The following is a 144,179-nucleotide window of genomic DNA, read 5'->3' on the forward strand; positions in this document are numbered from 1 at the left end:
ATGATGCAGTGGCATTCAAGGGTCACTGGAGTACAGAGGTAGCTCTGCTTTACAGTGTAGGAGATCCAGGATGGCTATTCAGGTGATTCCTGAGTGGGAGATCTGTTGAAGCCAGCATATTCAGCTCCAGGCTAGAACAAGAGCTGCTTCCAACTTCTTGGTCAGCATGAGAGGCTATAGCAAGTCACAGCAGGAAACTCCATGTGTGTGAAGGTTTTGCAGCTTAGGGATGGCTTCTTAAATAACAGCTCCAAAGTTAGGCCAGAGCACAGTGACTGAGGAAGCAGAAACCCTCAGGGCTTTCCCAGCCCTGCCAAGGACACAAGCATGAGAGCTACTGGATAATATAGTGGCTTTTGAAAACACTGAAAAGAGTCAAACTGCATATAAACTGTCTCAATTCTCTGCCCAAGCCATCATAATAATGGGATTGCCAGGGCTTATTCATGTCAGATAATAATACTGTTTAACATGGCCACTTCTTAGGACCCAAATATAATTCTCCATCTTGAAACAGTATGGGACAAAACTGGGCATTCCAAGACCTTGAGTATGGTATTTAAAGCCATGAGTAGCTGCAGTAGCATCTCACAAGAAGGCTGAAACTCATCCTGTCTGTGTCTGGGCTAAGCTGAACTCTGTTCTCCTTTCATTTATATTATTCTACAATCTTTTCTCATTTCTTGTCTTCCTCTCTACCACTTTCTTCAGTAAGCAACTGTGTTGAAATACTCCAGCCTCTCTGTTTCAGCCTCCTCCAGCTCTTACATCTTTCATATATGCTGGTTTTAACTTACTGAGTGAACGAACATAAGGACAGAAAACATTAAAGACTTGCATTGACTCCCTCTTCAGAATGCAAGTGTGTTAGGTATGAGTCTGAGCTTTGAGTTCAGGCCTGATCCTTTCCTGATTCCCAAACTCTCCCAGCTCTGCCTGGAGGTGGCAGGTGGCATGGTATAGATGGGGGACTAGGGACTGGGTCACTGGATGGTGGGTCTAAATTTGGATTTTTCTCTACATTTCAATGATATCCAGTTTGGCCTCAGCCCAACCATAATCATTATCCCAAGTCCAGACTTGGTTTCTTTACGTGTCTGGGTTGGCTATTTTTTTAGAGATGATAAACTAGCACATCGTATGTGTTATCTATCTTTTGTGATAAATGTCAAGCTGTCAGAATGAAAATATCACAAAAATCACACATGAAGTATTTGCATTTAAAAAAATCAACTCATAGGAATTTAAACAACCTTTCTGATAGTTCCATCATTTGCATCTGGTTAGCCAGGTATTGCCAATGTTTCCATTTCTGGAGTTGAAAAAACACAGCACATCAAAACTGAGTCATCAAACCAAAACAAAATGTATTTAACATGGTGCAACAGTCAATGCCATAAGAAATCACTATATAAGTATGCAGTTACATATAATCTACACATACTAGTATGACTTTACAAATCTCATATTGCATGTTGATACACACAGAACAGACTTGGGAGGAAGCACTTGTTGCTAGTCTCTCTGGGGTCTCAGTTCCTTACCTAATTGTAAGGTAGGGTGACACAACACTTTGTATTTGAAAGTGACTGTATTGCAATTGTATTGCATTCTCCTGTGAATCAGAGTGGACAATAATCTCCACCAGCTAAATGAGACAAAATGGTATGGACCTTGCTCAGCATATGACTACCCCTCATGGCATGGAGGTTTGGAAGGTGTCAGGTCCCTGGTGAGTCAGCAGTGTGGCCACAAGCTTCTTGGATCAGTCGCTGGCTCTCGGAAGGTCTCCAGCCAGGTCAGGAGGGCATCTCACAGCCAAGAGTGCAGTGTGTGCAGTGTGTTCTCTGTCAGGACCAGACACCTTCTGGATTTGGAATGGCTGGGACTAATTCCAGAGGCTGCTACACCGGATCCAGGGGAAGCCTTGTGGGAAGCGCCTGGAGCTCCAAGCAGGAGTGGCCAGTGGGGCTGGCTCCCAGCTGTACTCCCTGCCTGAGGCTGGCATGTCACTGCATCTCCACTGCAAAGGTGGCAGTGGGTTATGGGCCAAAAGCCCTCCCCAGGGCATACAGAAAGGTGAAAGATAATGTAGAGCAGTCCTACAACTGCTGTAATAGACATTGTGGGTGGAAGAGCTTCCTAACAGCTCCAGACTCTGTGTGGGAGGGTTAATACCATATTTACCTTTCCCTCTCCAGTCTCTCTCCCTTTGTCAAGCCAGTGCTGTGCTGAGCTAGAGGTAGGAATGAAACAACCACAGACCTACAGTCCTAAAAATAGTGGCACTAACAGGGCACTGATCTATATTATGGGTCTCAACAATTGCTAACAAGGGTGGAGCTGGACAAGGTTAACTACAGCTGGAAACACAGCAGTGCCTCTGTTGCAGACCAGGCAGGGCAAGGTGAGCGAAGGGCGTTTTCCTTGATTGGTGTATGTTGTTGCTCCTGAAACAAAGCCCTCAGCACTTCTCAGGGGTCTAATAATTTGTGGCTATGTGAGCAGCCAGTGACATTTGTGCCATGACAACCTTCCTTTTGCCCAGTTACACCATTAAATATATCCTCACTGACAAAGCCCCAGAAAAACTGGAAAGCAGAAAGGAGAGAATTGAAAAAAAAAAGATGAGGGTAAAGTGAAAGGAAGAGAACATGAAGACAGGAGAGAAAGAATGACAGAAGTGGAGAAAAAAGTTTTGGGAAAACATAATAATAAAAAAGCACCTTGTTTGGGGTTTGCAGGAGGTGACTCAGCACCTGCAGATCTGAATTCTCCTTCTGACTTGACTCTGGCTGGCTGCATGCCTTGTGCCTTGCTCTATTTGAGTTTCTTACCTTGCGATGCATCCAAGAGGGCAAATGTATTGGCAAAGCACAGGCTTTAAAAATCCTCCAGCAGCCACAGCAGTCAAATGTGACTGAAACATAAAAAAAGACTGAGGGAGGGATGGGAGGAGATGCAGGGAACTGAGGAGCAGAGAAAGGGTGAGGAGTGAAAGAACGAGAGGAATCGGAACAGAAGACTAGGGAGAGCAGCCAGAGGGGAAGAAGCTCCTGGAAATGAGGTTAGCTGTTGGTCAGAGTGATTACATCCTCTTGCAATGGCAGGGGGAAGAGCTGAAGCTCAATCTGCTGACCTGGTGTGGAAACTGATGGTTGCAGGCTCTCCATTGGTGGCACCTCTGCAATCCCTGTTCTGGGACAAAGGAGCCAAGTAACCATGGAGATCTCTCACAGAGAGGTTTCTAGACAGGAGGAACGCCTGACATAGAAATGTTGCCTGTCCTGCCCCTCCGGCCTGTGCACAATCAGGACGGGGAAGAATCGGGCATCGTGGTAGGTTGGAGGGCTCTCATTGACAGCCAGCTGGCTGGAGTAGGAGCAGCACTGCTCATCCTGGCAGGCCCGGTCTGCAATGCTGCTGCTGCGGCTCCTCCAAAGGCCCGTCCTGTGGGAGCCATGGATGCGGCAGAGGGAGAAGCGGCTAGTGTTTAGCGAGAGGCGGGAATTGCCACTGCAGCTGTGGAAAGCATGGCGTGAGAAGATGGAGGAGGTGCTGGAGGTATGGTTGCAGCGTTCGCAGCCGTGGGCCACCTCGCCGTACCGACACACTGTGTAGCTGTTGTAGGCTGGGGAGTTGGCCAGGTCCATGAGCATGGCCTCTGAGTAGCTAGGGATCAGCTGCCGGTTGGTGCAGATGTGCCACTCCAGCTCGGTGCTGTCCTGTGTGGTGTCTCGGGGCATGCGGTACCGGTACAAGGGCTCCTCTGCTGTGGTGGGTGCTGTATACTCCAGGCCTAGAAGCTTCTCCACATGGTAGTGGACATAAGCAGTCCGATACTCTATGAGCACCCTGAGCGGCCATGAGATCATCAGGATAGCTGCCACCCAGAAAGCATAGTGGGACACATACCACGGGAGGTGATCTGGATCTCCATAGGCCATCATAAGCTCTTTAAAATCCACATTTTTGAGCTGCATGCCTTCCCTCACCTCCATGTAGTCATCCAGCCCCTCAATTTCTGTGAAGAAGTGAGCTCTCTGAGTCAGGTAAGAGTTTTCAGACTCAATGTTGGCAAAGCTGAAGCACTTGGTGAACCTCAGCTTGGTGGCTGTATAACTCTCCAGGCCTAGGAGCTCCTTGGAGATGTCCTTGTACCCACAGTGAGAGTAGTCAAATTCAGCTTCAGCCACATGTGTGTTGACCCTCTCATGGTAGACCTGTGTGGTGGTGTAGGCATCCCCGTTGCGGTAGCGGGTCACCTGCCGGGTTCGCCGTACAAAGTGGTAGCTGATGGCCTTCCACCAGATGCACGGAGTTGCTTGCTGCATGCGGTTGATGCATTCATAGACACTGTCCACGTCTGCTTTGTACTGCAGCTCTCTCTTGACATGGCAGTGCCAGCACTCCACCAGGTACACCACATACAGCATAGAGAGGAAGGCCAATGGGATATAGACATAGCCATCTGAGCACGGGCTGTCATGGTAGATCATGGACTTGCCCTTGAAGGAGCTATCGAAGCTGAGCTTGGTGACTCGGGCCAGCTGACACCAGGCTACTGCACCTAGGCAGCCATACATGAGGATGGAGAGGAGGAGGCATTTCCAGTGGGACTCTCGGCACATGCAAGCACTCAGTGACTGTTTCATAGGGCGTTGCTTCAATCACACCGCCGTGCAAAAGGAGAGAAAGATAAAAGAGAGCGAGGAATCTGTCAGTCAAGCTGCTTTGCACAACACCCACAGTGTCTCTTGTCTGTAAGACCCAGTCTGGCTTTGCTCTACACTGCCTGAGGACTGAGACACCACCCTACTTAATATAAATGTGAACATAAACAGAAACACCCTGCTAGGGACAGAGGGTTCTGGACAAAGCTCCTTCCTTGCTCATGGGTCTGGGAAGGAAGGTTGTTTGTGTGGCAGTGACTCACTGTGCCTGCACCCCACTCAGGGGGCAAGATAGGTCCTGATCTCCTTCTCCCTTGCCTGGGGACAGCATCATTTATGCACCTTGCCATCTTCTGAGGTCAAGAGGGTTTCACAGCAAGTGAACAGCCAAAAGTGTGGGTTTGGACTTGCCCCGCTGCTTTGTGAGTGCCCAGTGCCTGAGTTCCCATATGCTGCTGTTGAGGAGGCTCAAGAGCACTGTCTGTTGCACGGCTGCAGCCCCACACATAGTGACAGCACGGGCAAACCAGCACTTCATGGAGCTAGAGCTGCTGCCTGACTCAGAGCTGACTCACACCCAGCCCTGAAACCTACCAAATGATCGACACCATTTTCTTGGAGGTGAGCCATCAGGAAAATGACTAGATTGAAACACATTTAGTTGAAAAAATTGTCAAGATTACAGCACAATGCAGCATAGCTTCGGGCTCATTAGAAGACCAGCTCTGACCTAAATATCTACAAGATTAAGGGTTGGAGCTAAGAGTGTATGCATGAATATTTAAAACAGCACATCCCTCTCTTTTGAGTTCCTAAAGTCGAATTGGGAGTAGAGCCAGAGTTTGCACTCTTGTACTCCCACTTTGTCCCCTGAGACAGTGTGATTGCAGTTCTTATCCCAGCCATGGTGCAGTGAATCAGTTGCATTGTCATGCAATATTCAGCTATAGTGAAAAATGCCAGATCGAGCCAGGCAGCTAACGGAAATGGAGCTATCTCCCAGCAAAGAGCAGCAGCAGCATGAGTTACTTCACTGGCTGGCAGCTGCCTGTCTGTAGAAAGTGCATGAAGAGAGACCCCCTGATGCCCTAGCAGGTAATGAGGAGGGCTGTCTGAGTCCATTTTGTTACTGCCATCCTCTGCCTCTCCCCTAAATGAGGAAATGACAGTGAGAAAACAGATACACACTGATACTTATGCATCATCATGCCCTCTGCCGAGCCTGATTTCATGCAAAAATAGAAACACACAGTTACTCCTTCTCCCAAGGGGCCACCTCCAATGCATCAAACTGCTCCATAGATGCCAACAGATGCTAGGTTCAGGAAATGTCCTCTCTTTTTTCTCCACAGAAAAATTTCTCCCCTAGTAAAGCTTATCTTGGACCTACAGCAGTTAGGATTCAGTAAGTGATCTTGAACCAGCAAGGAATTTAAGGAGCAGCATCTTATGATTCATGAAATAATAGCACAGCACCACTAGAAAGAAGAGTTTGCTGTCCTCTGAATGAGATGGAAGCTTTGGCATCTAACCTTGCAGGGCTGTAGAATCAGATTTAATGCTGCTGCTTTTTTTTTCTGAGAGAGAAAAGCAATTCTAAGTAACTATATAGGGTTTTACAACACTGCAAAACTGGATTTCATGGGGTTTGGTTTTGATTTCATAGCTTTTAATCCGATGCTGTGTAAGTGCCGAGTAATTTTATTGATTTTAGGGAGCTACATCAGTATTCATCTGCAGGGACTTAGGGCAGAATCTGGCCCCTGATTCTTCCTGATGCATCCAGAAGAAATCTGTCAAGAATTTCAATTTTAATTCCAAAACTTCTTTTATGTGTGCACATGTCTGAATAAATAATAATTATTCTGGGCTGCATTCTGGCTGCTGTATTCTCTTTACAGCAGCTGAAATGGGTGTAAAAAAATGAAGTGGTTTATAAAGTACAAGCTTCTTAACTTCTGTAGGTAGAGCAGTGGAAAGACCTTAGTACGGGTGAGAATAAGGTTGTTTTTCCATTAGCCTTTTGCAAGCAAACCTTGAAGAAATCCACAACGTTGCTTCAGGCAGTCCCTACATCAGCTGAAAAATAACTATAGAAGTTTTGGGAGCGAAACCCTGAGTCTACATGTGGTTATAAGAGTTTCAACTCTTAAAACTCCTGTCAAATGCCCACTGCTCAGTCTCAGCGTAGTTACTGCTCCAATGTAGGCCTCTGCCCCAGCTGTACAATGGACTCCATGTCAGAGCCCCAGGCTCTCCTGACTTGTGGGAAATCCAATGGAAATTACTAGTTTTTTATTTTTGACATGGAATTAAGAGTTTTAAAGTGGAATAGTGATTGAAGAACATGGACTGTAATTAAGAATTGCGATGCTCTGCCCTTTTGTTTCCCTTCTGAGATGAAGAAAATGCTAAACATCTCTCTACTCCAGGCACTGAGATTATGCAGAAGAAAACAGCTGGGTAATATTCTAATACATTACTTCATGTTCACATTCAGGCTTTCCCAGGTACCTCTCATGTAAAATCACTTGTGGTTAATACTGTGAAGAATGCCAGTGGACCTAGCAAAAAATGCCCAGCAGTCAGTTTTAATGTGAGTGCTTAAGTAGTCCATGCAGCTCCACAAACCCCATGTTTTTCTGTGACTTGGAAGTGCTGTCAGCCTGTCCCTGGGCACAGCCATGTGAGAAGGCTGTCCCACATCAGTTAAAGCACCATTTGCCAAAGGCACTGAAATCCCACTGTCCCTTTATCTCACTTTTCTTGACTAACAAATTCTCTGTGGTCCAACCTACAACCCACAGGTTGGCTTCTGCCCAAGAGGTGATTCAACCAGCCCTGCTGGTTAGGGCAATCAGTGGCTATATCAGAGTGGGCAAATGCCTCCTAATGTGCTTATCTCTGTGAAATGCCATCTCACCTCTGGGGGATGAGATAGCTCTGGTTTCACCAGTCCTGGTGCAGCATTCAGCTGGGTTGGCAGTAGCTCAGAGGCTTGCAGGTCCAAGATGACATTTCTGCATGCATCTTCTGGAGGCACTTCAAAAATGGTCTTCGACCCACTGCACTGAAAGGGCTGTATCAGCCCAACCCAGGTTTTCCCCACTATTTTCACAGCAGCCTGTAAAAAAGGCAGCTTCTCTCCTCTTTGCATTAGTGAAGACATGCGAACATAGAGCCCACTGCCACATCTAATTCACACACCTATCAGTCCAGTCCAGCAGGGTCTTCATGTTCAAAACTCTTTGGTAAACACATCATTTTTTTTCTCCTGGCTTTTCTGACCCACCATATAATTCCTGTTGTTCTGAATAAAATGTCACTCTCTGCAGGTCCTGGGTTATAAAAGGATCTCTCTTCCAGGGTCTACCCCCACAGCTGTCATGCAGACTTCAAGTTCTGAACACATTCATCTGTCCTGTATGCTCTGATTTCTGATTCCCTTTGCTGAAATAATTATCTAACACAATTACACTATTAGAAACACTACTAGAGTGCTGGTAAGAAAAACATGAAATAGAACATAATTGCAATAAAGGCATCGCATCAGACATTCAAAAATCTAATAAGGAATATATCTTTTCGTCTCTCTCTGCATAACAAATTCACTAATATGGTAAACTAGTGGCTCTCAGACTTTATTAACACACCATCTCCTTGCAAGAATGACATTTGTGGTACTACATGGAATTCTCTCCTTTCCGTGCATAGTGCTGCACATCAAAAGAGGGCAAGCTTGTATTTCTGGATGAGTACAATAACTGCTTAAGGAAACTAGTAATTTCCATGATAACTTGGGCCAGCCAGGGAGCGGGAGTTGCGTCCTTTGAGGAATGCTGTGGGATCTGTGTTGTTTTGATGTGGAATAAAAGCATAACTCCTGAAAAATCTTAATAGAGAAACATAATTGAAGTAAGCAAAGACAGAGAGCCTGACAGAAAGCCAGAGCCAAACAGAGACTAGAATATATGGAGGCTTACTCACCAGGCACTTTGTTCATAAGCTAGGAATTGCAATTTGGGTCCCTAACCCAGATCAATAGAAGTATCCTTCATCTCCTGACTGCAGGCGGCTTTCCTTTGGGCTTTGCTTCCACCATTGACCTGAGGAACATCTGGGCAGATTAAATGAGTGTGGAAGTTTTGACTTTAGTTTTAGCTAGGCCTCAGTCTGACATAGATTAGAAGGGACAAGCAGCACCTGACTTAAGCCACCGGAGATATTTTGTATAATTTCGACATCAAATCAAGTATAAAAGAAGGTGTAGGTTCACACTGAAAAACAATAACCAAAAAATATTTTCCAAATTCTCTAGTAGATCTCAGCATGAATGAGGAAAATGCCATGAGTAAGAGGTGGCATGTATGGGGAGGGCTGTGGGTACCTGTGCTGTGAGTCTTGTGGAGAGGGACAAGGTTTATGTTAGCCCTGCCCTAAGCTGTCCCTGGCCCCAGGCAGTCAGTCAGTCCCACAGTGCTGTTCTGCATTTGCTTTGGGATTTTTGGCCCACCATTTCCAGAAAGCTCAGGCAAAGCAAAGGACTAGTGTACCACAAAAAATGAAGTCATCTCCATATCCTCCCATTGTCTGTTTGCTGTCTGGTGGTGTGGAGTGTTATGAGACACTAAATGATAGATGCTATTTAATTTGTTGCTGCAGTTGCTGGAAAATAGTCTGGAAAGCCCTAATTGCCAATGGAGAACCAGAATTTCAACTGACACCTGTAGCAGACAGGAGTTTCCAGGCTGGCAACATTTCAATTCTTTCTCCTTTCAGAAACTTTGTTTGCAAATGATAAAACATCCAGGCAGTGGCTGAAAGGGCAATTGCCTTCAAAGACGCCCTGGGATGGCAGATTCCCAAGATCAAAAGCAGGTATGCAAGGGCTGACTGGAGCCTCCCTTGCACGGGCACACCCACCCACTGCTCCTCCTGGCTCAACAGCATCCAGACCAGGTTCTGGCTGCAGCAACCGCAATTAAAATAATTCAAACGTGCTCTGTGTTTTAGGAGCATGCAGATTTGGGCTGTTAATCTTGATTACTGTAAAGGGGTGGAAGGAGAGAGGAGGTGGACTGCACAGCATAGCATGTCCCTTGCTTAGCATCTGGAGCCAAGTGTGCTCTGGTGGCAAGAGCAAAGGGCTGGTGCCCAGGGTTTTGGCTCTCTGACCCATCACTTGACTCCTCACAAGTGACCAGATTTAAGACACTGGTAGGAAAGTTGTAGCTGATAACCATCCTATGTGAGCCTGCAAGTGACTGCATTGGGGGTGGCTAAGAATGAAAAAAACTACTTTCCCTCAAACCCTGATTTTTCCTTAAAAGGTGTGTTTGAAATGTGACACTGACGCTAGAGAACCAGAGTAACATGTTTGTGGAAAAGCAAATTGTGCTTGTGACTCTAGATCCCCTCTCTTTTGACTAGTACATAAGAATGAATTAATTCCCCAAGGTCCAAGTTGAAGTTGCCTGGCTATCCCAATTCTTCCAAAGGAGCTGCTTTCTTAGCAGGAGGAGGAAGTGCCACACTGCTACAATCAGTGAAGCCCAGACTGATCCAACCAGCCCAGGTTTTTGAGTGCCTAACTTGAAACTCTGGTGCCTCTGTTTTACCAGTGCTGGCCCACTGCTTTTGCTGACGTCTGGATACAGACATGCCTGATAGCAGGACTCACCCACTAGCCCTGTGGCAGGGATCCTTATGATAGAATAAACAGCCAGACAGTTCTTTAGCACTTAGAAGTAGTCACAGAAATTTCTCCTACTAACTTTGAGAGGTTATGCTGTGTCAGGAAGGTTCAGCTTATATTACAACCCAAATTGCATTTACACTTTAAGACTGGGAGATACTGCAACTTCTCTCCATAGATTTTGTATCTCACAGGCAATAGAATTTCACACTACCATTCTATGTACAGCCCAAATACTAGTGCCTAGTAAAAGCTCATCTTCTTTAAAGACACTCTGCTTTAACCAGTAGCCTGAAAGAAATGAAGACGGTCCAATCCCCTTTGTAATTTGTTCTGGTGATGAAATGTTATTGCCATTGTAATTTTGTCTCACTTCAGCCCCCCTTCATGGAATGAGGAGGCCCATTGTCCAAGTAATGAAAGACACCTTTCATATGACTGCCTTCTCTCTCTGAAGATACTTCTCCACTCTGACATCTCTCAGCCTTCTTTTTGACAATTTATATGAGCCAAGGTCTTCCAGTCCTTCACTTCACTGCTCTAGCTCTTTTTGGTGCTCTTCTCTCTCTTCAGCACTTTGAGGTCCTTCTTAAGTCTGTACCCTGCAAGTAAATACTGGACTTCAGCACTTATTTCACTGGCATCACACCAAAACATAAAACCACCTTCCATTTCCACTCAATCCCCCTTTTTACTATCTCCAAGACTTTCACTAGTAGATTTCTGCCTAGCAACATCCCAGGAGTTCATGTTCAACGACTCACTCACTTGGCTCCCAGGTATTTTTTGAGTCACTGTTTCTGAGCACAGCTAAAGGGTTGGCTGCATTCTCCACTCTGAAATGTGTATCTTCAGATTTGGCTTTGGATTCAATAACTAAATTATCAAATGAAGCAGAACCCTAAGGAGAACTGTGCTTGTCTTTTCATTACAGACCTGCCTGCTAATGTTTATGCCAACTGTAAATGTTACCAGCAGTAATTTTATGCTTAATTCCAGTGGATAGTGTCAGATCTGGTAATTATTCCTCCACAACTCTGCCAGTCTAATGGCTAAATACCTCATTAACTTATACAAGACAACTGTTTTCACAAAGCTAAGTGTCAATCATAAAAACCAGGCTGTAAGTGTAATGTGGACACTGAGGTGCTCCTCACACTTCCTGTGCTCACTGCCAGGCATAATTGCACATGCAGTTCTGCATACAATACTAAGAAAAGTCATCTCAAAGCTTCAGTAGGGCACATTATCACCTAGCTTGCTGTTCCTGTCTGCTCTTCATCAGTAGCTGTATTTTACTCCAAAAGTACCTGTGTATCAGTGTGGGCTTGAAACACCTCTTTTTCTAGCTGCCTCAGTACTGCTTTCAGTATGCAAATGGTTATGGCGACAATGGCAAACTTCTTGTTTTGTGCCCTCCTGATTTTGGCAAAATAAATTTGCTCTGAAAGTTGCCAAACTGACACTAATAGAAGTGGGGAAAATTGTCTGGGATGTCCAAAGGATGTGCACCAAAATATTTTGGAGTCCTATTCTTTAAAAATTTGGTCTATAATTTTGCCTTTTCCTTGCTATTTCTCCATAGCTTTCTATTGACAAAATGACTTTTCCCTCTTCTGTCAGCCTTCTTCAGACTCCTTCAAAACTTCAGCATGAGCTGTATAAGCAGAAAACAAGCTGCCACTGCATGAATTTATTCTGTTTGTTTTGTGGACAGTTTGGGCCCCAAGTCTGACTATTTGTGTCTGGTTTAAAGACATATCTGTGTTCCCCAATTTCAAAAGCATTAATTGGGGAAATCATGCCAAAAGCATTTTCTGTCCTTTTAAACCCTATGTGTGTTTGTCCTTGGTGGCTGACCTCAATACCTGCAATTTTGCTGAAGCAAAATGCTATTATGTCTAAAATAAAAGAATGAGAGAAAACAGGGAGTAGCAAAGACATGGCCTGAATGGAAATAGAGAAGTGAGGGTGAAACATGGAAGGTGAGAAGAATTGGGAGGAGGGAAAAAGATAGCCAAGACACGCTCCAAATGCCAGTGCTGAGGCAGGGCACTGGCAGGTCAGGACAGAGACCAGCCAGCCTGGGCACGGGCAGGAGGGAATTAGGCTCAGAGAAAGGATCTGGGTGAGGATCAATGGAGGAAGCACTGATTTTGACAGCACCAAAGCACTGTATAAGCCAGCAGTGCCCCCAGGCCATCTATGACCTGGAAGGCAGCTACTCCTGAATGGCTGCTTTCTCTCTGCTGGGAACTTCTCCAAAAACCAGATCTATGCCTCTATCTCCTCTCCACAGCCTGGGGGGTGGGTTAAGGCTGTGCTAAATTGGACCAGGGATTTGCAGGGAGGTGACAGGATGCTGCAGGGCTGATGCTGCAACTGTGCCTCAAGCAAGACTGCGGCATCACAGCATGCTCCTGCTCTCTGCCAAGACTTGGCTTTGGGGCTATGGGGTGTCTTTAACTGTCTTCAACAGGAAGACAACCCTGCAACTTAGGATTACTCATGTAAGCAGTCAACCTTATATTTTTATTTTTTACTTCTTTTACTTAGCAAGAATAATCTTCCTGTCCACAGGGAAAAAAGAGTGGGAGAAACACTAACAGAAGACTGGATGAACAGATAAAATTAGGGAAGAATGAAGAAAAAATGGTGGATAAATTAAAACCAGTCATAAATGAATTTGTCTCTGTGCATTTATGCTTGTGACTAAGGGGAAGGAATAATCAATAACCACAAGTCATACACTTTGGCACCTGGTGACCTGCCTGTATGAAAGCAGAATCTTCTTTCTAATGATGAGAGACTCCTCCATCTTGGTCAGGTCAGAGCAGTGGCTAATGTTCCACCTCCTGCTGGACATGGCAGGACATAACACAGAGAGGATCACTGAGTACTTGCTAGAGAAGCCCTAGGCTGTGCTGTGAATCATAACTGAGATGAGCCCTGACACCATGACCAGCCTCTGGTGCTGAGAAAGGCTTCACCATTTCTGCAGTGAACAGGGATGATGCAAGGAGAATGAGATTTCTAACCACTGTTCCAAAGCAGCCACAACAGATGTGGGTGCAGCCATCATCTTCCAGTTCCTGAGGCAATCCCAGTGTTTGGGGCAGCCAGAGAGAAGACAACTGCACAAGTGTCAGTCTACAACCTCTTACTGCTTTCCAGGGCCAAATGAACTCCTAGGTTAGAGACTAATTAGTACACTGAGGAAGGAGCCTGAAGGGCTATGCTAAACCAGACATTGGTGTAATGGTGAGTAGAAGTGCTCCTCCACCATGTGACACAATCTGGGCACTGCATGGGGTATCAGTAATAAGGCCTGGTGAGGGAAAAGGGAGATATTACAACAGTCATCTCATCAATCCCCTCCTGGGAAACCCGAAACAAAATTTCTCCTGCCATCCATCTTGAACGGCAAGAAGCCCATTACCCCTAACTCATGCTGAGCCAGTAGCAAGTGCTCTCAGCATGGCTGCACAGCAAAGGGGGAAAGGGAAATAAAAGGGATAAAAGGCAACAGAATAAAGCCATTTTGCATCAAAGATAATTTTCCTCCAGTCCCTGAACACATAGCACATTGGTTGCTGCTCGTATATTTCAGATGCACCATTTGCTCCTGGGCCACAAAACTCCTGTGAGAATGAAAACTTCCTGCAGGCGGAGGCCATGATGTCAATGCAGAGCAGAAATGCTGTTACTAGGCTTGAAAATAATAGCCTGCATGCACTCCACGTGTTTGTAGCATCACTGACTCAGACACTGGCTTTGGCAACTGCCCTCCTGTGGTGAGCAGGGATCGCCTGGTTCCTCATTTTAATCCCTGTAGAGATTTAATCTCCTCCTTCCATCAGCAGAGCTGTCAGGGGGAACAACTCAGGGTAGGAAGATACACAAAATGGTAGCTTTAAATCCTCTCCCCAGCAGATTCTATTGCACGACAAGTCAAAACTATGAAAAGACACAAATATTGCTGATCCACCGGAACTTCAGATGCTAGGACACCCCTCAAAGACCAAACAAAGACAGAGTGTTATTTCACAACATTCACCTTCAGGAATTCTAGCCAGCATCTGAAGACGAGGAAAGCAGAGGTCGGCACAGAAGGAGCCTGCAGTCTTCTAAAATGTCAGATTCAGCATCAGCTCTTGCAGGATACTTCTGAGTTTTTCAAGCAGAAATAAAGGAAATCTCAGAAAGAAAAGACATGTGGATTCCAGACAATATAGATAGTGCTCATTGCAGCAGGATGGGAAAGCCACTCACTAAAATACAAGGGTGCATATGTGAGTGTCATGAAGAGTTTGGCCCTGGACACATCCATGGGTGACACTTCGTACGCTGCACCCAGGAAAGCTGCGCAATTTCATTTTCAGTACCAAGGAATCCTAGCAACAAAATGGTCACCACTTACAAAATAGAAATTAGAGCTATTCTAGGGGCAGCTTCTTACAAGATCACAAAAATGCTGCACTAACAAAATTACTGCTTTTTCACCAAATTGCTGATGTTGCTGCCACTGGCTTTTGACTCAGTAACACAAAGAGCAGAGGATTTTTCTCAGTAGCGCCAGTGCTGGGTATGAGTTCATCAGGAAAGAAACAATGGGATTCAAGCTGCCTCAGAGCAAGAGAGTAGCTCCATAACAGTTCTTTTTCTACACTTTAAGTACTCATCATACTTAGTTCACATTGCCTACTTCCCTGCTTTGAATATTGATGGTTTCTAACAGACACGGGATAAATTTTACAGGTATTAAAACATGGCTTACCTCAACACTTATCAGTTAACTGATAAAAGCATCACACAACCTCAGGAAAGCTCCTGGGATAAAGTCCTCAGCCACTGTCAGATTAGTGAGACCAAGTGATTGACATGAGTCATAGCTGTGCCACTCGGTATTTTCCACTTGCTCCCCACCACAGCCAGGCCTGCTGCATGGAGGTTTCCAGGCAGGTGCCCCTGCCCCTGCTCCCACACTGCAGGGAGATCCTGAAAGGGCAGATGGCAGCATGCATCCATCCATTTGTCCTGTGGCTGCAGAGTGCAGTGGTCCTCACCTCGGCAGGAGCAAGCTCCAGTGTACTCTAGCCTGTGAACACCAGACCCAGCTGCATGCACTCTTGGCCAAGCTGCAGGTAACACAAAGGTGCCACAGGCCCCCGGGTATTAGCTAGGTGCAACTTCCGGACTGGTGCACTGGTGTTACCAGTGGCTTTGCTGAGATGAAGGGAAAACTGACACCAGCCAAGGGGGAGGGATGGTGGGACCAGTTACCACTGCTTCAGTCCAAGAGGGATGGAGGCAGTGGGGAGGAGTGGGGTAGAGTAGCTATCTGCCAGCCTCTATGGGCTTGGCAAAGTCTCAACTGGGTTCAACAGGAATCTTGTAAAACCTGCTTCTCCCTCACCTTCACACAGAAGATGCAGCTCTCCAGAGGTGGGCGAGGAGTGAGCAGGGAGAGGAGGTTGGCAGTGCTCAAGCGTGTGTTCTCCTGTGCTGTGCACATGATCAGCCTGCAGCAGGGGATGTTTGTGCCATAGTTCAGTGGTGTACTAAAGCTTGTCTGTTCCCAATTCCAGGACCCTAGGGTGACCAATGCTCTCATCCTTGAGGAGCACATCCTGTGCCTGAGTGTTCTCACCATTGCCACAGGTCTTGGGTGTCCTTATTGACCTTCTCTCAGCCTCAACATGGGTAGAGAGGGACTGACCTGAAGCCAACCTGGACAACAGCCTAGACTAGTTTCTCTGGGGGGCGAGCAGGAGACCATGAAAGACAGCCTTGTGAGGAAGAAGCTGAAGCAGTGTTAGTTCCACACCAGCTATTTGCAGCCTAATAACTGCATGCTTCTGTTTAGAGACTTAATAAATGAGAAAAATAGTTCATTATTATTAATACCTGTTTAATCTTTGCTTACTTTAAAGGAACCATGAGATTTAAATGGAGGATACAGAAGCAGCTCTCAAGTCCTCAGAAGAAACATGATCTAGGACTGATTCAAGATCCAGTGAAGTCTGGGGAAGTCTTTAAAAGGGAACTGGGAATGAAACTTTGCCCAGAACCATGACATTTTGTTTTTATTCTTATTTTCACTTATTTACAATGCCATCCTTTTATCTAGTAAAACCAGAACAACATGGCTCTGTGATTTGACCTATCAACCCTCAGCCTTCCCTTTGTGACCTCCCAGTTGGAGGCTGTCAGCCACACTTCAGAAGAGGGACTGCTAGCCCATGGTGCTGGGCTGCTGCAGTTCAAGCTGTGACCATGCCAGGTGCCTCGTGCTGCTGAGCTGGGCATCCCTTGCAATAACATCCAGCCACTGCTCAGGCTTCAGCTGCTCCATCAGATCTGGCAAGTGTGTTTCCCCCTCTGCACTCTGCTGAACACAGCTGCGACCTCAGCACTGTCAGGTTTTTATAAGGGTGTTGGGGTTAAGATGAGGTAGTAACCTAGCAGGTAATATTTTCTTGTGAGAAACAAGTTTTCATCATAAATGCAACTTCTCTCTCCCCCTTGCTTCTCTCTGTGACACGTTCTGCAATAACATGACAGCACAGCAGGTGAAAACTTCACTGGAATTTCATTTAAACACCTAATGGTTAAAAGGGATCCTGGGAGCCAGGACACCTGGCTTTTATTTCTTGACTTGACTTTGACCCATGTCATGGTGCTAGCATGCCTTTTTCTACCTCGTGAAGACACTGAAAAAACAGCATTTATAAAGTGATTTCACATGGGCATTGCAGCAGCACTTGCAACGAAGGCACCTCATTTACATGTGAGCTGTTGCATCTTGCCACATTGAGTATCAGCTGGTGGGAAGTAGAGGATTTAGCTCCTGCCCTGGCCTGCTAACAAGCTGCCCCCCTGCAGAAGACCATGGAACATCTCAGGCCTGAAGACAGACTGTCATCCCCATCCTTTCAGCACATGCCCTCACTATCCTCCTCCTCCATCAGGTACTGGCACCTCTGGGTGGCCACTTCAGCCCCAGGCAGCCATGAGGGAGTTCTCTTTTTGTTGGTCCTCAGAGGGACCCTCATATAGCAGGACACTACTGGCAGATGCTACCAGCCCAACCTCCATGATGCTCTGGACTCCCTCTGCCCATTGCAGGGTCAGGGAGATGGCATGGCTTGTGCCTGTGGGCGTTCAGGCTCTTCTAGCTCTTGTCCTCGAGCACACACTATGCTGGTTTGCAAAAGATACTCAAATTAAGATGCCGATGCCGTGTGCTGAAACACTTTTGTTACCATACTCATCCATTGATCAACTGGATTCCCAGTCCAGCTTCTAAGGGCAATCAATAACATGGGAATGAAGAAGACCTCCAGCCATAAGTGCTTCACCACATCATGACCTGCAAAAGTCTCTGACTGATCCTACTCTCTTCCCTGGTAAGGTCAGGTTATTCAGACTCCACATTTGCAAGTCACCTCAAATACCTACCCTTAGCTTCCTTGCCAGGAGTGTGACCCTTTGTGATCTGCTCTTTGCCCTTTGGTGTCAGCTTCTGCCTTGCTGGTCCCTGCTCTCCCCAGCTGGCTGTTTCCACTCATCTGCTGGAGGCCCAGAATTATCAGTCTTTCTTTAACAAGGCCTCAGCTGGCTGAATGCTGAACTGGGATATGCAACACCTCAGCTGTATAGAAACCATGCTACATCTGAGTTGGGATTCTCTGTACATCATTCACCTCATGTAAAGCCCTGGAAGCCAAAAGTTCATGCATTTCATGGGGGTGTGAGCCCCTTTCATCCTCTCCTGGTGGCATGTGTGGCACCTTGAGAGAGCCTGCCAGTTACAGCAGACACCGTTTCACAACCTTAACTCCACACTGGGAGGGCTGCCAGCCTCCTGGTGCTGCTGAGCTACTCGTGCCATGTGCAGCCAGGCTCCTCCATCCTTCCCACTCACCATCTGTCCTGCCCATTTGAGGCATATTTCTTCCTTGTTTTTATGGCTGCAGAGATGGGCTGTGGGCAGAGCAGCCAGTGCTCAGGGAGGAGCTGACATGGGTGGCTGTAGGAGGTAGCCTTGACCCCTGACCTGCCTTGTGTGCTGCTGTTGGCAGAGACTTGTCTGGCTCCACTGCAGCTGTAACACATATATCCCCACTATAACACATTGTCAGCTCTTCTGTACAGTGCTGCTTAAATGCAGTTACCCCATTAGACTTTTGTGGAGTTAATAAAGCTGTTACAGCAACTGTGACCTCAAAAAGTTTCATTATGTCCTATTTTTAACTTTACAGGCCTTAAGTGCAGAGGAGCACAATGAATGACTCGAGTCTGAAAGTGAACTATATTTTCCATTATTAGAACTTAAAAACTAATTAACTACTTAACTGTGCTTTTCCAAAAAGTAGAATTATTCTAAGTGAAAACTCAGATGCAGCCTTAAATACAGTATCATGACAGTGTCACTGTAGGGCCTTACAGTACTGATGATAGCTCAGCAGTCACTCCTTTTAGTGTCAACTCACAACCATATGCTAAGACATAGCTAGAAACAAGCCCTTCTCACTATGGATGGACCACTTGAGGATATTTCAATCCTTTTATTCTCTGTTTCCACCATGTCCCTGGTCACTGGCAATGATTTGAGCTATTTTCTTCCAAGGCACAGAAACACGTGAGAGGAAACAAAGTGCTCCATTCCCAGGGAGAAGATACCTCCTACCTCACTTCTTGCAATGACTTGCACGGATTGACATGTATCCTTGGTATCCACACGTCTTCTTGAGGGATATCATCATCTGGGGTCTCAGAAGTGAGAAAGGGAGAACAAGGAGAGTATTTGGGGGTTCACAAAAGTGTGCAAACCCATTGCTTTTCTGCTGCTATGAGGTGACTGTCTCTCCACCTGATAGAACAGCGTTAGGAACCAGGTCTGAAGGGGCCCTACCACCGAGTCACCTAGTCTGTCCCTTTCCCATGAGGCAACATCATATATACTTAAGAGCTATCTACCTAAATTGTCCTTATAACCCTCCAGTGGCAGAACTCCATGACCTCCGCAGTTGCTCCAGCCCAGTGCTTCATTGAGAAAATTCCCTTGCTGGCTGGATTGGGAAAGTCAGCTAGAAGGAGAAACGCACTTCAGTCTCAGCCTCAGTGGTGAGGAGCACTGTTTCTTGGAGAGGACAGAAGACTGCCTGTAGAAACCCATACAGGTGGAGCCAAGGCTGCCCTTCAGAGCTCAGATACATTCATTTGACATTTCCTATCCTTTTTAAAACCCTTGACAGTTTCTCATGTGAAATGGAGAAGACAGACAACTCCAGGGCACAAAGAACAGACACATAATCAGAACATAAAGTGGGACAACGAAAAGAACAAAAGCAGAAAAAAAGAGGCGATGCTTCAGCATGGATATTCTTATGACAGAATCTGCAATGCAAATACTGCCTGGAACTGCAGGATCATGAAAAAAGGCTTTCCAGTTTCTTAGATGCCACTCCTAATGGACTTTTTCCTTTGTCTCTCTACAAGGGAAGTCACCTGGAACAAGGAATGAGGAGGACTCCTTGGTTTATGTCCGCGGAATAAACCAAGGGCAAGAGGGGAAGAAAGGAGCTTGTCCTGTTTGACCCTCACACAAGATGGGGAATATCATGCACTGCTTAAAAAAATATCCGTTTGGTTAATCATACTCACTGGGGATGGTGACAACCTTCCACCAGGCTAGCCAGCAGCCATCACTGAGGGGGTTAGCTGAGCAGGCCTTTTGCACAAGGTTTGGAACAGCTAAGGGGAAGGAAAAGCGAAGCTTCCCTGGGAATCATGCCTCACATTTCCTGCCCTCTTCTGGAAGTGCCTGTTAGGTGAGTGGCCTGTGCAGCTCTTGAAGGAGGAGGTTTACATGGGAAACAGCCCCTCACTGGAGATTGACAGCCAATGGTCCTTCTGCAATTTTTGCTTAAAAGGTGGTAGGAATTGTTAACCTCCACCACAGCTCCTGTGCTCTCCTTTCTCTCCATCCTGTGCACCTGGGCTTGTTATTCTTGATCATAAAAGTCTTAGGAATGACAAGTTTAAAGGAAGAGGAGGATGCCACAGAGGCAGGATGGTGCAAACAGGCTCCTGTAGATCTGCAAGGGAGTAAAGTTCATAAGACTGTGGAGATTTGCTGGTGAGGAAGGGGCTCCTATAGCAGGCCTGATAAATCTGAAAGGGTTGTCAGTCTTGCTGCCTCTACCACCTCTCATCTACCTGGGTACAACTCAGCCCATAGATGGGACAATTTAAAGCTTTAACTAAAGTTATTAAGGGCTTTATGCCTGGTGTTTTCAATGTCATAAAATAAGCCTTGATAAATAAAATAAATGTTGGGGGAAAGGGATAAAAAAGCTAGAAAACTAAATGGAGTCAATGCTTCAAGTAGAGGGTGTCTCTTCCTTTGGCACACTTAAGAAAGGTCCTAGCTATCTTTTGACTTGACAGTCTCTGAAACTGTAGGCTTAAAAACAAGCACTATGTATGTTTTCTAAACTTTTAACACCCTTTTAGTGCTGCTGTGACCACAAACAGCACTTTTCAAACAAGTTCCTGTTGCATTTCCCGGTGGCAGTAAGAGGCAAATGAGGCAGTTTTAAGTGGCCTCTCTCTTCTGTAAGGTCTCCATCAGAGAGATGACCATGGGCTTCAGGAACATCGACCCATGAGGTTTTCCCTTTTATTTAAATGGCTTAACTGATTACATTACATCATGCCCAATTAAAGTTCTTAAACATGAAAGAGAAGATAAAACCAGGCATGGACAAGTGCTGTTTGACTCTGCCAGTACAGACAATGCCCATACATATTTCAAAATGTTAAGTGGCTGCTGCTTTCAGCTTTCTTCAGTGATTACTTGGCTTTGGAAGCAAATAAATGATGTTTGCACTCATCAGTTTTGCTTTCCTGAGAAAAACCAAAACAAAACCTTGACTTCCAACTAAGTTTTAAAGATTTAAATATTTAAGGCCATTTCCCAATTGAGTTGTAAATTGGCAGAAATGCAGAGAAGTCACTATCAACTTTTCAGTGTAAGTGTAGGTTGCCACAGTAACAGCAAGAAAAATAGCCAGACCATTGCTTAACCAGGGCAGTACATAGCAGCAGGTTCTGCTATTTCAGAAAAGAAAGGCAACTATGTCTAGAGATCAAATCTACAGTAATAACTGTTGAAACATTTGGAAAAACACATCCTTTACATTCGCTCCCCTGAAAGGTCTTGATTCCTTTCCAAGAGAGTTGACGGGATGGTAAAATTCTACACTAATACCAAAAGCATGCCTGTTCCAGGTCATCCAGCTCAAGCAATCAATATCTCAATTGAAAAAAACCCAAACCAGAATACTGGCAGCTAATCTGAGGGCTTGTTCTGACATTCAGCAAAGTCAGCAGTCCTTGGCAGAAGAGGACAAGGGCCAGGGCAGGTAAATGAACTGCTGTGCTCCTTCCCACTTCAAAGATGCACCTTCACTTGTCTTTCTTTCAAAAATAAAAACCTAGACATCAGACACAGTCTCTGTTAATAACTCAGGGTTGTATCTCATATTATTATCCAACAAAGACAATTTTCAGTTATTGTTACCATTTAGGTCCATGCATTTGATCTAAGTGAAATCCATGAATGACAAGGCTGAACAGAGAAGCCCATGAAATGCCCATTTAATACCAACACTGAGCATTTACATGCAACTGTAGGTCCAGGTGCAAAAAGACTATTCACATAGTGATGGAGAAAGCAGGAGGAAAAGATCAGTATTGGAGGACTAAACTGTTAAGATACCACTGTTACAGGTGTTTTGAGAAATGGACTCAAATGTGCAAATGTTTATGCTGGAACAGAAGAAAAACTGAGAACAGGATGAGCAAAGCGAGATATAATGTGCTTAGCAGAGAGATCAAGTGCTTTCGTGTCTAGAAACGGCTTAGATGTTTTTATGGTGGACTTAATATGTTGGAAAGCCTTCAGTAGCTCCTGGTCCTAGACCAAAAAAATCAAAATCTCTTCCACCATTAACCATTGATTGATCTTCTGCAGAGCCGTAATTACATTGGGGAGCTCTACCGCTGGAACAGCAGCTGTATCCTGGATCCAGCCACAGCTCTTCGTGATGAACTGTGACGCAGGTGTTTAAAAAGACACTGAACAGGAGAAAACCCTAATTTTCACCTGTGGAGTATAGTTTTTCAACATAAGCTGCAAAGGCATTTTTAATTAGAAGTGGTTTCAAAACTGCTGTTTGGTTTTAGCCTAAGTATACTGCACCATCACAGAGGCTTTTTTGAGGCTACTGGATTTTGACTACAGGATTATGAGACTGTTGATGAACCATGGGACCTGTTAACAAAAGCAGTCTAACTGCACACAGCAATGTTCCAGGGCTGCTTTCACTTCTGCTTTCAGTCTTCTCTGCCTGCTTTAAGGATGCTCTCTGCACTCCTGGGAATGTGTATCTTTGTTTTAAACTCCATATTATAAAGAAAGTTCACTCACTTTCATGATCTGCACATGGATTACACATTGTAAATGACAGACCTGTCAAAACTGTTGGAAGCACAGGCTATTTAGGTATAGAAGAAAATCCCAGGCATTTCTGTCCCGAGTGTGCAGGATTGCACACACATTGTCACCTTCTGTCACATAGCCCTTCAGTTCTGTCTGGCCAATACCTTGTGGCTCAGAATTCTGTGTCAACACCCAGACTCATTCATCATTCCCTCTCTATGATGTGCAAGGCCAAAACAAGCGCTTCACAGATGATCTGAAAAAACCGTAATAACCTGTATTTTCTTCACTGTTTTTTACTGCAGATTAGGCAACAAGAGTGCCTAGGCCCCAAGGGAAAAGGAGAGGCATAACCTCCTGCTTTGCCCCAAAACACCTGAGAGACACAGATCCCCAGGCTACAAGCCCCCGTTAATGCTCAGTATGCCCCTCTGGCCACCTTCACCAGTGCCTCGCAAAGCTGCAGTCTTCTTGACCGTTTCACAGGTCCCAAGAAGGGGGTAGGCTCCCCTAGGCCAAACGCCACGGGGCTCATGTAGCCAAACTTGCACTGGGCTGGCCCGGTTTCCCCGCGATGCATCGTTTCGGTGCAGAGCCGCTGGCCCAGCCGCCGCCCGGAGCCCAGCAGCAGCGCACGGCTGGCAGCCGGGGCCCGTCGGTAAAACCCCGCACCCTGCGACCGCGGGGCTGCGGTCGCCCCGCCGGCGCGGGGCGCTCGGTGCAGCCGCGGGGGTCCCGCCGGCGGCCCCGGCACTGCAGGGCACGGCAGCGCGGCGCACCGCGGCTGCAGGTAGCCGGCTGGGCTGTGGCTGCGGTCCTCGGCTCTCCCCGCGTCGCAAACACCCCCAGTCGGGGCACCCTCCTCCCGCCGCGGCTCCCCGGTTTCTCCGCACGTCCCCACCGTCCCGCACCCCAGCCCCGCGGTGGGGCTGCCTTTGCCCCTCCCGGTGCCCCTCGGCCCGGCCCGGGGCGGACGCCCCCGCCGCCGCTCACCTCCTCCCGCACGGCGGCGGCGGCGGCGGCCCCCGGCGCGGAGGTGCTGCCCGGCCCGCTCTCAGCAGCCGCCTCGGCTTCCCCGTCCGAGGACATCCTTGGCCATCACCAGCAGTGGCGGCAGCAGGGACTGTGGGACCCCGGGACGGCGAAGCCCCCCGTGGGCCGCGTCCCGCGCCGTGGCTGGGGCGAGCCGCCCCCCGCGTCCAGGGCCGCCCTGCCGGGTGCTCCCGACTCCCTCCACCATCCCAGGCAGGCGGGCAGGAAGGGACGGAGGGAGGCGGCGGAGAGGAGGAGAGAAAGACGAGGCGGGGTGGGGGTGTCCCTGTCGCTCCCGGCTCCCCAGGTGGGCAGGCGAGCGCCCGGCGGCTCCCGACGCGCATCTGCGGCCGGCTGGGAGCTGCGAGGTGCGTCTCACCCTTCCCGGGGGACGACCTCCTAGCCCCTACCCTTCCCGGGGTATCCCCTCCTGTCCCCTTCTCGGGGAGAGCTTCGCTGCCTGCTCCCCGAGTGCGCCCCGCCCTCCGGGATGCGCCCTCGCCACCGGTCACCCCCGTCTCCGCGCATCTTCAGCGCCTCGGCTGCCCCCAGCGCAGCTTCGGGCACTTCTCACACTTTTGCCCTAACCCGCATTTTGCCCGGGCTGCCGGCGGTACGCGGCCCGGCAGCAGCAGTAGGAGCAGGAGAAGGCGGCGGAGGAGGAAGGGTGCCCCGGGGAAGTGCTCCAGCACAGAGGAGCCAGACAAACTTGCCCGGCGATGCCCCTCTCCGCTCCCTGGTCGCTGGACGCGCGCACCGGGGGCAGAGGGCAACGCTGGTGGGACGGAGCCCCGGGGCTGACCCAGCTTCGCGGCCCTGCTGCCCACTTTCACCTCCTTTTTCCCGGAGGAGTAGGTTGCACAGGAAATGGAGGCACCCAGCTTCTCCTGCACCATCCTACCCTCCTTGCAGCCTCAGCCTCTCCCGTGGTTTCATCTGCCTCCTGCGCAGGTCTCGCTCCACAACTGCAGCCTCCTGCAAACTCCCTGCACTCTCAGTATTTCTCCCGCCTGCATCGTGTGCTCAGTGCATCCAGTCATCATCAGCTCTCCTGCTGATCCAGACTGGTGTACTGCACCATCTTACCTTGGCATGTTTGCTTCATATTTTCATTACAGTCTTGCGAGGCTTATCTCATTTGATCCATTTCTCTCTGTGCCCTGGAGCAGCATATATTTTAAGTCCTTCATTAAAATTTTGTAAATAGGCAATTGAACATTCTTCAAGCATCAACCTTCACTTTAATATTCGTACTCAACTGCTGCCACAACATACTTGCTGCTTTTTCAGGCATGCTGCTCTGGAAAACTCCAGTCTGGTTTCAAGGCACTCAGGCTGCGTAAGAGATTGATTAGGACTGTAGAGCAGAGAATGATGCCTGTGTGTGAATGCATAGGAAAAAGTACCCCAAACTGGGATTTTCCAGAAGCTGGGATCTGCTAAAGCTGAATTTTAGGACATTCATTGCATTGGAGAAGTCTTGGCTGATGCAAGATGGAGAAATCTACCCATTTTTGAAGGTGTAGGTTGTCCATGAGAGACAACTGATAAACTCCCTTTGCCTCACATGTCTCTGGCTTACACTGCAGTGCAGCTACTACCGCTGTAGCTACAGATCCCTGTGCCTTGTCCTCCCCTGATGACATCTCCTCTTGGCAGGAATGACATTAGTTTGGCTGCACCCAGTATATATGTGCAAAGTAGTCTGGCTTTTACTTCTCTCAGCCCTGGAGAGGAGCTGTCAGAGGCACAGTGGAAGGAAATACAGTGAAGGTTTATAAACCACATGAAAATGCCCATTTACAATACCACATTTCCTTTTTATAAGTGGTACAATGGGCAATGATCTCTGGAGGATAAGACAATCAGGAGGTGGACAGGGAGTGGGTCACATCTGGGAAACAGAAAGGAGCCAAAAAGAATACATAAGGAGTGCCTGTGACTTACCCACCATGATCTATAGGGGAAGAGAGATATTAAAACTGTTCTGCTTGATCAGCTCATGTATGTTTATCGAAGTGGTTTCAGTGACCTTATACATGCTATGAAATGGTTAGAGGAGAAATGGGCCAATCCAGAAAATTGCGCACTGAGAAACCGGGGCTAACCTTTGGGGTTTTGCCAAATTTCTACTTGTAGACACTGTTAAAAATCCACATTTAAAGGTAACATGAAGGAAGGTAGAAAAAATGTACTTTGGTGTATCACAAGACAGCTGTGAAGAAGCATCCCTGTTCAATAAGAAAAAGGATTGATAATTTTCTGAATTTGGGAGCCCCATTGGCAGCAAGAAGAGGCTGCGCAGCAGAAAGGTGTCAGCTTGGCAAGCCCCGCAGACCAAAAATAAGAGCATCAAATTGAAAAGTTGAGCATCAAATTGAAAAGCTGAGTCAGACAAGGACAGAAAACAAAGACCTGGCAGAGCTCAGCCTGTCAGATTTGTCTGCTCTTCCAGTCCAAATGGTCACCTTTATCTAATAAATACATCTAATACCCACTGGGCTTTGGGGCTGCCTAAAAAGCTTCATGAATTTATTTTCATTTGCATAGACACTCTGTTTTTGATGTTGAATAAACTGCAATTTATTGCATCTAAATCAATCCTGACTGTTGCTTGGCTAACAGCTGCAAGCAGTCCCAAGGACTGACTAATTGGCCCTTCCAGCTTTAAGAGATGAAGTTGCCTCTGAGGATATATAGCCCCCAACTGAATTCAGGCTTTCGATCTGAAAGACACATGCATATACATCTTCCCACCTGCAATACTGTCAGAATTCTGCTGGTACCTGAAGTCAAAACATGGGGAAAAAGCCTAGACATGAAAGAGATCTGAGAAGGGAAAATGAAGGTTGCTATCCCTGAGATTTAAGCTTTGGAAATGTCGTCTCTCACCAGGTGCCTTTATTTCCACTGCTGTAGCTCCAGATTCAAGGTATCAATCTCTCTTATCAAGGTCGTCTTCACACCTTGAAGGAACAGAGTAAAAAGGGAAGCTTGAACTCCAGAGAGTATTGAAAAATCCAAGAAGCTCATATTTTAATTTCAGAAATGCAGAGGATCAGTGTCACTGGGATGAGATAACTAAAGGAGCTATTTTCGTTCTTTGGGAGCTTTCTACTCTATTCTAACACAGATTAATTATGAATATTTATGTATATAGCACCAAAACCATGATAAGCAGTTTGCAGGCTGGCTTGCAAAACATGTATACCACATTGCAAAAATTTGCTCTCTCTTCTGGGCTTTGTGCCTGGTCATTCAGTCTTTCTAAACAGATAGCAAGGAACAGAGACAACATGCATTTGTAGCATTGCCACCTCTATTCAGAGCAAGAAGAAACTGGTGCAGTCAGGAACTGCAGTTTGTGCACTATAAGATCAACACCCTGTCATTCAGAGTGTGCCACTGTGAAAATGTTGATAATCCTCTCTCTGAGCTTGGCTGGGCCTTTGCACTGACTTAGCAGGCAGAATTTTGTTCAGCTGTTTAGTGAGAGATGGCACGTGAGCAAAATTTGCAAAGATCTGATACCATTTTTAAGATATACCTGGAAGCCTGGTGTTTGTCTTTAAGATGAAACAGCTATCGAGATCCTGAGCATTTCTGGCCACCAAAACTTGCAGAGAGAAAAATTAAGCTTTGAAAGAGTAAAATTAAAGTTTTTGTTCAGGGGAGACTCCTACCAGGAAAATTGCAGTGTGAGGACTTCAAATTACTTCTTTGCTGCTACAAAAAATAGCATAAATTAATATATGCTGTTAAGGAACTGCCACATACTGCTCCAAAGCTGACAGTAATAGAAAGACTATTTCCAGTACAGATAGTTTGTTAGTTGACTTGTGCAAATAGGCATATTGGAAAAGAGGAGCTATTGCTAAATATAAACTAAGTCATGCTGTTCTACAACTTGTGTGTGCTGCCAAAGAACTCTGCAGACTATCTGTAAGGAGCAAGTACAATGATTTTAACAGGCTTGCAATCAGGCTTTTAATATTAAAAAAACGTATTCCTAGTTAATAATAAGTTCTGCCTTTTTTATGTTATAAAATCAAATGTCTACTGGAGTAGTGGCATTTCCTTCATTGTATCTATTTATGACTCTGTGTAATCCAAAACATATCTATTATCTTTTGCAAAGCCTGTAAAGAGAGTACACTGCATTGCTTCAATATTAATACTTAGTACAATATTTGTGAATCAAATTGTAGATATAGCAAAAGAGAATCTGTCTGGACCATTCACAAAATGAGCTTTGATATCCTTTTAGTAAGTAAAAAGCAGAAGGGAGACATCAATAATTTATTAGCACTTGGATTACATCCTCCAGTGCTTGTAGTTTACTGCCTTCTTGGATGAAAAGAGGACAAAGGTAACATTGCCTCTTAGGCTTAAAGTCTTTGCATACTCCAATCTGTTGGTGCTGACAAAGAATGCCTTATTTTGAGGGGCATTTTGGCTCTCAGCGTGATGAGTGCAGCTCTGGGGACCACAGTGGGATGAACCACCAGCCTGTTGTCGTCTGATGCCTTTCCAATTACCAGCATGAAATGAGCCATGTGGTATTGGTACCACTGTGGCACAGAGAAACTCCTGTTGTAAACAGCAGGCTTGGTGCCCTGAGAGGCCTGGACTTTATCAGCAGATGTACAAAACCTCTGGGAACCCAACCTGGCTGGGTGATATGCATGCAGACGTGAGGTCCAAGACAAGGGCCATCTCTGGAGAAGTGAAGTGCTCCTTATTCATTGTCATCTTCTGCCATTGTTATCTCCTGGCACTGCTCATTGTATTTCTCAGTCCATCTCTACCCTCCAGTTTTTTTGCTTCCATACTGTCTCCTTTCTGCTCCTTTAGATGTCCCTGCCCTGTCTCCAACTCTTTCCTGGGCCAGTGATGGCTATTCCCAATCTTTAGGCTATGTAATACTGCCACATTGCACAGATATACCAGAATTTGCACTGACATTCGCTCTTTCCTTTCAGAATGAAATGTTCTCTCTTCTCATCTGTTCCTCTGTCCTGTGTCTTTCAAATTTGGCACTTGTCTCCTGTTTTTTTCTTTCCTTTTTCTTGCTCCTTTTGATGTGCTATTTCCAATACCTGAACAATCACCATTCCCCATAACTTAGTTCCTAGCTTTCTCAACCTTTACATTCTGAGAAACCTTTCCTAGTTCTTTCCCTGTAACAGTCATCAAGAACTTCATCTTCCCTTACAGCATTTTCTTGAGTCACTCCCAAGAAGCACTAAGGAACAAGCAAAGGCTATTACTCTGCTATACTGGAGCAGAATCCAACCTTTCTTTTTTCTGCTTCACCAACCCCCACATACTCTCAGTTCCAGGTAGGGTATGAAGGGCCATGGGCAACATGAGGGGCCCAGACCTGCCTCTGCCCTTCTTTGTGCACTGGGGTGTTGTTTTCTGCAGGGGCTTATGCTTCCTATTCCAGGTATACTGAACAGATTGATACAAAACTAAACAGGTGTTCTGAGAGAAAGGCAGCAGCAAAAGGTCATGTCTATGATAGTCCACCATCATCCTCTGAGTCTGATGCTTGCTGCTCATGTCCTTCCAAGCCTGAGCTGATGTCCCCTGCTTTTAGTGGGACTTGGTAGCTCAGCCTAATGCTGGCCAGGTTTTGTCCACAAATGTTTTGGAGAAAATGAGGACAAAATTCTCTTTACAAATACTGTAAAGGCATCTCAGTTTTAGTGGGGTGCTATGGACAATCATGAGGGATTTGAGCCTCCACATTCTCTACACACAGCATTCCCTGGCAGGCTTTTTTTGCTGCTCCTTCAGCTATCGGCAAGTGACTCAGAGGAGAGTTGGAGGCGTGGCTTGCTCGTTAGCAGGAGAGTGAGAAGCCTTTAAAGGGAGGGAAGGGAGCTGCTTGGCTCATTCCCTGGCAGGCTTTGTTTGCTGCTCCTTCAGCTATTAGCAGGTGACTCAGAGGGGAGTTGGAGGCGTGGCTTGCTCGTTAGCAGGAGAGTGAGAAGGCTTTAAAAACATCTCTAGGGAGCGCAAGCGACCTGGAGCGCGGCGAACAGGGGCGTGGCACGTCAGTGAGGGTGTGGCACGGGCAGTTCGCACAGGCAGGGCGAGCAGGCATGGCATAAGCCTAGGTATTTCTGCGGCCCTTTTTTTTTTCTGTTTGTTTGTTTCTCTTTTCTACCTTTCCCCACACCTCAAGGCAGTCATGCCTCCCAAAAAAATGAAAGCTGTTGCTCCTGTTACCAGTAGAGGGGTGTCAATACAGACTGAACCCTCTAAAAAGGATGCAGCCACTCAGGCCTCTGGCTGCATAGACTGTTTGAGCCTGGACCTACTACCAGAGGACAGTATGAGAAGCGCCTGCATACGATGTAAGCAGGTGAATGATTTGCTGGGTCTGGTGGCAGAGCTAAAGGAAGAGGTCAATATGCTCAGAAACATAAGGGAGAGTAGAAGGGAAATTGGCTGGTGGAGTCACACCCTTTCCACTCCTAAGGAAACCCAGCAGGAGGTGGTGAAGCCCAGCCCCTCCTGCCATCAGGCAGACAGAACAGACCATAGGGATGGGGACGAATGGAAACAGGTGCCTGGTCATAGAGGCAAAAACACCCCCTCTCAACCCCTTTCACCTGCCAGGGTGCCCTTAAAAAACAGGTAAATGGCCCTGGACTCGGACAGTCTGTTGGAGGACAGTCAGGAGGAGGATCTGTCTACAAGGTCTTCTGGTTACCCCCAGCCTACCGGATGGGTTACAACTACAGGTAAGAGGAAAAAGAGAAGGGTTGTTGTAATCGGTGACTCCCTTCTGAGGGGAACTGAGGGCCCTATATGTCGGCCAGACCCGTCCCACAGGGAAGTTTGCTGCCTTCCTGGGGCCAGGGTGAGGGATATTACCAAAAGACTTCCTAAGCTTATCCAACCCTCAGACTATTACCCACTGTTGGTTGTCCAGGTTGGAAGTGATGACATTAATAAAAGGAGTACCAGAGTAATTAAAAAAGATTTCAAGGCACTGACCCGATCTCTTCATGGGACAGGAGCACAGGTAGTAATTGCCTCAGTTCCTGTGCTAGCTGGGATGAATGAGGAGAGGTTTAGGAAAGCCCAGCTTACCAATAGGTGGCTTAGGGGATGGTGCTATCGTCAAAATTTTGGGTTTTTTGATCATGGGGCAAACTCCGTGTTGCCCAGTCTCGTCAAAGCAGATGGGCTTCATTTATCTAGGAAGGGGAAAAGAACGGTAGCCCATAAGTTGGCAGGGTTGGTTAGGAGGGCTTTAAACTAGGTTTGAAGGGGGAAGGGACAGCAACTGGGCTCTTCAGAGATAGGCCTAAGGGCACAGAGCCCGAGTTGAGAATGAAATCAATGGCCCAGCTGAAGTGCATGTACACCAATGCATGCAGTATGGGAAACAAACAAGAGGAGCTGGAAGCCATAGTGCAGCAGGAAAACTATGACATAGTTGCTGTCACAGAAACGTGGTGGGATGACTCACATGACTGGAGTGCTGCTATGGGGGGCTACAAGCTCTACAGAAAGGACAGGCAGGGAAGGAGAGGTGGAGGGGTGGCTTTATATGTTAGAGAGTCTCTTGACTCTAGTGAAGTTGAGGTCAGCAGTGACAAGGTTGAGTGCCTGTGGGCCAGAATCAGGGGCAAGGCCAACAAGGCTGACACCCTTGTGGGAGTCTGCTACAGACCGCCCAACCAGGATGATGAACGAGATGAATTATTCTACAAGCAGCTGGCGGATGTCTCAAAATCTCCAGCCCTTGTTCTTGTGGGCGACTTTAACCTGCCAGATATCTGCTGGGAGCTTCATACTGCAGAGAAGAGGCAGTCAAGGAGGTTCCTGGAGTGTATAGAGGACAATTTCCTTCATCAACTGGTAAATGAGCCTACCAGGGGTAAGGCCCCGCTAGACCTACTGTTTACAAACAGAGAGGGGCTGGTAGATGATGTAGTGGTTGGAGGCTGCCTGGGGCATAGTGACCATGAAATAATAGAATTTTCAGTCCTCAGGGATGTAAGGAGAGCCACCATTAAAACCTCTACTCTGGACTTCTGGAGAGCAGATTTTGGCCTATTCAAAAAACTGATTCAGAGCATACCCTGGGAAACAACCCTTAAAGGCAAGGGGGTCCAGGAGGGATGGACATGTTTTAAGAAGGAAATTTTGAGTGCACAGCAACAGGCTATACCAGTGTGCCGAAAGGCCAGCCGGAGGGGAAGACGGCCAGCTTGGTTAAATAGGGAGATTCTGAAAGAAATCAGGGATAAAAAGAAAGTTTACAGACTATGGAAAAAAGGGCTGGCTGCTTACGAAGAATTTACAGATAGAGCTAGGTCATGCAGGAAAAAAATTAGGGAAAGAAAAGTGGAATTTGAAGTAAATTTGGCTATTTCAGTTAGGGATAACAAAAAGTCCTTTTATAAATACATTAATAACAAAAGGAGGGGCAAGGAAAACCTCCATTCTCTGTTGGACTTGGAGGGAAATATAGTTAAGGAAGATGAGAAGGCTGAGGTACTTAACACCTACTTTGCCTCAGTTTTCACCAGTAAGACAGGTGGCCCTCAAGACAACTGGCCTCTGGAGCTGGTAGACAGGGAGAGGGAGCTGAATAGCCCTCCTGTATTCCAGGAGGATATAGTTAGTGACTTACTGAGCCAGCTGGATCCTAACAAGTCTATGGGACCAGATGGGATCCATCCCAGGGTGATGAAGGAGCTGGCAGAAGAGCTTGCCAAACCGCTCTCCATCATCTTCCAACAGTCCTGGCTCTCTGGGGAGGTCCCAGATGATTGGAGGTTGGCCAATGTCACCCCAATCCACAAAAAGGGCTGCAAGCAGGACCCTGGCAACTACAGGCCTGTCAGCCTGACCTCCGTGCCTGGCAGGGTTATGGAGCAGTTCATCCTGAGCGCAATCACACAGCACCTTCAGGGTGGACAAGGGATTAGACGCAGGCAGCATGGGTTTAGGAGGGGCAGGTCCTGTCTGACCAACCTGATCTCTTTTTATGATCAGGTGACCCAGCTGGTGGATGAGGGGAAGGCTGTGGATGTGGTCTATCTGGACTTCAGCAAGGCCTTTGACACTGTCTCCCATAATATACTCCTGGAAAAGCTGGTAGCCCATGGCCTGGACAAGTGTACCCTCTCCTGGATTAAGAGCTGGCTGGAGGGTCGGGCCCAGAGAGTGCTGGTGAACGGAGCTGCATCCAGCTGGCAGCCAGTCACTGGTGGTGTTCCCCAGGGGTCTGTATTGGGTCCAGTCCTGTTTAACATCTTTATTGATGATTTAGATGAGGGGATTGAGTCCATCATCAGCAAATTTGCTGATGACACCAAGCTGGGAGGGAGTGTCGATCTGCTGGAAGGCAGGAGGGCTCTGCAGAGGGATCTGGATAGACTTGAGAGATGGGCTGATTCCAATGGGATGAAGTTCAATAAGGCCAAGTGCCGGGTCCTGCATTTTGGCCACAACAACCCCCTGCAGCGCTACAGGCTGGGCACAGAGTGGCTGGAGAGCAGCCAGGCAGAAAGGGACCTTGGAGTACTAATTGACAGGAAGCTCAACATGAGCCAACAGTGTGCCCAGGTGGCCAAGAAGGCCAATGGGATCCTGTCCTGTATCAAAAAGAGCATGCCCAGCAGGACCAGGGAAGTGATCCTTCCCCTGTACTCTGCATTGGTGAGGCCACACCTTGAGTACTGTGTTCAGTTCTGGGCCCCTGAGTTCAGAAAGGATATTGAGGTGCTGGAGCGAGTCCAGAGAAGAGCAACAAGGCTGGTGAAGGGACTGGAGCACAAGCCCTATGGGGAGAGGCTGAGGGAGCTGGGGTTGTTTAGCCTGGAGAAGAGGAGGCTCAGAGGTGACCTCATCACTGTCTATAACTACCTGAAGGGAAGTCATAGCCAAGTGGGGGCTGGTCTCTTCTCCCAGGCACTCAGCAACAGGACAAGGGGGCACGGGCTTAAGCTCTGCCAGGGGAAATTTAAGTTGGATATCAGAAAAAAATTCTTTACAGAGAGAGTAATCAGGCATTGGAATGGGCTGCCCAGAGAGGTGGTGGATTCACCATCCCTAGAGATATTTAAACGCAGATTGGACGTGGCACTGAGTGCCATGATCTAGTAAATGGACTGGAGTTGGACCAAGGGTTGGACTCGATGATCTTGGAGGTCTTTTCCAACCCAATCGATTCTATGATTCTATGAGGGGCTTTATAAAATAAAAGGGAGAGCAATGCAAGAATCTGTTCACAGTATTTTGTTATCTTACATAGGAAAAACAGACACAGTGGCTGAGGAGCAATCCTAGGCTAAGCAAATCATCAACAGCTCCGAGCACCAAGATATCACATGTATGGCTAGAAGATGAGCAAATACCTTTCATCTTTATGAGGAAATACCTATCACAGGGCTTGGCCAACTTCTTTCTCAAGTTGAACTCAGAAGCCCAAATCTATCCGCTGACCTCTGTGGCTCATGACTTCTGATGCAGAACAGCCATCTGGGCAGTAACATTCTAGAGCCAAGTCGATAATTTGGAGGCTTACCAACATTTTCCCATGGGAAGTAAGCTGGGCAGTTGCTGCTGCTGTGTGTCTAGAAGGCAGCCTGCCAGGACTCAGGGCTGCTGTCCAGTGCTAAAGATTTAAAAAGCATGGCCCTCAGTGATAAACCGAAAGGAAGAGGTGTACACGTGCACCTGAGCAAACAATGCTCCCACATGGTAACAGTGAACAAGAAGAAGAGTGATCTCTGCTGTTTCTCCTGTAACTGTGCTGATAAAAAAAGGGCTTTTGAATGTTGGTGTTACCAATAATAGTGGTTGCCACTAACAGGAGGGAGAGTGCTCTGCCAGTGAGTTTCTCTGTGGTCACTGTCATCTTTGCTCCTGATGCAGGAAACTGTCATGAGAGATCACAGTGGCTATAAATACCTCTGAAAATAAATTTTTAAAAACCCCACAGCACTGAAGAGAGCTTGCTGTCAGGCAAATCATAAGCTTAAGAGAGCACTCTAGAAAGATGCTTACATGTCTGTCTGGTAGAAAAGAGTGTGCATGTAAAGGTTTCTCATGACTGCACTTCTATCAGCAAATACCAACAGTGAGGGAAGAGTCCTGTGCTGGTACCATGCATACACCAAACCTCACAAGCACTTAGCCTCTGGAAATACAGGATACACATTCCTATACTGTGAAAGACTGGCAAAGTAATTTCTTCTGTTTCTGTGGTGGCAACAGAGTTCAAAAGCGACCCAGGACTATGTACCAATGCTACACCTAGGCATTAGATATCTCATCTGATAACAATACAGTCCTGGTAGTTTCCTTGGAATACCTCTCTTCCAAGTGTCTCTTTCAGTTTGCTGGGCTCTCCTTTTAGACAGTTGTTTCTCATCTGGCTGCTTGTCTTTCTCTACCAGAAATCTGAGTGAAGCAGCATGTTGTTATTTGAGAAGCAGAAATGCACACCACTAGGATGCTCCTCTGAGAACCCACAGCTTTTCATGTCACTCCCAAGGGTATGGAAAACCAGGTGTGGCCTCATAAAGACTCATGGAAAAGTACTGATGAAGATGAGGCACAGCTACCCATCACGGCACTTTACATTTACAAATATGAAGGTGAAAACCCAGTTCTGGGTGACTACAGTTAGTTCTGCCAGATCACTTAAAATCATCAGGACATCATGATCATCCCTGTTCAAAACTCTTGGCAGATCTAGTTGCATTAGCACAACTATTTAAATACTTCAGGCTTGGGTCCACTGGCAGTAGGAGACAGCTGTTGTGCATGCATCTACACTGAATATTCACAGAATCATAGAATGCTTTGGGCTGGAAGGGACCTTAAAGATAACCTAGTTCAACATCCCTGCCAGGGGCAGAGACACCTTCCATTAGACCAGGTTGCTCAAAACCTCATCCAACCTGTCCTTGAACACTTCCAGGGATGGGGCATCCACAGCTTCTCTGGGCAACCTGTTCCATGCACCAATGTCATAGCGAATTTCTTCCTAGTGTCTAATTTAAACATATCTCCTGTCAGTTTAAAGCCATTTCCCTTTGTCCTGTTACTACCTGCCCAAGTAAAAGTCTTCTCTAGCTCTCTTGTAGGCCTGTTCAGGTATTGGAAAGCTGCTAGGTCTTCCCAGAGCCTTCCATTTGCTGGACTGAACAACACCAACTCTCTCAGCCTGTCTTCCTAAGAGAGGTGCTCCACCCCTCTGATCACCTTTGTGGCCCTTTTGTGAACTAATTTCAATTGTTCTGGGTCCATATTGAGTTCCCAAAAGCAAGAGCATTGCAGACATCGTGCTTTCCATTCCCAGAGTTGAGAGGTGAAGCCTGGGAGAGGTGAGCTTGCCATGGCCCTCTCTTCACTATATATTCTGACTAGTACAGATGAGTTTTGGATAAAGCACATGCACATCCACTCTCATCCTGTTCAAGTGCAAAAGTGTAAGGTTTTCCCCATAATACAACAGTAAATAATCTGGAAAGAAGAAAGGAACAAATCCTGAATACCAACAAAACAGCCAGTTCTTCAGGAGATTTGCCATGGAGCATAATCATCTGAGCATATCCAGTGCTTTAAACTGTCTCAAATTGCATGAAATTTCAGACTTAGCACTTTGATAGGCTTCCTTTGGAATCTGTAACAGTGGATTTGAATGCATCAACTATGTCACTCAGATTTTGTCTGATAGATCCCACAGAAGCAGCCATGGGAGACAATGTCCTCAGCCCAGGGAAGCTAGATTTCAGAAATGTTTCTTTCCTAAGTGATAGCAGGGGCAAAGGGCATTGTCAGGCAGGGTCAGCTCAGAGATCATTTTCATTTAAGCCTTCTGTGAAGCAGTGACTGTCAATGACAACACATTCACCATCTGTGCAAACAAGGATTTTCACCTGCAATACCCTTCAGAGGCAGTGCCTGAGTGACCTGACTTGAGAAATACATTTGCTTGAATGCCTGCTCTAATTTCCACAGCAGTCTGTTCTCTGGAGTCCCAGCTGTATAGTGACTCACTTTTAACTGGGTTTTATTTCAATGTTGTAATGAGGGGAGGAAAACTTAGTGTGATAGGGATACAATATATAGACTGAGCAAGAAATACCTTTATTTGCTGAAGATGTGTGTTATTTCAGGATATTTTCATCTAGTTTGGTAAAATGTCATTTCTAAAGAAACAACTGATGAAACAAACAACAAAGAGGAAATCCCATGCCAACTGTCAAAAGTCAAGATAACGCTCACCAGACGCACTACTAGACATGAGTAAATACTCTGCTGTTTTGGGCTTTTAAAATACGTAATCCTTCCCCCACATTTACGTGGTTAAATCAACTCACATCAAGCATGGATGTGTGCTTTTTATTGCTGAACAAGCAGAGGTTTGATTTAAAATATCTCTTCTTCATCTCATCCCAGGGATGCCCAATAGCCTTTACTCAGTGAGGTCTTGCTGCCTCAGAGTGCCAGGATTCCACCCCAATAGTACATCAGAACTGCAGAAAGCCAGTCAAGGCCCCGACGATGGATCTTTGAGGATATTTGGACACACATACTGTCTCTGCTCAACTGTCATGTTCTCCCACCAGCAAGAAAGCTGCCCATTGCCTGATTCCAATCCAGTTTTGCTCTCATGTATGCACATATCTTTAAGATCACGTGTAGTTTCTTTACTATCAGAGAGGGGCACAATGTGGTATGCATGACACTGCTGTGTGTAAGTGTTCTCTGCTGGCTCAGGTCTCTTACAGATGGATTCCGGCAGACAGTGTTATTGTGCAGTGCATCTACTGCTTTGAGGCATGATGTATTGCCATTCCTTCTGAGATCAATGTGTAGTTCTCTGCAGAGTTAAACCTTTAGCACAGGTGACAACGTTGAACATCATGTCCTACCAGACAGCTCTTTTTTACAAAGATTACAAAATTAATAATTAGAGTGGATAGCCCACAGATCACAGAATATGAACTGTAACAACTGTGTCATAACATATACTATACTGCACAATTGGCCAAAACCCCTACCAAAACCGACCTAAGAGGATGTGGAGATGACCACATAGTAATCACATGGTAACAAAACCAAACCAATGAAGAGCAAGAAGACCCCAGACTGTAATGTTGCTATTGGTCCAGACTGTCATGTGAGGGATGAGGAGTTTAGACTGTAATTGCCATGGGGTCCCTCTTGAGGCACCAAGCTTGAGCTACCAGATATAGTGACCGATCGGTGCTGACAAATCTGTCTGATTTTCAGTGCGAAAAATTTCCTTAACAAAACAGAACACAAGTAAAACTTGTATCTTGGACCAATCCCTTATTACTATTTGTTTTCCCTTCCCCAGCAAACCTGCGTGCTGCTGAACACTCTGCTCTCCAGCTGCTCCGTTCTCAACTTCAGTTTCTGTCTTCTGTCAACCAACCACCAGGATTATCTTCTTCTGTGCTCACTTGCTTTTCAGACGACTCATCCAAGTATTTATCATCTCTGCAACATAGATAATACACATTTACAAATTTACCCTTTCTAATTCCACCAAGGCCACCGCTATATTTTCTTTGTTGTTCTGATCCCTTCCCTGTTATAATCCACCAAGAAAGCATTTGGTTGTAGGCTTTCAACCTTCTCTCTGCTGTGGAAGACCAAAATCATGTTCCAGAAAGTCACATGAAATTATCTCCTTGTGGTGAGCTAGGGAAGAAGGGGATGAAGAGGATGGTCAGGCCTTGTGAGAAGACTGCTGATCTTTTAAAATCCCATAAAGTAGCTCTCACTGAATGAGGAATGTTTGAGTTTACCTCCAAAGACTCTTAGCCATGCTCTGGTGGGAATTTCTTTGCTAGAATTGCTTAGCAGATCTATGCAAGCGTGTTGGTACTTATAATTTGTAGGATAAATGTGAAGACACACAAGCATGATTTATTGATAGAGCATGAGCTATATATAGTGCCTTTAACTGTATTATTAAAACTGAAGGTAAATGATTAATGGAATGAAGAAAGGATACATAAAACTCTGGCAGTTTTAATGGGAAGCATTCCTGTCCTGTGGTGATTAAAATTGAATATATTCTGAGTATATTTTATGTCTTTCTGGCAAAAAAGGTTATTTCCTCATTTCACCCACATGCTCAGAGACACTGCGTGTGGCCGCAGATGCTGTGCAGCCTGCATGAGAGCAATCGGGGGGACAAATGCTTATGGCTGTCAGGCTTGAACACCACCCCACACTTAGGACAGGATTACTGTCCCTGGGTGCTGACCAGTTCTGTCTGGTTGAGCCTCAGAATACTTTCAGGTGAGGTATAAGTCAAGTAACACGTGTTAGTTTTGCAAAGTTCCATGCTGAGCATTCCTATGAGAAGTATTACAGAAAGGTATAAGGATGGCTTCAGCAACCACTGCCAAGGCCTCCCTGCCTTACTGTCCAGGTAGGAGAACTCAATGTATTCATGAGGTCCATGGAGAATCATTCCTAAATTCAGCACCAGCAAAACCTTGAAGTGTGAGAGACAGGCCTTCTACTCATACCAGTGCATGTGCATGGTAAAATCCGTGGTGCTCTTTTGTCCTGCCTGAAGGTGAACAGTGCAAAAATTAAAACCTTGGTTTCATATTTTGCTTCAAGCAGAGGCAGAATCCATTGATCTCAATAAATTTTGGAGCAGCCCTGCATGACCTTCCCTTTCCCAGAAGCACAAAAATCCAACAAGATGCCAAAGGACACATTAAACTTCCCACTTTGGTCAGCCAGACCTGTGGTAGTAACGTGTTCCACAGACAAAGGATTAGAAATCAGTGCTCGTGAGGTTAACCGAAAGAAACTTGAACAATTATTTCAAAGTGTTTCTTGCACTGCAAACCAGTGTAAATTGGGAATGACAATAGCGAGTGGCAGATGGTGGTGGTAGGGTAACAGTTGTTTTCAATGAAATGGAGAATTTGACCCCACATTTCTCTGCAGTCACTGCCATTCCTGAACTACATTTGACTTTAATGATTCTAGTTCCTTTAAAGAGAATAAAGCAGAGCTCCACCAGCTGATGAACTGCAGGTTGGGAGGGCAGCATCTTACAAGCACTCCAAACACCACCAGGGCTCCTTTCTGAGAATCTCTCAATGTAATTAAGAGCAGATCAGTGTATTCCTCCTGCTAGGGGCATCTATAAGCACTAGATGTAACAGCAAGAACTGTTCAAACACCTCTGCCCGAATCAGGTAGTAGGAATACATCTGATCATAGGGTTGGAATCATGATCACTCTTGGCTGTGTAATAATGGGCCATCTTCAAGTAATTTTGGTGATTCCTACTTCAAGAAGAGAATGACCTAAAATAGTGCAGTCATCAGCTTTACCATTTCAGGAAGAAGGCTGCTCATCAGAAGACATGAAACTGATGGAGATGTTTTCTGCCCAGCATTTAAAAAAATCAAAATTTTAATATCAATTTTTTATGACATAATCACAGCCCTATCTCCTTGACACTGTAGTTAAGGTTGGCTGTCAGCTGACATGAAGACCTCCATTTCTACAGATTTTTGTGCTTTCAATGACCATAATGGATAAAACTTGTTTCTGGCTGTAATTTTGCTGTAGTATTGCAGCTTTCTGAAGGGATAAGAAACTCCACTGAAAAAGTCTGTCATTTCTTACAGCATCAGGGCACTTGTGGTGAGTCCTTCCCAGACAGTGGGCCCACCTCATGCACTCCAAGCCCCCATGAGAATCTGGGCCTGTTTTCATGCTCAGAGAATTCATCTTGCCAGCATCTCATCTCTATTCATCTCACCAATGCCAATCAGTGTCTGCAGGGAGGGTGTAAGAGGACAGAGCCAGGCCTTGCTCAACGGTGCAGAGCAGTAGGACAAGGGGCAACAGGCAGGAACAGAAGAACAGAAGAACAGAAGTTCCACCTGAAGATGAGGAAGAACTTCTTTATTGTGCAGGTGATTGTGCACTGGAACAGGTTGCCCAAGAGAGGCTGTGGAGTCTCCCTTGGTGGAGATATTCCAGAACCACGTGGACAGAATCCCGGGCCACGTGCTCTGGGATGATCCTGCTTGGGCAGGGAGGTTGGACCAGATGACCCACTGCGGTCCCTTCCAACCTGACCCATTCCGTGATTCTGTAAAAAGGCTGGCAGGCAAGTGAGTACTACAGTCAGTGACCAACATGAAAATCAAAGCTCCTGCAAGGTCCAGCAGCTTTCCAGTCCTTTCCAGTGTAACACGAGTAACAAACGGGCAGACAGAAAATGAATTAGACGCACGTCCATAGAGGTTTCTGTGTCTGCTCCCCTGAAACAGGGCCTGTCCCGGGCACGGCAACAGCCCCGACTACCGACCAGGCACAGATCCTGCGTTCACACGGCGGTGTTTCGGTGTGTGCAGATCCTGGCTCTGGGATGCAGGCGGCCCGTATCCAGCGCCAGGGCACACGGCCGGGAGAGTGGCCCTCGGCAGGGACGAGCCCCGGGCGAACCCGCAGGGGCAGTTCAGCGGCGGGACTCGCCCGCAGGAGCCCCGGGCCGCCCGCAGCAGAGGGCAGCCCTAAGCAGTGTCGGCGAAATAGGGCCGAGGTTACGTCACAAAAAATGAAAAGAAAACTCAACTCGTTCAATTCCCCGTGGGGATGGAGCTGTCCGGGCGAGGACGGGCGGAAGTGACGGCGGCCGGGCGGAAGTAACTTCGGCGGGGCAGGGCGGAAGTGGTGGCGGAGGGGCGCAGTGGCGGCGCAGGTGAGGAGTTGCCCGCGGTGTGGGAGCAGCAGCAGAGATTGGCAGTATCTGCCTCAGAAGCTTAAATGCTGCTTCTGGAAAGCATTGGAAGTGGATTGCGGACCTCTGTGTCCTGTAAAGTAGTTGCCGTTCTCTCTCACACTCTGGTGCTACACTGCCTGGTGATTGGGGTCCTGCACTATCCTGACTGACCTCGCTTCTCAGGCTGATGCTTGAGCTGAAGTTGGTTCATTCAGAAGTGCATCTTGGCCCTTGGAGCAGTCTATGCCTTCATTGCCCTCTGTGCTTTTGTGTTTGCTTTCAGCCTGACTTAGGCCTGTGGTCCCAACTGCACCTGTGAAACTTCCTGCAGCACTGATGGGCTTTTCAAACAGTATCTATGGGAAGTGCAGAGCATGACAGAAAGCCATTTATGAGGCCTTTTAGCAGAGACAGGGTGAACAACAGCAGGTGATAGTGCATCCACAGAACAATCACTGAGTTGTGGAGCATAAAGGCGCTCGTGGTCCTTTGACAGCACTTCTGATCCCTTCCGTGTTTTCCTAGGACAAAATCCTTGTTGGGTTGCATATGCTGTCTGGCTGGTGGTCCCTCTTGGCAAACGGATGGTGGATGGTGAGTTTTTAAGCAGCGAGTTGCAAGATGGGAGGCAACCAGAGTGCAGGATGCTGGGGTTAGTGCTGATTATCGGGAGTTTGTGATTTCTGCTGCATGTGTTCTCTGAGCTCGGGTGGGTAAGAACTACTCCTTCTGATGGCTAGGGCAGTGTTGCTGATGTGCTTAGGAGGCTTCCAGGGGGCATGGGAAAAGGTTCCATTAGAAGGTGAACTATTTTCACTCCATTCAGTGTGTCTGTAAGTCCCATGTGTATTTAAGCCCTGACTTTGAGGAAAGGCTTCTTGGAATAATATCCAACCTCATTAGACACTGGCTACTTAGTTGGCGTCTTGTGCCTGACAGTTTTGCCGAGAAAGGAAGGCAGTTCTCAAGGCCTCCAGTGTTTTTGATGAACTTTTTTAATAGGCAGAGAGTTGGAGAAGTTTCTGCACAGCCATGTGTGGAGGAGGCTGACTGCAGAAAGATTAGCAGCACACTTTGCTTCTGACTGGGAGTTTGTGTCTGTTAATCCTGGCATCCTCCTCTTTTGGGCTTTGAAGCCTGTGATCACAGGGCATGGAACACTTGGCATCGGCTGCGTGTGGTGCTGCTTATGCATATCAAAGAGGGACCAAGCAACTGAAGTATGGCTGTGGGAGCCCGGCTGTGACAGAAAGCTCCATAAATAACCAGCAAGTAGGTGTGTGCTTATGTTAGGAGTACACAGAAAAAAAAGGAGCTGTCTGCAGCAGTTGCAATTTTTGCTATGCAGTTGTGAGGGAGGTGGGCTGAAAGGGAGTGTTTCTGCCTTCTCAGCATCAGTCAGAGCCGTGGTGCCATCCCAGGTGTTTTTGTGTCAAGTCCTTCTCTGACAGTAGCAGGGCACCGTAGCAGGGTGCTCGCTTCCCTTCCTGCCCTGAAGGAGCTTTTGCAGGTGACCATGCTCCCTAGATGTCCTTGAGAGTGTTGGTAGAGAATTTGGGCATTTTCCCTGGGTGCTGGGGAAGGCTTTCATTGTTGAGAGGGTTCCGGGAAGTTCCCCCTGTTGCTGGTTGTGCCATATGTAGGTTTGGTGTCCATGGAAGCTGTTGTTGTGGGACTCTTGAGCTGACAGCTTTCATTAAGGTCTGTGTTTTGAGATACCTGAAATGAAGCAAGGAACTGGTGACGCTGGCATTGGATGGAGAGGTTTGTTTTCTCAGTCATGAGGTGCTGCATTGAATGGTGAGTCCTTGGAAACCTTGCAACCTCTGAAAATCCCGAGGTTTCATTGAGTCTGACATGGTTGGTGGTTTTACCCTAATGCTTGATTGAATCCACGATCCAAATGTAAAACTTCCTGGCCCCCTTTGTTCTTGTAGAATCAGCAGCATCACAACAAACCAACCTTGGTCAAGAAGGAGATCCCTGAAAGTAGTAGAGTAATGCAGGTGTAGTTCATAAATCCTGCAGGAAGTAACTCTTGTGTGTGTTAGCACCTTTGCCACAAGGTACATCCCACATACTTTACAATCAGGTATGATATGAATAGTACCAGACAGAATGGTATAAGACCAGGCTTAGGGCAGTGGGTGTATGTGCACAATGATTGAACTTTGCTTTGGTCTGAGATTAAGACAGAGTTTCAGTTCCAAGCTCTGCATTTTCGCATGTGTGCAGCCTGTCCATACGGCAGATAACCGAACTTTTAAAAATCCATACCCACTTTCCTTTCTGTCTTCACAATGAATCATCACTGAGTCCTGATGGGCTTTTACAAGTGGAAGAGATCAAATATGTCCAAACTGCTACAACATACCAAGTGTGGGAGGGTGTCAGGTCTGCAGCATTAGTGCTGATCAGTGGTTCAATTAGAGTGTAATGTATTTGCAAACACTCTACGTGCTGCCTGTGAGAGATGGATTGTTGATCCCAGTCTATGGGAATAAGAGATGGAGAGTAATAGTCAGAAATATTTCCATGCCCAGTAAATGGGAGGTGGAATAGTTGCCTTCCTGGGAAGTTCTCATGTACACAGAGGTAAAAGTCTATAAATTTCCCTCTTGTCTTTAAACTTCAAACCGTCCTGAGCAGTGAATGAAGATGGTTGGAAGTAGCATGACTTCTACCAATAAGAGGACAGTGGAAGAGTGAGAGAGAACTAAAGCAGGAGAACCATGTCAGGAAGCAAAACGTTTTTCACCTGGGAGATTTGAATGAGGAGAGCAAACAGAGTCAGTGATTGTGTTGTCCCTGTCCATGTGGACGGGCTCCTGCATCCTGCCAGGGATGGTAGTGCTAGGATCTGGAGAAGGTGGTGTTCCGGTGGGGTTACTCTGTTGGCAGGAGTTGAAGTGTATCTATATAGGCAGAATACATTGTTGGCCATCCCGATGCCACAACAGTGAGACCAACCTAAACAGAAATAATTACTCACTGGAAAATTTAGAATTCCAGATTCCATCAGAAGAGTGTCATACTAAACCATCCGAGGTAAACTTCCTCATTACATGTTGGAGAGGAGGAATGGTGTGTTTCCCTGAAATCTTGACTACTGTTCAGCAAGTTAAAATCCCTGGAAAGAAGGAGCTACAACATGGCCTCAGTCTACTGGTATTTTGAAGAATGCACATCCCAAATTTCTTCATCATAGCACGTGTCCTTTACAATTTAACATTCCAAAGGAACACCTGGGACTGGACCCCCATCTGTGAAGAAGCCTTAAAATTGTTAATCTTTGAGGCTGGGATATATCAGGTATCACGCTTTAGGATCATTATATCTGACTGATCCACTTCATCAAATCATAGAATAAGAAAACTTTAAGGGGTTGGAAAGCATCTTAAAGTCATCTAATCCCAACCCTGCCAGTGTTTGCAGGGACACCTCCCACTAGATCAGGTTGCTCAAGGGCTTGTCCAGCCTGAGTGAACACTGCCAGGGTTGGGGCAGCGTGATGTGCATTCACATCATTACTGCCATCCACCTCAGACAGAGGAGGGAGCACCTGAAATGCTCCAAATAGAAGAACCACCTTGCAATCAACTGGACAAGGAGCCTCCCTCATCTTATATAAAATCGACCCTGCAATTTGAGCCCCATCTGAAAAACATATTTTTCACTGATGGGTCCTCCAGAGGAAAGGGAAATACTGAGTGGTGGCCCTGTATGATTGAGGGGCCTGAATCATAATGAAGGGAGAAGGAAGTGCTCAGATGGGAGAATTGGTAGCCGTGTGCAGTGTGATTAAGAGAGGCTGAAACTAAAAAAATGTAGTGTTTATTTATACACTCTTGTGCTGTTTTTAAGGGGTGTACTGGATGGCTCCTGTACTGGATGGCTCCTGTTTTGTGAACGAACCCATGGGAAGTCAATTGGGTACCCAGTGTGCCAGCAAGAGAAATGGGAAGACATCCTAAATGCAGCTAAGCAGAAGTCTTTCTTAGTGGGATGGATTGCTGCTCACCAGAAGAGGGATCACCTCTTGAATAATCAGGTAGATTAACTGACCCATGTGGCAGTGAAGGGAGAAGAATTAAAATGTAAGCAGCTGTTAGAGGGATTACATGTAAAGGGAGGCCATTCAGGAGTTAAAGATCTGTATAAGGGAGCTGGAAACAGAGAGTGGCCTGTCACTTGGGAACTGTGAAACTCAGTCATCTCAGCCTGTGCCAGTGTTGTACACAACTAGAGAAACACCCTCCCTTGCAGGAGACTGTCCTTCACTTATGACATGGAAAAGGCCTCTGGGAGACCTGGCAGGTGGACTAAGGCCTTTCCTGAAGTCAGAGGGAAAGCAGTGTGTTCCCATGGGCGTGGAAGTAATGTCAGGACTCACTCAAGCTGAGGCAGTAGTAGGAGCAACTGGGGAGAGCACTGTAAAGGGACTGAAGCTGTGGTTTAGTTATTTGCCATGGCCCAAATCCCTCCAATCTGACAATGGTAGTCACTTTACTGCTTGGGTGCTACAGGAGTGGGGCAGAGGGAATCAAGTGGATCTTTCACACCCCATACTACCCCCAGGCAAATGGTACTGTTGAGTGCACCAATGGGCTCTTGTAGAGGGCCCCGAAACCTCAAGAATCTGGATGACCACAGTGGGTGCAATATAGAGTCAGTATCTGCTGGGAATTTAAGGGGTGCCCATGACTCACAGATTTGGGAAGGACTCTCCCCACCTGGGTGGGTCCTTCGAGCCTGTGCACCCTTTGACTCCTCAGGTTCATCTGCCATGGCCGAGCGAGCTTGGATGGTGACAGTGAAGTCCTCAGGACTAGAACCTACAGCCCCCAGTATTCCCAGGAGGTCTCCCATCCAAGTACTAACCAGGGCTGACCCTGCTCAGCTTCCGAGATCTGATGGGATCGGGCCATGGCAGACGAACCTTAGGAGTTAAAGGGTGGGGCCAGTTCTGCGCACGCTGTGCCTCACCTAAAAAATCCACTGCACAGGCTCAAAGGACACACGTGGGTAGAGCCCTTCCCAAATCTTTCTTCCAAGCCTAGCCATGATGATGGTCATGATGATGATGATGATGACTCACAGTCTTTTGTCTTCAATCCTCACCCTCCTCCCTGTGATAAAAGAAGCCAAAGACCCTGCAAATCCTCTCCATTAGCCAGGACAACTGGTTTTGGTAGAATTATCAAGAGTAGGATTGGTACCTCTGACCTTTAGAAGGCCACTTAACCTGTATGTCTAGGTGGTTACTAATGGTTCCCTCCTTTTAATCATGTTTTGTTCTTATGCCCGTATATATTTTACAGATTACCTGAAATCCACTGCTGGGCCTACGCTTTCAACTGTTGAGTGGATGGACCATTTTGTGTATTTTTAGCTTGATTTTACTAAGCCTATTTTGCCTTTTTACCAGAACAAAATGGTGTGGGAAAAGTTTTTACTCTTATTTTATGGATGTACAATTTTGTCTCAATTGATTGAGAGTGAGGATACTCAATCAAATTTAGCTTGGGAATTGATACAAGGATTTATGCATATTTGGAATCATACAAATCAAGGAATATGTATTAACCTCCCCAACTCTGCATCAGATGGGCTTAGATTTATGATGATTTGGTTAAATTTTTCAGAAATACTAACGAGAGAACTGGATAATCTTAAAAAAACAGGCGGAAACGTTACCTGGGGAATGGTTGAGTCCCCCTTCCTAGACCAGAAGGAAGGACAACAATGGGCTGCAAATGGGACATGGGTAGAATACAAGAAAGCCTTTTACCAGCTTCCACACAACTCTACCTGGAACCATTTATGGAATCAAACATGTTATCGATCATTAGACACTAACCCTGCTCAGACATTGCACAATGTCACTTCTATCCCTTGCACAGTGGTACCATGGTGGGATTCTCCTGTTGAGGGTGAGTTTTTTGAACATGAGTACAATTTACGTTGGGATGCAGGATGGTGTATACAAATCCCCAATGACCCAGGCACTGCACACCAAGTTAACCAAACAAATTATGAGTGGGCCTGGTCCCTGAAACAAATCTTTGACCCCATATCTCCCCTACAATGGGCCTCCAGGGCCCCGACAGAGGAAACAGTGGAATGGGAAGTGGAAAAACCGGACTGTAAGGACCAGGAGACCACATTACCTAATGGAGAGAGCATCTGCTGGAAAATGAGGAACAGGAGAAGCATTAGCCAAAGTAAATCGGAGACCTCCTTTCTGAATTGTTTCCGTATATTAGATTGTACCACTGGAGCCGGTGAACCTATAGAAACCTGGTACATCTCGGAGCTGAGAACTTTTATCCGGGACATGTGTACCTGTTGGGGTTATCCCAACTATGGCTATCTAAATCGAGACACCCGATGCAATGGGTCTTATGAAAATTCAGAGACGGCTCTATCCTGTGGTATTCCCGTTACACATGGTCCAGACCCAAGAACAGTTTTGAATTCAAGTAATGAAGCACAGGAAGTTCCCAGAGGTGACCTTTATCAGTGTTCACAAGCCAAATATCCAGCTCCAAGGGGAACAGTATGGGCATGTTCAGATGGGAAAATGTATTCCCACTTGAACATGTATGATATGGCTGGACTCCAGTGTACTATTGGGTTTCCTACCATGTGTCCATCTAAAACGTTCAATTATACCCTTTATCGTAACAAAAAGGTGCGGAGAGAAATGCACAATCCAGCAGATGTAAAAGGGTGGATTGGGGGCATTCAAGTCCCTGACTATTATACCTGGGGACAAAACATTGCTTTAGACTTAGAATCTATTTTTGTGCCCAGTGCAGTCAACCAATGGCATCAATATGACTTGGAGAACATAACTAGGCAAATCCATGTGTTGAGCAGTTGGACTGAACGTGCCTTTGGGGAACTGAATTTGCAGGTCCAACAGGTCCCGAAAATGGCTTTGCAGAACCGATTAGCCTTAGATATGATGTTGTTGAAAGAGCACGGAGTATGTGGGATGCTAAACCTAACGGATAGAGAATGCTGTGTCACTGTTCATAATGCTGCCACCACCATGGAAGAAGCGCGTCAAAAGATGAAGGAGATTGCTGACCAAATGGGAGAACTGTTTCAAGCAATGCAACCAAAGGAATAGTTTGATGAACTGAGCCCAGATCATGGATCACATAGATACTAAAGTGCCTTGGACTTAAAGGATGGGGAAAGTAACATGTACACGTGTGGATTTTTGATTTTGATGAAAGGTCAGGAAGTCATGAAACTGCTTGTGGCAAGTTATAAGAAGAGGATGCATGAGATTGTTGGGACTTGCAAGAAGACTGACAACATCATAAAATAAAAAAATCCCATAAAGTAGCTCTCATTGAAATGAGGAATGTTTGAGTTCACCTCCAAAGACTTAGCTGTGCTCTGGTGGGAATTTCTTTGCTAGAATTGCTTAGCAGATCTATGCAAGTGTGTTGGTACTTATAATTTGTAGGATAAATATGAAGACACACAAGCATGATTTATTGATAGAGCATGAGCTATATATAGTGCCTTTAACTGTATTATTAAAACTGAAGGTACATTATTAATGGAATGAAGAAAAGATACATAAAACTCTGGCAGTTTTAATGGGAAGCATTCCTGTCCCGTGGTGATTAAAACTGAACATATTCTGAGTATATTTTATGTCTTTCTGGCAAAAAAGGTTATTTCCTCATTTCACCCACATGCTCAGAGACACTGCGTGTGGCCGCAGATGCTGTGCAGCCTGCATGAGAGCAATCGGGGGGACAAATGCTTATGGCCGTCAGGCTTGAACACCACCCCACACTTAGGACAGGATTACTGTCCCTGGGTGCTGACCAGTTCTGTTGAGCCTCAGAGTACTTTCAGGTGAGGTATAACTCAAGTAGGGTGGTCCCGTGGTGTAAAGGAGAGCACTCTGGACTCTGAATCCCAAGGACCTGAGTTCGAGTCTCAGTGGGGACCGTCTCCTGGCAGTTCAATGCCTCCTTGCCATCCCATCCCGTCAGATCTTGGATGCTCAGCAGGGTCAGCCCCGGTTAGTACCGGGTGCTGTGACAGTCCCGAGGACTTCACTGTCACTGTCCAAGCTCGCTCGGCTGTGGCAGATGAACCTTAGGACTTAAACGGTGGGGCCAGTTCTGCGCATGCTGTGCCTCACCTAAAAAATCCACTGCGCAGGCTGAAAGGGCACACCCACGTGGGGAGAGCCCTGCCCAAATCTGCGTTCGCAAAGCCTGGCCATACAACTGAAGTTAACGTGTTAAATTTTGCAAAGTTCCGTGCTGAGCATTCCCATGGGAAGTATTACAGAAACATACAGGCTGGCTTCAGAAGAAAGCAAGAGATAGAGGTAATGTTTTTTATTATCAGAATCAGAGGATTACTCAAGCAGAGCAAAATTCAACTTGCAATTGGTTATGTCTCCATAGACATCTCCCTTGGGTTTGAGAGGAAAAGATGGGCAGGTCGCTCTGAAGAACGGTAACTCAAACAGGGCCTTTCATGACTCAGACCACTGGCTCAGTTAAAGACACATAGGGTCAAATATTGTGGAACAGCTTTAGGGTATCTTTTTTCACTCAATGAATAGTCATTTGTTTACACCATTTGCATACTAAGAACATTAGTAAGGTCAAAGCGACCTTACAACTAATTGTTAAATTGCCTGGATTGAGAACAGCTCAGCCTCAAAGGGCTGTCAGTCTGAACAGTCCCATGGTTAACCCAAAGACATTCCAATGCAACCACTGCCAAGGCCTCTCTGCCTTTCTGTCCAAGCATAAGAACTGAAATATGTTCATGGGGTCCAAGGTAAATTAGTCCTATATTTAACCCCAGTACAGCCTCAGGGTGATTGAGAGGGGTCTTCTACTTGCACCACTGCATCTGCCAAACCGTTTTGTAAAATCCATGGTGTTCTCTTACTTGGTCTGAAGATGAACAGAAATATAAAGATTTTTGTGCTTTCAATGACCATAATGGATAAAACTTGTTTCTGGCTGTAATTTTGCTGTAGTATTGCAGCTTTCTGAAGGGATAAGAAACTCCACTGAAAAAGTCTGTCATTTCTTACAGCATCAGGGCACTTGTGGTGAGTCCTTCCCAGACAGTGGGCCCACCTCATGCACTCCAAGCCCCCATGAGAATCTGGGCCTGTTTTCATGCTCAGAATTCATCTTGCCAGCATCTCATCTCTATTCATCTCACCAATGCCAATCAGTGTCTGCAGGGAGGGTGTAAGAGGACAGAGCCAGGCCTTGCTCAACGGTGCAGAGCAGTAGGACAAGGGGCAACAGGCAGGAACAGAAGAACAGAACAGAAGTTCCACCTGAAGATGAGGAAGAACTTCTTTATTGTGCAGGTGATTGTGCACTGGAACAGGTTGCCCAAGAGAGGCTGTGGAGTCTCCCTTGGTGGAGATATTCCAGAACCATGTGGACAGAATCCCGGGCCACGTGCTCTGGGATGATCCTGCTTGGGCAGGGAGGTTGGACCAGATGACCCACTGCGGTCCCTTCCAACCTGACCCATTCCGTGATTCTGTAAAAAGGCTGGCAGGCAAGTGAGTACTACAGTCAGTGACCAACATGAAAATCAAAGCTCCTGCAAGGTCCAGCAGCTTTCCAGTCCTTTCCAGTGTAACACGAGTAACAAACGGGCAGACAGAAAATGAATTAGACGCACGTCCATAGAGGTTTCTGTGTCTGCTCCCCTGAAACAGGGCCTGTCCCGGGCACGGCAACAGCCCCGACTACCGACCAGGCACAGATCCTGCGTTCACACGGCGGTGTTTCGGTGTGTGCAGACCCTGGCTCTGGGATGCAGGCGGCCCGTATCCAGCGCCAGGGCACACGGCCGGGAGAGTGGCCCTCGGCAGGGACGAGCCCCGGGCGAACCCGCAGGGGCAGTTCAGCGGCGGGACTCGCCCGCAGGAGCCCCGGGCCGCCCGCAGCAGAGGGCAGCCCTAAGCAGTGTCGGCGAAATAGGGCCGAGGTTACCTCACAATAAATGAAAAGAAAACTCAACTCGTTCAATTTCCTCCGGGGACGGAGCTGTCCGGGGGAGGGCGGGCGGAAGTGACGGCGGCCGGGCGGAAGTAACTTCGGCGGGGCAGGGCGGAAGTGATGGCGGAGGGGCGCAGTGGCGCAGTGGCGGCGCAGGTGAGGAGTTGCCCGCGGTGTGGGAGCAGCGGGACCTCCCAGTCCCGCCCGGTCGATGGTGGGCTGAGTCTCACTCGGGGAAGCCCGCACGGCCCCAGCGCTTTGCCTTTACTCTCGTGTAAAGAGGAGCACGGCTTCAAACGCCGCGCGGCCCCGGGGGTAGCGGCCGAGCCCTCTGCGCATGGAGGTGCTTTGGCGTCTGCCCTGCTGGTCCCTCCCTGCCCCCATCAGAGAGGCCTCGCCAGGCCGAATCTCCGTTTGCGTGTTTAAGATTTCGCATCATTCTCGTTTTGGGAAAACCCATGCGGGCAGTGAACGCGGTGGGCGCATCGAGGTGCATTAGCTCTTTGGTCTGTTAATAGCAGCTTGTTGCTTTTTATGTTTTGCTGTGCTGGTACCTGTTTATTGCAGAGACTTTTGGGGCAAGCTGTGCACAGCAGCGTTTCTGGAGGCAGGGTGCTGTATGCACGTACACGGTGTGTGCCCGACCGATAGAGTCACAGTCACCGAGCCTTAAGTGGCCAATGAGAGATGAGGAGCGTCTTTGAAGAGAATTTTTGCAGTTCTTGTCTCTGTTGACTTGGGCATTTCTTCTGGGAGAAGTGTCTTTACAGGTATCTGCCTTCTCTATAGCAGCTAAAACTTGCTGCTTGTGTTGTGAAGTCTATGTGTTTTAGACTGTTGGTCATTATAATATTGTGTGCAGAAAGGGTTTTCATGACAGAACAATGCATGCACATCACCATTTTGCAAAGGAGCCAGTAATTCTCAGTGAGGCTTTTGTTGATGTCTAATCGAGAGTGGTGAGATTGTACCTTTCCACTGACTGGTGAGCTGCCCGGGAGAGACTGAAAGATAATTCACTCCTAACTTCTTACCTCAGCCAACACGGTCTGAAGAAAGAGGTTAATTTGAGACACTGATTGTGACAGCAGGACCTTGTATTCTTTCTTCAGCCAAATCTGGTAACTTTACCAAAAGAATGCAAAGTTATAGATTGGAGGATGGGTGAAAAATCCTTCCTTAGGGGCCAGAAATTACAGTAGCAGTCAGAGATGATTCTTTGCGTCTACATATACTTGCTAACTTTTCTCTTTCGACCGTCTAGTTCACAGATGTTGTTGTCAAGTAAGTTAGTCCTTGGGCTGTTGGACTCTACTGCTGTGGAAATAAAATGCATTGTAAATGCAGATGAGCTAGAAAAAATTAAAAAGCCTAGCTGTATAGAATTATATCAAGAAAGTACAGTTTTTGTAGCCCAGTGGAAGCTGTGAAAAGCTTCCACAGGATTGGACGGATACTTTGCTCAAACAAATGTTATGCCTGAATCTTAAATTGTTTTATGTCTACTGAGAGTAGTAGCAGAGGTTGCCCTAGAAGCTTAAATGCTGCTTCTGGAAAGCATTGGAAGTGGATTGCGGACCTCTGTTTCCTGTAAAGTAGTTGCCGTTCTCTCTCACACTCTGGTGCTACACTGCCTGGTGATTGGGGTCCTGCACTATCCTGACTGACCTCGCTTCTCAGGCTGATGCTTGAGCTGAAGTTGATTCATTCAGAAGTGCATCTTGGCCCTTGGAGCAGTCTATGCCTTCATTGCCCTCTGTGCTTTTGTGTTTGTTTTCAGCCTGACTTAGGCCTGTGGTCCCAACTGCACCTGTGAAACTTCCTGCAGCACTGATGGGCTTTTCAAACAGTATCTGTGGGAAGTGCAGAGCATGACAGAAAGCCATTTATGAGGCCTTTTAGCAGAGACAGGGTGAACAACAGCAGGTGATAGTGCATCCACAGAACAATCACTGAGTTGTGGAGCATAAAGGCGCTCGTGGTCCTTTGACAGCACTTCTGATCCCTTCCGTGTTTTCCTAGGACAAAATCCTTGTTGGGTTGCATATGCTGTCTGGCTGGTGGTCCCTCTTGGCAAACGGATGGTGGATGGTGAGTTTTTAAGCAGCGAGTTGCAAGATGGGAGGCAACCAGAGTGCAGGATGCTGGGGTTAGTGTTGATTATCGGGAGTTTGTGATTTCTGCTGCATGTGTTCTCTGAGCTCGGGTGGGTAAGAACTACTCCTTCTGATGGCTAGGGCAGTGTTGCTGATGTGCTTAGGAGGCTTCCAGGGGGCATGGGAAAAGGTTCCATTAGAAGGTGAACTATTTTCACTCCATTCAGTGTGTCTGTAAGTCCCATGTGTATTTAAGCCCTGACTTTGAGGAAAGGCTTCTTGGAATAATATCCAACCTCATTAGACACTGGCTACTTAGTTGGCGTCTTGTGCCTGACAGTTTTGCCGAGAAAGGAAGGCAGTTCTCAAGGCCTCCAGTGTTTTTGATGAACTTTTTTAATAGGCAGAGAGTTGGAGAAGTTTCTGCACAGCCATGTGTGGAGGAGGCTGACTGCAGAAAGATTAGCAGCACACTTTGCTTCTGACTGGGAGTTTGTGTCTGTTAATCCTGGCATCCTCCTCTTTTGGGCTTTGAAGCCTGTGATCACAGGGCATGGAACACTTGGCATCGGCTGCGTGTGGTGCTGCTTATGCATATCAAAGAGGGACCAAGCAACTGAAGTATGGCTGTGGGAGCCCGGCTGTGACAGAAAGCTCCATAAATAACCAGCAAGTAGGTGTGTGCTTATGTTAGGAGTACACAGAAAAAAAAGGAGCTGTCTGCAGCAGTTGCAATTTTTGCTATGCAGTTGTGAGGGAGGTGGGCTGAAAGGGAGTGTTTCTGCCTTCTCAGCATCAGTCAGAGCCGTGGTGCCATCCCAGGTGTTTTTGTGTCAAGTCCTTCTCTGACAGTAGCAGGGCACCGTAGCAGGGTGCTCGCTTCCCTTCCTGCCCTGAAGGAGCTTTTGCAGGTGACCATGCTCCCTAGATGTCCTTGAGAGTGTTGGTAGAGAATTTGGGCATTTTCCCTGGGTGCTGGGGAAGGCTTTCATTGTTGAGAGGGTTCCGGGAAGTTCCCCCTGTTGCTGGTTGTGCCATATGTAGGTTTGGTGTCCATGGAAGCTGTTGTTGTGGGACTCTTGAGCTGACAGCTTTCATTAAGGTCTGTGTTTTGAGATACCTGAAATGAAGCAAGGAACTGGTGACGCTGGCATTGGATGGAGAGGTTTGTTTTCTCAGTCATGAGGTGCTGCATTGAATGGTGAGTCCTTGGAAACCTTGCAACCTCTGAAAATCCCGAGGTTTCATTGAGTCTGACATGGTTGGTGGTTTTACCCTAATGCTTGATTGAATCCACGATCCAAATGTAAAACTTCCTGGCCCCCTTTGTTCTTGTAGAATCAGCAGCATCACAACAAACCAACCTTGGTCAAGAAGGAGATCCCTGAAAGTAGTAGAGTAATGCAGGTGTAGTTCATAAATCCTGCAGGAAGTAACTCTTGTGTGTGTTAGCACCTTTGCCACAAGGTACATCCCACATACTTTACAATCAGGTATGATATGAATAGTACCAGACAGAATGGTATAAGACCAGGCTTAGGGCAGTGGGTGTATGTGCACAATGATTGAACTTTGCTTTGGTCTGAGATTAAGACAGAGTTTCAGTTCCAAGCTCTGCATTTTCGCATGTGTGCAGCCTGTCCATACGGCAGATAACCGAACTTTTAAAAATCCATACCCACTTTCCTTTCTGTCTTCACAATGAATCATCACTGAGTCCTGATGGGCTTTTACAAGTGGAAGAGATCAAATATGTCCAAACTGCTACAACATACCAAGTGTGGGAGGGTGTCAGGTCTGCAGCATTAGTGCTGATCAGTGGTTCAATTAGAGTGTAATGTATTTGCAAACACTCTACGTGCTGCCTGTGAGAGATGGATTGTTGATCCCAGTCTATGGGAATAAGAGATGGAGAGTAATAGTCAGAAATATTTCCATGCCCAGTAAATGGGAGGTGGAATAGTTGCCTTCCTGGGAAGTTCTCATGTACACAGAGGTAAAAGTCTATAAATTTCCCTCTTGTCTTTAAACTTCAAACCGTCCTGAGCAGTGAATGAAGATGGTTGGAAGTAGCATGACTTCTACCAATAAGAGGACAGTGGAAGAGTGAGAGAGAATTAAAGCAGGAGAACCATGTCAGGAAGCAAAACGTTTTTCACCTGGGAGATTTGAATGAGGAGAGCAAACAGAGTCAGTGATTGTGTTGTCCCTGTCCATGTGGATGGGCTCCTGCATCCTGCCAGGGATGGTAATGCTAGGATCTGGAGAAGGTCGTATGCTGGAGGGGAGATGTTTCTGTGATTTTGTGCATCTGATTTCTTTGTTGATGTTAATAATTTAGTAAGTCAAATCTATTGTCTTGCACCACGTCCTACTCTGGCTTTGCAAATCCCAGGCCATGCTCTTGTGGTTCTGTCAGTGATGAACTCTTTGGCAGGCTTTCTGCTGGATGGACACCATTCTTCTCCCAGCAGACTGGTAGGCCAGGTCTTGGCTTGTCTAGTAGTGTGTTGCTCAGCAATGAAGTACGAGGCAAATAGTTTATCTTGGACTCTTGTTCATCTAGTTATGTCCTGAGGTGATCCTGAGGTAAGGTGGCTGTAATATGTACAGGAACATAAGAGGGGGACAAAAATTAATAGTTTTCCTATGCTATCCTCATGCTATCCCCAGGAATTCCAGTTCTGTAACCGGTCTTGAAGAAGTTCTATGTGAATAGCACGGAGAGCTGGGCTGCAATAGCAAGAAGGCAGGATGTTATCAAGACCAAAACCTGGGGAGTCTGAGGCAGACCTGCTGCACTTTCAAAACCAGTTCTTGGCAGCCAGAGCATCACCTGCGGTGAAGATTGTGAAGAAAGCAGATAAGAGGAAGGGGGAGGAAGGGAGCATGGATGCTGAAAGACCCCAACTACAGGACAGCAGGGATGTAGTCATGTTGGATGGTAAATTCTCTTCTGAACTTCTTTAAGATTATCTGTCCCTTTCATGTTCTTTACTGCTTGCCTTTCACCTCTCCGTCAACTCAGTGCTGCTTTTGACCTACATTTGTGTCCTCCTTGCAGTATTGTTTGTTCTTAGCCTTGTTAGAAAATGCACTGGTCCAATGTTACTAGCATCCAGTAGAACCACCTTTGTTGCCTTTGTCCACATTTATCAGCTGACTCTGGTGCCTTACCAGTAAGAGGTGTTTTCTGTGATATGTACTGGTTGGGCACCCACTGCTTATTTTGCCACCTATCCAGACCATGTTCTCAGTGTCTGAGATTTTTGGTTCTGCTATCAGCTCCAGCTTTCAGCCAGCAGGTCTGGCTTGCTATTGTTTTCTCCATCAGTAGTAACTGTAACACTTTTGTCATGTGCTTGATAATGTCAGAAGCTCAAGGTGCTTTTTTAAAAGCAACCATTTACATTTTTTTAAAAGCAGGAATTTAAATCTTTCAGTTATTAGTTTCAGATAGAGGGATTATGGTCTGTTCATTGCAAGTGAAAAGAAGACTTTGACTTGTTCATGATCATACAAATCCCCCACTGTTAGGGCTGGCAGTGGAAATACACTTTTCTGGGCCTGAGCACAACCTGCAAGGGCAGTATTCATTTCTGTACAGCTTTGCTTCTTCCCTTAGTGCTTGCAGTCAGTCCTTAGTACCCTTTCCTGCTTACAGAACTCTTTGACAAGACCTTGTGGCAATACATAAATAATAAAAGTCTCAAGCATGTTTCTCTCCGCTACCCAGTGCAATTCAAAGACAGAGGACTTGTAATTGTTTTATTGCTTCCTCATCTTCATTTCCCACCAGAGTAGTAATAGGAGCTATTAGGGGGCCTTGGTCTGGTACCTGATGCACAATGGTTATGTAAGTAACTTGACTGCTTTTTTTTTTATTTGTTACTTTTTCTCCCTAGATTTTCCTGATATTCTCCCACCTCTAACTCCAGCTCCTCCAAAAAAGTCCAAGACCAGAAGTGCTTATGTCCACTTTGAGGATGAAGATCCAGAGGAACGACTGGAAAGTCATGATCAACACATTACAGCAGTCTTCAGCAAAATTATTGTATGTTGTTTTTTTTTTTGTGATGATCTAGTGAGTTGATTTTTGAATGCTGTGAACTGAGCAGGGATGAAGGTCTCTGTTGCTTCTTCTTATTTCTACAGTGTAGTGAAGCAGCACTGTAGACCAGTGTTCTGGAGCACTTTGAAAGAAAAAGCTCTTTGGGTATATTTTTGGTGTCAGTTAAATATGGATTCAAATCTTCTTTCCAGCCCAAGCTGCCTACAGGTCACACTGCTTGCATTCAGGCATGTGCTGTAGTGTAGATTTGAGTAAGTTTCTGGACTGGGGATATTTTCATTGCTCTGCACTGGCCCAGGTTTTCCTTTATCTGATTCTGTGTGGAGTTTATCAGCCCAGCCTTTTGGAAAACAGCTTGCTTTGGCTCTAAAGCACAAGATATTCTGAGCCTGATGGTGATGTGAAGTGCCGAGCTGAGAGATTTTGAGTCTGCTTTCAGCTAAATGATACAAACATGTCTGGCTGTTGCAATGGTTTCTACACGGTTTGAATTTTTTTCTTCAGGAGCGAGACACCAGTGCAGTAGCAGTGACTGTGCCAGTGCCCACAGGAGACCCATTTCCAAGGTCATTTCACCGCTCTGAGATAAAAAGTGAGGTAAGATTGGGAGCAGATGTTTTATGGTACCTTCATTAACATTTAAAATTTTTCCACAGTAAAGCCTAATGCTTGAGGGAACTCGGTAAGTCTCAAAACAACTGACTTGGTTTGCTGGAGATCATGACTTAGTTCAACATATCTCTGCTATTGCCACCTTAGTGTAGGAGAAAGTTCTTCTTCCAAGTTGCCATTTAGTAGGCACTCGAAACCCTACAGTTAAATAACATTGGAATTATTTTGGGTTAGGAAAAACGTGACCCCCTTCAGCTAACTTAAGTAAGGTGGATTAAATCTGCACTGCTCTAATAGAATTGATCCTGTTCTGCTTGTTTTTCTCGGAGAAACAATCTCTTGTTGATTTGTCCACCAGGTTTGATTAAGTCTGTTCTTATTGAAGTTGCACCTAATTTCTCCTGGCATGACTTTTGAGTATGGTTGTACAGATCATCTTTTGCAGCTTTTTGGATTTTGACGTGATTTTTTTTCTGAGGCTGTAAAACTGAAAGCCGTGGCTGCTATTATCAGTCGTTGCTGTAGTAGCAAGAGCTGCTAGCTTAGTGGGAGTCAGATGCTGGAAACTGGTATGTGATTGATAGCTGTGGTTGGTTTGAGGAGGTAGCTTATTTTGAAGGACAGCTTTCTTGAAAGGCAGGAGTAATACTTTTTAAACTACCTGTTCTGTTGACCTGATGCAGGAGTGCACAAAGCAGCTACCAAATGTTAAGACTGCTTTCTAAAGTTTCTTCTCTGGACTGAGGATGTGTAAGAGATTTTTTTCCTTAGTTTGCTTTGGATTTCTGTGCATCCTGTGCAAGGCTGTTCAGAGCTGTGCCCTTCTATAACCTGGACAAGCAGCACAGTAATTTAGTCAAGATTATTTTAGCACCCTTTGCCCACTTCTTACTGTGTAAATCTCTTCACCCTGCTGCTCTCTAATAACCTTATAAGAAGTCTGTTCCAATGTTCCGTCTGAAATCCAAAGTATTCAGCTATGCAGAGCTTCCGAACAGCAGGAAAGCTGGAACTGTTGTGTTTGGTGATATTTTAGGTGTACTTGCAATGCTCAAATTCACTTATAATTAATCATTTTCCTTTTCTAGGTACCAAAAACATCCATATTTTTGTCTCTCTGGCCTAGCATTAAACTGTTCTAAAAAAAGAATAGCACGATCACAGAAAAGGCCAGGTGGCTGCCAGCAGCTTCTCTGAGTCATATCCCAAAGTCTGATCTGAGGGTGTATTTAGGATCAGATCTTTACATTTGTTAGTTGCTGGGGGAGCCTGGAGAGGAAAGTGGTGACACATGTCTTCCCTATTTACAGGTGAAGGTGGGATCTGGAAGAAAAAGCATCTTTGCACAGAAGATGGCTGCGAAGAGAGCTGCTGAAAAGGCAGTAACAGCTCCCTCTGCTGCCGAGTACGTCCAAGTAAGATCACCCGCCTCGGATGCCTTGGATCCTGAGGAATCAGTGGGAGAGGCAACTATCCCCAGCATCAGAGGTGGTAAGTGGAGAAGGTTATGCTTATCCAGCCTATCGTATTTACAGAGCCTGAGTAACCTTAAACATCAGCACACCTTATTTTTAAGTTATGGTAGAGTTGCTCTCCTCGGTTTAGGAATCTCAAGGTCACTTGTAATGTCTGTTTTGTGTCAAGGATTTTAAATGGTCTGAGACACAAATTAACATTCTAAAAATTGAGTTAACTTCCTCACTGATTTCCCTTTTGTTTCATATAGGGCCAGAGAGATTTATTTTTTGAGGTTCTTGTCCTCCTTTTTCTTTTTGCTTGTTATATTGAAAGTTTTTTCTTGTTTCATCGTTGATTTACACAACTTTAGAAAGAAGGTGGTTCTTGTGCTTGTTGAAGGCATTTGAGACCACAGTGATGTGGGTTCTCACTCCTACCATGATGCCTGAAAGCTCAGTCTTCTCTCACCAGATCTGCTGCTGAGACTGTGGTTTTGCTCCATAAGGAATGTTGTGAGGCAGTGCTGATGAGTCAGTATCGCCTCCAACAGTTACTTGTCTGACAGCGACATGACCAGGAAAGATGAAGCCAATACACCTGGTATCAGCATCTCCAGGTTTTCATTTTAATTTGTGTGTGTGTGTGTCTTGGGCACTCCAATTTGTTTAGACCACCATGTGTCTGGCTTTTACCCTGACTCCCTCTTCACATTGAAATAGAGGCCAGATGTCATTTGAAGATTAACATAATTTGGTTAAGGTTTCTGTCAGCCTTGACCCCCTTCAGAGAATTGGTAAGCAAACTCACAGGTATGCTTTGCTGTGTGCACAAATCCACCGTCCAGGTCACTATACTGTGCTTACTGTATAGCCTGTTACAATTGGGCACATGCAATTGTGTCTGAGAAATCTCAAGGGGAAATAGAGCAGCCTATAGCTGTGACCCTCTTGAAGCAGAACACTTCTAAAATGTAGCAGCACAACAGAGGGATTAGAAAATGGTTTGGACTCCTCAGCAGGATCATAGAAGGAAGAGAAAAGAAGGAGCTCAATTTCTTGTCATAACAACATGTTTGTGGTCTGATAACCCTCAGTTTAGTCGCTGATGCGGGGAAGCTTACTGAAGCTTTTACAACATCAATCTACCTTATTTCTTTCTGATCAATATGCAAAATAACTTGTGTGGAAGTGACAGCAAACCTTACTGATGTTTTGATGAGTGTCATTGCTGCTGTTTGAACAGGGATTTGATGCTTTCAGGGTAGGCTGGTTTAGGGTCATAGAGGTGTTCCCAGTCAATATATGGAGCATATGAGTAAAACACAAGGAATAAAGCCACTAAGTTGGGTCTTTTTATAGTTGATTACAGGATAGCTGGAGGGTCTCACTGACCAAGGGAGTATGTAACCCTGCTGCTATTGTTAAATGAAGTGAGCATTTTAAATGGATTTAGATCAGGTGATAAAGGGAATTTGATTTTGTGCAGGATAGGAAAAATGTCTTGCTGCTGGAACTTCTAATATGTTTAACCCTTAAAGGTGAGTACAGGACAGTTTTAGAAGCAAACATACCTGTGTTAAGAATGTATCCTGTATCACTCCAGAAGCTGGTTTACCTGATAATTTTCTGTCTCACTCAGCTAGGTTGTGGTTCAGCTGACATACACATGTGGGTTTAGGTATTCTTGGGCAGAGAAAGAATCTAATATTCACTAACATGGATGAATGCTCTAACTCCTGATTTGTGAGTGATACTCCAGTTTACTTTTTTCTTGATGTTACTTTTGCTTTAAAGAAACAAAATTAATTGCTTTCCCCCCCCACTCCTCCTAAAGCTTCTAAAGAAACAAGATGGAAATGATGTTTTGTTATGACATGGGATGAAAGCCCAAGTATTTTAGTTTTGTTTGAAGCTAGACTAAACTTCTTTACTCTTATTTTAACTTTGTTACCAAGGTGAAAAAAAAGAAGAAATTTTGCAAGCCTGGTAATGACAGAATTGAGATTTTTTCATGATGCTGTAGACACTTAAATTGGTAAGTGCTTTCTCTGCCTGATCTTGTAGATAAAGCTGGTGACTTTTTGACCTCTCACCGTCCTTGTCTCATAACGGGAGAGGGTCTTGGAAGCCAAAAGAGTGAGCAGGAAGCTGAAGCTATTCACAAAGAGAACTTGGAGAAGCTGCAGTCCATGTCTGAGGAAGAGATCCTGCAGGAGCAGGCAAGGCTTCTGGCTCAGCTGGGTATGTGCTTCTCAGGGTCAGGTCGGGAGGTTTACTGCATGTGTGGGTGTCCTGAAGTCTTTGCAAGTTCACAGGTCAGAGATGGGAGCCTAGAATTCCTGCTCATTCCATGTATGGATCATCTAGCTTCCATGCTGTATTGGTAGCTTATGAGTATGAAGAAATTAAAAGGCATTTATTTCTCAGTGAGAAATGGTTTGGCTTAAGTTTTTCTCATCCCCTCTCTGCTGTGGGATAAGATGCTCCTTGAATACTGTTGTTTACACACCAAATATGTGGTTACATATACATGTATTAAGATCCTAGAATGTAATTCTCTGAAGCAGATAAGAAAGCAAAGCTGTAGCAGAGCTGAGGTGAGAGCGAGCCCTTGGTCTTCCCCTCCAAAATACTAAAAGTTGGGCCAGAACTGTCATTATCCTGATAGGGAGAACATATGGGCATGTGGGAGATATCAATTCAAATCTATACTTAGTATACTGAGTGGAAAAACTTATGACTACTCTTGACTTCTTGAAAAAGTGTTTTAATTTTCAGGCTGTTGGGTGTGGGAGTTCTGTCAGGGGTCTGGTCTCTGGTTTGGAGCCCTGTTTACAGTGGTGCTCTGGGAATGCCCATCACTGGCAGCTGATGACCAGGCAGAGGAGAACACTGACTGGTCTGTTTGGTAAAACTTCGTGTTATCTAGGGGGCTGCAAAACTTGTTGTCATTGGTTTCAATGAATTTATATGCTCAAGAGGAGCAGATGTACAGATGTAGGTGGCAGACAAGGATTTTTTTAAATACCCATAATTTCAGATCCTCTAGCATCAAATTTAGATGTGCATGGCATTATAGATGCATAAGTCGTGGGCTCAGCTTAAAGATCATATTAACGATCATGACTTCATTGCAAGCGGCAATGGAATATTGGTATAACTAGAAAGGTGGCAAAGGAACTGTGCAAAATAATTGCAGACAGAATGTTTAGGTACATCCTTCATTCAGAGACCTGAACTCTCCAGAATTACTATTTTGTTTAGTTTCACTGCTTGTAACAATGACATGTGTATGAACTGTTAATGCACTTTCTTCTTGTGATGGATTTGTGATCTTTGCTCCTTGTCCCTGCCACTCCATCCTTTTGGATATTAGTAAAGTGGATACTTAAGGAGTTTAAAAATTATAGAATGTATTTTAAGTATTTTTGAACAATATTTTTCTGAAGCAATGTGTTTTTTTATATGCCCTGTGGGTTAAAATTGTAGATCTTTCAGTCTTTGAGGCCTTAAGGAAACTGAGAGTAATTTTGGAATTCCCAAAATATCTGTGGGTAGGGAATTGAGCATGATGAAGCAGCTCCTCAGCTGAATTGCTGACTTACAGATAAACTTTGGAACTGGACAGGCATGTAGCTGTGGATTAAGGAGACCTTTTCTCCATATTTAGGAGTGTGAATGATTTGTGGGTGTTAAATGCTGCCCAGTCCCTGAGTTAACCTCTTAGTTATGAAGTAGATGATACTCCATGGTGTAAGGTATGAGAATGGGTAGACAATTCCATACTGAGCAGTATCTTATTGTTGGTGTTGTTCTGGTTTTGTTCATGGAGACTCTGCACAGAAGCAGGCTTAGTTTTTGACATAGTGTGCACAGATTGACATGATCTATGACTTGTTTGCCACTGTGCAAAATGATGAAATAATGAATACAGTCTTTGCTGTGTGCAATGAAGTGTGAGAAAGCGACAGGTCTGCCTTCTTACATTCAGTAAAAATATGAATACTGTAATGGGACCGGGCTGAATGCCTGTCCTTCGCCAAGGAGGCTTTAAAACTGCATCATGAGGAGAAGGTACAGCAGTCAAAAGTGTGGGATAGATGTTTCAGAGACATGGGAGTAATTTTTGAGATGACTTATCTCAGGTAAAGAGCATTTCTGAATGGCTTGTCCTTTGTCCTCTAAAGAATAAATAACCAATGTAAGTGTTATGTTCTTTTACTTTATGTATCTCTGATGCTGCTTATTGGAGTATTTCTGTACCTTGTACAGACTTGGGCCAGAACTGGCACAGAGGCACAATCTCTGACTGTTCACCTCTGGCATAAACTTCCCAACACCATCTTCTAGGTGAAGAGTATTTAGAGACAGCGCATGCCATCCAAAATGGTGTGGGATCCATCTGTAACAGATCTGAAAGTAAAATTATGGTCTTAGAGCCATAGGAATATAATCTGTCCTTCAAAACACATCTACCTCCAAAGTGTTTCTCTTCTGCTCAAAAGCACAAAGAAAATGGCCGCGTTTGTTTTCTGAATGTTGTCAGATGATAATTGACTCTCAGGATGAGGAGTCAATTCAGAAGAAACAAATTCTTCTTGTAGCTTAATATCTACACTATGAACTGCAGCTCTAGTGCAATTGAATAAAGAGCAAAAATTCTTTTTGTGCTATCTGTCTTGTGTATTCTCATAGTGTTCAGATTGATGCCACTGAGTGGTCCACGGGCAGGGTAGGCGAACTGTCAGACATGGATCCCTCTTGTGAATGTAAACTACAGACCAGAATTGTCTCCATAATTAATAGTCTTGTTTGGTTGTGCCTTTTCAGTGTCAGGGAAGGGGGAAATAAAGATTTATCTCTTTATTTGTAAGCTGGGAAAATAATTAGAATTTTTGTGGTTGCTTTACCTTGAAAGAGATTTGTCAGTTCTTTCTCTGGTGTCTCCTCACCCATGAGTTGCACCCAGCTTATGTGCCTAAGAGGTCATAAAGCAGTGAAGTGCCTCAGTTTGAAAGGAAATGACAGTTGGTACAGAGGAAGAGGGCATGTAGAAAAAGTTGAAACATAAATAGCAGGAACCGTAAGCGTATGAAGTATTTTGAGACTTTTTGTCACATCTCTGTTTGTTTCTTTGTCAATACTTGCAGATCCCAGTTTGGTTGCTTTCTTAAAATCACAACGTAGTAACAATGAAGACCAGAAAAAGGAATTAAAAATGGAACAGAACAAACCAGAGGAGTTTGTGGAATCTCTGCCCGTGGCTCAGTGTGGTGTAAGCTCATCTCTTTCCATGCAGGGGTTGCATCTGGAAGAATCTGTAAGGAAGGAGGGAAATACGAAGGTAGAAATCACAGGTAAGAAACAAAGTTCATGTTGTTAATTTTCTGAATGTAAATGTAAGGTTTTTATGGCATTTGTACATCAGTCCAGATTGGATTGATATGTCACTTTGTTAGTGATCCAACCCAGAATTTTATCATATTTTATTTTGGGTGGAAATAAAAATATCTCTAATTTCTGGATGGGCTCCACAAATTAGAAAGGTGATACACTATGTAATGGAGGTGAGCTCTTCAGTGAGAGATCTTGCTTTGTTTTTGCAATATGTTCTGAGGCCTCTAGGGGTAAAGTGTAGTTTCAGCTTGGCATTGTTAAGTCTGTTCCGTTGTGTGAACAGGAAAACAAGAGTCTAAGTAGTGAGATTCAGCTCCTGCTTGAAGAATTTCTTTTAACTGGAACTGACTGGGAACAGGAGGGTGTTGGATAGGTGATTTGCTTACAGGATAGCACAGAGATGACAGTCTCACTTCAGAGAAATTGCTCATATAGAGCATGTATGTCTTAGCATGACACTGCTCCTCATGGCCTTGCTCTGTGACTTGTATCTTAGAGCCCACAGAGTGATTTCCACACGATACAGTTCTTTTCTTTGTGCTGTGAATGCAGTGGGAAGTATTAAGGTGTAGAATGTTCTGCTTTTTGAGAAGAATGTGACAGAGCTTTTGCCTCTTACGGCAGAACTCTTTAGTGCTCAGTGTACGCCTCTATGAGGAGAAAGCTGCTTTAGCACTGGCAACTAGAGCAACCCATACGTTTTCATGGCAAAGAAAGGAAATGTTTTTTCCCTTAAGCTTCTGATTTTACTGTTGCTTTCCTCTCTGCATTTTTTTTTCTGTAGCAGTTTCTTTTTCTCTGTGGTAATTTTTAGGCTCCCATTCTCATTTCCCCCACTCTTTTGTTCATAGTATCCTTCTCCCACAATTTCATGTCAATTTTTGGCTGTCTTTGTCTCTTGATCCTCTCTTCTGATCCATTCTACGCATACTGATTAAAGAAGTTTCTGAATCACCTTTGGATTTCATCTCGATGTTTGCAAGAGATAACAACCATTTACCATTTTCTTGCTGAGAGGGATGAATCTGCGAGTGTAGGGGTGTGTGTGTGTGTACACGTGTGCAGGAGAAATAGAGCTTATTAACCTCTTGTTGATGAAAACACTTCACTGAACAGTGCTTTTGCTGTTTCTCCCCAAGTTTTACTTTTCTACAAATCCATCATAATCAAAAGGCCTATTTTTATTTCTTTTTTAGTTCCAAAACAACTGAGTGCACGACTAGCACCAGGTTAAGTAACATTTTCTTACTCGTCTGGGAGCAATAAAAGTGTGTTGTTCATCCTATAATAATGGAGTTCCATAGTAATGCTCCTGGGAATAGCTCAGTTTTTAGAGCATTGTGTGCTAACATCTTTTGCTTCCTATAGAAGACTGCACAGGAAAAAAGAGGACTTTTCCCAGGATATTTCAAATAACAAAGAAAGTGTGAGCTGGAACACAGTTATAAAACTAAGGGAAGCTTTTCCAGCACCTGAGTTTATGCCCACAGCCCATCTTGGCCAACAGTAGATGTAAAAGTTAATATGTTGTTAGCACTTGATATTGGGATTTTAGGATCTGTTCATGCTCAGAAATAAACTCATCAGGAATAACCAAGCAGAAACGGTCACACTGAATTTCTCTAGGGGGAGGATGATGACACAACGCAAGGGGATTGCTCAAAAGTCAAACCTGCCTCTTTAATGAGGGAAAAGGTTAATGCTTATTAGAAACAAGATGGTGAAGCCTTTATCCAGCAACTTGTAATCTCGTGAAATGGAAAAGTAAATTCTGGTGCTGAGACAAGAGGGAAAGCTGTGAAGAGGTTGGGTGGTAGCATTTAATGTAACCCAAGTCTGAAAAAGTTCAGTGCAAATCTTGCATTCATGCTGTTAGCTTGTGTTTCTGCAAAGGGATTTCTCAGTAACAATCTGCTGATGCCTTGAAATATATATCCATCTTCCTTTGTTGACAAGATCATAATACTAAGGGCTGGTAGTAACATGTGTAATGCTGTTCATAGAGTGATTAACTCAACCCAATCAATTTAGTCATTAATGGAGAAAACATTTTGTTAAATTATGAATGTCAATATATTTCATTTTTCTGCTGATTTTATTTCCTCTAGTTTTGCATCTACCACCCACAGACATTCCGCTTTCATACACTTGAGATGCTTTTTCCTTCCCTTCAATTAAAATGCGTGCTGAGCCTTTGGCTGAAATTCTGTGGAACAGCTTTCTGGCCGAGCAAGATAACTCTCTGCTTGGTTCCTTGCCTGATTCAATACTACATTGATCATAAGGGTAAAGCTTCATCCCAGAAAGGATGAGTTCTCTTCCTGAAAGATTATCTGTTAATTGGAGCAAAGTAAAAGGCCAGTTATCAGCAGGAAAGATCTGATGAAAGAAGAGCATCTCAGTGGGACTCACTGTTCCTTGCAAGGGAAGACCACAGCACTAAGATTAATAGCTGGAATGCAAATGAGTTCTGGGCAGTTCCAGCAGGAGTGATGCTGCTGCTTTTCATGCCCTTGGACTGCCTGTTCCTGTTCTTGTGTGTGATTCCTTTTGAGACTTCTCAAAGACTTCTTAGCTCATCTCTTCTCATTCTGGTTTGGCATAGTAACCTGCTCACAAACCTTTCCTAGTGTTTAAACTTCCAGTTATATCTCTCTGGTCCCTTGACTTCTGACATTTTTGCACATGCTGATCTGTCTCTTTTCTAGGGCAACTCTTGTGATGTCAGACATAAATTACTTGTTTCTCAAATTATTCTAATCAAAGGTCTTTATAAAGTGAAATTACTAATTCTTCCTTTTGTACTTGTACCTTTGAAATTGTTTAGCTGTGCAGTTTCCCCACCATGCTGTCTCCTTGGCAGGCTATGCAAATTTTCAGCTGTTTTGATCTTGCCAAGGTGATCTTCTCAAGCCTCACAAAAGCATTGTGAATGCACAAAAGCATGAATAGTAGTGATTTTGCTCTTTTCAGTGTATCTAGGCTGAAATCATACTGGCTTCCAATGATTTGCTTGGACTCTCTGCATTAATACTTTTGAATTATTTCACGTCTCCCCTAATGCTCCCCTCCTTGAATGATATTAGTTTGCTTTTTAGTAATATTAGGAATGCTCCCCTCCTTGGATGATATTAGTAATGCTCCCCTGCTTGGATGATACTAGTTTGCAAAAGTAGGGCTGATATTATTTTTTTCTGCATTGGTACTGATAATTTGCCTTATTTGTGTCCTGATTTTTGTTCAACTTCTCCTAAATTAGCCTTGTCTGTGCATTTCATTACAGTGCTGTTTACTTCCTCTTCTAACTCTCATGAAAGATGAAAATAGCTTTAAAACCTTTGCATCAGACAACAGTCAGTTTGTAAATTGTTTTCATTTTACATAATCCTATGTTTGAAGCAGTCTTTAAGCCAAGTAGCTCGGCAAAGGGGGAATAGTATTTTCTTCATCCCTGTCTTGGAAAGTAAGACTGCCCTTTCTTTCCTCCCCTGCCCAAAGATGATGATCTGCCTGTGAAGCCCAGGAAGGAATGGATTCACATGGACAATGTGGAGTTTGAGAAGCTGGAATGGATGAAAGATTTGCCCTCACCCCGGCAGAAGAAAACTAGAAAGGTTTGGAAGCAGAAACTGGTTATTTGTGTGTTTGTGTCTGGATCGTGCTTCTCAGCAGTAACAGTTTTGAAGTCTTCAAAGACTAGTCTTCTGGCTAAGTCAATTTTTAAAAGAATTTGAGGCCTGACCTGGGGAGTTTTTGAACTGTCATCTTCCAACAGTTGTAGAAAATGGTTTTAAGTAAAGAATGTATTGGAGAGCAATAGAAATAATAGTTTTCTCCCTCCACACATTTGTTGCAGGGAATGCAAGCTCGATTCAGTTTAAAAGGAGAATTGATTCCTGCAGATGCTGATTTGCCAACACATCTGGGCTTGCATCACCATGGAGAAGAGGCAGAGGTAGGTGTACATGCATTTTCATTTTCTGGGTTTGATTTGGCAGATTCCTTTTGTGTCAAGGTTTTTTAGTGACAAAAAAAATCTTAGAAAAATGCAGATGAGTGGTTTTTCTTTAGAAACAAACTCCCCACACAAATTGGGTCTGCATGTATTAACTGCTTTACCTTCAGAAAACTCTGTTAGTGTTATTAAGGTTCTATGGTGCTGGAAAAAGGTACATGTACTTCCTTTTCTTAAGAAGTTCCGTATTTTCCTATCACATCAATGATGAGAATCTCTTCTGCTGTTGTCACAAAGTGGAAAACAATATTGTGTTGCAGTTTTGTTTTCTGTTATTCAGTCTTTTACAGTTAATCTTATTTTAAGAGGCCTGTTTATACCTAAAGCTGAAGGGTTTGTTTTGCTTTCTTTGTTTCATTTCCCCCTGCTATTTAGAGGGCTGGTTATACTCTCCAAGAGCTCTTTCATTTGTCTCGCAGCCAAGTTACGCAACAGAGGACACTGGCTCTACAGGTCTTAGGTCGTATTGTTGAAAGGGTAAGTCACTTTCTACGAAATTTCTCCCCATAGTTCCAGTTTCTGATTTATCAAGGCCCAGATTCTCTCGTACTAGTTGTTTGCCTTCTGTTGATCAGTGAAGGTGAGCAAAGTCACCAACAGTGTGTTCTTTTTCACTTAGGATCCTTACTGCTAGAAAGCCTAAGTTGTTCGGACATAAGAAATGGAAATTGGTGTTTTCTGGAGGGTTCCAGAGTGTTCTTCCAAAAAGTTGGTGACAGTGTTATTCGGCAGCAGTGCTGTGGCTTCAGTTCTTTAGTGGATTTAGACAGAATTTGGGGTTTTTTTGGTGTTAGTTCTGTGACAAACCTATTCTTGGCGTTGACCCCTTTCACTGTTGTCTGAGCCAGCTTCATGATGTGCATTTCCGTAGGAGGTGAGAAAGAACCAAGCCTACTCACAGAGCAATGTGCCAATAGCAGAAGGCAAAATGAATACTTTTGTGCACATTTCCATCTCTTGAGGGAAGTGCTAACCTTCCACCTAATGGCAGTGGAGGCAGAGAAGAGTAACAGTGTAGTTTTGAGCAGGACAATCAGACAGAACAAAGTCAAGTCAAAAGATGGGTCCAGACTTCAAAAAGAAAGGTTTCCTGCATTAAGGAACTGTACTTGTGTGCCTCTGTACAATGAAAGGAGATAAACTGTATGCAGGGGGTTTTCCTTTGTTTTAGCAGCTTTACAGTAGAAATAGAAAGAGGGAAAGACGTGGAATGTTGAAATGTACCCAGCTGAGATGAGGCACCCTTAACCTTGGCTCTGTGTGACATACTTTTCAGGCAAGGCTTGGAGAGTTTGCTTCCTCCTTGAAGGGCAGTGTTCTGCATCTGCTGCTTGACGCTGGGTTTCTCTTCTTGCTGCGCTTCTCTCTGGATGATGCAGTGGATAATGTCATGGCAGCATCTGTTGGTGCTCTCCGGGCTCTGCTGGTGTCACTTGATGATGAGGTGAGACAATCATTAAGTGCTTGGGTTTGATTTCAAACTGAGCTGTTTACAGGAATCAGAAGACATGGTAAGGAGCTTAAACAAAGGCTTACTGGATGGGTTAGCTTAATGGTGAATAGAATATCATAGCTCTGCTTTGGGACAGACAAACGAGTGTGTTATCCTAGTTTGAGAGATTCAGGTTTTCCCTTGTGTTTGAATTAGCTCTGCCCTATGACTAAATTCAGTGAGGGCTGCTGCGTTTCTCCTTCTGTTGATGTCTTTGCAATCTAGATCAAGCCACTACTAATGTATGTGTAGAATTTAGTTTTGTTGATATGGCCTCTTACGTTGTTTTCTTATAGTTTTCCTGCTTCTTAACAGATTAAATATTCTCCTTGCTTTCCCTTATACCTCATAATAATGCCATTTTCTTTTTCTCTCATTGTCCATATTCTGCTGTTCTCATGTGCTTTTGTAACACTGATACATATCTAATTTTACCTTCCCATGTGTTTATTTTCTTTCTGATGCTTTTTCACCTGCTAGAAGTTGAGACTTCTTTTAGATGCTCAGAGCTACTAGAGAGCCCTGAACAGTCTGATTCATGGTTGGACAGAAGCCGTCTGTTATATGCAAAGCATGCTATGGGCTCTGTTACAACTTACTTCCTTCAGAGCTGCTTCTGTGTCTGACTGCAAAGGGGCTGGTGATAGGGAAGAGTGGGTAGAAGACCACTGCCATTTCTACCAGGCCTGTAGAGCTGTCCCTAGTGAGAGGCAAGAGAAATTAAGGACTAAGTGGCTTTCTCCACGTTTTACTCCTTTTCTAAGCTATGAGCCTAATGGTGTTCTGCTAGATGAGTCCTGCCCACCCATGGTAGGTAATTAGTGCTACAAATCAGCTTCTTATGTGCTCTTCTTTCTTCTGACACTGCTCTGGTTTATAACTGTCTGCAGTGCTCTGATTTTGAGATCAAAGCTTGTGGCATGATGTCTTATGTGAGCAGGGATTACTGACTGTTGGTGCCAGAAGCAGCACTCTGAGTGCTGTGTCAGTATATTTTCTAGCTTGGAGAGTCCTTTCTAGAGTCTTGTGTTGCTGAATTTTGAAGTCTCTGAGAAAGGGGTAGGGCTGGAAGTCTGGCCTTCTGCTCCAGGATTTGTAACATAAGTAGGATTTATCCATGCTATAAACACAGAAGATCAACACACATAAAAATCACACTGTCTGAAGGTTTTGTTCATCCATCAATGGCTGTAAGAAGGAAGCAATTTGTTTTGTTTCCTTTGAAGATCCCAGCTGCTTTTTCTTAGGCTTTTGTTTGTCTTCATGGAAGGAAGAATACAGTCCCAAACTCTGTGTTACAGATGTACTCATAGCTTCATCCCCTGAAATCATGCCTCTTCTGACCATGTCACCCACCATCTTCAGTTAATATTACTTTTCTTTCTTTTATTTTTTAAAGTCTGATGATAACTTGAGCTTCCTTGTTATTTGGCGGTTGAAGTCTACCTCTTTTCTGACAATGTGGTAGTTATTTCTGTTTGTGGATTCAGGAAATGGAAATTTAAGGCAGTTATTAAATAGTGCAAGCACTTGATTTGGTGCTCTGTTATATTCTAAAACATTTTGGGTGAAGCAGGTCTGTTATGGGAGCAATCCCCTCTCTGAAGAGTTGAAAGCTCACTTAATTGTTTCCCTGGAACTTGAGAGTGTCTGACACTGTCATTAACTGTGAATGAAAAAAGGAGGTTTTCTATTTGCTCATGCTGAGGGGTGTTCAAATAAAATTCAAACAAACATGAACAAATACACCAGGCAGTCTTTATTTTATCATAACAATGTGTGCATATTCTTCCTGTGTTATTTATGACCTAAGTTCCATGCAGGTCCAGAAATGGTAATAGAGCCAATAAATGCCAAAGCTCAGGTGAACTATATCCTTGGTGGTTTGTGTATTTAGTTATTTATTTAGTATCTTAAATGTGTCCCAGTTAAGCTAAATTTCTGTTACCTGTGTAGTGAATTTGTTTCACATCACAGTAATTACTTTTCATTGTTTCCCAAGTGTGTGTATGTGAGGTTAAAACCACTTCCCTGAAAAAGCATTACTTTCTACTTGTATATGTTTAGAATACCCTTTATTATGTTCCTGTTTTCCTGATCTTAGATAGGAATCAATAAAGCATTCCATAATGAAAAGCATTTTTGAAATTTTTTTGTCTTCCATGATTTCTTTGGGAAAAGTTTTTTTATATGCTTTTATTCTTCTTATAGAAATATCTTGATTGGACTTTCTCATGGTACCAAGGGATGGCTGCATTCCCTTTTGTCCCTAACAATGAGAAGGAAGAAGAGGAGGAAGAGGAAGAATTAAATGGAACAGAGAAATCTCAAGATAAAAAATTGAAGGATGAAAACAAGCCAGATCCAGATGTGGCCCAATATGATGTTGTAAAGGTAAGCACAGAGTTAGATCCAAGATCTTTTTAGGAAAATAGCACACACAGCACTGTGCTGAGCCTATTGAAACACCTACCTTCCTGTGCATGCTGGACAAGAGCATTCTGAACAAGAATTAGAACTCTTTCCTGGCTGTTGGTTGTTAAGTTACTGTCATATATTACCAGGAGGATGATTTTGTTAGTCTCTAAAAATGTTGAGACTTGACTTGTGTGATTTCATGGGAAACTGACAACAAGCCACTGATGACCTTGTAAAAGTTGCTGAAAAGCTGCATACAGACATGACTTTCAAGCTTGCTTACTTGACCTAAAAGTGAAGAGGTTCAGCCAATAGTAAAATGTCTGTATACACTTTTGTAAAGTTAAACAAGAATATTACAGCTAGATAGTTCAGAACTAGTCGATTTGTACAATGATACTTTTTTTTAATTTGACGTAAAGTCTCTACTTATTGTTTCCCCAAATTTCGTTCTTCATACTTGCATTTCTTACATTAAGAGTTTTGCAACATTTGGAAGGAATTCCTCCCTCATTTTAAGCCTAATCCCATATTTTTGATACAAGATCTAAAAACCTTTCTATCTCAAACTCAGTGGACCTGATGCAACTCTCTTGTCTGCTGCAGTCATTAAAATCTGTGATCACATCACTTAGTCCTTTTGCTTGCGCTTGTATTCGAATGGCAGTTGGTTTAAAAGCATCACTGGGTGAAAGAATTACTGTATTTGGGCATCTGCTCTTGTTTACAGGCTTTGATTTCATTGGTGTTCTACTGGGTGTGTGACACCATTTAAAAAACTTGACAAAAGAATCGTAGATAGTCATGAGATCAGTTTGTCATTCTGGAAACAGTTGCATGGTTCGGCAGAATGGATTTTAGCTTGTTCCAACTGATCTGAACTTGGAAGGTATTTGGGATAAAATTCCCAACTGTTCCCATTGTTGTGAAATTCTGTTTCACACCTGCATGTTGGCTGTTACAACCCAATTACTCCACACAGTTGGAAAAGGAGTATTTAAACTAGCTGCTGAACTTGGTCTGACCTAGAATTGCAACTTGCTTGGCTGCAACTTTTGAGAAGTATCCATACTACAAGCTCAGGTGTTACAGATTTGCCTTTTCCCAGAACCAGGAATGCATAACACTGTGATGTAAACTGAAGATTTGTTTCCTGGCACTGCCACTGATCATGGTCCTCTACTCAGTGAACCATAAATGAAAAATCACATCATCTCTATGCATCCCTTTTCCTACTGCAAAATAGGAATTCATGTCTGTTCTCTGTTTCTGTCAGTTTTCTCTGACATGACAGGTACTATCAGACAAGGTGCTGCACTAGCTGGAGGTGGTGTTTAGCCAAAATAATTCAAGGAGCATGAGAACCCTTTTTAGCAACAATAGATTTTAATAGTGCTTTATAGGGAAGGTTATTTTCCTATTTCCTGTCACTTGCTAGCTTTATACTCTGGAGAACACAAATATCCAATCCCCACCAGTGGTCTGATTCAGAACAGAAGTTCAGTTGTTCCTGCTTTCTTGAGGTAACTCTTACTCATTTGCCAGTATACTTGCAAATTCACAGAACCTTCTTTTTTTGGTTCCCCACTACTAATTTTAAAACCATCTCTGCAGAAGATGTAATAGAATCTGCTTTGGTCTTTCAGCAACTGAAGTGCAGAAAGCAATTGTTCAGACCATAATGGATTTTTTTAACACCCTTCAGGGACTTTTGAAGACCCGGATCCAGCACCGTCTGAGGTACATCCTGGAGGTGGTGCGACCTGTTCCAACAGTAGTCCTGGATATACTGCACATCCTCACTCACATAGCAAGGCACTCCTCTGAAGCATGTAGCCAGGTAAATCTCCCATTGTACAGGAGCTTGAGAATGATAGAGAAAGGTTTGAAAAAGTGAAGAAAGAAACAGGCAAAGTTATGGCAAGGAGATCAGACAAACTTGTCTGTTTTGCATGTCTTCTGCATGCCTACATAGCTGCTTACCTTTAGTTATTTGTACTGCCTGCTATTTCTCTACAGCTGCTTGACTGCCCTCGGTTGATTGAGACCATTGTCAGGGAGTTTCTCCCTACTCAATGGGATCCCCAAGTGGCTGAACCAGGATTTTTAGTTACCAGTCTCCATGGAGTTGCTTGTGCCAGTGCTATGAAGTTCATCAGAGTGTTGGCATCTGGAGGCCGAAATGCAGCAGCCAGGCTGGTGAGTGGTTCTCAGAAGAGCTTTCATGATTATAAAGGCCTTTGCTCTCTATACCTTACTTTCGAAGTAAAGAGAGAAGTTTAACTAGAGGTGACCTCTGAGCTGAAGCTGAAATAATCAATGTGAAGAAAGTGCATCAGTGTATTTTGAAGGAATTGTCAGCAGTGTCACAATAAAGATGATTTTGCTGTGTAGCAGTAGAAGATCTGTCTCAGGCTTTTCTCTGCTTTTTTTATGGTCTGTAGTGCAGTTATGCAAAATCACAGAGCAGAGCACAGCACAGTGGTGCTGACCAGTAGCAGGTGTTTAGAGCACCCATTGGGGTGTGATACACTGTACTCTTCTGAGTTCTAGTCATAAGTAGCATAAAGCTGTATAAACCAGAGACTTAATCACTGTCCTCATGTTTTGAAACCCTTGTTGAACTTTTCTGCCATTAATTTGTCTTAGTAACTTTGAGGTCATTTACCAGTATTTTCAGCTCTGGATGAGTTCTGGACAGGTTTTCCACTTTGGAGATAATTGGATTCACTCGTACAGGTTGTCATGGTGGTGCTATAGATGTGTAAAATCTACTGAGAGCAGCACCCACTACAGTGCAAAGAGCATTTCTTAGGGTTCTTGGTTCAGGATTGTTCACAGTGCCTAACAAATTGCTATCCAGGAAATTCCTAATATCAGTAAAAGAACACCAATCTGTGCTATAAAATACAGAGAATAATGTGCTGCTGATGAATAGTGCCATATCTGAAGGCTGTAAGTGGTGCTAGAAACATACTAGAGTAAAATTTAGATAATATTCTGCTTCAGGGTTTGTGTACTCCAGGTGTTTCAAAGCATGCAAAAATTGCTTACCAAGTTCCTGATGCTCAGGCTTTGGTTCTGTTGCACTCTCATACAGCTTTTTACACACACTTAAACATGGGAGTGGAGGATAATATAAAAACTAAATCTAAACCATCAATGTAGGAATTTGTTTTAGGTAACAGCAAAGTTCTTCCATCTTCCTTCTGGAAGTAAAATTGACTTTGTCCTCTGTCTTGTAGGAAGGATGTCAGAACTGATAGTCTGATTCATCAGGTCCTTTGATTTCTTGTTAGTGTGCATTGATTTCCCTACAAGATGTCTCTAAAGCATTTGAGTTTTAAATTGTCTATAATATGTTCTTGTGCTGTGAAAAAGACATTGTTGCCTCATTTGTTTAGACCGAGCCCACATAAGCTTTTGTATGTGTGGAAGGAGGAAAGAGCTCTTTTTTATGGTTAAGTAAAAATACATAGTTGTAGGGGAGGATAAAAATTATTTTTAGAGAACTGCCAATGAGTCATGTCAAGCTTAATTCAATACTAAAATAAGCTCAGAACATTTCCAAGGCATCAAAATTCCATAACCTTTTGAAAGCAGTAGGCAGGAGGTACCCTCTTTATAAAATAAACACAGAATCATAGAAGAATTTATGTTGTAGAACCTCTGAAAGGCATTTAGTGTGACCTCCCAAAAAGAATGTTAGCATCAATTCAGTACTTTTGTATACAGTATTTTTCATAAGATGTATCTTTATGTGTAATCTTGACTAATAGAGTTCTATTTAAGACTGTTTAAAGAGGAATAATTACATATATTTTAAAAAATCTGTTAAGTGCTGCAGAAAGCATCCAAAACACGAGTGTGTGACAAACCTCCATCAGAAATCATTTAGGTGTAGTTGACTTGCATTAGGAATGGATTAGGTAGCCCTAGGCATCCCTTTCAGGAATACTGCTCTCTTAATAGCTATTGACTATTAATCCTTTGTAGTATGCTCCTTAAGATTACACAAAATTAAGACAGATTTGAAGAGAGGAGTTTAGAATGGGCTGAACTGAAATCTGCAGCTCAAATTTTGTATGTCAGAGTAATGAGGTAATGATGCATGCAACTGATGTCCCTTATCCCTTTGTCTGTTTTGGTTTTCATTTTTTTTTGCTTATATGTTTTACAGCTTAACACATTTGAAATGAGAAGTCGGTTAAGTCGATTTATAGCTGAAGACCCGCTGGATCTGCTTCTGCCAAGGGAAGAAGCCATCAAGTTAAGCACAGAAGCCTTCCGGCTGTGGGCAGTGGCTGCTGGCTATGGTCAGGCCTGTGATCTCTACAGGTACAGCCCAAAGCTGGAGAAATGGGGATGGAGGGCACAACAGAGAAGATGGGCATCCTGTTCCAGAGGGGCAAATAGAGGGTTCTCTAGGCTCAGTCTGTATTTCCTTCAGAGTGTCTTATCTCACTTTCTCTGGCCTCCTGCAGTAAAACTCACAGTTTCTAAAGGTATTGTCTTCTTCTGGTTGTTCATCTCCTGGGTTTAAGCACTGGTATTTCATTGTTTCTCCTCTATGGGAGCATGAATATTCTGTGTTTATGTGACATCAAGACACATAGTTTGCAGCGCACCTAGGATTGAATCTGATTGATCTCAGGCAGTCTTTGGGCAAGCAGTCACCAGCATGCATGCTGAGTGAGGCAGACTGATGCAGACAAACTGCATGATGCATTGACTTCAGTTCAGTACAAGGTCTTGTGCTTGACCACAAAGGTCTGCACTGGGATAGGTCTGACCAAGCTCAAGTATAGAATCTCCTATCTGTAATTGTACTGAATTGGGCAACAGAGTGTGTTTTGGAGCATTGGAATTACCCTGAAGAGGAGTAAGAGGGAGGCCAGTATTGAGTTGCAGAAGGGAGATTCTCATTCGCTACGGCATTTTGTGTTCTCCTGCACCATCAGGTATATTAGTTAAAAAGAGTAAAACCTGTATATTGTATTTTAGCACTGTAAATTATGTTGTGGAAAGAAACAGCAGAAGATTCCTGAAAGTTGTAAGGTTTTAACTGTGGATACTGCATCTGAGAATTTGAGAACTATTCCTGTGCAAGAATAAAACCAAAGTAGTTTTTCCGAGAGATAATGAGAGTGTTTGGAAACAGAGTATTAGGTAGGTCCCATTCAGATATATTTGGAATGGCAATACTATTCTTTTGTCATCTCCTTTACATGTCTGTTCATTTGTCTTATTGTGATGATGGTGATGGCTCTCATAATCTCATTTTAGCAATCTTTATAAATATATGATGGGAGGGTATAAAAGATAGAGCCATGTTCTTCCAGTGGTATGAAGTGAAAGTACAAGAAGCAAGGAGCACAAAGGGAAATACAGAAAATTTCACTGAAGTGTAAGAAAATTTTTTTTACTGTGAAGATGATCAAGCACTGGAGCATGTTGCAGAGCAAGACAGTGGACTCTCCATCCCTGAAGATACTCAAAATCCAACTGGACATACATCCCTGGGCAGTCTTGCTTTAGCTGTTGGGTAGTTGAAGTATAGATGATCTCCAGCCTCATCTATTCTCTGATTCATACTATAGTGATCTCTACCCTGTGCTGGTGAGGATACTGCAGTCCCTGCCCAAGTTGCTCAGCACTTGTCGTGGGAGGAGCCCTATGCTTGAGTTGTCTGTCCAGCGAGCTGCGACAGTAGTTACTCTGTTGACACAAGTGACACAAACAGCAGGCTACACATCTGAGCTGCAGGCCAAGCTGAGCAGGTAGGCTCTCTCTGCCTCTTCTGTACATCTGAGACCAAGATGGGTCAGGATTAAGAGATGGTTGGTTTTGATAGATATCAAAGCAGCAGGATTTGCTGAAGACACAGGTACTTTTCCTGGTGAAAAGGCAGAAACTCTTCAAAGCTGTGTACTAAGATAGCATGCCTGGTAAAGCTAGAGCATAACTCAGAGGCAGGAATAGCGCAGGAGAAGAAACTTCAGCTTATATTATGAGTAGATCCTGCATTTTTCTTTTCTGCCTAAATTGAATTGATCTGGTCTGTGGGAATATGCAAAGGCTTTTTTCCCCAGTCGCCATTGTTTGGTATTGCCTTTTAGATTACATGCAATTGAAAGTCTCTCTATTAAAAGTGATGACTTAGAGCAACAGTTGTTTCTGAAATGTATTTGCTATCCTGTGTCATTCTTCTACTGTGTTTCAGTGGTAACTCAGAAGATAGTGAACAGATTCCACCTCCTCCAGTAGTATGGAATCAAGTGTCAGGCTTACAACCCTTCCTTGAGACGAGTCTGAAAGAAATCCTCCAGGAGATGCCCCATACAGAAACTTGGCAAACTCTCCAGCCTCTGGCCACAGCTTGTATGATCTACTTGGCAGTTTATTACAGTGCATGCAGCCAACAGGTAAGGCCCGAAAATACAGGTTATCTTCCCATGTCATCAGTATCAGCTTATATATTACCTCAGATGCCTGAACTTTGAGGCAGTGCTGAAAAAGACAGGCATCTAGGTAGAACTAGATTTTGTTTAACACAGCTCATATCAAGGCTGTGTGATATTCAGAGTCACACAGGTCTACTGATGCTATATATTAGGAGTGCCAAATATCCTTTCTTCCTTTGAGATCAGAGTCTCAGTCAAAGTATGTGGTAGTGCAGTAATTATTCTGATTCACTGCAGAGATCCAAAGCATGAAGCAAATACAAGCTAATTTAGCTTGGCAATCCTTTCTCTTAGTAGCATAAATCAAGCCATGCATTTTTGCATTTGCTTTAGTCTGAGAGCTTACATGTGGATATCTACACTGCAGTCATCGGGTTGGAAGATTGAACATTAAGGGTCATGCCATATGAACTTTGGATAGGAAACAATAAAGATAAATGTATTTGTTGCCCCACTGACATTCAAGGTCAAATTCTGTACAATTACAATTTGTATTATGTGTCCATGTTTTAAAATGAGTTTTGTGAAGGGGATGCATCAGTGTGATGCCATTGAAAACTTATGTCTTATGCTTTAGTTACCTTAAAGATTCATGTTCTAAAGATAAATGCAATTTTCCTCTTTACTGCCCAACTGATGTGCCTCAGTTCTAAACTGGGAGAGCTGCCTTCAAGGTGCAGAGGTAATTTAATGGCTGTAGTTACTCACACTTGGGCAACTCTTCTGGAACTTGACAGAAGCAGCTGAGTTTATTACTTGTGGCTGGGTTGGAAAGTGCCACTATCTCTCAAAGATGTCTTCAGTGCCCCAAGGGTTGATAGTATCCTTCACTTGCTATCATTAGGCATTAGAGAACCAGGATAACCAAGAGGTTAATACTCCTTTTTAACCTTTACAGATATCCCAGGAGAGTGGCTGACAGCACAATATCTGAAGTCCTTGAACTATAATGTGCTGGATTTTTTAATTCTCACTAAAAAGAAGTTCAATCACCTACCTGTGGTTAGCTGATTAAAAAAAAATAAAATTGCATGTAGCGCCTTTGAATAGATTAGTGCAAAAAAATCAACTTGTATACTGACTAGTTCAGTGTATACTGAGACCTTTTTGGAGTATTTTTGGTAAAATACTAAGAACTAAAGTCGATATCTTCAGAGGTTTTACTGATCTCTGGAGGGGAATTTCATCTGGGGGAAAACTGGATTTTATGGAATGGAAGTGAGTATTTCTGTATCATAGAGCAGCATTCTAATGAAGGGAAAGAGCATTAAAATTTGCCAGCGTGTTCCTTTGACATGGAATATTGCTTACTTGGGTCAGAAGAATTTGGATGGTTCTGTAAAAGCCACAGTTCCTCCTCAGTGCAGTGTTCATCCACAGTCATGCATTGTTGGTAGGTCAATCACGCTTTTTCCACCTGATTTTCTTTTTTTCTTAATGTTTTTTGAGACCCTCTTAGTTCCACACAAGGTAGTTCTGATCACCTTTGTGTAATCTTCAATTTAAATAGAAAATTGTAGATGGTATGGGTGGGGGGAGGTTAGCCAAGTTTTCCTTTAGGAAATCATGGTCCCAAGGAACCCATACCTTGCTTCCAGCCAATTAAGAATCTCTGTAATGCGTTTTAATACTTGAGTGTGAGAACACCTTGAGGTGCCAGCTCTCACCTTCCACACTGAGCAGTGAGGCCAGCTCTAACCTAGAGCAGTAACACTATGTAGGTGATGTGGTCTGATCAAAAGATAATAAGCACAGAAAAAGCAATTAAATGAATTTGTCCTTTTGTCCTTGCTGGAAGGGGATCATCATTTACCATCTTTTCCTATGTTTCTCCACGTCTTCTGCAGCCATCAGTCAATCCAGTTGACTGCTTAGAGGAACTGGAACATTTGACATCTCGGGTGCTGCAGCCCCTTCTTAGCCAGCCAGCCATACACAGCATGTGGGACCTGCTCAGGTAAAGCCATTTCACTGCTAAGATGCTATTGCCAGAAGCTAAGGGAGCCTCATTTCTACACTGTACTGTGTAGCAGTTCTCCCCCCTCCCATTTCTTTTCCCTGTACATGTGTGCTCCAGATGTGTGAATTACAGTGCATCAGGGCTCTGTCTACTTGCACACTACTTTGTCCTCTTTCCCCTCACAGTGAAAGCATGATGGCCACAGAAATTCTTCCGTTCCTTCTTTTCTACTGGTGCTGGTTCATCTCTGCTTTACCATGTAGCTGTGTTTTTCATGTCAGTTTTAGATTGGTCTTAGTCACTCATGGCTTTGATTCTTTGGTTTCTCTGCTTCTTTTTAAAAAATCTCCAAAAGTAACCTTAATCGAGTCCCTCTTACATGAGGAGGTGAGTGTGTGTGCATGTACCATTCATGTGCTCTGTGTGATGCTATATGTATAAAATAATTTTACTAGATTCATGTCTTTAGCCTCCTGCAGAGCTTCACTAAGGCTTTGAAAGCCCCTGTGGAAAAGTGAAAAGCCACATACTAGTATAACATAAGCTGGCACTCTGGGTACAGTTAAGCACAGAAGATATTCTATCTTTCTGCTGTAGAGGGAGCCTCCTTACTAGGCTGTGATCAATTCTCTGAATGGGGGAGTGGGAACCTAAAAGGCCTAACTTGTAGTCAGGGAGATATCCATCTGCTTCTGAGAACATCTGATATAAAGGGCACTTGAAATTTTTGGGTTTAAGTGGTATTTGAATACCACACAACAGTTTGGCCTTTTTCTTTCATAACTGGAATTGAGGTCTGAAGCTCTTGGCACCAAAATTCCACCATGAGCACTCATTAGACCCTTTTCTGCCTGTCCTTGAGGTCTGAAAACAATAGGTTAGGTCAGACTATAAAAGCCCATCAGCAAGAATTCTTCTAGGCTGTTCTTAACATTGATTGGTAAAAATGAAGAGTCAGCTAATCTCTGCCTGAATATTTTTACAATTTTGTCTACATTTTCTGGTCAGAGTAGGGCCAGGAGTTCAGGGTACTCTGTGAGCCCCAGATGTGTTCATGCATTTCCTACATGTAATGCCAGTGGTAGAAAGAACTATGAATTTAGTTAGACAAGTAGTTGACCCTGAGATTAGCTCAGTTGGTTAAAACTTGGTTTTAATAATGCCAAGGTCATGGGTTCAATCCCCTGTGTGGGCCAGTGACTTAAGAGTTGGACTTGATGATCCTGTGGGTCCCTTCCAACTCAGAATAGTCTGTGATTCTGTGATTCTTGGTCACAGAGTAACAATATGGATCTTTGCGAGGGCTTTTCCTATTGCCCCATTACCATTGAGCAACATGCGTATGGTCACTCTTCCTTGCTGTGGTCTTGCCTGTACAGACATGGTGTATCTGGGATGGACCCTGCAAGCACTGCTGGTATGAAAAGTTCTAGTTTTGCCTGTAGAAAACATACACCAAGAGTAATTTGCATGGTCACGTTCATATGCATTAAAGCTAGGTTCTTTCTGAAAAGAATCTAAGAATATGCATTTCATGAGTACATAAAGGGCATAATTTTTGACATGTTGATTTTAAATATAATCTGGCTTTTTGGCTTTGCCTCCAGGTTTATTATTGTAATGTCTTGGGTGGGTGGGCAGCTTTATTAGCCTGGTTTGCATATGAATGTGGGGAAATGTGTATTTTTATATCAAAGGTCCAATGCTTTCAAATGTGTGACATCAGAGATGCGTCACTGAATCAGTATTTCTGCTTGTCATGACCAATTCAGCTGAAGATAAGAATTCATGACAGCTCACTGGCTTTAGCTTGTATGGCAATAGTGCTCACCGGATCAACTGTGATACTAGTTTTTTTTCTTGCACAGTTTTCAGGGCTTCTATTTTACTGTAATATGTGGTACAGTTCAGATGGAGAGTAACATTTCTTACAAGATAATTCCTCAGCATTATGAATGCTCTCTCTTTTATTTGTTCACACAGACCATGTTCGGCTTTGTGCAACCCTCTGTCCTGTTCCCCGACACCGGAATCTGTTTTCAGCATTTCATCTCTGAGTTGCACTGGAGGCAAACCTCCTTTGAGCCTGGCTGGCTCCAAGTCACCTTTCCCCTTCCTCACTGCCCTCCTGTTTCTCATCAATAGCATCACTCACATTCACAAGGGCCTGACCAGCAAGGTGAGAATAGACTTTTTCACTGTAAATTTCCCTGTAAATTCTAGATGAATGAAGAAATACTTATGAAGGGCATATTTGTGTCTTCCCAGGCTTAAAAGAGATGTTAGAAGGACTGTTAAAAACAAATTGCTTTGCATTTTTATTTTAAAACTATTAAAGTACTATACAGAGATATGCCCCTGTTTTCAGAACAGGTGGGATGAGGATATGAAAGATATCTTGTCTTTAAATTGCAATATGCAGTTGACACCAGGAAAGCTGGAATTAAAGAGCAGGTGATGCTTAAAGGATGGATTTATAAAGAATGTTGAGAAGAATAACTCATTTGGCTAAGCAGAATAAGTAGCTTGAGTGTCAGTGGAGGAAAGGCATGGTCGAAGCATGTATAACAAAGGAAAATGCAATAATATTAAACAAGAGAATGACTGCTACAGTGACTGAAGAGTTCCTTTCTACTTCACATTGTTCTGAATTTTTAGAATGAGTGAGTTTACTGACTCTGAGGAGGAAATGGCTGAGCCCTAGAGAGATGGAGTACCTAGCATAATCTTTCTCCAAGCCTTCCTCTCTCACCTTGTGTTGAATTAGGTATTTACTAATAGAAATATCTGGCCAGATAAGGGAAAAACATGTTAAGCCCCTGGCCAGACTTCTGCCTTATGAAGCACTGTATAGGCAGCAACTATTGGTTACCTGTAATGGGGATGGTCATGATGGATGCAGGTGAGCCCAGAGGCAGAAAAGCAGGTATTTACCAGGCTGTTTTTAAATATCCCTTTTGGAGTAGCCAACAGGAGTTCTCATGTAAGAAGGTAGGGGGTAAGCCTTGGAGAGAGCTATGCTTTACTTTTCTCCAAGCACAGACTGTCTTAATAGTATTTACCTTTACTTGTGATTCCTTATAGTACAGCTCTGTGCTGGGCTTCAGGGGCTTGAAGGATTATCTGCATCAAAGCTGGCAGACTGGACCTCCCTCTGTGACTCCCTCGTCTGCTTGGATTCTGCGCCATGAGTATCATCTGCAGTACTTTGTGTTAGCGTTGGCTCGGAGAATGGTATGGTTGTTACTCTTTAATTTCTTTCACCTGAGGAATTGATTTCACTGGCAATCAATCTTCACATCCAGGTTCTTTCTTGTGTCTTAGGTCTGGCAACTCTTCAGCTGACTTTTATGCCCCACTAGCAAATAACATTTACAGTTACTGATGTGGGGGTTGAATTCCAAAGTACTTTGGATGGCAAAATTATATTTTTGCATGTCTTTGGAAGGCACAAAGTGAGAACAAAGGTTTGAACTGTGCTACTAAAAAAGATGTCTGACTATATAAGGCACTCAGGGGAAGCAGAAAGATCTCTTGGTATGAATGCTGACAGCTCTTGCAGTCTGCCTTAGTCTTTGACTGTCCAGCTAGATCTGTGTCTTGTTGGCCCTCCTGTCCTTGTTAATTGTTTTTGTTACAAATGATACAGTGCTTTTATCTGTTGTTTTGTTTCCTGTCCAGGCAGGCACTTGTCCGGATTATACCCAGCATGCCTCACTCCATCACTGTGTTGCCATGGCATTGCTAAGCCGTCTGTTGCCAGGGAGTGAGCATCTGGCTCACGAGGTCCTACTGGATCTTGCCTTTAATCCAGAGTTTCTTCCGTAAGCTTTGCATGTTTTCCTTTCTCTAGTCTGGTACATGGGAAAACTTGGGGAAAATGGAGAAAACATGTTGACACTGCAATTTTGTCATAATTTTTGGCCTTTAACAAGGCCTATATTCAAATTTTAGTTATGTTCAGGCATGGAGCCTTCTAATCAGACAAGCACTGTGATTGTGTATTTCTTTCTGCTATATCAGTGTTGAGAAGTGTGACCGGTTTAATTTGATTTCCTCTGTGACAAGGCTTGTGCGATTCCTGGTTGAACTGCATCTGCCATCCTGAGAGTAGCAAGTCTAGAAAATAAATGGAAATTTGACATAGCCTGAAAAGCCTAATGAATCTTTCTCAAACACTTATTCAAATTTTTACACAAATTTTTGCTGATTTGGTAAATGTGATGTCTTCCACTTTGCACTGGAAGAAATCATGACCATCTCAAATATGAAGCCTCTCATATCTGGACAAGAACATGGTAGCAGTTTATCTTGTTCATCAGAACCCCTTTGACATTAGCCTCCCTGTAAGAAGTTGAACCAAGGTGCTGCAAGGAGACACTAAGTTTTTTCAGAAAGAAGGAAAGTTTGTGAGTGGATTTGTGTGTTTGTGTGGTGGTGCCTTGGTTTTTTGTTGGGTCAGCAAAATGGTCAGTCTTTGGTCTGAGATTGTGGCATATGTATTGACAAACATGCTCCACACACACTGTTTTGGTCAGTCTCTATGGTTCCCCTGACCTTGCCACTGCCAGCTGCAAAGCTACTGCTTTGGGAATTGTCTTACTGATTCATGTAGGCCTTACGTTGTAAGGCAGTATTTTACCTCAGCACCCTGACATGTGTGCTAATAAGTAGGCTGTCTCTGTGGAAAAGGTATCCCTGCACCAGATAGCTGTCATCGTGTGGAGGCTTTTCATGGCACAGCCTCAGAGTTGCTGACTCCAAATGGGGTTCTGTGAACCAAGATAACTGGTGCTTTATGGGCACTCCGTATTAAGAGAGCTATGCTGTAGAAAGTGTTGCAAGTGCTATGCATATACTACTCTCCTGTTCCAGGAAGATTGTAGAGGTGAATTTTATGTGCTGTTTTGTTTGTTTGGTGTTTTGGGGGTGGTTTTTCTTTGTTTGTTTCTTAAACTGTTGTTTATCTTACAGTGAAGGGAAAGCTGGAGGGCCAGAAGCAGCTGACTTCTCTGATATTCTGCATCTGAATACTAGTGCAAAACTGGCACAGGCTGGCTCTGCGGCAGCATTTTTGTCAAAGGTTACTCGCGGTGCCCTGCTGATAGAATCGTACCGAAATCTGCCTTCCATTCGTTCCTGCTACCTTTCTCATTTTGTCTACTTGCAGCCTACCCTGATGCATTCCCAAGCGTCCTACCAAGGGCGGAATTACCTCATCCAGTCAATGCTCCTTCCTGAGGTCAAAGGGCCCATCCTGCCTTCAGACTGGCCATTCTTTCCACTTATCAGCCTCTACAACAAAGTGACTAATGCAGAGACACATGGGGCTGTACTGAACTCTCTCCCACTTGATCTTGTCAACACTGTGACCTGGAACCTGCAGTGGGTCTTGTTGCTGGAAACCTGGCGTACTGAAACCCTTCAGAGCGTCCCTACTGCTGCCAAACTTGCACGACTTATGTGTGTCTTCCTCACAGGCAATGACCTCTTTCTAGAAGCATCAGTCCATCGCTACGCAGCTGCCCTTCTCTCTGTGTATTGCCAACCCAAGGTCCTGGACTCCCTGAACTTGGATGCTCCTCTCCCTGGTTTGGCATCCTTCCATGACCTCTATCTAAGTCTCCTGGAGCAGTTTGAAGGTGTCTCCTTTGGAGATCCACTTTTTGGAGTATTTGTTCTTCTACCTCTGCAGAAACGTTTCAGTGTTCATCTGCGTCTTTCTGTTTTTGGAGAGCACACAAATATCCTGCGGGCACTTGGAGTGCCCTTAGAGGAGGTAATCTTGGCTTATAGTAGTTGCCTGTCACTGCATATTTCTGGGTTACTGGGCTCTTGCCTGTGATCCTTCAACCTTGATCTGGACATCCCAACCCTTCCCCTTCTTCCCCATTCCTCTATTCCAGTAGAATAATCATGCTTTCTTTGCTTAGGAGCTTTTCATTCTCCCTCAAGAGAGTTCAACTCATGGAATGTAAAATAGAATAGAAACGGAGAGCAATGTTATTTTGTTTAAAAGCTGTAACAGCAGTAGATACATTTTTTTTGTTCTTTTTTTTTTGTTCTAAACATCTTAATTGTCTATAGGTGTGAGGAACGGAGTCCAGAAGCTGTAGTGCAGGCCCCTGTCACTTAATAATTTTCAGACACTTGTTGAACTTTGTTTTGGTAGCAAATAGTATGTATATGTGTAGGGCAGGAGCTGTGAAATTGTTCAGTCTGGAAACTGTCCCACACCCTGCTTGGTCTAGTGATTGAGAACTTTCTAATGTATGAAGGGCTTGTCACACCCCATGTTCCACAAGCAATTATGTTTCTCCTAAATAAGTATTTTCACACCTTGGTGAGAATCTTTTCCATGCTCAGTGCATAGACAAATAGTCATTTCCCTCTCAACCATGTTTTCACATTTAGTTATACTGGAGTTGTGCCCTGCTGAGCAAGTCAGCAAGAAAATTTGGTCTGTGAGGTTCAGGACTACATTTCTTTTGAGTGAGCAGAGCACAAGCGATAGAATTTAGTGATGCTGTCAAAAGTACTTCGTGTTACTTTGAAACCACTCTTACCTGTGCCAAAAATCAGTTGCAGTGATAGGACTAGTAAAACATCTCTTCATAAAGCTGAAGAGGTCTTGAGAACACTTTGTCAGGGAATGTCACATCAATCAGTGTGGGCAGTAGCAGCTCTGCTGTGAAGGGGGGTCATGCCACCAAGGGACACCATCATACATAGGGGGACATGCACAAACAGCTGGAGAAGGGCACCCTAGAAGTCATGAACTTCCCCTCACTACTTAGACCCTGACAAAAATTGTGATCTTGCCTCCATATGGGTTTGTTGCAGTTTCCTGTAGCGCTTGAGCGATACACTTCCCCTCCTGAGGATGACCTGAACCTCCTGCGACTCTACTTCCGAACGCTGGTCACTGGTGCGCTGCGTCACACCTGGTGCCCTGTTCTTTATGTGGTGGCTGTGGCTCATGTGAACAGTTTTATTTTCTCCCAAGAAAGCACTTCACAGGTAGGTAATGGATAGGAGAGCTTCAGGGCTAGAATCTTTGGGTTTTGCATCTCCTGTCCCTAGGGGTCCAGTGTGGCTTGTGGCAAATCACCAACCTTTGGACCTGAAAACAAAGACTGTAAGCAAATGTGTTGAGGACTGGTCAGCTGTTGAAGAATCCAGCAGCTTTTGTTCGCTCTACCCTAAAGTACTTGCACTAATGGTAGTCAATCCCACATAAATTTTTGAAGTCAGAAACTGTGGGCTGTGGTATGGGGGAAAGAATAAGGCAGAAAGGATGAGGGAGCTGCAGGCAGAGAGAACTCCACCTAGCTGATCAAGGGAAGCCAGTTGAGGTAATCTTTTTGGATTTCAGTAAAGCTTTTGCTAGTGTCTCTCTCAGTATCCTTTTGGACAAAATGTCCAAGCACACAGCTGGATATACAGATGAAGGTGGTGAGCAGTTGGGTCACTGGTCAAGCACAGAGGGTAATACTGAATGGGGTAGCATCAGATTGGTGACCTGTCACTAGTGGGGTTCCACAGGGCTCCATCTTGAGGCCCTGTACTCCCCAACATCTTCATGAACAACTTGGACACAGGACTGGAAGGGATACTAAGCAAGTTTGTAGCTGACACAAAACTGGGAGGAGCTGTGAGGGAGGCCCTGCAGAGAGACCTTGACAAATCAGAGGGCTGGGCAATCACCAACTGAATGAAGTTCAACAAGGGGTAGTGCTGGATTCTGCACTTGGAATGGGACAACCCCGGATGTTTGTACAGAATGGGGAATGAGATGCTGGAAAACAGTGCCATGGAAAGTGACCTGGTGTATGGCAAGTTGAATGTGAGTCAGCAGTGCCCTGGCAGCCAGCAGGGCCAACTGTGTTCTGGGGGACAACAGGCAAAGCATCACCAGCCAGCTGAGGGAGGTGATTTTCCTGGTCTGCTCTGCACTGGTGTGGCCTCACCTTTAATATTGTGTGCAATTTTGGGCACTGCAGGATAAGCAAGACATTAAGCTATTAGTGTCCAAGGGAGTGCAACAAAGCTGGTGAAGGGCCGTGAGGGGAATCCATATGAGAAGCAGCTGAGCTCACTTGTTTGTTCAGCCTGGAGGGGAGACCTCATTGCAGTCTACAACTTCCTCCTGAGAGGAAGAGAAGGGGCAGGCGTGGATTTCTTCTGTGGTGATCAGTGACAAGACCCAAGGGAATGGCCTGAAGTTGTGTCAGAGGAGGTTTAGGTTGGATATTGGAAAAAGATTTTTTACCCAGGGGTGGTTGGACACTGGAAGAGACTCCCCAGGGAAGTGGTCACAGCGCCAAGCCTGACAGAGTTCAAGAATTGTTTGGATGATACCCTGAGAATTATAGTGTGATTCTTGGGAACGGTCCTTTGCAGACCTAACGGTTGGTTTCGATGATCCTTATGGTTCCCTTCCAACTCAGCATATTCTGATTCTGTAAAAGATTTGGCCTCTGCCTGAGCAATCTTAAGGTGCAAAGTACTTTTTCCTTTCACTTTGCTTGAATAACCAAGCACAAGTCCTCCCATGACCTTGGAGCCTCTAACAATGATTAGTTCTGCTAACAACACTTCACCTCTGATCTGCAGTTCTATCTGAAGGTTGAGAAATCAGTTGAGATTCAGATCAGGGAAAGGGGGAGAGAGGTTGGATCCATCTCAAGCACTTTCTGCTGGAACAAGCTGCCCATCATCATAATGAACAAATCATTCTGGAGTGTGGTATGCCCATGGGCAAAGGTATTATTGCACTCTATTAAGGGAAGTGTGTGTTTTGTTCCCAGGAGACTGATGCTGCTCGGAAAAGCATGCTGCGGAAAACATGCCTGTTGGTGGATGAGGTAGGATCTGTAAGATTCAGTTTGTACCCCTAGAAATTAAGTTTTCCATACATGGTACTCTTCCTTACTTACATTTGGCTTTTGAATTTTGTGTTTAACTGCCTTGCTTTGAGAATGAGAGATTAGCAGCAGGATTTTGTCCTGTGATGTCTGTATAAATACTGTTAACCAGTTCTTGTACTAATTGAACGCAAAACACTGAGCCTGTTGAAATTTGGATCAATCTCCTGTACTGTATTTCCATACTCTTGTCCAAGCAGCATTATATCTGGATAGTTAGAGGTGGTAGAGGAATGATTCTAGCACAACTGTGAATAGATGACTAGCAGTGGTCTTCCTGAACTCTTAGTTGCATGCTTACCCTGAAAAGAACAGAACAGATGTAAGGTTTTTCTTTTTCTCAAGAAGCTTGCCAAAGTCTCTCCTTTGTGTGACAGAACTGGGTCATGTGGCCCTCTGTGGTTAGTGTCCAGGGTAAATATTAGATCCCACTCAAACTCCACTTGGGTTTCTGGCAAAGAAGTCCTTGTGAGGGGCTGTTGAAGAGACAGTGGAGTTGGGTTCAGAAGAGGAATTCTCATGCAGATCAAAAGTGAATTTTATTGTAAGAAACTTGCCTTTTATACCTCTTCTATTGAAGATGATATAATTAAATATGTTGGGCATGATGGACTTGCAGTATCTGCAGATCACTATATAGTGTTGGAGATGGTGGAAGAGATTAGATTCCTTTCAGAAATGTTTAATGACTGCTGTTTCTCTCTTCAGAACTTGAAAAAGCACCTGCTGTATTACAGACTGCTAAATACAGAGAACCCCATGGGATTCGACCTTTATGAGCAGCTCCCTCCCATGAGACTAAAATACCTGCAGATGGTGACACAGAAAGAAAATAAGGAGAATGCACCAGCGCTAGACTCGGAGCAAAACACTTGTGCAAGAAGAGGGTCAAGGTGAAGAATAGAAGAGCTCAGTTTATCCTTCACTGATAAAATTACTTGAAGTTCAGATGGTTTTAGTGTTTAACTGGACACTCTTTGCATTTTCATCAAGTGAAACACCAGTAGAATGCTCCCAGCCCTGCAGAACCTGCAGCCCTGCAATATGCATCTTGTCAAGATAGGACAGTGTGTGGCCTCTCTGTGATGAATGTTGGAGCATTTTCCTCCATTTTCTTTCATGTTGTTCTACTTCTTCTCAGAGAAGGTGAGGTTGTATCTGAAAGGCACAGGACTATTGGATAACCTGTAAGAAGTGAAAAAGCTGTCTTATTCAGTCATGCTGGAAACTGGGGTTTTTCAGCATATGTCTGTCTTCTCCAGAACTTTCCCTTGCTTTTTTTTTGTGCCCTGAATTTTGAATGGTCTTTTCTATCCCCTGCAAATAGAATGACAATGTGAGAAGGAAAAAGTGGATCCTGAGAATTCTTTTTTTTTTTAATTTAATATACTTAGAAGCAGTTTCTTGAGGATAGTGTTCTGTGCACACAGATGTATCATGTCAGACCTGTAAGAAATATTAGTTCCTAGTGCAGTGGTACAAACATGAATATCTTCTGTTGCCCATCTTTTGGATAGTCTAAATTGCTTTCTTTTCTCTCTTAATTCAGTTACATGTATAACAAGATCAAACGTAATTTCTCTACAGGCCAGGATACTAGGCAGTAACCACTCCTCATTAGAGAAAAAAAAAGGTATCTGCTTGTTTAGCTGGAATATGTATTGGTTGCCTTCTGAGGAGAAAGCAATTTAAATTTTGAAGTGGAGTTTCTTAGCTCAAACCTAATTTAAAAATGTCTAATTTGATCCCACTTCTACCTCCAATTCTGTATTGCAGCCTCAGACACAAGGGTTACAAATATAGAGCCCTAAAAGGCTCCTCACCACTGCCACTTCAAGTCCAGATTTTACTCGAGGTTTGATCCCCCTGGATATTTTCTTTGTACCAAGTAATTTTTGCAGAACTACAGTCACTGTCAGGCTTTTGTTTGGAGAACTTTAACAAGGTTTGCTCATAAAAGTGTTTCTGTTGTTTTGCTCTTACAAATTAATTCCTCTGGAAGGTGTAAGGTGATGCTTAGTCTGAAGACAAGCTGGTGTCTTTACCTATCAAACAGGACAAGCTAGCTTCCCTCAGAGGAAACCATGCTTGTATTAACCTTGCTCCAGTGAATGTCCTAATTAGGTGTGTGAAACACCGTAATAGGCCTGCTTGTAATTATTGAAATTGTTCAGACAAGAAACAAATTGCAGATAGCAACTTTATGGAATCAGAGTCATTTAGTTTGGAGACGATCTTTTGAGATCATTGTGTCCAACCATAACAGTATCTTTCTTTCACCTGTCAGGTGTTGCTGCCTCCTCAAATGCCTACATAATCACATAGGGCTTACGGCATTTGTGACTGGTGCTGTCTTGGTATTGGCAGTTTTCTAAGTGTACCAGTCCCCCTAAGATTGCCAGAAAGCAAACAGTTTCATCTTTTCCTCACCTTATTTCAGAGAGGACATGGGCAAAACTGGTATTCCCTTTCAATTTTTTTTCTATTTTCTTTTTTTTTTAACTTTCTGTTGCAGCTTTTGATCTGTGATTTCTCTCTGCTGCAGATCAATGGCATGTAAAGTAACAGAAGGACAGTGGTCAACAAGGTTTTTTTTATTGTTGCTAATTGTTTTAAAAGTACTTGGTGTGATTAATCAAAGGCATTCAAGTTTCTAATCTGTCTTGATGGTGAGAGACCAGCAGTTGTCTTTCCAGTGCAGTGAATGGAAAAATGCAAGGACTCCTAGCTGCCCCTTTAAAAGCAGCTTGCATCAAGGACTTTGCCTTTTGCTTTTCAGATCTCCAGTATAAAATCTCTTCCAGTACTCTGTTTCATGCAAAGTTGAATTTTGTAATGTGTACCGGCTGTAAATAAATATTTTGATAGCTCTGCGGGGTTTTTTTGAACTGTGAGAGTGCTCTCCTTTATTTAAGTCTTTCTTGAATTTGGATAGTTCTATTTGCAATTTATCAATGCTGCTGCTGTGAGGAAATTCACTAAGCTCTGGAACTCTAAGAAAGCTCCTCAAGCCAAAAATGACGTGTTATGTGATGGGTCAGTAAGACAGGGTACCAAATGCTGTGTGTACTTGGGGAAGGTGCAGGGTGGGTAGCATGTGATTTCTCACATGTCATAGGTGGGAGAAGAGTAAAAAACTGTCCATGGCTGGTATTCCAAATTATGATGGAAGTATCAGCAATGGAGGGAAGGAAAAGAAAGGATCTCAAATAGTTCTGCAGGCCACAGTCACATGCAGAAATTTGTAAGGATGCTGAATGTGAGCTATAAGCTTTCAAAATGCTGACTGTCACTTGAGGTGGTATGGCAATTCTAAGCTTGTTTTTTTAAGGCTTTGGGCAACCTTGTACCCAATTTCTCTGCAGAACACTAGAGGGCATTGCTTTGTTGAGTTTAAATGCAAGGTTTCTCAGCTTCAGTGCAATTGGGACCTGGTAAAAAACCCAAACAACCAACTAATAACCAATTTTCTGTGGGTTTTATTTACTTTTAGAGCAAGTGTGGAGAATTAAATATTTTTTGTGATAGGTTGCCAGGAATTATTCACTGCTTTGCAAGCAGGACCATTTTGGAAGAATGGTAGAGTATATTTAATCTTTAAACTGAAGCTGAATTCAATCTGAGACAGAACCAAAGTGTGCCAGTTCTGTTAATCCAGTTTAATCCTGATCAGGGTAAGTGAGGAGATGAAGAAAATGAAAACTGTCCCAAAAAAATTGATGTGACTTCTTAACTCCATATTGAAAGCTTTTCTTGAGAAGAAAATAATCTGGTGAAATAAGACTCACAAATAGGTTTCTTGGGTTGAAATTGTTCTAACTCAGAACAACTCTGGTAAGTCTCATCAGAAGTCAACAAAACCAGCAACAGCAACCAAATTAAAAATCCCTGCTGTCTTTTAATTCTTAGAAACAAAAATAGCCTCATCTTTTGTTCCTTTGGTGCTGGAAAATGCTTTATTTCATCCAAGTTACTGATGCTGTTCCACGTGAATAACGGTGGAATCTGTATTGTGCAAATTTAGCAAGGGCTATGCTGGAAGGTGGTGACAATATGTTTTTAAAAATGGTTGGAGTGGAGATGAGTTGAAGGCGATCCTTTTAGTAATGCTGTTGAGTTGGCAGGTAAGATTGTGTGACTGTCACAGTTTTGCATCCCATAGCTTTAATGGCCACAGTTTTCTGCATTCTACTGAATCTTCTTTTGCATTTTGAAAGTGGAAAGAGACTCTTCCCATCAGCTTGGAAGCATGTCCTTTTTTGCATAGAAGAAATGGAGTTGATTTGTGATCCTTCAACTGTGTGAGTGGTTTGAATTCCCTGATTTTAGAATCCCTATTTGGTGACTTGGCCCACTTTGCTGAGTAGGGGCAGTTTCCCATAAAGATGTGGGCAACTGGTTAGCTGGCAGTACTACACACTGAGATAGGACAAAGCCTGGCAGAAGAAAGTAAAGAGTTAGGCAAGGAAGAAATCTAAACAGGACTAAAACTACATTGTATGGGAGCTTTTTAACAGAACACATGAAGCATTGTATATTAAAGTGCTTGCATTCCACTGTATTTATTGACTACTTCAGTCTGACAGTGGAATTTAATAATCTATTTCTGGACTAATGCATTCTGTCTTGCCACTTAATATCAGGCAAACCCTAAACCTTTTGCTGATGAAGTCATTGACAGATAGAACAAGCCATAAGATGTGGGTGTATAAATATACCATGGGTCAGACAAATGCATTTCTTTTTGTGTCAGACAGAAAGTAGAGTAGAAAAGCATGTTTAAAATTGCTTTTGCTCCTTCCTAGTTCTGCAAAGTTCTCCTTGGAAATCTCTCATTGGTGAAGTGGTGCTGCTTCCAGCTGATTATCATATTTGGGGGAGCAAAATGAGTTATTCCGCTCAGCTTACAGAAGCTCATGTAAAGCTCTCCATTCACAGAGCTGGCCTTCTGATGTCACTTGTTGAAATCACTTTATGGTAATTTACTGGCCTTTTCCCCTAGTTTTTAAAAACTGGCTTTCCCTCTCCCTTTGAATGGAGAATGTGTGGTCCTGTGCTCTCAGAACTGCTGTGTTTTGCATGATAAATGGTGGATGTAAGCACGGCCAGTTTGGCCACAGTGTGTTCCCCTCCCTCATTTCTTTGTGATAATATTGAGCCTCAAAACAACTGCTGCAAAAATGCTCTGTGTAGGTTTCTGGCCAGCCCAAGCACAAAGAACTCCAATTCACCCTGACTGTGTTTTGCTAGAGGACCAGATGCTGCCCTGGCAGTGTTGTGAGCCTCCAGCCAGCCCTGACCTGAGCAATAGCTGTGTGCAGGTTACTAACAAGCAAAGGGCATTGTAGACAGAGTGACATCTGGCCCATCTTCGAGTCCAGTTCTTTATTTGCTGGTGGACTGTAACTAGCAGATAATGACAGACACCTCCAGATACTGAGGCTCCAGAAACCAGAGGAATGTCCTTTAACTTTGCAGCAGTACTTTGTTGAGCAACCAGCTGTTAAGTCCAGTCAGGGCAATGAATATTTCCAAAAAGTACTGTATATGGACATCATAATGAAGTCTAAGGCATGTGGGGGAAGGCTGGTGGCACCCACCATCTGTATCCCTCTTCCCTAACGTGGGTGACAAACCAGACCAGTGAAGGTCACACTTGTTATAAAACAGCTGCTTGTCCAGGCCACAACAAAAAGGGGGATTGTGTGATGTAAAAATACTACTAATGTCAAAGCACAGCCAAGCCACATAGGTAACAATGTGTGCTAAAATCTGAGGCCTTAGTTGGTGACTAAAGTTGGAAGTTTTATGGGACAGCCTGAGTGCTGGGAGCCTGTCCTAAGTGGCAACAGCTGTGAGTCTGGGCAGCTAACAAGGAACACCTGGGCCCAGCACCTGCCCTCGAGGAGCTTGAGCAGGGGTCAGCAGCATCAATAGGAGGTAAATAAGCTGTTTGATCCGTTTTTCTGCTTCTTTGGAGGGTAGATGGGCTGGCTGGGGCCTTGGTCCCTGACCCTAGTGACTGGTCTGAAGCTTTGGGAAGGCGCAAAGGGTAAGCCGGTGAACTTGGAGTGTGGCTTGGCTTTCAGGTGTTGTTTCTGGGTCTCTCAGATTGAGATAAGGTTTGTGGTTTCCCCTCTCTCCGTAGCATCCCTATCCCCCAGTACTCCCTTCATGTGTTTTTTTTTTTCTGTGTCCCTGCTGTCCTCCACTAGACTTCTTCCTTCCATGTCTCTTTGCCTTTCTATTTTCAATTTTCCACAGTCATAGTAATTGCTAGTTCTTCTCGGTTGGCTTTTTGCATTCTTTTGGCTGTTTGGAGAAGCAATCAGTAATTCAACAATTATAATGGAGAACTGAGATGTTGCTGCCGAGTTTGAGGTGGAAGCTCATGTCTCTTGGGGTGTTTGTCTGAAGGTCTGGGCAGGTGTCCATAATAACATGCACAACATGCCCATTTGGAAACCTTATGGCAAAGAGGGCTGTAACGTTTCTTTTAAGACTCATGCTGTGTAGGTGTTGTAGGCACACTGTGCCATTTGGGTCTAATCTGTCTGATATTTGAAGACACTTTAGCAATTATCTATTGGATCTGTCTCCTGAAAGGACAGTGACTGTATTAAGTGATTTTTTACTGTTACTGCTCCCACCACGGTAAAGTTTTGCCTCACAAAGTGAACATGCACATTCCCAAAGCAGTATTCCAGACTTCCTCAGTGCATGTGGACTTTTACTAGCAGCTTCCAGCACAATGCCTATGTGGGACGGCTCTTTGATATCTTCAGAGTAGCAGGAAGTGCAGAGCTCTGAATTAACTTCAGGTGTTGCCTTACTGGCAATGAATTGTAGTTTCAGAGGGGTATGAGATACCATGATGATACAATGACAGCCACTGTGAAGGTACATTGTTAGCTTCTTTCACAGAAAAGCAGCTTGCTACTCCTGGCATCAATGTATCTTTCAATATAGATTATAAAATACAAATTTAGAATGATACAAAAGTTTCACTAAACCACCATGCATCTCTTGTCTCTGACCTGAGTGTCAGCTCCCTCAGAAAACGTTAGTTATGCTGCTACCCAGAAGACACCACGATGATGGCTCATTTTTGTTCCTCTTTGTACTGTCTGTTGTAAGATTGATCAGTTTTGGATCGATGAAATTATTTGGGAAGAAGCTGACATTGCTCTTCTCCTATCTGTCCACTGTCAAAAGAAGTGGGAGGGAAGGGAATGTAAAATACACTTTTTAGTGTCTTTCTTGCTTTGGTACTGTTTTATGAACACCTGAAATATTTATGGAGGAGAGTATGGGCTTGCTGACCACACATATTTGCAATGAGGTCTTATCAGCAATCAGCAAATTTTATATGGTATAGGTTCTGAAGCTTTTTTTTTTAATTTAAGGGAGGGGTCTGGGCTTACAGTTGTTTGTAACAGTACAATTTGTCAGTTAAAATTAGGATTCAGAACTTTGGTTATTTGCATTCAGCAGTGACTGTAAATAACTAGTCCAGTGCAAAGCAAGTCAAAGATTTCATTCTCAGCATGCGCTAGTGGCTGTGAAGGCATTCTCAGCATTGCACTGTTGGAAAAATTAGCAATGCTCATCTGCATTTTGCAGAGCTTCTCTAGAGTTAGTATAAAATTTCCACTACTGTTTTAAGGACAATAAATTGTCTTCTTGTATGAGTCTCTTCTACTACCAAGATGCTCTTGAGATTAGGAAGCTATTCTCAATTTTGCAACTTAACTTTGAACCAGCAATCTTTGCTTACTAGTTTGTTCTGTAGTTATTTATTTTGGTGATTCTTATGCCTAGCTGCAGATGGAAGAAAGAAGCAATAAGCTTACAGCTAGCATGGAATTCTTGGCCTTTGTTTAAACATGAAATGCAGTTTTATAATCAGACTAGCCCCTTGCCAGAAACACATCCTCTCTTGGAAACAGTGTTAAGGCACATGAAAGGGGGTGATTAGTGACAGCCAGCATGGCTGTACTAAAGGCAAATGGTGTCTGACAAATGTAGAGGCCTGTGATGCGGTTATAGCATTGGTGAATAAGGGAAGAGCAACTGACATCATCCAGTTGGACTTGTGCAAAGCATTTGTCAATTTTCTGAAGTTTCTCCTTTCCATGCTACAGTGAATTTAAATGGGATGGTGTCAAAATTGCATCCAAAATGGAATACTTATTTTCTGGTTTGTCCTCACAAACTATTTATGAAGAATTAATTGTTATAAGAAAAACATTCTTAGAGTGCGATAAATGTATTTTGTGGTTTAGTTCAGGCTTCTTTTTGTTAATCATCCAACAAATGGTAGTGCATCAGTAACTGGAGGATATTCCCACAGTCTTCTTACTGCATACTACAAGCTAAATTTTACGGGTGCCTTTTTGGCTTGCCAGCTTTTCCCCAGTGTGAGAGGAACAAAAAGAGTGAGCATGAGAGTCCTGCTGCGGTTGTGTTCTCTTGACTCCAGTGCAGTGTTTTACCAGTAAGTTAAACACATTAAAAAAGCTGTTGTGTGTTGTTATTCTGAAGGCTCATGGAAGAAGTAAGTGACACCATGAGAAACAACTTGTTCTGGCATTGCTTTTTGTAAGTGATATTTGGCTTTTTGTTATATAGTTGGACTGTTGAGGTAAATAGACAGTGAAGATCAGGAAAATGGTAACCTAGTAGGCTTTGCTGGTGAAGAAAACTTGAATGTTCTGCTATGGCAAGATGCAGGTGAGAACATCTCTGTAATCATCTGCATATTAGCCTTGATTGTTTTCCCAGAGAATCTATACTTAGATCTTAATGGGAATGGAATAACACCCTCGGTTAATTAATGCCAAAGGATCACGAAAGGTAAATGCTGTAAGTAACCATAATTCAGTGCTGCTTTGATAACAAGCCTTCCTTTTCATACAGCTGCAAAAGAATAACATACTTGCCTAGTATAGTTGTGAATGGAGATCTCAATTCAAAAAAATCCTTCTCTGTCACTACCCAGAGGTCCACCCTGACCCAGGCATTCTTTTATGTGTGTGCAGACATGATCATGTTAAGACATTATGTGTCTCAAAGCTTAATTTTTCGGGTGACAGATGTAATTGTCTCTACATTTTTATTGGAGTAAAAATCCACTACATCCATATTTCAAATCTTCTGTAGCTCCAGCTGTGTGTGCCTTCAGGATGTTATTGCTGCTTTACTCCTGTAAGAGATAATTATTGTCTATGTTGGGAAACTAACTCCTTACTGAATAGCTCAGTTGATGCTTCTGTTCTTTGGGTTTGTCTGCTTTCTCATCCATGCTTGTGGATTTCTCTATTGAATGAACCCCAAGAAGTTTTGGGGTGTCTGGTGATGTTATTTGTAAAGAAGTTTTGAAAACAAGACTTGCTTATGAGTACTCCTGGGTGGAAGCTGAAAGTTGTGCTTGGGAAGAACCTGTGTGCTTTCCTGTAATGCCTATCAAAGAGCACTATCCTTATGTTTTGGAAATTTAATAGTTTGGGCCATCTGTAGTTTCATCTGCTGGCCATTGATGGGTTCAGTGGTCATAATTCAGGCAATATCCAACTGTCCCAGTCATGGCCCTGCCATTCTTTGAGTACTGTCCCATATTCAGGCATAAGCATTCTGCTCTTTTGGATTTGTCACTTATTTGTTAGCTCTCAAAATCTGGGAAACTACTTGCTATCTACTCTAGTGTGGAAAGGGTTTCATGGAAACAGAAATGCATTGAACCCCATAATAAATTTCATATCCATAGTACTATGCATCTCCAAGTTGCTTAACAAATGTTGTTTCATAACCCCTGTGTAGATGTGTCAGTGAGTGCATATACAAAGATCACTTTACCTAATGCTGAGATAGGGAGGACTCTTACTCATATATTACAGCACACAGAAATGCCACACATTATTTTAGCCTGGAGAACAGAGTGCTGTATTTAGATGAATCTGTAAGATTGATTTAAGTAGTTACCTAAATTAGATTGTTTCCAGGCCAGTGGGATTAAGAACCCTCTTTTTGCAAAAAGCGTTATGAGATCTTTAATGATCACACAAGGTCAGGATCCAGTTTTATGTCTTATCTGAAAGACCATGAACTTTTAAGTAGTGATCTGTCATTGTCTGATCTGACTATCTATTCTAGAGACTGCTTTATTTTAGAAGAGATTTGTGTAGCCAGGAGTCTAAATGCCATCAAAGCTTTTAGTCCTTGCTATATTCCTTGCCTGAGGAGGTTTCTAACAAGTTTTTATTATGATGTATCTTTTTGATTTGTTTTTCCCTTTTGATAGCAGACCAAAATGAGACTGCAAAGAATATTTTTCAGTTTGTATATCTGTCATTTGCTGCTGTGCACAGAGCTGCTTACTGATCTATGTATGAAAATTAATTAATTCTTGGGTTGTTCAGAAGAGTATCCAGTTCTCGATGCTTTTTCTGGGTGAGTTCATCTTTCTATGTTGCCACCTCTCTGTAAGTCTCCTCATTGCCCTTTGCTGTAAAACTGCAGCCATAGCAAACTGCATAGACGTGGCCGGGGTGTGTATACCATGCCAGTTCTGCTTTAAGCATTTTACAGGTAACTGTTTTGTGTGCACTTATGTGCCCAGGTTAAAAAATCTCTAGGAATCATACAAGCAAAATTTTTCTGGTACAATAGCTGTACTTAGAAAAGGCACGTGTGGTGAAATTAAAAGAGCTCTTCCTTCCAACTATTCTTGCCATATTATATATAACTTAGCAAATGTTTTTCCTTATAGCAGAGATACAGAGTCAGGACCCAGCTCGTAACTTCATTGTGTATGTGGTGTGGCCATCTGATTTCCATCCTCTTGCATACATGAGCATATGTGCCCATACTATTTCCACATTGCCCACAAATGCACACTCGCTGTAGGGTTTTTTGATAGCACCAAAGTGTGTATGCTTGTTCTTGTCAAGGGTCTGTTTGGCCTGCAGCAAGAAAACGTGCTTGTGCAGTAACATCTCCCTCACTGAGCCAGATGATATCCGAGATGAGAGAAAATGGACAAAGGAAAATGCTCTCCTATTTCAGGGTGTCCAAGGAATGAGGTGTGCCACATCCTTCCCTCTGTTTACTATGAAGTTTTGTTTAGCCCAAAAAGGATATTGCTGTGCGTCATTGTGCTTTTAGCAGCTTAATTTCAGCAGCAGCAGAGGAGGTGAAATTGAAATCAGAAGGTCTTAATTTCAGAGAGAAATAAATTTGTTCAGAGACAAAAAGGCTTTTCTCTGTCGAGTCACCAATATATTACTACCCTTGATTTGATTTAGAAGCTATTTAGGATGTTGCAGTTCTATGGCTGGCTGGAAGTCTGGGTAACCTCATCACTGTTGTGACCACAAATGGCAGACTGTGAGTTGGTCACACCATACTGTTTGACTCATGGATTCTGAAGGTCAAATGCAACAGCCTTGTTTGAGGGGTGTGGTTGGCACGAGCAGTGAAGAAGGACATGAGTTTGTAATGAAATGTAGCAGCAAATCAGTCCTTTCCCATGAGGTGAGTGGAGAAGAAAGCCAAGTACAAAAAATGAAAATATTACTTGTGGTATTGGGCATTAGTCAGAGTTTCTGAATCATCTGGGGAAGTTAAGCCAGTCAGGCCTACTTTTCTAGAGGAAACTTCTTGTCCCAGAGCTCTGAGCTGACACAGCAAACTTGAAAGGCTTGCTTTTGTGGCCTGTGCACTCTGTTGTTTAAAATAGAATAGACTAATCCAACTACCTGTCCAATTCAGGGCTGACCAAACTAAAGCTGGTTATTAAGGACGTTGTCCAAGGGCCTTTTAAACACTTGTCAGGCCTGGGGCATTAACCACTGTTTTAGGAAGCCTGTTCCAGGGTTGGACCAAACTCTCAGTAAATGAATGTTTCCTAATGTCCAGTCTAAACCACTCCTGGTGGAGTTTTAAACCATTCCCACATGTCCTGTCTCTGGATTCCAGGGAGAAGAGCTCAGCACCTCCCTCTCCACTGTAGAGTGCAATGAGGTCACCCTTCAGCCTTCTCGTCTCAAAACTGGACAAGCCCAAAGTCCTCACAGGACATTTCTTCCAACTCCTTTAGCTGTTTCCCTGCTGTGAACACATTCAGTAACCTTCACCCCTTAAATTATGAGGCCTAGAACTGTCCACGGTGTTCAAGGCAAGGCTGCAGCTTTGCTGGTTACTGCAGGGTAATCACCACTTTTGAGCAGCTGGTGATACTGTGTTTCATACACCCCAGGATGGGGTGTGCCCTCTGGGACACCAGAGCACACTGCTGCCCCATACTGAGCCTATTGCTGACCAGCACCTCCAGGTACCTGTTTGCAGAGTTGCTCTCCAGCCACTCCTGCCTCAATTTATACTTGTGCCCAGCATTATTCTGTTCTAGATGCAGAAACAGGCATTTAAATTTGTTAAATTTCATCCCATTAGCTGTAGCCCAAGGATCCAATCTATGTGGATTCCTCTGCAAGGCCTCTTGTCAGCAAACTCCCTAATGGTGCATTCAAGTTCTTCATCCAGGTTGTTTAACAAAACTGGCCCTGGAACTAAACACTGAAGAACACTCTTAAAGTTGTTGTCTCAAAATTTGATCCTTGACTTGCCCACCCTCCCACAAGTTTTTGTTTCCCCCCCTCACTATACCTCAAAGCAGTCTATAAACACTATTGGACTAAGCAACTCGATGCCTGCTTTAAATGCCCTGTTTCTTTCTCCTGTTTGATGAATGGGAAAATACAGCACAGACTGCCAAGGTAGTTGTCCAAGGTCTCACTGAAGTAGTTGACAGAGGGAGAGTAATCCCTATGCAATACTTTCACTTCTTTCCTGGAACCAAGTCCCTCTCATTGCTTTTGTGGAAGTTCAGATTTCACAGCTTTTGGACTTACTGATGACTCTTACACTGGGATGCCCAAATAAGATCTTTTGATACTATGTCTCCTCAATGAAAATTCACCTTTTAAAGTGTGTTGTTTATCTGATGCAATTTCAAACTTATGTCACTGACCTTTCAGGGAGCTGGACTGCAGAGGCTGCTCTTGCTAAGCCTTTAGGATCTTGTCAAGTTGCATCTGCCACCATGACTGACTCCCAAATCACTGTTGCTGTGTACACACAAGTGATTCCAACACCAATATGTTGTTAGGTTCCTTCAGAAATGCTGTTGGGAAATTCTGATAGCCACTCAATTTGAAACAATGTAACAGAAGAGAAAGCAAATGTATTGAGTCCCTGTGTGTTCCATGTGAACTGGTGGGTAAGTAGAAGAAAAGTGGGCATCTGTTAGTGTCTGCTGAAGGTACAGCTCCACTATTTTTGCCCGTGTCAGTTCAGTCTGGTAGGAGCCAGCTGGCCACATACACATGCCTGCTGACAGGCCATTCAGCAGTTCTGTGAGTCCAGACTGGCCAGGGACCCTTCTGCCCTTCTTGTGTGTCCCTCCATAAAACAGGGAAATGCACAGGAGGCTGAAATTACAAAGCTGGGTTTAGAGCATGTGGATGAGAATGTAGCAGGAGATAATGTATAACAAAATTAACTTCCTCCATCCCACTGTTTATGGAATAATGTTATAGTATTACTATTTTTTTCTGTTGCACTAACTTAATATTTGTGGCATATGTGTATAAATATATTTATATCTATCTCAAGGAAAACACAGTGGTAATTAATTGGCTGGCAGAAAGAGAGAATCCCAAGCACTTGATATTCAGCTGGAGTGTTTTGTAGCAGGGAAATCAAAGAAAAACTTACTTCTATTGGTATGCATAAAGGTAGTGTCACATGATTTATGAATCAGCAGGAGGGCTGTGTATGTGAAGAAATGGTAAATGATAGCAATGAGGCTGAGGAACAGTGTCCTGGGCATGCATGAGTATTGCTGAAGGGCTGTTCTGTTCAAGGCCTTGACTAATGACCTGGGAAATAACAAATAGCCCATTAGTTCACTGATGCTGCTAATGTGGAAAGTGTCGTTGAATATCAGATAAATACAGAGGCAACTAAAATGTTGAAATCTGGACAGAAGTCAGTACAGCAGAATTCAAACAAGAGAGAACAAAGTGCCAACTGAAATTGTTGGGCTTGAGCGTGCACAGGCAGAGGTCTCTTCCCAAGGATTGAGGAGCCAATAAGCTGTCCTGTTTTATACAATTTAGAGCTGTCATCCAAGTGACATCCCATGACAAAACTCCTCTGAACAAGACTGCTCTCTGAATGAGTACAGAGAGTTTCAAAAGCAGAGCGCAGTGTAATATTTCAAATGTGGTGATGTGGCCTTTTGAGTAGACCCTACAAAAACAATGAAGCTAAAATAAAAAGAGGTTTTATATTAACTTGTAAGCAAAAGAGGAGGAGTAATAGTAAAGAGAGTAACTGTTACAGAAGAAGTGTTCTCAGAAGAATAGTGAGGATTAGTGGGAGGAAGATGTGCAGAGAAACCATCTCTACTATTTGTTTTGGGTAACAGACTTGTACATAAAAAGCGTAAGGTGAGTACACTACAGTAGTCATAGTTCCAGAAATTCTCTGCTTAGCTTGTGACTCAGAGGAAACCTGAAGATGCAATTTCCTTATGTGGAATGTGCTTGGAGTTGTTCTTATCTTCTGCTTGAGAATTAAAAAAAAAAAAAAAAAAAAAAAAAAAAAGAAAAAGTTCATGACTTGTCTCTAATCCTTCCCATTTGCACTTCAATTGTGTTTGTTTTCATTTTCTTTCTGGCTGGAACAATACCTCATGTTCAACCTTCAGTGTATATTTTGATGCAGAGTTCAGGTACAAATATATTTTCCCAGAAAACCTCAGGCATGTCAAGCTGCACCAGATGGACATGCTGTGGTACCAGATTGTGTGGCACCACGAATCCTCTCTGGACTGAAGTGCACAGTTCACACTGAACTGCCTCAGTGGTTCCTGAAGGCAGTCCATACACTTCAGAGGGTGTGCCAGTAACACCACTTCTTCTCTTTGAAGAATCATAGACATATTTGTTTTATAAGAAATAATTTTGTCTGACTAGGAAGGGCAAGGCGTTCTTTTCTTTCAAATGTCCCTGAGCTGTTGGTTGATTTTTGGCAATTTGTTTTCCAGGGATGATCTTACAACTCTTGGCATCTCCGAGGTTTCTCTACTCTCTGTAGTCTCCTCTGTGAAATGGTAGGATGGGGGGTCATACCTTTGTGCCCTGAAATACTTTGCTGTCAATCTATTTCCTCTAATGGTTCCCATTGTTTTTGTTTGATGGAATAATTTCAAACTCACTATGCCTACGGGAGGGGCAGGAAGAAATCAATCTTTTATGTCATTAAAACTACAGAAAAAAACCCCAACCCAAAACAGATTCCCTTGAGGGTATCCCTGGCTTTTAATGTCATTTGCATGTGGCTTGATTTTTGCTAATGTACAAGCTGTTTGTTTAGGGCTCTTAAATGAAACTTTTGCTTCACAGGTTGCTGCTGTGACAGAAGGGATAGGAAAAAGGAAAAGGGCAGAAGAGGAATACATAATTCCATAGGACACTCACATGAATTGTCATTTTTTTTTTCTTTAAGCTAGAGGAGCTGCACTACTTTGCAATCCTCAAGCAGCTCCGCTGTCATTTGCAAGGTCAGGATTTTCTGGCTCACTTGGAGAGGATGCTTTCTGACCAATGAGGCATGAAATAGCAGTTGGAGAAGGGCTTGATAAATATTGATTCAGAAATTGCCATGGCTGCTGACTCTGCGATTGGGCTGTTTATCCAGCAAATGGAAGAGGAATGGAAAGAAGTTGCCATTTCTCAGTGATGGTGGCACATACATTTTTCAACACTGTCCTAGATATTTAAGGGGAAAGGTTCTGAAAGCTCAACCCAGAGAGTTTTTTCTGGACAACATTAATTCATTATGGCAGATTAGACTTTGCAATCCTTTCTCATGCCAGGAGCCTTCCCTTAGTTTCATTAGACTCTGTGTAGATGGTTATACTGTTCCTCCAAGAGGAGGAAAGTTTTCCAATGCAAGCAGGATAGGTATTTTACTACTTTGGGAAATAGCTGTACAGCGTTCAGACTAAAATGAGTACACACTATCTGTACTCTAAGCTGAACGAATTATGTCTTTGTTAGTCAGCTATGAATCTGTAGTTTCCCTCTGAGTGGTTTATGCCTCCTACCCTGCAGAATCTCAGCAGTATAAAATGTGAACCAGCACAGTGATATGATACCACTTCAGTATTTTGCATTGTGCCATTGTGCCAGTGCTAACCTGCTACTGCCAACCAAAACCTGAATTAAAAGCCAGAATTGTGGTAATCAATTCAAGCTCAGGGCTGTGCTAATGCAGTCATTAACTTCTTAGAATTTCTCAGAATACAGGTAAAAATGAGCTTGACAACTGTATTCAGTGGAGGCATCCCCTGGGTGACCTGTTTCCAAATGCCACCTGAGTTGAAGGCTGCCCTGGTTAGTGTTGCAGGGTTGTCCCTTTCCTATACACTTGAAAGGAATCCTGTCCTTAGGCAATGCTTCCTATCCATACTCTTTCTGCCAAAAAATAAAATTTACACCTAAGTTGTAAGAGGCAATCACTGAGTCTGTTCTGCCACAGGAGTTTTAACACCTTCTGATATTTCTGATCTGTAATTTCAGTGTGTTCAAACCTCTACAACATGAATGGGTGTGATTTTGTTTCCTTTTAATTTCTGTGGCTTGGTCAAGATACTTTTACAAGCGAGATGGCTGGGGACTTCTCTCAGGATCAGGAGCTCCCCTGATTAAATGTGGTGTAAGCACGCAGTACTGCAGACAAGGCTGGGAACAGACAACTTTTGTTCTGTAGAGCTTGTGATCTAGGCAAAACAAAAGCGAGGACAGGAGAAACCAAGGCCTGAGTTCAACTGGGTGGAATATTTTTGTGAATTATAAATTAATTGGGAAAAAAAAGCAATATGCATATTATTTTCATTAGTGTGTTTGTCTGAATTTGCTGATGTGTTTTGACTAAATTTGTTATTTGAAAGCCCTAGATTCACAAGTAAGTGACAGTGGAGAGATCAAGAGATGGTTCCTCAGCATTCCTGTCTCCTAGCTCAGTGGTCTGATAAGAGTTGTAGGTTCTATTCCCCAGCTCTTTCTGTGTGTGCTCTCACTGCCAGAGCGTGGGACTGAGGGAGAAAGTTCATTGCTACCATCTGTGTGTAACCTGCCCTATTACAGCCTCTCAGGCCCAGAATAAACATCCTTTGGCAATACCAACTCATGTGGGCCTCCTCCTAAGCCAGCACCTTTCACAACTGGGACCCCAGCCCCTCTCAGGAACAGAACTGAGGTCACTTCCTTTCATCAGAAAGCATCAGGGTGGTTTGTGATCTGGTTGCAGAGTACTCTTTGCTTAGCTCCCCTTACCTGGTACACAGGTGTTTCCTGCTGCTTCTGTATCTTGGATGTTGTCAGCAACTACTGCCAGTCTTTCTGGCCATGCATCTCACCTTTTGCTGCCCATGGAAAATTAACCCTTTCATAACTTGCTGCTGTGTGCTGGGTGACACCCCTTATTGGTCAGCTGGTAGCTTCATCCTGATCCTTGGGGGAAGAAAGGGAATAAGGAACAAAAACATACAAAAACAGGTATTGGCAGCATAGTGACAGGACTCTGCTCCGCCACAGTCATCTCCTCATGTACTTACTCCTCATGATTGCTCTTCTTGGAGTAATAACCTTCACAGATCATTGTGCAGTAATCCTCCTTCCTGATAACCTCCTTCGATGTGCTTGGGTAATGACTTGCTTCTAGAGAGGGACACCTTTTTATTAATATCTAACTATAAAGAAATACTGCTGTGAGTTGGGGTAGGGCTGAGAGAGGGGGGCCACAACAGTGTATAGTGAAAACAGATTCAGGAGGCTTATGGATATGCCTTTCTAAGAAGCACAGGGCATACAAAATTGCCACTGGAATAAATGACAGTGATACATTTTGGGAAATCCAGACTGTTAAAACACAGAGTGACACTGCTTGGCCCCTGATTTCTAATAGAATTGTTTTTTAAAAATATTAAAATTCTATTGGGCATTGTCAGGAGGTCAGAACATGAAGATTTTCAAACTGAGCTTTTAGTTTTATTTGAGCTTCATATTTAACTAGGCATGATTCTAGCCAACATATGTTGTACTCAGCTGTGTGAAAAATTCATACAGTGTTGTCCTCTAACACCACTGAGTTCTCAGGTGATTTATGCTGCAACTTGTGTTTGAAAAGAAAAGGTCCAATATAAAAACAAAATAAAACTTTACTTTCTATAAAGCAGCAATGAAGTATCTGGCTATTGCTTTTGAAATTGCATAGTTACTTTTTTTTTTTAATAGCTGCACTAACACAAGTTTTCCACTGTTGGTGATATTTGTACACCAACCTGTTATACAGGAGAGGTGTCTCATTTACTAGATGTTTCTTCAAAACAGCTAGGTGATGTTTTACAGCTTTCAAATGTTACTTATCAGATACTGTAATATTAAGAAACCGCTTCTGATCCAATTATTAATTCTCTGAAATTGAAAAGAGGATTTTGGAATCCTGGCTGATAAAATGTTATGATCATGCAAGAGTGTATTAGTCTATTTAAGACTTCCTGTCAGAAGGCTGTTAAACTACAGACTACGAAGTAAAAGCTGGATAAATGCCCTCTGTCAGAGGAAGATGGTTTAGGGGTGATTTTAATCCCCAGACTGTATGGTGAATATGGTCATACAAGAAATAGTACTATAAAGGAGGGGACTAGGTGGTTCTTGTCTTCATAGCTGGGACATTATCAGATTCGTTCTCAGAATCTTCTTTTTTTTTTTTTTTTTTCAAGAAGTCCCTGTCCTTTATGCTAAAGATTCACTGGAGCTAAAAACTTCTGGCCATCACTTTCCCTTTCTGTCTTTGGAGTTGATAGTTCATTATGAGCAATGAGCCACTGTTTCCTTGACAAACTACGACAGGAAGGTGAGAAACTGGTTTGTCTCAGAGGACTGTGAGGGTTGGGACCTCACTCAGGTGTTTGGTATTAGCAAAGGGTTGGTGTGATCAGTCTGACATGGTCACATCTGAGAAACACACACACCAAGGAGTGAGTGAGTCTCTCTTCTCTCAGTTCTGGCTCAAAGCCTCAACAAGGCACTTGATTGTTCCACATTTTGAATTTATTTCAAAACTTGGTATTGATTGCATAGGCTTGGCTCAGTTTGAAATACCAGGTTTCCCACCAGTTACACAGCAGCACTGCTCTGGCTTATTCACCCTGATAGCTCTGCATTCATAGTAACTGCTGTCTGAAGGATCTCAGCACCTACACTTGATTCTTAATGCATGAAGTACTGAGTGGATGTTTTGCAACTCTTGTGTTCCTCATTCACTACTGCACATAACCAAACACTGTACCTATGTTATATCTTTAGTATACATATATGAACAATACTACACATCTGTCAGGAGAGTATACTTGAATAAACTTCCCGGGAGTACTGTTAATGGACTCATATTTTAAAATACAGGTTTTGAATGTAATTCAAAGCATCTTACACAGAGGTCAGATATAGAATCTTTTACAGATTCCCAAAGGTAAGAGCAGGGAAGAGACATACCAATGGTTACAGAGGAAACTCAGACCAAAGGCAGGCCTGGATTTCCAGTTTTACACATGCAAGAACACTCCTTGTTACAGCAGGCCTTGCTGCAATGGCCAGTGTTTCTGTGAATAAGTTTTTTTTGAGATCATTCAGTTATAGCAATCAACCTGTTATATTAAAAGGAAACTCTTCTTAGTATAACTCCAAGTTCTAGATGTTGCTTGCATCAAGGATTTCATAGTGATAACCTTTCTGAAGCAGCCGTGACAGATGACTGTGCAGTGGTACTGTCTCTAATCTTGGAGACTAGGAAACCAAGGCAGGAAATAACTAAGTGACTTCCAGAAGTCAGGTTTGGAGGAAGCAGCAAGTCAGTGCATTTTCTGGGAACAGTTTGTAGGTGTGACACAGTGGTGGTCTTCTTCAAGCCCTGCAGGCACACTCAGATCTGCCCACAAGAGAATTAAAACTAGCAGATGGTCACTGTGGTGGTGTTTCCCTATCGTTCTTAACACCCAACAAAGAGGAAATGGTGGAAGGACAATGGAAACAAAGGCAAAAGACCTTGATGCATGTGTGTATTGGAATAACTCAGTCCATATGTCCAGCTGGATGTTGACTGCTTGTCCCTGTATTTGGGACAAGATGGGGTTGGAGGTTCTTAGTGCTCGTTGATAGTATACAGCAGCTGGTTCAATTTGGACCTTTGATTGCCTGTAGCTCTGGAGCTGTTGAAGCGTGTGGATGTTTGCATGCAGCCTTATTAGTGCCATTACCATTGTCATTAATGGCTTTTAATGAAGAACAGACGGTTCTGTCAAGGTTTCAAGCTGTGAAGTTCACTGACCCATTTGTGCTAAAAGGAGGGGGAAAGACAACAAATCCCCCTCCCGCCTCCAGTTCCAAATTGATGGTGGTAGAGGGGAGTGAAATTGAAGGTTGTCCAAACATAAAACTTATGTTTTCCTATACAGCCTTATCTGAAGGCATATGCAGATGTTGTTGAAAGCCCTACGTTCTCTGGGGAAAACAGTTTTCTGGTCCTTATCTTCACAAGGCTCTGACACATCAGTTATCTTTGTCATGTTTGAACTGAGACTTCTCCAAAAATGAATGGAAGAAGGAAGAGATTAAGATGATATACCCAGGCTTTGGAAAGGGTTATGACCAGCAGGATAGGTCAGTACTAGGGAATTAAGGAAGGTGAGAAAAGGAACGTGTATTTGGAAGGATTCTCAGTAGTGTCAAAGTAACCCAAGTGAAGAATCCTGAAGAATTTTAACTTTACCCTTTTATTCTGTTTCACTTTTGCCCCAGGCTTGATTGTCACTCACACAGGGCTCTGACTGACACTTCTCTTCAGGACTGTAACTCCAACTTTTTATTTCAGAAGATGGAATGTTGTTATTCTTCATTAGGCATTCAGATGTCAGCAGTAAACATGGTGTCTTGGTAGAGACCAATTGGAAAAGATGAATCCTAAGCTCAGCACATTTGCTAGGATTTAATTGGCTTTTCTTGTCTCCTAAATTGCTCAATAATTATTGAACAGAAGTTGATCAGTGCAAGGTCTGGTTTAATTAAAAGAAACTCCTTTTCTCATTTGTGAGGGAAGCTTTTAGTCTGCCTGTGATTCAGGATTAGCTATCTATGTTTGGTATGATGTCATCCATCTGAATTAACAGTGTATAGATAATATAGAATGTGTTTTTAGTGTTGACTTCTGTCTTCTGTGAAGGAATGCATCCCATATATGGACCATTCAAGGATCAAAAATCGTATCAGCATCCTGGTCATGTTGAAAAGGTTTCCTATCAGAATTCCAGTTAGAATTGCCAGTGTAATAAATGCAAGTCATGTTAATACCTTTGTAGATGGTATCATATAGGACTATGTGTTTGTCACTTCAGATCCATGGAGGTGCTACTCTTCTGTGTGAATAGATTGGATCTGGGGCTTGAAATCATTATTGGCTCAATTGCAATGTCATCAAATTGAACTTGCAATCTACTAATTTCCTTGTAAGTTTAGAAACATTTAAAGAGACTGCTGAAAAGAACTGTAAGTAGGAGTAATAAATAATTTTCCCCTGGTGTTGGAAGAATACACCCCAGGAGTGAACAGTAGCTGTAAATGCATCTTCTCCCATGGCAGTCCTTTCTCCTCTCCCCCCCCCCCCCACCTCCCTGCTTTTCTTTTTTTCTTCATATTTGCATTTAGAAGAAGGAAGAAATTAAATTCATTAGCACTGTTCCAGTGCCATATCTAATTAGCTGCAGTATGGGGCACTTCTGTAATCTTGTGTCATGAGTACAGTGATTTAAGAGGGTTTTTTCCCCTCTTTCCTCTGCATCAGCATCTATTAAGGATTAAGTAGTGATATGTCCGATTCATTTACATTGCCTTTATCAGGCTGCGGAAATGATTATCTCTCACTGGGAGAGTTTTCAAACAAACGCTGTCATGTCCATGAAGTAGTCTCCTAAGGAGTCTCTCTGGAGCTGCCAGAGACTTAGAACAATAACAAACAAAAATTCTGCTGCTCTTCCCTGGCTCCTTCCCAGGTGTTTCACAAAACTTCACCCACCTTCCTTCTGGTCCATGCCTACTGGAAAGAGGTAAGGCTGTTAGAAATGAAGACCCCTTGCTTCATGAAATGTGTAGCTGACTTGCCACAAGCCCTTAAGTATGATGGGTTGTAGATATGTGCAGGAGAGTAATGCACACTTTATTATATGCTGTCCCATGGAATTTTAGAGAGAAGGGTTTGAGCAGGCATATGGAAGCAGCAGAACCACGGGAAGAGAAGGAACAGTACTTCTCCCCGTATATCCCTATAGGAATACAAACTCAAACTTGTATTTGGGTTCCTTGAAGACAGATACACAAATCCAGCCTTCATAAATATGCTTCTCTCAGGTACCTCTGACTGATTTAGAGATGCCCTGCTCTGGCAGAGCACCTGAATGCAATTGCTGTAGGAGCTTAAGCTTTCCTAGGTAACAAGCATAGAAATGTGGATGGCTGTCTCATTAGTTCCCATACAAGGCTGCAGCTGAAGACTGAAGGTGAAGAGGAGACATGGCAACCTTCATTAGGCTGAGTGGAAGCAATTTCACAGGAATTCATGGAAAGTGGGAATGTCACACTGGGTCTGCAATGCACAGAAAATTTGAAAGCTGTAAATGTCTGCCCCCATTCCATCTCAAGCCAGGCTGGAGGATTCTTTCTTTCCCTCCTTCCCCTTTTAAATAAATGCTTTGTTATATACATATACAGCAAAGCTTTTAAAGCCTTGTTTTTAGTATATCCTGTATTTATCCACTAATTTTGGTTTTGCTGCCTTTTGAGATGGTCAAGTGTGTGTGTGATTTTTCAAGGAGTGTAACTCATATGGGAAAGTGAAATCTTTTCCAAGTAGGAGCCTGCAGGAGAGACAGGGATGAGGAGAGCTTGACTATCTCCTGCAGCCAGAGTAAAACAACATTCACTGCCAGTGGCAGGTATGAGCTTGGCAGAAGGAAGGGGTTAGGTCCAAAGTGAAGGTAGCAGGCTTATTTATGCAGACTGAAAAAAGGACAGGCTAGTGAGGGACAGGTGTAGAGGAACACTGAGAGATATGAGCCAGTTTTGAGAATCATTTAGTTGAATGCATTGGAAAGTTCAAATAGGTGAAAGGAAGGAGGGATCTCTGGATGGGATAGCTAAAGATGTGGAGGCTTTCTAGGAGGGTGGCTTGGAATGCGTAGAGAGGGAAGGAGGTGGGTAAAAAGGAGTTTGTTTAAGGAAAGACGTTTGGGAAGAGTCAGGACAGGGAAAACTGTCACAAGAGACAGTGTAGTGCTTGGAGAGCAAGGTGATTCCTGAACAGGTTTGAATTGATTGACCACACTTCTTCTGAGAAATAGGGTAACTCTATTCACTGGTATCAGTGTGCTTCTTCGTTTCAGTCTTGGGTGCTTTTACTTGGCCTTTTATATACTGACATTTTTCTTCTGAGAGGCTTTCCCAGCCCTAACTGACACCTGTATATAAAAAGCATAATTTTAGTACCCTCACATTTGGTCACAAAAGTAATTTTCAAGTTTAATGTTAACTAGCCCAGCAACACCAGTTTCAGTCTTAATTGGTTTCTACTTGTCCTTTAATACTTCAGCCTTTAGACAAGGGTGTACATACAGGATCTCCACAACTTGCTGTTCCAAGGATTAGTCACTTTACAGTGCTGGCAAAGCATATTTTGGAAGTGTATCCTAGGACAACAGTCATCTAGCTAGCTTAACCATTTATTGCTTTAGGTCTTTGATTTCTTTCAAAACTATGATGTTGCAGCCCGACTCAGGTGGGCCTGAGTGACCACCTTACAGGTTTCGTTTTCACCTTAAAAGGACATGTTTCCAGCCTCAACCAATTGGAGTCAGACCACCGCACCTGGGGCGGGATCACTTGAGGTCATATATACCTGTGTTTTTGAATAAACTTGGGATTTGCTTTACATCACATTGGTGGTGCAGTCTCCCCTAGGCATTGGTGGCGACAAATGGTGGACCCCGACGTGTCTCAGAACATGAAACCCACCTGCAGGCCTGCCTAGAGCCTTAAGAAGTGGCCCCTGAGAGCTGCTATGCCCCAGTTTTTTGGGTGCTTTGTGGAGAAGCCCCTGAGAGCTTCTGTCTCCTGTAAACTTGGGAGTTTTGTGTAGTGGCCCTGAGAGCTGCTGAAAGAACGTGGACTGAAGGAACCACGACCTTCGAACCGGTGAGTTAAAGAAACATGGGAAATTCCAACTCGACTAAAACAAAGTTATTGCTTGATAAATTTGAAAAACTAGCTCGTGTTACAAAAACAAACATTGAAAGACAAGCCTTACAGGAATTTTTGGATTGGTGTTTCACTCGAAGGCACCTAACAGATGCCAATTCCACGCTTTCCATAAAATTATGGGACAATATTGGGGCAGATTTGTGGAATTTAGTGCAAACTGCACCCGAAGAATTTCTGCCGCACATTTCGTCATATGCAGCTATAAGGAAAATGCTGATAGAGGTAGAACGAGCCCGTAAAAACCTCGATCTACCGGAGAGGACGGAAAACAGTCAGTTTTTGCAAGGCGATTTTTCCCCTGAACATCCTTCTGCACTGCCGTGGGCACCGCCGCTCGCAGAAATGCTGCCGCGGTACCCCTCTCCACCCGTGCCGCCCGTGCCGTCCGTCGGACACCCGCCGCGGTACCCAGACGCGGCACCGCCCGCTCCCGCTCCGGAAAACCCGGCAAGACCACAGCAACCATGGGATCAAAGCTTTTCCACGCCGTTCGTCACGGCAAAAAGCCAAGAAGTCATCTTTGCACCGCCTTACAACTCACAGCGAATGAGACCACCGGCTGCTGCTGTAGAAGCGGCCGGACCTCAGCAGCAACCTTGGAACCCCACGAGACACGCCGCAGAAAACCAAACCGTGAGTGAGTTTTATTTAAATCCTAACTCAAAGAAGGCGCGATGGGGAATGCCCTCAGCCGAGAGAGACATGTGGAGGGGGAGACAAACCCCTTGGAGTTTCTCTTCCCCTGTCCATCCACCTTCGGCGCCGGCTCCACCGCCGCTGCTGCCAATGCCCTGCGGGTACCTCGGGGCTGGGGTCGCCCCGCCGCCGCGCTCCCCGCCGCCCCGCGGGTACGCCGGAGTCGCTCCGTTGTGGCAGGAGACTGTTGAAGCAGACATTCCAACAGGGCTACAGCCGCCCGGCATAACCGCGTGGCCAGGAAAACAGAGAGACCACGTGATGGCAAAGCCCGCGAAATCAAACAAAGGAACGGCGCGCCCTGACCACGAGGCGCCAGGACCGCCCAACCCCCCTCCCTACTGCCTGCCAATCACAGCGCATGCGCCAGGCGCGGGTCCGCCGCAGCCTGCAGGGGCCGGGATCGGCTCCGAATTCGCCCGCTCCGGGGGCAGATCAGTTCCCGCGCCACCACCACCACCTCCTGCGTGGATCGACTGCGTCATGGAGAGGGGAGAGACTCCTCCCCAGTGGAGCGGAGCCACCGGAGCTCCCCCTGAAAGTTCCCTTCACTGCGTGCCATCCACAGCGCGAGCGCCCCGAGAGCGAGTTCCCACAGCGCTGGTCGCGCAGGACACAAGCGCTGCAGCACCAGCGGGGACCCTCTCCCCGATAGCCGTGCGCTGCCCGCAGCTGCCAGCACCGGCACTGGAACCCCCCGCGCCGGTAGAGCCTGCCCCTGCGCCGGCAACCTGGTACCTGCAACCTCCATCACCGACAGCCACACCCACCAGCTGTATCCCAGAATGGAGAGCAAAAGAAAAAGAAGCCTCTGTTTGGGACATGCTGGGGGCAGATGGAAATTGCAATGCTGTTAACTTAATTTCAAAGCTTTCTGATACCCAGGTACCAGATTCTGCAGATGGAGTCACAAAGCCACCTCGCGACCTCACATTTAATACCCAGCAAAGGTACAAAGAGTTAGTATCCATAGCTGCAGAAGTAGGTACACCCTCACCTTCCCTGCAACCCCTGGTTTCTGCGCCTGTGATTAACACTACATAAGGCTTAAAATGGGAGCCACTTGATTGGAAAATTGCACAAAAAATACACAGTGTAGTCTTTCAATATGGCTATAACAATGCTTTGGTAAAAAAACAAATCACAGCCTTCATAAAATACAATAACCTAATCCCAGCAGACACTAAGGCTTTAATGGAGTTTATTCTACCTCCTACTGCTTATATGATATTTCTACAGAAATGGAAAGAGCAGTTAATGGAGGAACAAGCAAAAAATATACACTTAGAAACTGGACATCCCTTAAGATTAGCATCTTTAGACCAGCTAATGGGATCAGGAGCTTATGAAGACCCACAAACACAAGCTGCATTACATTTTCATATTTTGCAACAGTCAAAGAATGCTGCCTTGACCGCATTCTCTAATCTGCCTAAGAAGGGAAAACCTTCTCTACCTTACATGCAAATAATGCAGAAACCTGGACAGACATTCATGGAATTTGTAGATAAAGTAACAGAAGCTTTGGATGCTGCTCCAAATATTACCCCTGACATTAAACCAGTATTATTGAAAGATCTGGTAATTAATAATGCCAATCCTCAATGCAAACAGCTCATAGCCTCTCTACCAGCTACAGCTACTTTGGTACAGTTAATTGAAGCCTGTGCCAGATTGCCCTGGGTAGAAGAGGAGGAAAAAGCAAAGCTACATGCTTCTGCTCTAGCCACAGTTCTTAGCAAACAATCCACCCAAAAAAGGGGGAAAAGACCCTGGAATTTAACAACAAAATCTAGTCCAGCACAACCAAAATATAGCAGAACTCAAAGGTTCACTGGAGAATGTAACCGTTGTCACAGACTTGGTCACAAAGCCCAAGATTGTCATTCTAAATATAAAAAGGATGGTACTCCTCTAACAAACATGGGGTGGGGAGCTGGACCTCCAAAAAACCAGAGGGGCTGCAAGCCATGGGGCGCAGCCAGTCAAATAGCTCATGGAAACTGGAGCCACACTGCCTTCCCCATATGGCAACCACAACCACAAGCAGCAGTAGCCTAAGACTAGTCGTTAACTGTCCAATCAAACAAGAACAGTCTAGTACAAGAGCATGTTGTTTAGCTTGTATTTTGAAATTCTGTTAACTTTCAGTTAAAGTGCAGTTTTGAGCTTATTGCACTGCCAAGTTGCCCAGCAGGCTGCAGGGGTAAGGATACCTGCCCCCCTAAGCTGCTGAACATTTTCTAGAGAGCGTAAGATCATCAGTACTTAGTCTCTTTCAGTGTTGGTTATGTTTAGCCTTTGTGAATTTTCTCTGTGAATTCACACTTGTTTACTGCTTCAACAAGAGTGTATAAGGTGACTAAAAATCAAAGCTTCATTCTCAAGCCTCTGTGATGGCCACACAGAAGTTCTGAGAATGGACCTTGAACATTAGGAGATTTAGTTCAGCTGGACTGAACTTGCTTCTTTGCTAAGTTAAGTCACTCTGCACTCTTGAACACTTTGCACAAAATTTAATAAAATTCGTAGTTTGTTTACAGTGGTCTGTGCGGTGACGACTGCACAAAGAGACCACAATTTCACGCGTGAAAGAAAAGTTTCTTGTTTTGCACTAGTTGTAAGTTTGCCAAACATACATGTTTTGTGTCATGTATTAGTTTGTGTGAGTTTACAAAGGTTACTGTACCTCCTTCCAAAAGTTCTATTTTGAAAAGAGAGGGGGAGGTAGGGATGTGTAACCTGCAACTACCCTGTTAAGTCTTGAATTAGCAAAATCTAAGATCTTCAAAATGTTATTTCTCAATTTTCAAAATTTTCAGCCTTTCTGTTCAAGTTGCAATATGCATGATGTGTATTCTGTTGTTTGCATTTTTGCTTTGTTCTTTGAAACAAAAGGGGGAGATGTTGCAGCCCGATTCAGGTGGGCCTGAGTGACCACCTTACAGGTTTCATTTTCACCTTAAAAGGACATGTTTCCAGCCTCAACCAATTGGAGTCAGACCACCGCACCTGGGGCGGGATCACTTGAGGTCATATATACCTGTGTTTTTGAATAAACTTGGGATTTGCTTTACATCACATTGGTGTGTGCAGTCTCCACTAGGCCAGGCACCAACACTATGACATCACTATTGCTTTTCACACTTAAGGTTAAAATAACTATTGAAATACTAATGACTTGAATGAGATCTGTCCACTTGTATATTTCTGGATTTTCTCTCCTGTTTAGAAATGTACCACACTTGATTTCAGAGGAAACAATTAAGTGTCAATGTAAAATTCATGGCTTTATAGCCATTTCCATGGGAATTAAATATGAGATGCAAGGGCTGGACATATAGCTCACCTATGAACTCCACTCAGGGAACTTGTGCAGGTGACAACGAACAGGTGATAACCACATGACTGTCCTTATGTCATGATTTAAGCTATAACTGGACACATGCAAAGTTACAGAGAAATCTGAACCCAGAACTAGTTCCACTGGCTTGGCATTTTTTTACAATTCAAATTACTCACCAGCTTAAACTTGCCAGCACAAAAATGTCAGGTTACAGCCGTGTTTGCAGAATTGCAGTAGGAAAAAGCGCAAACAGAGCAGATACCGAGGGTGTGTAAGTGCAAATATTACTTGATGTGTTTAAGAGATTTGACATTTTTTCAGGCCATCTGCAAAGTGCATCTGAGTGTTCGCTTAAATTTAAGCCATCTCTGAAGAGTCCTAGACCCAGTTTTCAATGCAGTCCTATTTAGGGTGCTGTACCATAATTTACATGCAAACAATATCTGCAGATTACTATTTTGAAGCAAAACTGAGGGAGAATCTGGTAGAGGTCAGAAAGGTTGAGCATACGGCTTGTATTTAGAAATCACTGAAGTTTCACTTAGCTGTACTTGGTGTCTCATATGATGTGAAGCTGGTAAATGCAAATGTATATGTAAAAGGGATACTTAAGGCTATGATTTTAAGGTTATTCCATGTTGAAGTACAGGGTCTACAGTGGAAACTATTTTCCTTTTTTCTTTTTTTTTTTTCAAGTGGGAATAGACATTTGTGAATATTTTTGTTTCTTAGCCTCTTAAATATCTTTGGATTCAGCTGCTCCTTTTTGAGGAGTGCTGCGAGTATTTGTTGAAATTACACCTGCAAGGCAGTTATTCAGTGACACTACAGCATCCATACCAGCCTAGGAATCTGCCTGGATCTGTTTACTTCTGCCGAGTGTTGGGTTCTTTTTGTTGTGTGTACATTGACTACCTGACTCAATTTGAATATTGTGTTCCTTTGCCATCTCTTTCATTCTTTTTTCTTCCTGTGTTGGACTGTACATCCAAGACAACACTGACAATGTACAACAGAACTTGTGAATTTCGACACTCTCCCACAGAAACTGAGCCATCCTAGAGGAGATCTTAGACTGGCTTTACCTAGGGCAAATTGGTGTATCAGAAGAAGGGCCACAAGGTTGCCTGACAGTATTTGTGGTTACCTGGGTCAGAAGCTGTTCTACCTTTCCTCATCATTTACTGTGTAAGTGTCTGAGGACTCCTTAGCAGAAGCCTGGTAAGTAAAGGCTCTTCTGCTTATCTGGATGCAGAAACTCTGGGAAGGTAAACTCCTGTGAAATCACTTACTAATTTTCACTCATTCCATTATCTTTCCTTGGTCACTTAAGCTAATGGCAACTAAATTAGATAACTTTCCTTTTAAATCTGTATCTGTTCACTTTTGATGCTCTGTATCCCTAAAGAATTAAAATACAGAGAATTTACACTTGCAGTTAATGTAAGAGTTACTGTGGTAACTCTGAAGGGAGATGAGAACATGAGAATTTCAATCACAGCATCGTTCAGTCCCTACCTCAAGGTGCAACAGGTATTCCACGCTGAAGACCGTCCTCAAAGTCCCAAAGCTACAAACAATGCTGTTATGATATCTTGTGTGTTTCTGTGGAACAGTGGGGAAAAAACTGAACTGGAAGGCAGTGGGAATGAGCAGGTGTGCTGGGCACATGAGTTTTGGTGGGGTTTGGAGTAGGAAGATTCTGTGCAAAATAGAGCAAGGGACAGAACCAGAAAGGGCAGGAGATACTTGGCTAAGAGCCTGAGGGATAAGCTTGTTACTGGAAGAGCAACACAAGGTGTAGAAGGCAGGGAAAAGATGGTAGTCATTGCAGTAATAACCAAAATCATGTTTTGGATGTGTGGGAACAGTAACAGACTTACACAACAGGTCAGCAAGGGGAAATCAGAAGACATGAGAAACATGATAGAATCCTTTAAGAAAAAGAAACCAACATAAATAATGAAATCCTGTCATAATTTTGTGAGCCAAACAAGCATCTTGGGCACGTAACTCCAAATTATCTCATTTTGAAGTGGAAAGTGATGGGAGTCTGGCCTTCACCCGCTACTAGCAAACTGAAGCACATGGGACACAACACAGAGGTTCCCCAGCTAGTGAGTGTCCAGCATAGGGAAGAGGCAAACAAGTCTGAGGCATGACTCTTCCCTGCTGAAATTGTGGCAGAATTGTTGCAGTGCATTGTGCTGAGTAGCTGAACCCACGTGTGTACCTGTGTGAATGACCATTTCTGATCTGCTTCTGAACATGATATTCAAATTGATTTCTGTTACAACTTAATCAGTATCAAAGCTTGAACCAATTGTGTTCATGCTGTCAGCCTAAAGGATAAGTAGACGTGGCAGCTGTGATGTGTCTTGATTTCAAGCAAGGCTTGGCACAGTGCTACATGACACTCTTGCACTCAAACTCAGGAAGCAAAGTTCACATAAGATTGGCAGAACCAGTGGAAAAATTAAACTGAGTAATCTATCAATAGTTCCTTGTCAAGCTGAGAGAACATTCAAGGGTGGTCATCAGAAATCTGTCTTGAGTCCAGCACTGTTCAATATTTTAATTTGTTATTTTGACAACGGGAGGACAAGCATGCTTATGGGATTTGCAGGTAATGCCAAGTCAGAAAGGATTGTCAGCCTTTTGAAGGACAAAATTAGAATTTTTAATGGTCTTGGTAGATTGACGAAAATATATAAAATCCAATAAGATGAGATTCAGTAAAAACAAGTGGTTAGAAAAAAGAAAAACCAAATACACAAAAGAACTATCCAGTTTTGGCACCATGTTTTGAGAGTGATAGACGAAAATGAGAGAGATCAAAGTTCTGGAAAACATAACCTGTGTAAAAAGATAAAAAGAACTGTGCAGAAAAGAGGTTAATATTATATATATATTAATATATCAATTAACACATTCAAAACATTATATTGTAATATATTATTGTTGTAGTTTGGGATTATTATGTAAATTCTCTCCCCTGCCACTTAACTGCCCAGGCCAGCGGTTAACAAAAGAAGTAGTTAACTGTGATCGCTGGGGTGGGGGCAGGTTTGTCTCTTTTGGTTTTTTTTTTTGGATATTCTCCTCAGTCTTGGCTCGGCGGAACGGGGGAGTGGGGGCTCCAAGGAGGCAGGCTGCCCTGCTGGTTACTGCTGGGGTTTTCCCTGGCTGTCTTGCCGCTGCCTACTTCGGATTACTTTTTCCTGTCGTGCTGCTACCTGCCTTGGATTTGCTGCTGGTTGCTCGTACCTTTTCTGCTTCTTGGACGGGGAACACAGGGAGAAGAGACTGAGTCCATCTGAAAGCCCACTGCTCGTCTGTTTCGCTGGAGAGGGACTGAAACTCACTCTGCAGCCAGCCGAGCTGTGACAAGGACACTTAAGTATAACCTTTTCTCCCGGAGGAAAACCTGCTGGGTTTTGTTGTTGTTTTTTTTTCTCTTATGGTGTTGGGGAAGTGGGTTGCACTAGTCTGTTTACATATATATATATATATATAGCAGTTATCCTTCTTGTATTAAAATTCCTTTTCTTAAATTTGATAAAGAGTGGTGTGATTATTGTGGAGGAGGCCCCTCCCCTGCTTGTGGGTAAAACATTTTGGTTTTTCCCCTCAAACCGAGACATTTCTTGGCGCCCAACGTGTGGGGCTTGTAAACAAAGAAGGATAACTGCTATTTTGTGGCACCATGTGGGTCTTGAGCTTAGGGTTCATCAGGACCATCCTGTATAATATATTGGCTTTTTGTTGGTACAAATTCATGCCAAAAGGAGCGGCAGGTTTAAGTCTTATCAACAAATCAATGAGCAAAACTCAAATAGCCGCAATTATTATTGAGTTCTTACTCTGGATTTATGGTGCCATGAATTCGATGCCTTTGGATGTCATGTGGGTGGTGCTCTCCAGGCTGTTTTCCTGCCGCAACCTAAGCTGCTACCTCTGGGGATTCAGTGATAATAGTACGGACCCTTGGGAAGGAACAAAGGGGAATCTCTTCTCCCAACCCTTTGTCCATTCCCCATTCAAGTCTGCTACAACAGCTTTTGAGATGTTTAAATTCTCCCTGGATGCCAGAGATATCTTGCTCTTTATGGTTTTTCTGCAGGGTTGTATCCCTGCAGCTTACAGAATGTTTGAAGGTAGGGCCAGGGTTTTTCCAGAATGCATTCAGAAACCTAGCCCAGTGAAGGGGGAAAAGCGAGAGAATAAAACCCCTGATGCCACAGTGAAGGGAGAAAAGGATGAGGCTAAACCAGGAGGACAGGCCAAGCCTATGGAAGTTGCCCCTATTCAGAAAAGGAAATATAAGACCAAATTAGACCATCCAGCAGACGATGAGGGGGCTGCTGCACCTCCACAGCAAGCAGACCCAGAGCCTGAGATCATCACTGAGTCATTGTCATTTGATAATCTCCGTAGCTTGCGGAAAGACATTGCTCGACACCCGGGTGAGCCCATCCTGACTTGGTTGATCCGAGTTTGGGACCTTATGGGTGAAACCTTACAACTGGATGGTGCTGAAGCCAGGTTTTTGGGGGCTCTGGCCCAGGATGTGGCTATTGAACAGGTGTTCGTGAGGGAATCAAAGCCCCTTTCACTCTGGGCACGACTTCTAACGAGTGTAAGAGAGAAGTTTGTTTATAGAGAAATCCTGCAGGAACATCATATTAGGAAGACTTGGAAGACGATGGAAGAAGGAATTTTACGTCTGAGGGAGATGGCAATGATGGACGTGCTTTTTGGAAGAGGTGGGCAAGCCAATAATGACCCTGACAAGGTCAGATGCACACCACATATGTGGTGGGACCTTTCACGCTCGGGGCCAGCTGAATACACCGATTTCCTGGCATCCATGTATAGGGAAGAGAACCATGAAACAGTGGGCGCAGTAGCAAATAAGCTCCGGATATATGAAAGCATGACCCACAGCCCAATGCAGGCCCGTATTTCTGCTGTAGAGACATTGGTTGAGAGTCTCAAGACGCTGCCTGCAGAGGTAAAAGCGATCAGAGAGGAAATTAGGGAAAGTCTCCAAGTGGCACCAGTGCGAATGAGAACCTCTGAAGTCAGAGCCAGACGCCCCCCAGCCAGAGGAAGTGGACAGACCTCACGAACTGAGATGTGGTACTTCCTGGCCAAACATGGAGAAGACATGGGACGGTGGGATGGGAAACCCACCCGTGCCCTTGCAGCCCGAGTACAAGAACTGAAGGAGAATGGAAGAAGGTCAGTGAGAGTAAGTGCAGTCCCAGTTTCCCACGGGCAAGAATCTGACCCACAGGAGGGCACCTCCCAGGTGTACTCATCGAGAAAAGGTTCTGACCGCTATGACCAGGATCAGTGTTAGAGGGGCCCTGCCTCTAGCCAGGTAGAGGCACGGGACAACCGTGTCTATTGGACTGTGTGGATTCGATGGCCTGGTACATCAGACCCACAAAAGTATAAGGCTTTGGTTGATACTGGCGCTCAATGCACATTAATGCCATCAGGACATGTGGGCTCAGAAACTATTTCTATTTCTGGGGTGACAGGGGGATCTCAAGAGTTGACTGTGCTAGAAGCTGAAGTGAGCTTGACAGGGAGAGATTGGCAGAAACACCCCATTGTGACTGGTCCAGCCGCCCCATGTATCCTGGGCATTGACTACCTCAGGAATGGATATTTTAAGGACCCAAAGGGGCATAGATGGGCTTTTGGAATAGCCACTGTACAGACAGAAGGGATTGAACAATTGAACTCATTGCCAGGTCTCTCAGAAAGTCCTTCTGCTGTTGGACTGTTGAAAGTTGAGGAACAGCAAGTGCCAATTGCCACCACGACAGTGCACCGTCGGCAATACCGAACGAACCGTGATGCTGTGATCCCCATCCATAAGATGATCCGTGAACTGGAGAGCCAAGGGGTGGTCAGCAAAACCCACTCACCCTTCAACAGCCCCATCTGGCCTGTGCATAAGTCTGATGGAGAATGGAGATTGACTGTGGACTATCGTGGCTTGAATGAAGTTACCCCACCGCTGAGTGCCGCTGTGCCGGACATGCTGGAGCTCCAGTATGAACTGGAGTCCAGGGCAGCAAAGTGGTATGCCACTATTGACATTGCTAATGCGTTCTTCTCCATTCCTCTGGCACCAGAGTGCAGGCCACAGTTTGCTTTTACCTGGAGGGGCGTGCAGTACACCTGGAACCGACTACCCCAGGGGTGGAAACACAGTCCCACCATCTGTCATGGACTGATCCAGACTGCACTGGAGAAGGGTGAGGCTCCAGAACACCTGCAATACATTGATGACATCATTGTGTGGGGGGACACAGCAGAAGAGGTTTTTCAGAAAGGAGAGAAAATCATCCAGATCCTTTTGGGAGCTGGCTTTGCCATCAAACGGAGTAAGGTTAAGGGACCAGCCCAAGAGATCCAGTTCCTGGGAGTGAAGTGGCAGGATGGACGCCGTCAGATTCCAACAGAAGTCATCAATAAGATCACAGCAATGTCTCCACCCACCAGCAAAAAGGAAACACAAGCCTTCCTGGGTGCCATAGGGTTCTGGAGGATGCATATCCCAGCATACAGTCAGATCGTAAGCCCTCTCTACTTGGTAACCCGTAAGAAGAATGATTTCCACTGGGGCCCTGAGCAGCAACAAGCCTTTGACCAGATCAAGCATGAGATTGCTCAGGCTGTAGCCCTTGGACCAGTCAGGACAGGACCAGACGTACAGAACATGCTCTACTCCGCCGCCGGGAATAATGGCCTGTCTTGGAGCCTTTGGCAGAAGGTGCCTGGTGAGACTCGAGGCCGACCACTTGGATTCTGGAGCCGAGGCTACAGAGGATCTGAAGCCAACTATACCCCCACAGAGAAAGAGATCCTAGCCGCCTATGAAGGAGTTCAAGCCGCCTCAGAGGTGATTGGCACAGAAGCACAGCTGTTTCTGGCACCTCGACTACCAGTGCTGAAGTGGATGTTGTCAGGACAGGCTGCCTCTACACATCACGCCACTGATGCTACCTGGAGCAAGTGGATTGCCCTGATTACGCAGCGCGCCCGTATAGGAAAATCAAATCGCCCTGGGATCCTGGAAATCATCACAAACTGGCCTGAAGGTGAAAATTTTGGTCTAGCAGATGAAGAGGAAGAGCAGGTGACACGTGCGGAAGAAGCTCCACCATACAATCAATTGCCAAAAGAGGAAATACGCTACGCCCTCTTCACCGATGGCTCCTGTCGCATTGTAGGGACTAATCGCAAATGGAAAGCAGCTGTATGGAGTCCCACACGACAAGTTGCAGAAGCTACTGAAGGAGAAGGTGGGTCGAGTCAGTTTGCAGAGCTTAAAGCCGTGCAGTTGGCCCTGGACATTGCTGAACGAGAGAAATGGCCAAAGCTTTACCTCTACACCGACTCATGGATGGTGGCCAATGCTCTCTGGGGATGGTTAGACCGATGGAAGAAAACCAATTGGAAACGCAGAGGGAAACCCATCTGGGCTGCCGATATATGGCAAGATATTGCCACCCGAGTAGAGAAGCTGATTGTGAGAGTCCGCCACGTAGACGCACACGTGCCCAAAAATCGGGCCAATGAGGAACATCTCAACAACCAACAGGCAGACCGAGCTGCGCAAGTGAAAGTATCACAGACAGATCTGGACTGGCAGCACAAGGGAGAGCTGTTCTTGGCTCGATGGGCCCATGATGCCTCGGGCCATCAGGGCAGAGATGCCACTTATAAATGGGCACGAGACCGAGGGGTGGATTTAACCATGGACATTATCTCTCAGGTTATCCACGACTGCGAGACATGTGCTGCCATTAAGCAGGCTAAGAGAGTGAAGCCCCTGTGGTATGGTGGGCGCTGGGATAAGTATAAGTACGGGGAGGCCTGGCAGGTTGACTACATCACACTGCCACAGACCCGCCAAGGCAAGCGCTATGTGCTCACCATGGTGGAAGCAACCACAGGGTGGCTGGAGACACACCCAGTGCCTCACGCCACTGCTCGGAACACCCTCCTAGGCCTGGAAAAACAAGTGCTGTGGCGACATGGCACCCCAGAACGAATTGAGTCAGATAATGGAACTCATTTCAAAAACAGCTTAGTTGCTACCTGGGCGAGAGAACATGGCATTGAGTGGGTGTATCATATCCCCTACCATGCACCAGCTGCCGGGAAAGTTGAGCGGTGTAATGGACTGTTGAAAACCACTTTGAAGGCGTTGGGTGGAGGGACTTTCAAACACTGGGATCAACACTTAGCAAAGGCTACATGGCTAGTCAACACTAGAGGCTCTGTCAATCGAGCCGGCCCTGCCCAATCAGAACCCCTTCACACTGTAGATGGAGACAAAGTCCCTGTAATACACCTGAGAGGTATGCTAGGGAAAACAGTCTGGATCAACCCTGCCTCAGGCAAAGGCAAACCCATTCGTGGGGTTGTCTTTGCTCAAGGATCTGGTTCCACCTGGTGGGTGATGCAGGAAGATGGAGAGACACGATGTGTACCTCAAGGGGAACTTATCTCTGGGTAAACGACTCATATTACTGTATTTGTAAACACGTAATTATTTGAAAGAAAATTTAAGTTTAATGTAGAGTATCGGCATGGAAGAGAATTTAGGGGTGGATAATGTTGTAGTTTGGGATTATTATGTAAATTCTCTCCCCTGCCACTTAACTGCCCAGGCCAGCGGTTAACAAAAGAAGTAGTTAACTGTGATCGCTGGGGTGGGGGCAGGTTTGTCTCTTTTGGTTTTTTTTTTTGGATATTCTCCTCAGTCTTGGCTCGGCGGAACGGGGGAGTGGGGGCTCCAAGGAGGCAGGCTGCCCTGCTGGTTACTGCTGGGGTTTTCCCTGGCTGTCTTGCCGCTGCCTACTTCGGATTACTTTTTCCTGTCGTGCTGCTACCTGCCTTGGATTTGCTGCTGGTTGCTCGTACCTTTTCTGCTTCTTGGACGGGGAACACAGGGGGAAGAGACTGAGTCCATCTGAAAGCCCACTGCTCGTCTGTTTCGCTGGAGAGGGACTGAAACTCACTCTGCAGCCAGCCGAGCTGTGACAAGGACACTTAAGTATAACCTTTTCTCCCGGAGGAAAACCTGCTGGGTTTTGTTGTTGTTTTTTTTTCTCTTATGGTGTTGGGGAAGTGGGTTGCACTAGTCTGTTTACATATATATATATATATATATATAGCAGTTATCCTTCTTGTATTAAAATTCCTTTTCTTAAATTTGATAAAGAGTGGTGTGATTATTGTGGAGGAGGCCCCTCCCCTGCTTGTGGGTAAAACATTTTGGTTTTTCCCCTCAAACCGAGACAATGATAAAATTTATTTAATAATATACTAATACGTATAATTGATAAATACATATTAATATGATTGTTAACATACGCCATGTAGTTGCAATGAAGATATTGATCAGATATTCTTAGTATCTAGCAAGGTAAGAATATAATTACTTGTATTTGCAAGGAGAGTTTTGGATTAGATTTTAAGGGAAAGCTATTTGTACAGGTAGGAAGACAGCACTAGAAGAAGAGATACCTTGGGAAGTTATGATGTCTGAAGTTTTTAAGTCTCAGTGAGATGAACATCTGTTTATGATGATTTTTGCATACCAATTCTACCTCATGTGAGGTGATAGTTCTTCAATGAATATATGCTAGACAAGGATGTAAACGAAAATAATGTGTAGAAATGAATGCATAAAAATTTCAACTGTCTGTCTTGTCTTGTAGTGTAGTTTCACCTTTAAATTCATGCTAATCTTCACAGGAGGCTGTCTTGTGTCTATGGTTTTAAAATAATTTGGCCAAGACCCTGGGAAACCTAATTTCTCTTCAGAGCTCTTTCTGCCTTGAGCAGTCTGGACTAGTTGACTCCAGAATTCTCTTTCAGCCTGGGTTATTCTGTGAATCTGTTTTGGATGGTCCAAGATCTACCTAAGCTCTTGCTGCAACAATTGTGAGGAAATAGATTTGACAATTCCTACTGCCAAATAGATAGCAACTTCTGAAAAAGTTAATCTTGCTTTGAGTTGCTAGAACAGCAAAAGACAGATAAATAGATGCTGAGTGTTTGTCTCATTGGTATTGTATGCTAAACTGACATATTTTAAAACATGTAACAAGTTCAATTAGGAAAACATAACAAAAGTTCTTTGAATATCATGGGCAGAAGCTGTATACAATACTTGCATAAAAAATGGGCAGGTTCAAATTAATGCAAAGTTGTTTAAAAGATTTGGTAGCTTTGCCAGAATAGAAAGTGTGGCAGTGGAAACTATGCAGAAAGCATGTTTACTTGCAGTTATAAGAAATGTGATGGCATTCTCTTGGTTGTGTTGCAGCAGATCAGGCAGCTTTGGAAACTGTATGAAAATGGTTGCACTTTGCAGCCAACTTTTTCCATTTAGTTACTTGAAGCTGATCCCAGAACAAGAGGATGTACATTGCTGTGTTGGTGGACAGCTGAGTGTCTCCCATTCAAATGTAAATACGGAGATTAAATTTATAGCAGGATATGGCACAGTAGACTGTGTCATGAGTCAGAGTGAGACAATGTAGGAATAGCTTCAAGGTCAAGAGGCAGCACAAGCTGTGTGATGGGCTGATCTTCACATTTAGCTTATTGATAGAGAGGCTTGCTACATTTGTGATAACTGCATTTGTTTCTAAAACTCTGTTTCATGGAGCTGGTTGAACCAGTAGTACCATATCTTTGCTTTTTGCTTCAAAACCAAAGCCGAGTTGCCCAGTGATCTCTGTATTATGCATTCTCACACTTATCCTCTGGCCTTGTAAAGGGTTCTCTGCTGTGGGAAATGACTGAATTCCTGGAAAGCCCCTTGAATTCTCTGACACTCTGGTTCCTTCTTACCAGTGTACAACCATTTAAGGTTTGCTAGCATGTTGATCAAGTTGCTTAAGATTTTGAAGTTCTGAACAATGAACAGTTGAATAATTGCCTTGCAGTACAGAGTGGCTGCCTCCTCCTGCCCACCACCACGGCTTCCATTAGGGAAACTCCATTTTAGTTCTCTGGGGAAGTTCAGATATTGGATATCAACCCTGACCTTCATGAAGACTGGAATCATCACCTCAGTTAGTGAGCTACATGCCCAGGTGCACAGTCTGGGCAAAGGGAGCACTTTATGAATTCTGTTATCTCCCAGCAAAGGAGTTACAGCTTTTACATGCTTATAGATTGCACAGTGTGAAAGAAGAGTGTATGTTTCTCTTACTGGATGCAATCACCTGCTAGTTTCCTCTCCCCACCCCCATCTTACTTTCTTCAAGGCAAAATATAGGTCGTTGAAGACCTTTTCAAGCAGGATATGACTGAATTTCAAATATTTTCTTTATTATGCATTGTGAGAAGGGAAACTGAAGGTAACCTCCCTACATGACTTTTGTTCAAGCAATACTTTTCTCTGACTTCAGATTTCTCTGCTTCTGTGTGATATTTCCTGCTTCAGTTCTCCATATACTTTAAGTTATATCCAGTGGGACAATGCATGGATCCTTCATTTTCATGAATGGCCTCTAGACAATCTTCACTGTCCCTTAGCTGTGCAGCAATAATTGTCTGTTAAATGTGGACTGTGAAAGAGGCATGTATATTTAAGTTAAAGATTTATAAAAAAATGTGAGAGGGCTGTGTATTTGCTTAGTAGGCTGGTCCACTTTCAAAAGCTTATAGAACTTCCTTCATTCCAATACACTGATGCATCTCACAGGAGTATTACTCACAGGCAGCTACAAGTATCTCTCTATTGATTTCACAAATATTATGCATAACATCCAACATAAAGACAATAATAAACCACTGAAAAACAGGGGGCTACCCCAGTTTAGGGGCTCAAGGTTATGAAAAGAACATTGCCTTCCTAGTCTGCCCCATCCATGCTGCAGTCTGCTGCCTGATGATAAGTTTGTAGAATCTCCCTCTCACAGGTATTATTGCTACTGTTTCCCTGTGGTAAATTAGTGACTTCAATGGCTGGCTTGTGAACTGCAGTGATTAGAAAGAGAATGGCCTGCATTGGAAGCAGCCTTAAAAATCACCTAGTTCCAAAACCCATGCCATGGGCAGGGATACCTTTCCACTAGATCAGATTGTTCAAATTCCCATCCAGCCTGACCTTGAACACTTCCATGGATGGGTTTTTCTCTACTTTTCCTGGCAAGCTGTTCCAGTGCCTCACTACCCACATAATAAAAAAATCTCTTCCTAATATCTAATCTAATCCTAAACTCTTCAGTTTAAACCATCCCCCTTGTCCTGTCACGTCATGCTCTTGTAAATAGACTCTCTTCATCTTTTTTGTAGACTCTCTTCAGGTACTAGATGACCACAACTATGTCACTTCAAAGCCATCTCTTCTCCAGTCTGGATAATCCCAATTCTCTCAGCCTTTCCTCGTAGGGAAGTGCTTTATCCCTCTAATCAACTTTCTGGCCCTCCTCTGGACTCACTCTAACAGGCCAATGTCCTTCCTCTGCTGGGGACCCCAGAGGTGGATGCAGCACTCAAAGTGAGATCTTACCAGAGCAGAGTGGCAGAATCCCCTCTTTTGACCTGCTGACCACACTGCTTTTGTTGCAGCCCAGGACATGGCTGGTTTCTGGCCTGTGAGTACACATTGCTGGCTCATATCCCGTCAGTCATCCACCAGCACCCCCAAGTCCTTCTCAGCAGGGCCGCTCTCCATCTGTTCATCCCCCAACCTGGGTTGATGCTGGGCATTGCTCTGATCCAGGTGCAGTACCTTGGGCTTGTTACGAAGTTATTATGAGAGGGATGCACTAAACATTTTGTGGAGTCTGCTGTGGGTAAGGTAATCATGAATAGGGAGATATGATAGTCAACCAGGGTCTGCAATACCTACCACAAGTGATCAATCACTACTAGATTAATGAGGGTTTGTGAATCAAAGCCCTGTGTTAGCTTAAAGCCAGTACAGTTTTCTCATGTAGCAGAATCCTTAGGATTGCTCACTTAAAAGGCATGTTCATGATGGCTTTAAGATGATGTGAAGTTGTTCATTGTGGAAAACAGAATTCACCACTGGATTTGCTGATTCCGTGTATTTTACATGCATAAACAAAGTCTAAATCTGTCTTTTTACTACACAGCCTCAAGCCTGTAGGAAACTTCAGTTCATGAACTGTCAGTCCATTCTTACAGAGCATGTTGTGCTGCAGCTTCCAGTTGTAACACTGATTGCATTCATATGCTTACATTGTTGCCTTACAGTAATGAGAAAATATGACTTGTCTCTCCAAGATTAGGTTAAGACATGCATTGTAAACAACTCGGGAGCTCAGCTAAAATAGGGATTGGTGGACTGTTTTTTTTTTCTTCTTTTCATTCCTACTGAAGGGGAAATGTTCTAACATTGCCCCTGTGTAACAGGATGAACTTGAGTGAACTGATTCCCAGCATGGTTTTTCTTGCATTTACCTGTTTAAGTTTGAAACTCAGTTTCTATGGGAAAGGGAAAAAAATGTCCTGAATGGGGAGGTGATTTGCTATCAAAATGCTGGGACTGGTGCAACTTTGCTGCTGGTTGTGCAGCCTCTGACATGTCATGTAAACTCTGTGTCAGCTTTATAAAGCTGTGCAATGAAGCTACTATTTCCACTTGTTGTGTGCTTATTCTGTTTGTTTAGCTGTTGCCTTTTAAGTTGGTTCTTTCTTATGCAGTTCAGCTTACTGTGTTATTCCCAACTCTGTGTCTCACTGCTGCTAATTACTCATCTGCTTTCCTGCTCTGCATGCCAATATGTATGTAGTATCAGACCCTGATGGCTGCTCAAACTAATAGCAAATATTTTTTTAAAAAATCCAGCTGGATAATACTTGTTTTCTGTATTTCTCTGCTTCCATTTTACTTCACAAACCAGAATGGAAACTATTCCACAGCTAAAATTGTCAGTTGCTTTTTGCCACAGCTTCCAGGCACAGATATGAAGAAGAGGCATGACAAAGGGAAGAAATCAAAGTAAATAAGAAACATACAGGACCAAAACAAAGGCAAAAAAGTTATACTTCTAAAGCAGTTTGGTCTGGTTTTATACCTGCCCTTTCTCAAACTTCAACCACATAGAGATATTTTTGTATCTTGATTTGTTTTGGTATTATTTGGTGTGGAAGAGAGTTACTGTGCATCAGGGGACAGAGGTGCCCCTGTGGGTTTGTGTTTTCCCATCACTGTCACTCTGATCATAAGTCCCTCTGGGCCTTCTAAAACACCACCCAGCTCACTGTGTGTCTAATTTTGTTGCCTCTCTCCCATGGCTGAACCAGCAGTTACCAAAAAATTTCAGTTTACAAAACTACTCTACATCCTGACAGGTTAAACTTCACATTTTTATGTTGACTAGTGTGCATCTGAATGAGGGACCATTGGCACTGGACCCCCCTTTCTCTAAGAGCAATAGTAATTGTCCTGCCTGTTCCTCACAGCCCTTTCCCCAGCCAGCAGCTATTTGCTTAACCAGCTGGCCAGCTTAGCATTTGTGTATGCATATCTGGGGAGCAATGTCTAATTTCACTTTTGGCCTGGTCTAACGTGCTACACTTATTTCCAGTGGTGGTGAATGGGGTGAGGACAGATAAATAATAAAAATGAATTAAGCTTGCTGATGCCTCATTTTGGTTATTGGCAGTGTCCTGTTTGCAGGGATAAAACTCTTCATAAGCTGTGAAGGTCGCCCAGTTTTAATGAAAAGTCCTATGTGGTGGCAAGGAGTATAAACAGAAAAGAAAATTTCATTTTAGTGGATTTTTTGATGGTGTTTCTCTTTTTGTCTTGCTTGTGAGGTCAGTATCACTCTATACTTGACTGGCACTTAACCTGATAATGCTCTGTTACTTCCTTAGCCAGCAACCAAACAGTTCAGAGTTCTTTCATGTGTTTCATGGGCTCTTTCAAACCCATGGCATCTCCAGGGTTTAGGTTCTGGCTGTTTTTAACTGTATTTTGGATAGAGACTCTGCAATTGGGCTACACTGAATCTTTCCTTCCTGTGCTGTTGGAGTGAAGAGATGTTTCCTGGTAATGGACCAACAGATTACTCAGAGATGCAATCCATCACATGGGCAGAGAGAAAACCTGCAGATTTTCTTGTGGAGCTAAAGATTTCAAAGGATGCTGAATGCGTCAATGATAATCCTGCATTGGGCAAAATGCCAGAGTCTGCCTAATGCCGTTGCTGGTCTGACATTTGAGCCTCCATCCTAATGGATGCCACAGCGGATCCCTCCACCTCACAGAGCCATTAATTAGAGCTTAATGACTTTCTGAGAGAAAGGCCTCGGAAATGAGATTCAGAGAATTTCCTACTGATAATATGTGGCATAAGTACCTGGTTGGCCTGCTTTGCCAGACTCTGAGGTCTTTTAAGTCAAATGGTTGTGCTTCTGTTTACGGCATCTACCTTATTTTCCACCACTGTCACACAAAACAGAAAATCTATCCCGTGTAGAATAACAGCCTCCTCTACTTCTGAAGCTATTCTGGGTCTTTTCTGGGGAGGAAACGCATTTTAAACTCCACTCATACTGGCATGGCTCTTGGACAGACTATACAACTCTGTTTACACCCTAAAACTCTTCTTAGTTCCAGTTTCCTGTAATAGTGATTTATATGAATTTTTGCTTTATCTAAAGTTGGCTCTGATTGTACAAAGACCTTTTTTTTTTTGAGATAACACCACCTTTTTTTTTTTTTTGCTAGACATTGAATTCAGTGTTTGCTTTCCACCAGTTTAACTTCAAACTTCCTATTTTCTTAACAGAACTAAAATGTGGCCTCTCCAACAGGCCTGGAGAGGAGGAAAATCATTATGAATGCATTGGCATTGTTTTTTGGGGGTTTTTTTATATTTTTTAAGATTCCTAGACCTTAACCTCTGGCTGTGAACTGTGCTTGTGTGTTGATGGTGGAGTACGTGAATATTTGGGTGTCTGTTTTCGAAGAGGTCGATCATTATTATGAAATTTGGTGATTGGAAGTTCTGAGAAGTTTGAGTCATACTGGTAGCAACCAATTATATTTCTCCAGTAACTTTCTTGAAACTGGCTCTGTACTTATCTATATAAGGCTTTTGTCAGATATTCATTTGGTTTTGCTACAGCACCATTAGTACTGGCTTGCACAAGTGCCGGGGGAAATAACTTTGAATTTTATCTTGACACAGTCATGTTCTTTTTCCAGAGTCATGAGCAATTATACTAACTTCCAAGTGGTTTTCCAAGCATTTGGGCTCAGTTAATGCAATCAAATCTTAATGGAGACTTGGTTCCAAAGCAAGCCTCTTCCCTTTTGTTTTACTCTAGTAGGATACACAAATCTAAGGGCTGACTACTGTAGTCTCCCTTCTAGAGGGTGATTTATGACACGTTACATGACAGCTGCTATAGCTCTTCTACCAGCCTCTCTTGAGATTTTGTAAGAATTTTGAATGTGTAAGGCTTTTTTATTTTTTATACCTTAGTGCTTCTACCTGTGCTATTTTTGCCAAGCCAGAATCTTCAGTTTCGTTATAAACTGAACCAAAGCCGAAGAAAATTTGAATGATTATGGGACTTCATTTTTTCATCATAGGATTTTTTAATGTGAAAATTAAGGGATTTTTTTTTTCAGGTTTTCAGACTTATACTGTGAGTAAAAATATCTTTTGAACTATTTTGAAAATCCTGCTATGAACTTGCATTTGAAGAGATGGGTAGGAAAAGAGGAAAACCAGAAAGTTTTGCCCTTTCTCAGGGCACTTTGCATTACAGGTTGGCACTAAACTTAATCTCATAAATGAGAGCAAAACTGTATAGGAGCCATGGGGTGTGCATGTGCTTACATGTGCAAATACAAAGCAGGGGGCTGGTTTAACTAGAAGCAGAATGGGAGATTTTAACTATGAGTGAGAAAATAGAGGGGTTTGGGATGTTTCTGAGGAGATCTGAAATCTCCAGATCCTCAAGGAAGTATGTGTGTGGAAGCACTAGGGAGCTGTGCTTCCTGTAGCAGAACGGTTCACACTAAGTAATGCTAAGAGTCCCCCTTCTGTCCCAGCACTGCTTCATGATTACAAGACTCAGTTTTACTGTCATCTTTGTTTCTCTCATACACTTATTTCTTCTTTTTTTGCATAAATTAACCTCCTTCTTTTTTTGAGCTCAGGATGCCAGCATGACTCACAGAATTCACGTCCCTCTCAGTGCTCTAAGGAAAGGAGACTGGCACCCCACAGCTCTAAGGCAAAAGGCTGATCAGACATGACTTCATGGTGCATTTGACAGGACACTGTGACCAACCTGCTCTGGTGATGGGCACACGTGTGACTGACTGGGGAGGGGACTGGTTCAGTAAGACCTCTGGTTTCAGGCTTAAGAGGGGACATGGGATGTCCAGATGTGCTGTCTCCCATGCAGGTTCATTAGCTATATTGACCATTTTGCTGGTTGAGTTTTTGGGGCAGGGTACGCTCACTTTTTCTTTGGGCTAGGATATCTCGGTGCTGGAATGAGAACAGCACTTGATTTTTGGAGGCTGAACTGATTGTAGGTTTGGAAACTCTAAATTGTAGTTTGGTGTATAACTAGTAAGGTCAGGGGACTGGTTATCAGGTAAGGATAGTAGATTGCTTCTTATGAAGGAGAAAGGTCTTTCAGCTACCTAAGGTGTAACACACGTAACAGGCTGAGTTGATCTCATTAGAATCCAAAAAATCACTGAGCCAACTTTTACCACATTGATACTGGGTCTAAGCAAAATGCAGTGGTAAGCTGTGTGTAACCTGTGGACTCTGAGTTTCTCACCCATGCAGTGTGAAAAAAAGGATAAGCTCAAATTTGAGATTTGACAGCCCAGATCTATTTTGCTCCAGTGATAGCAGTAGCGGCTGTTGCTGTGCTACATTTTGTTTGGACAGCCAGGAGTCAAAATCTTTAAATTATCTCTTCTGGCAGAGGAGAGGGAAGAACAGATTGTTTAAATTGTAGGATTTTAATCATGTAGGAAAGTGACAGCAGAGGAGGCTTTGTAAAATCCCAGACTTTCATATGATTTCATTTAAAGATTATAGATTTGACCTAACTTCTATGTCTTCCTCTTAGGTCCAGAATATAATATTTATTATTTTTAATCATATTTTCATAGCTAATTTTATGTTTTTTCCTCCAACAAGCCTTGAAAAAATTCGGTTTATGTTTAAAAATAATTGCCTAATATTTTCCCTTTACTGAATGGTTGTAAAACTGCAGATAAAGATTTAAGTTGGATCACTTGCAAAGACTGATGTCAGACTGGAAATCTTTAGTTCCTTGGATATAGCTTGGGTCTGGTCTCAAGACTGGTGCCTTGTAGAACTATGGCTGCAGTAGAACTGCTTTCTTTGGGTGACATTAAATAATTCTTTCAGGGAACAGAGAACATGAAATAATTAGGCTGCGTTTCTTTGGTGTTGGATGGCAGTGGTGGGAACAATTAACTGCATATATACAAGGCCCTAATTGCACTTTCAATTCCCTTTGGCTTGAGGAAGCTGGAGTAGATAAAACTTTAGAGAAACATATGGGGGAGCATTCACCGAGGACAAGTTGTACAAAAATTCAAAGTAAACAGGTTGCTGGTTCCCCTTTGAATAGGTGGGGATGGGGGTACAGACAGGGAGAAAAGGGGAGAGAGTAAGGACTGTCACCAGAATAAGGTGAAAGAAAGGCAATTCAGCAGTCAGCACTTTCCCATCTCCGGAGGCTTGCATTTAAGCCCATCCATCCAGTGCAGCTGCAGCCTCATTTTAGGCATCAGGAAATAAGCTGAGTGGCAAAGAAAGATAGGAACTGACAGCTCTCGCTGTTCAGGCTCTCCTCTTCGCACTGGGAGAGCAAGTAGGGAAGAGCTTTTCTCCTGTGGAAATGTACACCATTCACCATCAGGCACTGCTTAGTGGAGAAAATGGTGGAGAGAGAGAGAAGGACTTGTGGGAGTGTATGGTCCCAGCTGCCTGAGTGAATTAAGCACGGTGCCTGTGTGAGTTTTGCTGACTCCAGGATCAGGGATGGGGGGACATGAGATGGGAGAGCAAATGACAGGTGTGAATCTGCTGACATTTTGTTTCCAGTGGCTTTGCCATTAACAGCTAAGCTCATGCCCTCCACTTTAACATAACCCTTGCAGAGCCCCATTAGAGCTGCCTTTGTTTTTTTCTTGCCTGTTTCATATATAATTGTATCTTGTTTATGGAAAATGCTGAGGTGAAGTGGAAGCAATTTCTCTTCATTCCAAATGGCAGCAGCATGGAAGCCAAATCCTGCAGGTGCCAAAGACCAGTGTGTTCCTGAGTCTTCATTCTTCTTTCTTTTTACCCTGGCAACCACCCTCCCCCCCCCCCCCCCCCCGCCTACCCCCCCACCCCCACCCCAACTGGGTGGGTGTTTTTTCTTGAAATAACTGAAGATGGTCTATGGGCTCTTTTACACCATTTTTGAATTGCACTGTGTTTTGTGGAGCCTGGGGTGAGAGGGGACACCTGTATGCAGCCTGGTTGTGTCCTTGATGGTGTCACAGCAGGATGTTGCCCTCACATCTCTGCTCTTATGGTACAGCTTTTGGCAACTGTATTTACCTGAGACCTGAGTACCTCTCCCACCAGCTTCTGGTCTTTTGTGATTATCTGTCAGAGGTTTTTAAAAATTGTAGTGCTGCTACTATCATAAACCAAGACTGATTACAAATTATGTTCCCAATGGGTAGCAAGTAGAGGCTAGCACTAGCTGATATCTGCTTCTTGGCTTCTTAGAGTGCACATGTGCGTAGCACTAACTACCTACCCAGCTGTCAACTAGTCCATAAATAGTACACGTGTGGGGCCTTGAATGAGGCATTGAGTAAGGGAGCATAACACCTCCCCTCAGAATGCTTAGTTACGGCAGTAGCAGAAGAAATACTAGATTTAACATCCTTTTTTCCCCCTAAGTTACCTTTGGTCAATTAATTGGCTTTTGTTTGGTGGTCTCTATGCAACTTGTGAGTTACAAGGCTCATAACAGGCCAAAGTAGTGTAGCCAGCTCATCATTTCTATGGTGGCAGTGGGGTGTATATAGTGCTTCATGGACAAACCTATATAATCCTGTAATTTCTAAAAAGGGATGTACAACATTGGTCTATTGATTTACAATGTTTTCAAATCCTAAGTCTTGTGAAGCCAAACACTGGACTGAAGTAGCTTTCATTTTTGATTCCCCCCACTACCTCAAACTACTTCAGTATGACTTCAGTTTAGTGTGTCATATACCACAAAGTATTTTTATTTACAGACAATTACAGTAAAAGCCAGTGAAATATAAACTTGATTTGTAATAGAATTGCCTGGTGTCAGATTATTTCATGTCTGGTATCTGAATTGTTCATATATTTTCCCAGAATACAAGAAGGAGAGAGAAGTTCAGCTTGTTTTTCTGGATCAAGGAGATATGGACTCTAAACAGCATTTTCTCTCTCTCCTCAGTACTGTGTTTCCAAGTTTCTTTGAGTTACTATCTCTGTACTTCAAAACCTTGTTTGTCAGTCTCATGTTCATTCAAATGATCTGTGATCAAGCGATCTGTGCTGTGAAGAGGCTTGCTGACCCTGTGCTAATGGCTGATTAAAGTCACAGTACTCTGTGCTGCTTGTGTGCTGTTCTTCTTTCTTATAGTTTAGTCAATCAGGAACATTTTCTCTAGTGACTTCATTGAAGTTAAAATCAGAGGAATATTAACGTAAAGAGATTGAGGAAGAGTATGGAATACCCTGCAGTTCTTAATCTACTTTAAAAAGGAACTGCAGCATCTACTTCTCAGCTTTTCTTTGCGGTTCCTTGATTTACTCCTGTTTGCTTCATATTCTTTTGGACTTTAGGAGCATCTAAAGTTGAAGAAAATATCCTGGAAGAAGTTGTTCCTTTTTTTATTATTCATACCTTGGCACATCTTGTTGCTGCCTGGCCCAATACATTCCCAGTAGATCTAGCTGTGGGGCAGACTGTTCTGACAGGTACCCTGATACCCAATATCAAGTCATTGAAATTAATTGAATGAGATAAAAAGGAACCTTTGGAGGAGAACTCTGCAAGTACCTCAAAGCAGCACAGAATAACTAATGATTCACAGCGAGAAACTCTGGTACTCTCTGAAATGAAAATTACAGGAAATTAAACATTTAGACATAAATGTTTAGACATAAATGAGGCTGCTACACATAAAAAATCATGAATAGGATGCATAACTACGTGTGTAAGTATATATAATTGCACAGGGTATTTGAATGATAGAAGAACTAACATCCTTAGTCCAGGTGCAGTGCTGGTGTGTGGGCAACACGTGTTAGTGTGTACCTCACCAGAGACACTAGCAGAAGAAAGCTGTCAGGTAATTATTTTCATTTTCTTCTTGTAGACATACTGTCTGAATTATTGATGCTTGACCTTCTCACCAGCAGCTCATGTTATGGAGATGTAATAACAGCTTCTCCTGTAGGTCACAGAAAGAGATCAAGTAGCTTCATCCTCAAGAGAGGACTTTACGGGTTCTTTCTTTTTCAGGTTATGTATTGATTGTTGGATTTATGTGGATGTCTGTTGTGTCCCTATTATTCTATATCTGATTTTGAGAGCTATGTTTACCTTAAGTTTTTTGGTTGGTTTTGTTTGTTTTTTTGTTTATTTGTTTTTGGGGAGGTACATGCAAGAACATGTGAATGAAAGTTCTGGCTTTGTAATTGTGGATTTTCCTGGGTTGGTTTTACTGTACATATCTGTATCACTTTGTTTAGCTTACAACCACACTTGCATTTGACTAGAGATAAGTGTGTGCTGGCACATTTCTCATGCCCAGGTTTGCTTCAGTTTTATCTCTTTCATGTAACTTCTACCTCTGACCTCTCATCCCACTTTATATATTCTTCCATGCCTATGTCTGCTTTGCACAGTATTCCATCAGTTTCATCTCCCACCACAGGTCCCCCTACTCTTGAAAGACACATTTTCTGCTTACTTGTCTGCTCTTGCCCACTGATTTTAACTTAAAAATAACCTCTTCCTCTCCAAATAATTTTGTCTTAATTTCTTGATTAGTATTTTTTATGAGTTTACTTTAGATTTATTTGTATTTGCTTGGAGTGTTTATTTTCAGTCTGTAATCTTATTCAAAGTGGAAAATATGTTTGAATTTACAACCCACTGTGTAAATCCTTGGTGCTGTGTGCATCTGATTTTAAGAATTACTCAAAATAATCCAAAGGTTCAACAAGGCAAGACACACAAACAGTGGGGTAAAGGTTGCAAAAGAAGTGTTCTGCTTCCAAGGCATATGGGTATAAGAGAAGGGATAAATCTCAGAACCTCTGTGCTTCTTTCTCACTTTCATTTATGTTCTTTGGAAGTTATTTAGATTCGTGCTACAGGTGGGCAAGGGAAGGACTCAGATGATATTAATGTGTTGACAGAAAAGCAAAAGGCGTCTCTTGAAGTCTTCTTTTGCTAGCTTTTTACCTTTAATAATTCATCATATTGCAGATGCTAACTAAGACCCTACACATCTGCATCTTGCATTGAATAAACCTACAGAGACACCTATGCATTGTTAGAGAGCAGAACTTCCTTTATATCAAAGCTGGAGGGTATTGAGGAGAGTATGTGCAAGGGATGTATCAGGAACAATCACAGAACCAAAGCACTTGATCTCATTAGTTGAACAATAACAATACTCCTTCAGTTTTAGCCCTCAGTCTCCCTAAAAGTTTCATACTGTTGGCAGTATATTATACATGACTAAAGTTTTCATAGCTGAAAGTCTGGAGCATGAACTAACTTATTTAGGATTTAGATGCTACTGTAGTTCCAATTTAAAGTGTCTTTTTTGTGTTGAGGCTTTTTGTACTTTGGGTAGCCCATCTGCACTGTTCCCCCAAGGCCACATAGAAAGGGCTCGTGATTGTCATTAACCTATCCTGGATGTCAGCTCAAAATGAAAAGTGAAAGCCTGATAGCCTGGTAATGGTCCCCTGGGATGTCCATTTATTCCATGTGTCATTTTCTAGTCTTTAAACACCTGGAGTATCACAAAACAAGTCTTGAATGTGTCACTGGCACCACTTAGAGAGGATGTAGCAAGGAATGCTTCTGACAAGCACTGTGGCATTTGCAGCCCTGCTATTGTGACCTAATCCTGTGATAACATGAATCATTTTAATGGAGATGTCATCTGCTGTTTAAGTCCTCACCATCCGGTCTGCCCCATCATTACATCCGCAGAATACAGCAACATAACTCAATGATGCTGTTCAAATTCCACCAACAAAAAATGATTGAAATGTTGTTCTTGGTTTCTACTTTTATGTATGGAGTACTCACCTCCTGGAGTGCAGACGTCAAGTAGAAGAGGATATGGAAGGCAGAGGGAGTGCTGTTCAAGAGCAATTCACTTTTTCTGGCCAAATAGTAATGGTTTATCTTTCTAATGGTCTTTCAGTCCAATTGATGAACAGAATTTCAGCTTGTAAAATGTCAAAATTATATTGAAATGCTTGATACCACTTCTTTTCTTGAATTAATTGGGTTTTGTCCCCCTTCTCACTTTGTTAAATGTATGGTAGAAACTGTAGCAAATATGAAAAGCTGAGTGATTATGCACCAGTGCTACATTTTAAGGTCTGGGAAAAATAAAATAAATAAACCCAAGACATGCATCAGATGAGAATAGCTAATGTTTGCAGTACTGCATGTGCAGCTAGGAGCTGTGAAGAGGACATAGGCTGCAGAATAAATAGTTACATCCAGAAGTGTTTAATTAAGAACTGATGTTAAAGAATTGAAAACCATTTAATACACCTTGTCAGGGTCAGCTTGGAATGAATTAAAACTTCTGTCCTAGAATGCAACATTTCTAGTTCATATTCCTCTTCACAAATAAATCATCATCAATTCTCTTAAATGAGTGGTCAGGAGTGTTGGGAAAATATTTTTCAAGGCATTAAAGAGAAAAAACGCATACTTTCCTTTAGGGCAGGCATTCATAAACAGTCTTACACAGCTATTTTATTATTAGCATTAGCTGTTTATAAATATGTTTCTCATAGGACAGCATAAAGGTTGTCTATCCAAAGACAAAGCATGTCATTTTTTAATGAGGTACTTATTTTTGTAAATAACCAAATTCATATTTCTTCCTATTAATTTGGAATAAAATTCTCCTGTTAATTCCAAGAATTTGAAAGAACATACCAGGACTGCATAGATGCTCTGGACTGGCACTGGTATTGAGCTGAACATGGCGTTAGGCTGAGTTAGACCTGTTGTAGGTCCTTCAGATGTTATTTTGGCTACTCTAACTTAGTGTTGACTTGTGTCCCAGTTGTAAAAGAGGCTGGTCTGTATCCAAAAGCAAAATCCTCTTCAGAATTCTGACAGAGGCCTGAAATTTAGAGGTTTTATTTTCTTTCAATCAGATTATTCTTAATTTATGTCCTCAACTGTTGGTGAACTAAAGTGTGGAAAACCTTGAATCCTAGAGATACTTTTGAAATGGGGTAACTGCTTCTAGCTCTTTCTCTAGCAGGTTGAAGGTAATTATAATTTAGAGAGTAGGCTAGAGGTTACTCACTTGTCTTTGTATTTTCTTTCTATTTAATGCACTGTCAAAAGAGAGGAAAATAATAGAATTTGTTAACATAAGTGTTAAATGATTAGAAAATGGTCCCTCAGTTTTGTGGAGTTAACTACACTCGTGTAGTTTCTTTTCCATCAAGGGGATTATTTAAATCGGGAAGAGTTTTAGATTTAGATAAATGTTTAAAATTATAAAAAGAAGAGCTTAGGAATAGAGGAGAGCGGTTTCACATTGTGATTGTAAGCTAATGGGCCAATCATCATGAAGCCTGGGTATATAAAAATCTGTTTCCTACAGCTGGAAATGCAGAAGAGAAGGCTTTTAACACACACACATGCACACACACACAAAAGATAGGAATAATAAATAGAGTGGAAGCAGCAGAAATGTGAGACAGAAAGCGAGAAAGTCAAG

At 43.7% G+C, this 144,179-nt stretch overlaps 2 protein-coding genes across 5 annotated transcripts; one reads left to right on the forward strand and one right to left on the reverse strand.

Moving 5' to 3' along the window:
- Positions 1 to 1,347: 1,347 nt before the first annotated feature.
- On the reverse strand, positions 1,348 to 24,366 carry LOC139673672 (transmembrane protein 151B-like). The gene is made up of 2 exons (XM_071559449.1): positions 23,873 to 24,366; positions 1,348 to 4,664 (listed from the first exon to the last, which is right to left on the reverse strand). The coding sequence occupies exons 1-2, from the start codon at positions 23,966 to 23,968 to the stop codon at positions 3,234 to 3,236; spliced, it is 1,527 nt and encodes a 508-aa protein (XP_071415550.1). The 5' UTR covers positions 23,969 to 24,366; the 3' UTR covers positions 1,348 to 3,233.
- A 17,268-nt stretch (positions 24,367 to 41,634) lies between these two features.
- On the forward strand, positions 41,635 to 93,513 carry RPAP1 (RNA polymerase II associated protein 1). Of its 4 annotated transcripts, XM_071558390.1 has the most exons (26): positions 52,183 to 52,205; positions 53,738 to 53,806; positions 56,485 to 56,755; positions 57,717 to 57,865; positions 58,388 to 58,480; positions 59,806 to 59,986; positions 62,017 to 62,193; positions 65,103 to 65,309; positions 68,848 to 68,963; positions 69,206 to 69,304; positions 69,740 to 69,841; positions 70,641 to 70,808; positions 73,068 to 73,250; positions 74,980 to 75,114; positions 75,294 to 75,473; positions 77,455 to 77,612; positions 78,875 to 79,054; positions 79,498 to 79,699; positions 81,586 to 81,695; positions 83,682 to 83,877; positions 84,783 to 84,932; positions 85,380 to 85,522; positions 86,673 to 87,477; positions 88,542 to 88,718; positions 90,509 to 90,565; positions 91,334 to 93,513. In XM_071558390.1, the coding sequence occupies exons 3-26, from the start codon at positions 56,566 to 56,568 to the stop codon at positions 91,520 to 91,522; spliced, it is 4,347 nt and encodes a 1,448-aa protein (XP_071414491.1). In that variant the 5' UTR covers positions 52,183 to 52,205; positions 53,738 to 53,806; positions 56,485 to 56,565; the 3' UTR covers positions 91,523 to 93,513. The 4 variants fall into 4 exon arrangements, with proteins under 4 accessions (XP_071414490.1, XP_071414489.1, XP_071414492.1 ...); XM_071558389.1 differs by lacking the exons at positions 52,183 to 52,205; positions 53,738 to 53,806 and adding an exon at positions 41,635 to 41,672; XM_071558388.1 differs by lacking the exons at positions 52,183 to 52,205; positions 53,738 to 53,806 and adding an exon at positions 51,825 to 51,871.
- Positions 93,514 to 144,179: the final 50,666 nt, after the last annotated feature.

The sequence above is a fragment of the Pithys albifrons genome, chromosome 6 (genome assembly GCF_047495875.1).
Source record: "Pithys albifrons albifrons isolate INPA30051 chromosome 6, PitAlb_v1, whole genome shotgun sequence".
Taxonomy (NCBI): Eukaryota; Metazoa; Chordata; class Aves; order Passeriformes; family Thamnophilidae; genus Pithys; species Pithys albifrons.

Coding starts and splice junctions, on each gene's coding strand:
- RPAP1 (XM_071558389.1), top strand. CDS start 56,566: ATGTTATCAAGACCAAAACCTGGGGAGTCTGAGGCAGACCTGCTGCAC. Junction 79,055..79,497: donor CTGCAGGCCAAGCTGAGCAG/GTAGGCTCTCTC, acceptor ACTGTGTTTCAG/TGGTAACTCAGAAGATAGTG. Junction 84,933..85,379: donor TAGCGTTGGCTCGGAGAATG/GTATGGTTGTTA, acceptor TTTCCTGTCCAG/GCAGGCACTTGTCCGGATTA.
- LOC139673672 (XM_071559449.1), bottom strand. CDS start 23,968: ATGTCCTCGGACGGGGAAGCCGAGGCGGCTGCTGAGAGCGGGCCGGGC. Junction 4,665..23,872: donor CCGCCGCCGTGCGGGAGGAG/GTGAGCGGCGGC, acceptor GTGTGATTGAAG/CAACGCCCTATGAAACAGTC.